The 121,896-nt window shown below is 39.4% G+C and overlaps 3 protein-coding genes across 3 annotated transcripts; all 3 read right to left on the bottom strand.

The window, feature by feature from the left end:
• Positions 1-3,616: 3,616 nt before the first annotated feature.
• On the bottom strand, positions 3,617-12,737 carry LOC113032634 (terminal nucleotidyltransferase 4B-like). Its single transcript, XM_026185647.2, has 12 exons — positions 11,810-12,737; positions 11,578-11,701; positions 9,234-9,280; positions 8,387-8,507; positions 8,204-8,311; positions 7,967-8,095; positions 7,588-7,801; positions 7,147-7,273; positions 6,921-7,033; positions 6,616-6,800; positions 6,284-6,412; positions 3,617-6,150 (listed from the first exon to the last, which is right to left on the bottom strand). The coding sequence occupies exons 1-12, from the start codon at positions 12,502-12,504 to the stop codon at positions 5,689-5,691; spliced, it is 2,454 nt and encodes an 817-aa protein (XP_026041432.2). The 5' UTR covers positions 12,505-12,737; the 3' UTR covers positions 3,617-5,688.
• Positions 12,738-13,492: 755 nt separating this feature from the next.
• ice1 (KIAA0947-like (H. sapiens)) lies at positions 13,493-25,965 on the bottom strand. Its single transcript, XM_026185302.2, has 21 exons — positions 25,823-25,965; positions 25,409-25,544; positions 25,165-25,223; positions 23,989-24,100; positions 22,100-22,176; positions 21,822-21,859; positions 21,653-21,735; positions 21,442-21,518; positions 21,249-21,286; positions 21,057-21,139; positions 19,928-19,964; positions 19,731-19,787; positions 19,529-19,612; positions 19,068-19,417; positions 16,034-18,676; positions 15,567-15,729; positions 15,137-15,297; positions 14,865-15,055; positions 14,605-14,705; positions 14,411-14,509; positions 13,493-14,184 (listed from the first exon to the last, which is right to left on the bottom strand). The coding sequence occupies exons 1-21, from the start codon at positions 25,948-25,950 to the stop codon at positions 14,003-14,005; spliced, it is 4,899 nt and encodes a 1,632-aa protein (XP_026041087.2). The 5' UTR covers positions 25,951-25,965; the 3' UTR covers positions 13,493-14,002.
• A 4,711-nt stretch (positions 25,966-30,676) lies between these two features.
• adamts16 (ADAM metallopeptidase with thrombospondin type 1 motif, 16) lies at positions 30,677-82,071 on the bottom strand. The gene is made up of 24 exons (XM_026185423.2): positions 81,760-82,071; positions 81,564-81,654; positions 78,164-78,522; positions 67,556-67,913; positions 64,774-64,976; positions 63,273-63,356; positions 62,457-62,616; positions 59,521-59,626; positions 59,188-59,325; positions 55,253-55,406; positions 52,884-52,979; positions 50,319-50,467; positions 48,695-48,867; positions 48,461-48,591; positions 47,999-48,122; positions 47,535-47,779; positions 47,295-47,436; positions 46,071-46,197; positions 35,536-35,740; positions 34,387-34,581; positions 34,230-34,286; positions 33,814-34,020; positions 33,553-33,700; positions 30,677-33,471 (listed from the first exon to the last, which is right to left on the bottom strand). The coding sequence occupies exons 1-24, from the start codon at positions 81,844-81,846 to the stop codon at positions 33,356-33,358; spliced, it is 3,855 nt and encodes a 1,284-aa protein (XP_026041208.2). The 5' UTR covers positions 81,847-82,071; the 3' UTR covers positions 30,677-33,355.
• Between the last annotated feature and the right edge of the window lie 39,825 nt (positions 82,072-121,896).

Genomic DNA, 121,896 nt, shown 5'->3' with positions numbered 1-121,896 from the left:
CGAAGATGAATAAAAGTAATTTTCTATTTTCTTTTTCTCCCTTCGAGTTCAAACACACAAGCGCAACAAAAACACAGTGCATAAATGGGGTCATGCTGCATTCTGCGGTGTGTTGTGTTGCATAAACCCAAATCATCAAGCAAGCTAGCTATCAACATCTGAAGAGATACATACAGTACGCAGTAATAGGCTGAGTCATCTAAATAACTCTTCAGCAGGGTGCAAGCTACAGAGAAAAGATAAAGTGATGGAAGGCACCCGGTTTGTAAATGTGTTTTTCTGTATAAATACAACCTCAAAACCGAGCATGCTGAATATAAAAATAATGCAGTCATCATTTAATCATGGAAACATGCATTCGCTCTCTAAGTTTATTCTTGGTGTTAACTTTCAAAGAACCTACATCGTATATTTTTATGATTTGTAGGTTTCATTTTATGTATGTTATGCACCGTAATTTTATTTGTTATTTGCTATTTGCTATTCATAATCTACACCCAAAGTAATTTGGATTAGTCAAATATTTAACACCAGATGGAATTGGCATGATAATGTGGAAGGCTTGAAATGATAAACTGACATCAACTTATCTATATTCTGCAGTTGCTGTTGGCTCTGTTGAAGATTATAATGGCATTCAGCTCATTGTTTTAGTTTTACAATTAGACATTTTGATTCAGTCTCACAGCTCTCCTGTACTCTGATTTAAAAAAAAAAAACTCACTGTGGAAACTTTGCCAAGAACAAGCAACAAACAGGCAAAGTAAGCAACTAGCTGGAGGAGAATATGGAGCATTTATCAAATGAGGTGCTAGCCATTTTTATCTGTGACAAATTTATTTGCATTATGCGAAGTTAGTCTCTTATTATTGAAATTCTGGGTGTGTAACCATAAATGTTTTGAAATGAAATCAAATCTGAACTGAATGTATGGTTTGATTTAGATAAATGAAACCTTTTGAGTTTCTACACCTTTAGAAAATTTCGGACCAACATCCGTCAGCAGCTGTGCTGGTTGATGAGATTTGTACCTCAGTTTTGTTATGCAATGTTTGTTGACAGCCGCCTGTTGAATATGAAAAATTAACACTGCCTTCTAAAGAAATCTCCAAAAAATGGAACTAATGATCTGAAAGATATAGATGTAACTAGGGTCTGTTCCATTCCTCTGTCAGGGTCTTTAGAGAAGTATGTTTCTTAAAACTGCCAAAAAAGCTCCATTATTCAGAGAAAAATTGGTTTTGTGGGAAGAAAATGAATACTGGTGTGTATGGGTCATTAGTGAGCTTTAGACTAGAGAGAGGCTGAATGGAGCCATTTTATCAGGCAGAATACAGAATCCATCAGGCCTCTTTGAGCCAAAGAAGAAAAGATATCTCAAGTGAGCACATTGGACTAACCACGAATGAGCATGAAATCAAGGTAAGTGGAGATATCTAGGCCAAGAGGCTATGCTTGTTAGCTAAGAGTATTATACTTTGACTTTGGAAACACAAAAGGGAGATAAGCTATTTAACAGGTCCTACGTAAACGAAAGATGAATGAACATGGTGGGTGCACATAGGCCACAATTAATGGGATCTGATTTTAGACACATTTTATATAGCTATAGTGTGGAAACTCAATCTGAATGTTTAGTTTTAGCTATCAGTGGCATATTCAGGGGGCTTTGATGGTCGACATTTAGACCATTATTATTGTTATAATACATTATTCTAAAACAAATTTACAATAAATATATAAATACATAAAAATAAGAGTGTGTAGAATTCGAAGACCACCATGTTTAAAGGTTTTTTCTCCTCTAAGAGGCTGAACTAAGAAAGGCATAATAGAAAGTGAAAAGTGAAGTGAGACCGATGTCAGTACATTTACGATTTTACAGTCGTACAGAACTTCAGATGGACATCATCTTTCACTTAGAGATCCATTTACAGGTGCAAAAGTAAAAAGTCCGTGAGACTTTTTATTTCTTGACTTCCCTTTCCATTGCACTAAAACAACACCATCACTGTCATTTTCGTCTCTGTTATGCACACTCTGTGCTCGCATCATCTGTGTCTACATGGCTCCATGCTGTAAATAGCATAATGGTAGAAAAGTCTCTTCCATATATCTTGAAAGCATGACAAAAAGAACCAGTCAGTAGTTAAGGCTGAGCCTTTGATCACATTTTCTCTGTATTTCAGAAAGACACAAAGGAAGAATAATTGGCAGAAAAACAGAAAAAAAGACTTGTCAATGTCACTTCTAACACTTCTTAAAAAAAACCCCACAAACAAAAAACTGGCCTGAGCACTATTGGGTGGCATTGAGGAGATAACAGCTATATCATTTGAAAATGTGTATGGCAAAAATCTGATGTATATATGATTTATGTCTCCATATTTTACCTACTTTACCTGGGTGTTATTTTATGAGTCAGACCAACAACCATTACAAGCGAAAATAATATTGTAATAATTGTTCTCTGGACCAAAATGTCCCTTATACCCTGATACTATGTATCGACACCAAATTTTAAACTACAGTCACGGTGCTTTCAGACAGCCTGGAGGCATAAGCTATATTTAATTCCAGTAGAGGTTGAAAGGAAGCTCTTTTAAAGAACCTTCTTTAGCCATTTCAGTTTGACTGGTTAGCACACAATGAGATTGTACTGATTTATACGTGAAAAAGGCTTGTTTATTCCCACCGGAAAGCTATTTTCTTGACATGTTGAGCACAGCAAAGTTGTCATTCTTAACGTAGTATAAATGTATTTATTTTTTTGAAATGCGCTCTTATCTAGAGAAAGATATTCACTCTTTGCGAGCATTACATAAAGACAAGTGCCCCCTTTACTGCATGCAGATCTCAACAGGTGAATGCTAACTGGAGGCGCCTTCTGTTTCCCCTAAGGGCTGACATGCTTTTAGGCAAACCATGTAGCAGCACAAACTGTGTGAACAACCACTGTGTGGAAAGGCAGCTGAATTTCTCATCAGTGCATAGGCCAGATCCCATGAGCCCTATGATCTAATCTAGTAAATAGATCTATCAGGAACAAAGAACCAACTTTTAACAATATTATGAACTGTAGCTGTGCCAAAGTAATCATTACAAGCCGTAGATTTAAAGTCTAATTTCCTAGTGTCTTAGTCAGCTTTTTTAAATGAAAGACTAAAAGGGGGCATCCTCGTTGCCCCCTTTTCCATTGCTTTAATTGAAATAAAATGACAGTTTCAGCCACTAACCCTCTAGTGATTAAACCTTTAGATGAACCACTTCATTGAAGCCCCTTCTTTCCATTTCCCTGCTGACAATCTGAAAGCTAATGACTCTGGAGCAGCTACACCAAGCAAATGATCCAGCAGTGCCCCCATGAGAGACTTTGTGGGATTACAATATACTTACATGATATTGAAACTATGAAAAAGGTTTTGATTGTTGTAGTATCTTTTGCACAGGTGACTGTGTTATGAAAAATGCCTCAACTACATGAAGAGTAGTGAGAATTACTTCTGCAGGAAAAATTGCATCAAAGCAATTGAGAGAAAAACTAAATTAGTGTGTTTCCTTGGACACAGTCACTTTTTGAGTATAGTCCACAAATTCTCTCTCTCACACACACAAATGACTTTTGGAATTTTAAAATGTTTATTAAAAAAATAGAAAAATTGTATTTAAAAAAAAAAAAAAGTCAGTTGTTTACACAATACAACCAGCCATTAAATGTACAGGAAGGAATGAGCTGGGGGGAGATTTGGTTCATGTAACAACCTAGATTATCGTTTAAACATATTGCTAAAAAGCTGCACTGGGGGGAGGAAAAAAAAAAAAAAAAAAAAAAAAAAAAAAAAAAAAGCTGACAGCATCATGTGTCCATCAGTTTGGTACACGGCATGTTACAATAATCTGACTTTCGAAACACGAGACTTTAAGTGATTTTTACTCTTGCCTCAGCCAAAAGTCTTGTAACAATAAATCTCTGGTTTGCCAAGAACAAGTCGCTATGTAAACTTTAGCTGTGAAACTGTCTTTGAAATACTGACTTTAAAGATGGCAGAGGAAAACCTCTGGAAAAAATACAAGGCCCTCTTGCACAAATCAACTATTCTTATCAATTTAGGGGAAAAAAACAAAAACAAAACCCACACACACCTCACGCACATGCTGCTCATGCTAACAATCACTGACTGCGATCGGAGTCTGCTCTCAGAGCTTACATCTACAAGCTGTATGGCAAAAATAAAAGTCCAACAGTTTTGTTGCCACTGACAAAACACAAAAGGCTCTGACTATGTAACGGAGGAGGGTCAGATTTGGTCATTTAGAAAGGCAGTTACATTGTTGCTTTAACAGAATCAAAAAAGATATAAGGCAAGAAAACAAGCACTTTGCTGGTAATAAATAGCACCAACTTTTCTTGAACTAACAAGATATAACACTGCTAAAAAGGTGCATTTCCCCAACACAGCCCATCAAGAGGAAATACTAATGAAGAAAGCAAAAACAAACCCCCAAATTAAGTGATATGTTTAAAATGAGAACCAGTGGTGGGAGGAGCTATATTGTTGGGAAAATTTCAAGTGATCATAAATCAATGGTAAATGACAATAGTTATGTGTTGGCATCATGGGATTTTTGGCACATTTCTCACATTACACCATAGCTCCCTCTTGTGTTGGAAAGCTGTAAACAGACAGTCCTAGGCCCTCAAATCCTATTGCACAGATCAATGTAGGCTAATATAAAAAGCAACCTTATAGTGGCGAGAACTCCCTTATTTAAAAAAAAAAAAAAAAAAAGTGGAATAAATTAAAAACTGGTCAATATTGCACAGAAATGCAACAGACATAATATAAGGTGGCAATGTTTACAGTACAGAACAAAACAGAGGTGCTAATGTGTGTGGGGGGAGGAGACATTAGTGAGGGGAAAAGTTTTTAAAACACAACAACCACCCAATTTAAAAAAAAAAAAGGGAAGCAGACAACGGATGATGCCCAACACACACACAAAACACTTCGTACATTCAAACAAGTCATCACAGTTTGAGCACTTGCGATAAGGTCCATTTTTGTGCCGTCACACCAAAAACACTGTCAGCGTTGAGCTGCATAGGTAGAAAGGTAGTGCTTCGATCCAGAGTACAAGTTGTAGTAATAGCCCTAGCTGTAGGGGCTCTTCATGAAGAGTTCAGCTAATAGGGTGTTGCATTCACAAGATCAAATGAGCCCCCAAACCTGATGAGATGGGCCCCGACAAGAGTCAAAAGTTCAAGAGATGCCAGGCTCGATGAACCAGTTCAGTAAAATGGCACACGATGTTCAAAAAGGTCCGAGTTCCATGGAAACTCTACTTGACTTGAGCTGCTCAATAAACTAGGAAGTAACACTGATGAGAAGGTGAAGTCTGGAAAATCCTCAATCAAGTCTGTGCTGGTGTGCGTCACATTGAGAGAGGGGCTTCTGACTTCAGACAGATGTAACAAAATGAGTTCAGTCATGGATTTAAATTCAGTTTTCAGACAGGAAGTGTGTGGCATAGTAAACTGACTTGGGAATGCTAGCACGATAAGGTGCATTTTTGACAGCCTCCCATATCAAGATTTCAAAAAAAGAAAAGTATCATCACATGATCACTTTGATGGTTGTAGAGAGGCCTTCAGAAACCAGTTGGGACAAATACTGTAGGTGTATTCTTTCATCTGATTTGGTTCAAGGCAGGAAAATTGTCCTTCTTTTTGCGTCGACAGGTGTTACGGCCGTACTGCTGCTGGTTCCTGAAACCCGATGTAGCGTTATGAACTTGGGGAACAAATCTGCGCTGAGGACTGAAGTTAACGTGACTTTGGCCTTGGAGGTTACTGCACTGATTGTGCTTGAAGACAAGTTTGGGATGCTCCAGTGAACCGTGGGAATTGGATCCCATGGCATAAGAGCGGCTTTGCAGTCCTCCTACCTGAGGGTGGTGAAGTTGTTGTTGGTGGTGGTGGTGACTTAGGAGAGGGCTGGTAGAGTTCATGTATTGTGAGATTTGAGGGGTTTGTGGTGCGACTTGTGGCGAATGACGGTGCACAACGCCGATGGAAGGAGGAGTCTCGTGGTAGAAGCGGCAATCGGAGAGATGGGGGATGGCTATGTTTTCTGGGAGGGACATCTGGATCTGAAAAATTGTGGGGAAAAAAAGAAAAAGATTGAATTTGGGATTCTTTTAAAGCATTAAAGGGCATTTGGAAAAAAAAAAATTGGACTTTGCCTTTTGAAATATAAATGTCAGTATGAAGAAACAGACCGACCTGATGCATTGTGTGAATAAAGCCTGCTGGATGCGCAGTCCTCAGGTTAGTAGTCATCTGAAACATTGACTGGAAGGTCAGGGGATGGAATTGGACAGTAGTATTGGTGCCGTGAGGGGATTCAGATTCCTAGGAATGTCCATATACAAGTTAAGAAAGCCAGACTGACAAGAGAAAAACCTTAAACATTTGGACTATGATCAAGTTGTGATGGAACATTATAGCTGCTTTGTCTATGTGCTTTATCTTTACATATTTTGAATTGCCACCTTGTGTGCCAAAGTGGTTGTCAAATAATTTGGTAAAATGAAGAAAAGAATATTTGCCCTTACTATGTCACTTCCCGAAGAGGAAGAAGAGGAGAGCGAGCAAGCAGAGGATGACGACAAACGGTGATGGGGGCTGTTAACGAAAACTGGAGATGGTGACGGGGAGTCGGCACTGAGCGGGGAGGATGAGTCTCTTTGATCTCCACCCAGCATCAGCCTGGCCAGATCCTGTTCACAAGCCTCAACATCTAGGACCAAACAGATTACGGTTAGACTGCATTGGGTATATTTGACACATTTTCCTCTTTTCAGCAACATCAGTTATTGAAACTGAACTCCAGTTCATGTTACGCGAAGCAGGCACTAACCAGAAGTTGAAGACAACATTCTGTGGTTTCCCAGCTTGGCACCCCACTTCTGGATTGTCCAGTCCCTGTATTTCAGGACCTCTTGGCTGACTTTGATGAGTCTTCCCAGAGTACTGCAACATAGAGAAAGTAAAATATGACTACTTAGAGAAACACTGTAAAGATTAAACTCATAAGGAAAGGTTACACTTTCCTTATGATTAGGAGGGGGTGGGTTGGCACAAACCTGTCACAGTCTTTGTTAGGGTATGCACGTGAAAGTGGAGAAACACTATGGTTTAGTACCATGTAGGCAAAGTCAAAAACCTGCTTGACTTGCAGAACCCCATATGAACTTCTGCCCACGTCGTTGCCTGTGAAGATCACAGACACACACGCACACACTCGATTAGTTGAGCATTACAAGACGGACTCTGACAGCATGACACATTTTGGCGTTCATATATCAAATGTTTTGGGATGTACAGCAATCATTTGCCTCCTCTGCACAACTTTTATTGTTACTGAACCCACAGGTGATTATACTGAAGCTCTTTAACATTTTTATTTCCCTTCACTTTGGATTGCCCTTCCAGCAGCCAATAAATACCTGTGTTTTTTTGCTTTTGCAGTAATGTCTTGTACAAATTCTATACACATTTGAACATTTTCTTTATTTTAGTCTGACCTGGTTGGACTGGATCTTCTATGCAGAGCAATGATGGTCTGTTTCCATTCTCCATTTCTTTGAGCATTTCCTCCTTGCACAGGTAGGCTCCTCCATTTTTCACTCTGATGGCGGTCTTAATGTAGTCGAAATCACGGCCGTACAGTGCAAAAAATTCAATCAGCAGGATGCCCAGGTTAATGTTGGGACGGCTCGTGTCTATCCGAGGGTGTAGCTGATTAGCAGGACATAAAGAACTTATTACCTTTGCTGTGTAACACGTTACATTTTAACAACTTTTTGGTCAACTTTTACAAAATGTTTTTATTTTAAATAAACCAGAGTGTAGTTATTATCAACTCTGGAACTAATCACTTTGCTGATGAGCATCACTGTGTACCTGCAGGAAGCTGATGGCCATTAGTATAAGACTGTATGAGCTAATGCCTCCAGTGAAGACTTCATTCAATTCTCTCTGCAACAGGAACTGCTTCAAAACGAAGATTAAGGGTGGCAGAACGGGGTACTTCTACAAGAAAAAAAATAAAAATAAAACAAATTAGCAGAAAAACAAAACGATCATTTACACAAACTCATTTTTTTAAAAAGGGAAAAAAGTCCGTCGTTAAAGGCTTACTTTAAGGTAGCTTTTGATGAACTGTGCTGCTTTGACTGCAGTCTCTACATTAAAGCTGATGTCCACTCTGACCCGTGTTTCACAGTCTGTAAGCTTGATGATTGGCACCTAAGGAAATGTCAAGAATTAGTTCACAATTTGGCAATGCCAAAATTAAAAAGCCAGGATTCTCTCTCGACTTACTGTAGCTTTGTCAAGGAGTTTGATGGGATGTGAGCCGGACACATTGTGTTTTTTCAAGGCTTGCTCCAGTTCTTGCAGTGGAGGACGGTCCCACTTTCCGAACACCACCAGGTCAATGTCACTAAGGACGCAGCAGAATGAAAGCAACACAATTTCAAACGGTTTCTCAGACACACACCAAATGGTAAAAAAAATAAAAAAATAATAGCTACAACAAGACAAAAGAGAAGTTACTGTAACCATGTTCTAGTCATAAAACTTCAATCTTATCTGCACAACAAAAAGGCTTTTGACTACATAACATATGTACAAATAATAAAGAAAGCAGCAGTGATCTCTGCCTGTTGGTTTGTGTACACATGTTAGAAAGACAGTTTTATTTCATAACCAATATTTAATTGTTCAGGCAGTTTAATTTTCATTGCTGAGCGAGTATTATGTGAATCCAATGAAAACAACCATTGCACAAAACAGATGCTGTATGTACTCACTCCAAAAATCACTTCATTTGCTAATGCGATACAATGTTTCCAAATAAGGCTGCTGAATATTTTAAACTCCTGCATATTTGCTGAAATGTCACTCCCCCTCAACACTCTTCATTTCTGTAACTCAACTCTCAGGACAAGACCTTGAGAAATACAATGCATACATAAAAAACTATAATAAACAGCATCTAGTTCAGTGTAAATTCTAGCAGAATGAACACTGAATGCAGTGTGGCATTTTAATACTGACAAAAAAAAAAAAAAAAAAATGGTGCTCCTACTTCCTAAAAAGCAGCGCATTTTACAAGTAGCCCGTGTAAGGTGAGAGTGTACGGCAACGGTAATGCAACAAATGTTACCTTGTTGGAAGATAAACTCCAGTGCTGAAGCTGCCAAATATCTCCACCTGCAGAGGACAACATAGGTTTGGTTTCAAGAGCCATAAGCATATCTGAGGTATTTGCTAGCTTGACCTTGATTTTGAGCTGACAATGTGGAACCTTAAAAAATAAAATAAAGACTTCAGTGTAGTTACAATTAAGGCCATACATGGCTGTTTTTCCCTTTATACACCACCACAGTGGGTTATTAAAAATAAAAAAGTAATTTTTGTTTAGTTTATTTATTTCAAGTGCTGAACTTAATTGGTAGCTGGTCATTGAATGTGAACATCATTAAACTGACAAACCAAAATCAACACATCAGAGAGATGGCAAAAAGTTTAGAAGAGGCCGAATCAACAGTCAAGCACGTCATTCAAAAAGAAAGACCAGCGCAGGCTGGGGATGACAGAGTTTGATGGTTAAGATAAAACAAAAAAAAAAAAAACAACTTCACAACATCTGAGTCCTCTCGAGGAGGCAAGTCTATCAACTGACAAGGTCAACAATCAAGAGAGACCTTCATGAATACAGAGGGTATGGAACAAGGCTCAAATCATACACTCGATAACATGGCAAAATTAGACTTGACCAGACAATATCTAAAGAAAAATTAATTCACGATTAACTTGTATAGAAAGATTGGAAGAGAAAAGTACCGTATGCAGAAGGGCAAACTGAAGCATAACACATCAGCTCACAAGCATGGTGGAAGCATCATCATGGCACCAGCATGTATGGCTGCCAATGGAACTGTCACTAGTGTTTACGGATGATTTAACTGCTGACAGAAGTAGCAGAAGTTCCCGTTTAGCAAGCTGTTATTTATAATTTTGGAGAAAAAAAAAAAAAAAAAAAAGATTTGCAAACTAAATTTGACCTTGCAATCTTTTTGTGTAGTTTTAAGCCATTTGGATAAATAAATATTCATTACTTAGCAGGTGTCTCTGAGTGTGCAACAATACAGTCTGGACACAGCTTGCCATCCAAGCCTGCTAGCATTAGGTGACAACTTTGTGCTCTACCATTCTGCAAATATGGCCAATTCTTGACTTAGTAAAAACAAAAAAACTCAGTAAAAAAGTAAAGGCCAAGCCAGCTGCACTGCTATGTGGGGCAGCACATCCAAGAAGGTTTAACTCCAGTCTTACTTGAGCAGAACTCTAATATTTCTGAGTCTTTTACATAGCACTGATTCGCAGATATCTGTATCTGTGCTGCATCCACAGTTTATGTATCCAGCTTGTTGACCAGGCTTTCTACTGTTCTACATACAGTGTATGGTCAAAATACACTAATTTTATGTATTAGTCAAGATGTGCAATAAAACTATTGCCTCTGTAAATGTCTGGTTTCTAGAAAAGAAAAAAATAAAATAAAATCACCACCAGGGATAGGAGGAGTAACACAGAATGATCTTCAGAGAAAAGAAAGGAAAAGAATCCAATTCACAGTGAGGCCCAGTGGGATTTCTGTGGGCCAGGATTAGTTCAAAATGTTTATAATGTGAACCCCACCCCCTCAAAAAAAAGAGCCATTTGTTACAGAGTGCACTCTGTTGGCAGTATACAACGGAAAATAATTTACTAATGTTACTTTGGGAATGCAGGCAATATGAATGAATGATTACATCTGGCCAAGTCTGTTTGGACATATAGCGTAAACGATGCTGCTGACTGCCTTCTGCATAAAGCAGGACACACAAATGTAGTAAAGTGCCAAACGTAATGACTGCTGAAACCATGAAAATCATAGGCCTGATTTATGCAGGGCATCACAAACAAAAACAAGCTGCATAATTATAACCATAAAAAAAATAAAATAAAATTACTGAATACACCAACAGCAAAGAAAAAAGAAATTGGATTCTCATAAAGTTAAGTGCAGGGCAAAAAGATGCCCTTTGTGACCAAGGCAGTAAAAAAACGCTTGATTGGGGTCATCGCTGTATTTCCTCAGGCTTACAAGTACCTACGTTTGAAATATCCCTTCTGTTCTAGCATGTGTCCGAACATTTGGATGCCAGACAAAGAGTGGGAGTAAAGGTTAGTTTTTTCCAAATATATCTGACTCGTGTGTTCAGTGTTACTCTGGAAGCAGGGAGGAGTACTCCTGAATTTAACAAGAATCTAACATCAGCTTGTCTCTTGATTAACTTTAAGAAGCTACTCTGATACTCATAAGTCAACATACTTGGCTTATGAGAGGGTTGGCAGCACATCACAAAAACAAAAGTATGTAAAACTGAGCATCCAAACCCCCACCCCATAGTTACCTGTCCAAAAGGTGTGCACAGGTAAACATCTATGCTGGTGACACTCACCTGTACTGTGGGCCACAAATCTTTGATAATCCCCTCTATTCTGTTCACTACATCCCTTCTCATTGACTCTTCTTCTGGTTTTGGTGACATGAAGCTGAAGAAGTCCATAATCTCTTCGTGAAGACTAAAAAGACGGAAATAAAGTGTAAACCAGAAGCACATCTATGGTGAAACACTGCATTTGGATAAAAGAAAAGTTTGTCCATACCCCCTCCTCCCTCCTTTTCCTTACCCATTGATGCCCTGGCTGTAGCGCCTGGTTTTCCACGGGCTACAATCAGAGTCTGGATGATGTCCATTGGAGTCGAAGCACAGGAGGGGGTTGATGCCGTGGAAAGTGTTGGCCCTGTTCAGGTGCTTCCTGCGGCTGGATGAATGTGTCTGATAGTGGTGCTTGTTCCCATGCTGATTTCTTATCCCAGGGGGGGTGTGGTCGGTAGATTGTGGCATGCTGCGCCAGTGTTGCTGAACAGTGTGAAAAGGGGTTAGAGGGTATTGCTGTCGGAGACTGTTCTCCTTCAACTCCTGCTTGCCGTAGTGCAAGAACTGGTTAGCCTCTTCTGTAACGCTCAAATTGTCGATGTGCAGGCAGGAACCAGAGGGCGAGGAACTCTCGGCCTCCGAGTCCAAAGAGGAGGAGGACGGCGACAACGAGCCCTTCCTCCGGACACTTCCCCTCTCCCCGCTGCCGTCTCGCTTCGACAGGTTCCCCAACACTACCATCGGTGGCGGTGCTACATTTCTGCAATACTCACCGCGTGAGTCCGTGGAGTTTGCGCTCTGCGCTGCAAAGTTACGTTGGTGTTGAAGGCGGCTGTCGATACCGGAGCCTGCTCCGAATTCCTGAGGGGTTCGCCAAATGTGCATCCACAGGGTACTGGCAGGTACCTTCTGCTCCGGCTGGATCCAAGCGGTCCTGGGATCCATTGGACTCAGAGTTTAACGGGAACCCCTCTTCTCTTCTTAAAATGGCAAGCAATGTAACAAATGAAACACACTGCAGTCAAGCAAACTAATAAATCCTACCGCGCTTATTCACTTATTATCCTCTCAGGGTTTCATGTCCGGAAACGGGTTTGGTTTTCCAAGCGGCTTCGCTAACTCCACTACCCTAGTAAAACAGCAATATGGCGCACCCAGTAGCATTCAGCATCTACGCATGTCTGAGGGATTTAAATCTTTGAACACACCCCTCAGCCCCGAGAGAGCGGTAAAGCTAACAATATACAAGCCTCACAGAACGGAAGCTGGTCCCTTGAAATTTTACTAAATTTAATTATTTTATTTTGACGCACTAAAAGTAAATGAAAAAGAAAGAAAATAATATGAGCTAATTATTATTTTCATTATTATTATTATTTCCAGTTAAGGCGTTCTTTCTGTTGTTGCTATTCTTAGATTTGGCACAAAGCATGCTTTTGTTTCTATTAAAATATTTCCCACTATCAACGACTAAAATAGTTTTGATTTATAAAACTTCTACGATTATCTGCTCCTATCATAACAAATTGTATGGAGGTTAAAAAAAGAAGTCCTAATTCGTATGAGCTTGAACGTTATGATGAATGTAGCTATCGAGCGATTGTAGATTTTATTTTGATAGGCAGCCCCGGAAATGGCAGCTCTTACAAAATTTCCACATTTGATAAATCTGAACACCGGGTAAGATAAAACATGATTGTTGTAGTGGTTTAGTAGTCCTCGGGTATTACTCTATTTTAATGAGTCCTGACGTTTGCAAAATAAACCTCACTGTTCATCAAACTGTGAACGTTTTACTTTTTTAGTTTCAAGATAATTTTTTATAAAAATAACAAGCTGATCCGATAGTATGCAGCATTCCCAATAGTTTTGAAGTATGTACACATCACTGAGAAGACCTAGGTTAACAGAGACTGCAGCAAATGAACACAACTTGGATCCAAATTCGGACATTTTAATTTGAAAACCGCCCCCCCCCCCCCAAAAAAAAACAATTAAATAATCTCTCAAGCATTTAACTGTACAACATATTTACTTTGGCAATCCTATTTTTCATGAATACAGACACTGATGCTACAACTGTAAACTTCAGCAGAAAAACATACACAGCAACACCACACATATACACACTGTACAGTACTTTACAGCATTAATCTGAGTATAACAGAAGTTATACCAGTACATTTGCTACAGGCAAAGTTTCAATTTAAAAAACAAAAACTGCTACAAAATTCAGAAATATAAACATTTTTATATAATTTTAGAGTAGAAGTGCACATAAAAAAATTAAAACAAAAAAGCAGTCTGCTGGACGTTTTAAAATTTTAGAACCACCAATTTATAACTGCTTGTGAGTCACCCAGTAAGTTTAAATCAGCGCCAATTTATGCGTCTGTTTCCAAAAAAAAGGGGACAGACTGTCATGTCTGTGGATTTGTGCACTTTAGCTGTTGGCTTGTCTGCAAATAGAGGCTAGCTGGTTAATGCAGCTAGTGACAGCAGGAGGGACACTTTGAGATGTTTCTCCTCTCCATTCTGCAAGAGCTTCCAGGGCTTGTTTGGGGTTGCATGGAGACAGGTCATAGATGCAGTAGATGGCTGCTAATTGCACCTCCCATGGCACACCTGCACACATGTGACATAATATAATTAGAACTGTTACATGAAACCCTTCCTTTTAGCGGCAAATCAGCATGTGCTTAATGGCACAGAAAATACAGATAGGCAAATGTGCTTTAACATGTCTGAGACAGAGAAATATAAATCTTGCTTAAATCAACACTACACAAATTAAAGAGATACCATGTTAACAAAAACATTGTATTCCCTTCAGTATGCAATTATGTCCTACCTTCAGTTGGTCCGTGCCTACCAAATGTATTGATGACATTGGCAATAGTGACCACAGTAGAATTACACTTCTCCTTCAGCCCCAGCTGACCAAGGCATCCTATTACAAAAACAATTTAATTCATTTAATGTAATTTCCAACAAATCCCTCCAGCTTAAAGCTTGATAACCAAATAAATTTAGGAAACATCTGACCTATGAGTCTGAGCACAGTAGCAACAGCCACATCAGAGATGGGCTGTTGTTGCTGTCTTGGCTGTGTTACCCAACTGTTCATCAGTGGCCACAACTCCTTGCTGTCAAAGAAAATGAACAAGTTAAGCAGAAGCTATGTGCCTTCAGGAGCCATGTTGGACATGGCTTTTTACATCTTATTTGCAAGTCACATAAAAAACAAAAAACAAAACCCTCACATTATTATTATTACTACAAGACAGAAAAACAAAATAACATACCCTAGTAAATTATCATAGGTCCACTTCCACTTCTTGTTTGTACAAAGCAGGTGCAGTGCATAGACGTGTTCCCAAGCCTCGGCTCCAAGGTCCTCCCCGTACCGACTGTGTTTTGTGAAGGACAAATTTGATCCCGATCTGATCTCAGAAAGTGTTCTGGAGATCAGCTCGTCAATGTCACAGGGAGGAGTCTGTAGTGATATGGGAAGAATAAGTTTAAGAGGGCACACACTACTTGATTTAAAGAATGCATACTCGTAATCAAAAAATACCTTGTTCCAGCCAAGAAATGCTAAAAGGCAGCTGAGAAGCTCTTCTGATGCTCTTAGTTTGGTGACGGCATGAATGGCCTGGGACAGAGAACTGGTGTGTGTGAGAAGGTTGGGCCATGTTGTCACCATAAATAAAATCAGCTTCGCAGAATCTGGAAAATCTGCAAAAAGGATGAAATAAAGAAAATAATAGCAATATTGACTACAAATAAGCTTAAGTGATACATCACAACGAGTAGAGGTAGTTCTTTAACTTTAGCTTTCCATGCCGTCACTATGTTTTCCAGTTAAACAACACCAAAAATCAAATTAGCTATCACGTATACAAGTTCTCTTAAACTGTCATTAGAATTATTTTTAAATAAAACCATGTTAGTGTAGAAAAGCTGTGTAAAGCTTTTATAAATATGGAACAACATAAAATGCTCACTTTCTATTAGGAGGCTGTAGGCCAGGACACGAGCCTTTTCCACATCTCTCCTCTGCCTACAGAGCCCAGTGTAGACTCTGCAGAGGGCCTGCACATAGTTTCGACTCAGGTCCATTTTCCCAGCTTTCAGTTTGTTCAGGATGGCCACAATCATGTCATCTGCCTAAAGTGTAAACCAAGAGAGACAGAAAAATGTCAAATTACACACAAAGAACCTTCTTACTAGTCAGACATTTTGATGAGAGGCAGATGTGAACTAATTGCTTAATTTTGCTGACATGAAACTACCTTCATACTCGTATGTGGCAAAATTTACAAACAGGAAGGAGGTAATACATTTACTGACAAAAGGGTTATTAAAAAGCATTGTAGCAGTAGAGTGCGATTGTTTTATTTTCAGCCCAGTAGATCCTCCAACCAGAAATTAAAAGATAAAAAAATGTAAGAACAATAAACAGTCTACTAACTGAGTTGCTCTGGCAAACTTCAGCGATGACCTCCTTCTCCTCATCTCTTAAGACAGGCTTTTTGGGAAGGTTACCAACATGCAGATGGCTCCGGATCACAGGCAGCAGATCAAAGCACTGGTCTTCAATTTTCCTTAAAGAGTTAACTATAAGATTTTTCTGTGGATGTTCTACAGATTTCAGGGGTGAAGAGGTTGTCTCAGTTTTCGGCTGTTCTAGTGTCGGATTCTGGGCTGATGAGGTGTCGTCTCCACTTTTTGAAGAGGAGGCAAGCACCTGATTGCGAGTCACACCAGCAGCCTGATCAAGCCTGAGACATTTACTGCTTTTAGGCTGCAGCATACCGATGGCAGGCCTTTTTTCTCCCCTCACTTCAGTCTTTGTGAAGGCCGTTGAAGTGGAGTTTATAGTTTTAAAGCTAGACTTCTGACTGTCGGTTGTCGCTAATGTTCTGCCCTCGGATGAGCAAATGTTGAGATTGACATTGCCTCTAAGAATGCTCAGAGTACGAGCCCGGGCAGAGAGCTCTGGATACATGGTGTCGAGAAATCTCATGGAATTCTCCTGAGATGGCGTCGTTGAGGATGATGAAGGAGAAGAACTCACTGCTGTCAAAGGCAGGCGACCAGGGACTGGCACAGCATGTTTAGGCGTGGCAGAGCCGAACTGAAGTGGTGATGAGGGGACTCCATTTAGAGGGAGTGGGCTGTTTGTGGATAAAGAACTCAGCTGATGACGGTTCGGTGTTCTGTTAGTCTGAGTAGGTGAAGTAGGAGATTCAATTCCATCCATGGGTGAAGGAAATAATAGTTTCCCAATAGCCTGCCTTGGGTTGATAGATCTGTTCGCCTTCGGAGGAGTCTTCAAAGGGGTAAGGAGACGAGGAAGTGGAGGACCCATTTCGCCGCGAACATTGCTTATGCACTCTGGAGCCTGAGCTTCAGCTGAACTTTCTCCTGAGGTAGTTTTTTCCTCTCTTATTAGATTTTCAGGCTCTACCGTTTGCAAGTCCAAAGATTTATCTTTTCCTTCTGTGGCAGGATTCTGAATTAATGGAGTAGTATCACCTCCATTCATTTCATCCTGAGCCTGGTCTTCATTAGTAGCACTTTTGGTGACACCTTGTTCCTCTAAACTGAAAGAAGGCGATTGTATGTTTGTTGAAATAATTTCTGTCTGAACATCAGCATCCAATATTCCTGGGTTTGGCTGAGTGTCCAAAGATGCCAGCTTTACAGTGGGCAAAAGACATGAGGGACTCAACTGCCTGCAAAGAGAATGTCCATCTTCTTTTGAAGCTTTACAGTTTACAGTATTTGTCTCTGGGGAATCAGGCATCGTCTCCAATGACGTACTACTACTGGTGTGTACTTTGTGCTGAGGAAGATCTTCAACAGTAGCTTTTTCAATGTCACATTCTTTCTCTAAATATGGAAAAGGAATTGGTTTGTTTGTTGAGACATGGTCTATGTTAACATCAACGTTCAATTTTCCAGGATGACTATCCAAAGCCTGCAGCTTTATAGAGGCTAAAAGGCAGGAAGGACTCACTCGCTTGCAAAGAGAATGTGCACTTTCTTTCAAAGATTCACAGTTTATAGTATTTGTTTCTTGGAAGCTGGTAACTATTTCTATGTCAGCATCCTTTTTTCTAAAAGGTTCAACATTTGCGTGGCCAGATTCCTGATCAGCACCGGACTGGTCGTTTTCCTTCTTTAACAACGCAGATGTAGGGGGTGGAGGTATATTATTACAGGTTGATGATGCAGGCAAAGCTGCCACATCATCTTCTGCAGTCCTCTGTGCATTCCCATCCTCCTTCCCAAGAAGTTTGATGCTTTCATCAACTTCCAATTTCTCTTCAAGATGTTCATTAGAGACAGCAGTGATGCTGTCACTGCTGCCTGATGAACTTTGAGTATGTTCAGGTATATCAGAGTCCTTGCAGCCAGACCGTGTACTGTCCTGAAGTTTAAAAGAATCCAGAGTATTTTTTTCAATGTCTGAACTATTTTGTGTAGCTGCAGCCACGATGCCTTCCATAGAGTCACTTATTAGGGCTGACTCTCCACCATCAGGAGCAACTGTTTTGTTATCAGTAATGTCACTAGGGCTCATGTCAACATCCATGCTTGTTACAGTCTCTGAGAGATCACTATTTGCATCTTCTAAGGCATTTTCATTTTTAGAGATTCTACTGATGCCAGGATTACAGGATAGAAGTGTACTTTCAGTAGGTAATGGCACAGCCTCAATCAATCCTGTAAAACTTGATGTGGAAAACGACGATGATGGTGGTGATAACTGTGCAGATGATGGCTCCTGTTCAATCAGCATGTCGTTTTGAGGACGTATTCCTCTCACATCTGTAGCGATTTTGTCAATAACTTTAGGAATGTCACCAAACTTGGTTGGTTCAAAGTCCTTTTCATTGGAAATTTCCCCCTCTCGCTCGTCTGCGACTACCGACAAGTCTGCATTCTCCTCCATTTGAAGTGCAGCTGATTTTGGATTCCTTTGACTTGATGGTGAGGTTGCAATGTGTAAGGTCTGCTCTTGTTTAAGAGCAGGCCGGTCCTCACAGGGTTTAGAATGACTTTCATTTTCTCGAACCTCCATTTTCATGGATTCCACCTCAGTGTTCTGAAGGAAACAAGAAAGCAAGAATGTAATTTAAAAGATATTATATTTATCATGACCTAAGAATAACAAGGTTTATCAAAGAGTAATCTTTCTAAGGTATTTGATTTTAAATAGTTAATCTTACAGGTTTTATCAGCTGATGACAATTCTAATTAAAAGGTATGTGCAGCCACTACAGCTTTGAAACCTTTTAAGATACCAAGAAGGACTTCAACTAGTGTCTGACCATACACACGTTTCTCAAAAACAAACTTTCACATTATATTAAAGACTTTCCTTTAAACTACTGCAGTAAACAGAACACTGTGTAAAGCCATAAACAGGAAAATCAGCACTTTGATCAACAAGCAACAACAAAAGCCGTTCATATTAGATCTAACCAAATTCTCACCAAATCTGGAAGTGGTGAAATACTGGGAGGCATGGGCTTAAACAATCTGATAATCTCTTCAACAGATAATGTGTCCATCTCCGTAGATGACTCAGCAGTTTTGCGTGCCTTAGGTGATCGCTTGCTCGTTTTTGGAGTGCCTGCCTGCTTTCTTTCACCAGAGCACTGAAGAGATGCTTTGTGCTTGATGGCATCCTGTGCGCGAGGAGACTGGTTTAATGGCGTACAAGTTGCTTTCGCTGGAATGTGGAAACTGTGGGGTTCACTGATCTTCGGAGAACCAAACGGGGACATTTTACTCAAATGAGAGTGCAGTGTGGCTTGTGGAGAGGAAGGAGGAACTCTGGACTCTGAAATTAAAAGAATAAAAGAAGATATTGTGTATGTAGAGGTGTAGAATTGTTAAATAAAAGAAAAACAAACTGAAAAGACCGTATATGCTGTTATGTTACAAACAATACCGTGAAAGTGCAACTGGTTTACAGACGACTCCTGCTCTGGGTCTACACATGCCCACAAGTTCTCTAGCAACATCCAGAACTTTTCTGCAACACACGATAAAACATAATTGCAATTACAATGTAAAAATCAGGCCGCTTTGGGGGTTGGTGTATGCACGCAGCTTTTCAAATGAAATCACAAAATCTGTAAACAGCTGCATACCTTTGTCAATTTTAGGCTCTGCAGGCGCACTTGCTTGAGTTGTTGTGCTCCTGTATTCTTGAGAGATAATTCAGATATTGTTTAAAAACAGATTTTAAGTCAGGAAATGGATGCTGTTAAAAATTAAACAGACAATATTATTGTTTCCTTTAATGCTGAAAATATTATCGTTAATAATTTTCATTGTTGATTTTTACCTTTGTTCCTTTCCCTTTCCAGTTTCATCAGTCTCACCTACAAAACAGAAACGAAATTATACACAGATAATGGTCGGATCCTATTCCAGAAAGCAGGCTTAGCTAGCAAACTTGAGCATTCTGATCCAGAAAGCCAGTGAACTTCAACTCTTACCAGGGTAACAGACTGAACTTAACCTGCTGCTGGCAGGTTTTCTATAGCAAACTCTGATTTCTCTTTGACTCTCCTTTTCCTGCTGCGTCTGAACCAGCTGACTAACACCCTGATTCATTTCAAAGCACAGAACACTGTACTTAATATGAGCGCTTTTACAATCATCCAGTCTTCCATATACAAGGATGGAGACAGCAATTATATCACTGATTTATAATCAGCTCAGAATAAAATGTAGTCTCCATCCACTGTGTGGCTCTAATGCAGCAGGATGACCTGGATGACAGAGAACCTTCAGAGACATATTGCCGTAATCTAATGCAGTAATGCAGCTGTCTCTGCTCCAGAGTTTTGGCTATGTGGATAACCATCATGGTCGGCATTGACATATGCTCCTGGTGCGACCTAGATCTCGGCTCAAGACCAGAGGTGACCGCAGAGACCAAGACCAAGACCAGAGCGCATTCGCCGCTGTCGCACCCTACCTCTGGAATAACCTCCCCTTAGCTATTCGGGCGTCTGATTCAATTCAATCTTTTAAATCTCAATTAAAAACTTATTTGTTTAGCCTTGCTTTCCCTGTCTCCTAGAGCCCACATTTTTACTGTACTGGAACTTATCTTTATCACTTTGTTAATGTTTATAATGTTTTAACCTTCAGCATTGTGTGTGGACTTTACTGGTGCCTACTATGCCTGGTGTATTATTGGTTAGTTATGTCACCCGCCTGTTAGTATATTTTATTTGTATTTTGTGCTTTATATTTGGATTTATTATTGCTCTTAACTCATTCTGTGAAGCACTTTGGCATACCTGTGGTTTTTTAAATGTGCTATATAAATAAAATTGTATTGTATCGTATTGTATTGTATATGTTCATGAAAATTGAAAACTCAGAGCTGTCGAACCTGTACTCTGGTCTATCATACTAGAAAATATTTTACTCCATAACATTTGTAAAGGGCTTTACTGCACCTGTAGATCGTTGATACTTTTCTCTAGTATGGTCTTCTCTTTGGTCAGTTGGGAAATTTTATGCTTCTGTTGGCAAACTGAATCTAAAAAAAAATATCAAAGAAATCACAGCTTAGATAGCAAACAAACACATAAAAGACTCAGAACTTATTAACAGCAACAAAATATTTAGTAAAATTTGATTTTAAATACCTTCAAGAATTCTGATTTTACTTTCAAGGCTGTCCTTTCTGTTGATGAGAAAACAACATGGAACCTTTTTTCAGTGCAATTCATTTTAAAAGCTTTGCTCAAAAAAAAAAAAGAAAAAAAAAAAAGAAGAAGAAGAAGATGAACCTCAAACTGTGACTAATCATATATTTCAACAGCTCGTGCAAATTCTTACGTGCTTGTCATCTTGGCGTTTTCATCCATGAGTTTTTCAGCTTGCTCTGCTTGTGCCTGAGACTTCTGCAAGGATGTCTAAACAAGTGACATTTTTTTATGAGTTTTAGCAGATTTATGTAAAGCTACTGTGAATGCTAGCTGCATTTTTGTAAATTATGATATTAAACTAAGGTCAAACAATTCATTTGGAGAGCATTCCTTTAGTTTACCTGAGATATCAGCAAATCGTTTTCCACCACAGCCTTTTCTCTTTTCAGCTGTGAATTTTCAAGTCTTTGTTTGTCTGCCAAATCTAAGAAAGACAATTTAGGACAAATTCAATCAATTACAATTACAAGTCTTCCCTGGTACAAATCACACCATGCAAATGCAAAGTACCTTTAACATTTTTTAGCTGGTCTTCAAGCTTTTTGTTCCTGATGAAAATGGAAAATGCCAGTTAGCATTTTAGAATGATAACAACATTAATAATAATGATAATACTGTTGTAGCGCTTATCAAATCCAGTGTCACAAAGTGCTTTACCAAAAAACAAAAGAAAAATAAACAAAGAAAAAAAATCCCTTCAAAATGAAAGAAGATTAATAAAAACTAACAATTCCAAAGCAAAAAACATTATTTGTACTGTTATGACCAAGACTGGATCCAGTACATACTCTGCTATTGTCTCGCTTTTTTCCACCTTCAGTTTTTCCACCTCTTCAGATAGTTGTTCATACACCTTAAGAGCACTCTGTAAAAAAATAAATAATTTGTGAATAATCAGCAAAGGCCAGAAACTAATGAAATATTATGAGTGTGAATTATTTGGTGTGTAGGGCTGTTCAATTAATCGAATTTTAATCACGATTACGATCTGGGCTTTCAACCATCATTAAAAATGACTGAGCCGATTATTAGCCCCTCCCTCATGCTTTACTCTCGCGCTGCTCCGTGTGGCAAATCCAGCGCACCTCTCTGATTTCGAACACGCGTCACAACAATTAAGAGCAGCGGTCCCCAACCCCCGGGCCTTGGACCGGTACCGGTCCGTGAGTCGTTTGGTACCGGGCCGCGAGAGTTGAGGCTCAGGTGTGAAATGTATGGTTTTCAGGGTTTTTATCGGTTTTCAGCGTTATTTTGTTATCGTTTTGATTGTTAACTCTGTTTTCCTGGGTCTTTTCACGTGTGTTATGAATAAATCTTTTTTTCGGTACCGGTACTAGTTTTATTTTGTTGCATTTATCCGCGACACCTTAAAGGCCGGTCCGTGAAAATATTGTCGGGCATAAACCGGTCTGTGGCGCAAAAAAGGTTGGAGACCGCTGATTAAGAGGACCCGAGGGAAGCTCAGAAAGCTAAGCAGAAGTTATTTGGAGAGGAGAGTGACTGCCGTTGGTTGAAAAGAGAGGTAAAAAAAAAAACTTCAGTGGTGTTGCACACTATTTTATATTATTTTTTAAAGTCATTATTCAATACATTGTTATTGTTAACCCTTTAAAGCCGGTCAGAGCCGCACGTTCCGTTTTGTGTAACTATTTTTAAATCCCTGTAGAACCTGAACCACGTAAGCTAGCGCAATATTTTTTTTTGCATATGAAACCAGAGGAGTTGTACTTACATCTTATGCCATCAGCTTGTCCTCGGTCACGGTTTCCTTCCACATAAAGCTTTGCAAAAACTGCATAAAAAGCGCTTGCAGCAACAAAAACATAATATTCCAGAAACACGCTTTGCTGATCCGATTACCTGTTCATACCACTTCCCACAGTGAAACAGACGTCAGCGTGAACTATCGCATGTCCGCCATTTCCTGCCCGAAACCGGAAGTGACGTCATTTTCGCGGAAAATGTAGTTTTTTACTTGTAGGCCTTAAAAGCCTATACAAGTGTTTTTATAAGTCATGTTTGACTTTTCTGAATAGTTTCTGGGATGCTTAGAACTCTAATTGCACTGCTGGAAATAGTTTATTATGATGCACATGCTGTTTTCTTTGCAAATTTGCATCATAGGATTGTTTTTTTGTTTTTCCTGCAGTATATAAAAATTGGTGTATCTCCAAAATAAAACTATGAAGACACTCAAAATAAATTTCCTGTTGTTGTAAACTATTTTTTGCAATTTTTTTGTATTTAAAGTTTTGAGGGATAAACCTCTTAAATTTCTCCAAGTAGAAATATATGTAAAAAAAACAAAAATGATTTTCAATTTTTTTGTAGTTTATTGCACTTTTTTTGCAATTAATGTAGTTACTATGGACTTAATACATACATATTATTAAAATATGGGCTATAACAGTTGTATAGCAACTTGAAATGCTCCCACAAATGGCACTACAACATGTAAAAAAATAATATAAGCTCTGGCGGACTTGGTTCTATAGTAGGTCTTAAAGGGTTAAATAAATATCGTCAAATAATCGAGATCTCAATTTCAGTGAAAATAATTGTGATTATCATTTTTGCCATAATCGAGCAGCCCTATTGGTGTGAAAACAGTATTAAGAGTCAGACATATGATTACAGGTTAGGACATTTCATAAGATTGTAAAGTGTAACCGCTTACTTTCTTTTCTTCCAGTTCTGCTTGCACCGATTCATAATCAGCTGTCTTTTTCTCCAGAGTAACCAGTCGGATCTGAAGCTCTTCCAGCTGCTGCTGAAGCCTGATTGTGTCACTGCACATAACAAGTTGAGAACATGGATCCATGTGTTAAACCAATTGAATGTAGCAAAAGAACAAAAAACAACCCCAAAAAGATTTTATGTTTTATTAAGTCTACAAATTTTCATAAAGTAACAATGTCCTGAAAGTGAATGGATATTGTTCATGAAAGCTTAGTTCAAAGATAAGAAGTTTTTATATACAGTCACACCATTTATCAAGGTGTCTAAGTGAGAGGATCACCGTCTTAATTATCTGAGTAACACGGGCATAGAAAGTTTTACTTAAACCGAGACTTCATCTTTTTTTGGCTTCTCTCTTTAGCAGTTGCCACAGATGATCACCTGCTTCCATAGCATCCTCCTCTGTCACACCAAACCACTTCATGTCCTCGATCACTACATCCAGCAAACTTTGTTGCGGTCTTGCTCTTTTCCACCTGCCTGGAAACTTCATCTTCAACATTCTTTGTCTAATATATCCACTCTCTCTCTTTTCCATGTCTTTGCATCATCAGCAGTGCCAGTCATACCTTATAGCAGATCTCACTACCATATTGCAAATACCTCCTTTCATTCTAGCTGCGATCATTCTGTCATCTCCACCCACTCAATCCTGCCTGCATTCTCTTCTTCATTGTCTGTTGCTTTGGATGATTGACATCAAACATTAAAACTCATCCTTTTTCCTAGTCTACTCCTTGCAGTTTCTCTCAATGTCTCTCATTCACACAAATGTATTCTACTTTATTTGTACAGACTTTCATTCCTCTTCTCTCCATCCTATATTCACAAACAAACAATGCTTTGCGAAATGGCTTTAAAACTTATTTTAAAAAAATCAAGTAAATGTATAGTCACTTACGAACATCAGTTCCATTAGAAAGCACATAGGGAGAAACTTTGGACAAATTATTGTAATTTCAGCTAGTTTGCTTGTAGCTGATGACAGCCGCCATGTTTCAGAGCAAATCAAAACACACGAGTTTTGCTTGTATGCTGAATACCGCAACTACGACCTGTTCACGTCTCAACGTAAGACATATTACCAAGGCAATAACCGTCCGTTGGTACTTACTCTGAAACCGCTATCTTCTGTTTTAGTGCCAGGAATGAAGACACATATTCAGCCAGACTCTGACGAAAGACAACAAAACAAACAGGGGACATCACAGTTAGTAAATACTTATCAACACATTAACTCCACAAGATAAAAACACATTAAATCGCTCCATAATGTTTAAGATCTGGATCGAAAAGATGATGTAAAGCACTGTAACTGATTTCTCGGTAACAAAAAAGCCCCCCAAAACATCACCGACCTGCTGCAAAACAGAGCAGTTTTGACAGTTTCCAGTCGTCGCGTCCGCGGCGATTGCCAACGCTTTGGACTGATTCTCCCCTGGCATCATAGTAAGAAAAATCCCACCGATACCCAGGCAGCCTTTACGTTTTATTCTGAAAACGGAAAACTTTCATATCTTAGTGTCACAAATTCCACGACGGCTCCTCTATATTCAAAACAACTTCACATTTTCGCGTCTCCCACGTTGACCAAGGACCCAAGCGAAGGACCCCTTTAGCGGTAGCTTTGCAAAATGCCTGTCGCCGTGAAATATAAGATTTCTAACTAATAAGTTCAGAGCATAATCATATTATATTCATAAGTTACGTATTGAATTGAATATCGGTAACGCGTACGTACGAAATTAAAATAATTTTTACCGCTTCCTTACCGTGATGCCTCCTGTTGTTCAAGTTTTTTCTTCAGGCATTTCAGTCTCGTTTTCGTCAAAATAAATTTGTTTGTGTAAGTATCAGGAACGAACGAGGCCAGAGTAACCGTTTCCTGTAGTTTTAACATGATATAGTTATATAACATGATATAGTCTGTTTTAAATGTTTTTTGTTGTTGTAGTGTTTGCCAAGATTTGCGAAGCCCGAAAAAACTATTTTCACTCTGTCAAACCCACTGTCAATAAAGTGGCGACATCTGCTGGACAAATTCTACATATTGGCTTCGTGTGTTTAAATTTGAAAAAGAAGTTAACACTCAATATTTACGTGTATGTGTATTATGTGTATATTTTTCCATGAATTATCCGTGTAACTACTGAGCTACTTAAAATATAGTTCACAGCCTGCGTATTGAATTCCGTTTTCATGATAATAATGTCACGGAATATTGGTCACGTGATTTTTTTTTTCCTGCGTAATGTCCACGTGTTGACTCTGAATGTTATTAAGGTGGAAGAACTGTAATTTGTTAGGTAGTCAGACCGTTTTGTCTTCAAAGTCCTACAAAACACAAATAACAGTAAACCTTTATAACAATTGAGGGGGGATGTAAAGCTATTTCATTATTCAGGTTCTCAACGTTGATATCACTCCCTGGTGGTCTAGTGGTTAGGATTCGGCGCTCTCACCGCCGCGGCCCGGGTTCGATTCCCGGTCAGGGAACTCAGCTTTTTCTTTCGTCCCTGTATAGCTTCCCAAAATCGTTGCAACACATTAAACTACACAGTAAAGAACAAGGAGTTGACTGGTTGTCAAGTTATAACACAGAGAAGCTGGGATTTACTCCATTTCCCATTTCCTACCAAGTCCAAGAGCACTGTTACTCTGCTATTCAGCTAAATAGTTGCCTATTCTTCAAAAATCTAATATAAAGAATATTTAACGTCATATTAAAATATTAATCAATACCCCAAACCCATTTACTGACACAGAACGTTGCACTCACTCCATTTTCATTTACAAATACAAAGTTGCAACATAAAAAATGCATGTTACCCACCAATCTCAAGCACCATATATCACATATTTTGACATTATATTATTATTAGTTAGCAGATATAGTCAGCAGAGGGTGCTATTGTACTAATAACAGTTGTCGCACTGCTCTCGCTCCTTCTCAAACCCACACACTAAACCAGTACTTTTGTTAGGTATCATAATTTCAAGTTTTTTTTAAAAAAATACCACTTTGGAGTTCAGTGTTAATGTCATATTTTTTAATAAATGAAGATTTCTAGTTGGTGTTCTCCTTCTTGAAAGTTCTATCAATTTCAACATAAGAAGAAACACCTGAAGACACCGTTGTAAATGCCATCATGATGGAAAGACCCTCTGACTGAACCTTCTGAGTTGCCTCAAGGCAAAGGAGCCACACTCTTCAAACAGATGCAGTCAAACAGAGACAGTGACTGTCTATGACATACAATCTCTGCTGTTAATAAATTTGTCTCAGTCAACTCTTGTTTAAATCCACAGGAAGCTGTCTGAACCCTATCTTGAATACACAAAACAAAACAAAACTGCTCCATCGTCTTAATCCCTTCCTACTTGTGAGGTTGAATTTTGTCCTTTTATTTTTTTTCCTCTGAAGTTGCTGCGGTTGATGTAAATGGAAATACATATTTTTGCACTGAGGTCACAAATATTTTTGGTAACCTAATTACTAAGTTAAGTTAAAGGTCCTTCAACAGTAAAGCAGTTATGTGAGTTAAAGATCCGATCTCACTTGTGTCTCTTTTCTTCACATTGGCATGCACCAATAAAACGGTTCTGCATCACATAAAACCTTGCAGACATTTGCCTGTGAAAAAAAGGCCCACTGAAACTATGGTCTATATTTATTTAGTATTTCAGTGTCTAGGCACACATTTTCTTTGCCTGGAGTGAGCCAATGACTTTAAAAAATGACTCTTTACTTTCTACATGATTTCTTCCTACTTTTAACACTCTTCATATTTCCTTCTTCACTGTCCAGCTGAAGGTCCTTGTAACGGTGCCCCAGGGATTATGACAATGGTTATTTTGTTTTGGGCATCTGTGTCTCCTTGACTTGTTGAGAAATGAGAAAAGAGCAAAGCCCAGATACAGTATGTCATAGGTGTTGAAATGGCTAATACCACATTGGCATTACTGTTAGCCTGTGTTCTGGCTTACATGCAGCACTCTGTTGAATCCTGAGAACTAGATCTCAGGATTAGCTCTCTGCTTGCTGTTCTATAAATCTAATCATACAATATTTCTTTTGAGCGTTGTTATAGTACATAATCTGTTGAAAAGGGTTCAAAAGAACTCCTAAATATCAAGCAGTCACAGAGTCAACAGATGGATGCCCAGTTATACCCTCATCGCCTGCTGTTAGGAAATGCAAGGTAGGGCGTTAGCAAGACCTTATCTTGGAGTATTATATGAATAAACTGTAAATTAGCAATACTGTACTGACAAGAGTAATACTTTCATTTATTTCTAGATGATTTTAATAAGCCCAGGAAGGATAGTTACAGATAGCATTAGCATTAAAAGAATATCCAGTAACTGAAAATTAAAATGTTTTCTGTAGCCAGTCCATTGAATTTGAACTTACTGGCATGTAAAAGTAAAAGTAAAGTAAATAGTTGTAAATAATTAAATATAGTTCATTAAAGTTCTATTAAAATCAGTTTGATGTGCTTTGTGCATATCAAGCTAATCTTTTTTTTTTTACTGCATTATTATTTTGTAGAGTCCCACCTTCACCATAGCTAGAGCCATCCAAAGATGAAGGCTGGATTATTACTTTTTAGTTTAAGTGTTCCAGTGTTTAAGTCTATTTTTTGGTGTCTGTAATCAGCAGAGAAATGAACAATCTTAAGGATAATACACATAATTTTCCTATAGTTTAATGTCCACACCTGGCTGTGTTTCAAATGGAGTCCTTTGACTTTAATAAATACCTGCAGTGTGACACAGCAAAAGAGGTGATCTGTGTTGTGATGTAATAGATAAACATGAATTGAATTCTTGTCTATAGCAGCAATCTTCCTATGAGCCAATTATCCTAGATATCTACAACCTCCAGGAGCTAGAAAAAAAATCTGATTTTTAGGTATTTTAAAATAAACGATGCAAAGATAGTCCGATATTGAATTGCAGTTTTTTATACTTAACATTTCTTGACTCTGCATGGAATTACAGCTTGATGGTAATACAGACTGAAGGTGTAAGCTATATTGTAGTACATGCAGTAATAAGTAAATCTTTTTAGGCTAAAGAGAGGAGGTATTAAAAAGGTACAGGATATTTTTCCATTCACTTTCTTTAATGTAGTAAGTGAAGATACAAGTACTAGCAGCTGAAGTGGCCTCAGCTATGACTACACAGACACAAGTACACATTCAAAGCACGTAAAACAACAACAACAACAACAACAACAACAAAACTGTACTTGAATAGAATCAACTTTTTGGGCTACCAATGAACAGCTCAATAAATCTATTTTGTATCAAAATAATGCTGTAATAAAGGCTCAAGGAAGACCTGCACATAACTGCAAGAGTGACCTCAGAAGAACAAGGAATCACTACATTTTGATTTAGAAATTATAGTTGGTCTTCACCAGCTGCACAGCCAGAGGTTCTGATGTGTTAGTCTGTCACATAAGTGGTTTAGACATTGGTTCAAAAGCATGAAGCATGCTGAGCAGGTCAGACCTCTCACTTCAGCATGTTTAGTAATAAAATCAAATCTGTTTTTTAAACTTCACACCATTGCCTAACTACAAATTATACTTGTTACCTAGAAATATAAATAAACAAACAAACAAACAAAAATGATATATGGGATCTAGGTTCATACAATAATGCCATCAGGCCTATTATAATGGGGCACTTATGTGCCTAAAATAACAGAACATAATATGAACTATTTTAGTTCGTATTAGTTCAGTGAGTTGTTCCTTGTGTTATGAACGTCACACCTGTTTTCTACAGTCATTGGTCAGCACAGGTAAATTACATGAAGAGTTGCATTATGACTAAGGAAAAAAGATACCTCTACACAATTACCTCTGAGACTGAAGACGTCACTTGGATCAGCAACCACCGAAAACCCAACGTCCAGATGAACACAATCAACTTCCTAGGGTTACCGCCACAGTTTCAACCATACAACTTTAATGATATAATATGATGTCAGCTGTACACACTGAAGGAACATAACAGCATATTAGACATACTAGTTACATATGGGATATGAAATACAAGGCTAGCTCTTATCTGCTTCAAATTGTGTTAGCAAAACTTCAGATTACAATATTGAGTCCACCAACTATATTTAAAGGGACAGACATAGATAGTAAAGCTACAAATGAAGACTCACTGCTATTATGGTAATAGCTACATTTTCAAACAGTGCATGTGAAACAGGATGAATACACATAACACTCTGGAGCGGAGCCATATTTGTGCTATTGACAATGTAACTTAAGCCGGATTAGGCCATCCTATATAGCTATATATCCAGCTATATCTCCTATATACCGGTAGCTTGGGGAAGGACCTCCCCTTTGTCCTGAACCTCCCCTTGGCTCTGTTTCAAGATCTACTTCATTATGGGAGAGTCTGACCAAACATAAGTCAGATCGGATCAATTGAGTAGAACAAAGTAATATTAAAAATTATTTAAAAAAATGTATTTAAAGAAAATATGAAACCAAACATTAAAAACGTTTTGGGTGCAAATTAATGTGTTACTGTAATGGCGTTACATTTTCAGTAAAAGTTACACACAGTCCTGCAATCAGCTGATTTCACTTTGTGTGCTTGTGAAAATGATTTTTATTAATATTGTGCAAAAGCATCTGCACAGACAGTATGCTAACACATAGCTAGGCAAGAAACCAGAAACATGTCAAGGCTAAGCCTTCCAGCCCAGCAGCCAGGGGCAGATTTTCAGCAGAAAAAAAGGCACTTAGACTTGTAGCACTGAAACCTCCATTTCTACACGTACATATCACCCTGGCGTTCGCTTTAAAGTCTCTTTAGAAGGAGGTCAAATGCACCGTAAATTTAGAAAACACCAGCAAATAGAAAAATATGCTGTCCAAAACCTTCACAAAAAAACTGCAGAAGTGTTTTTGGGGGGAGACAATAATGTGACGGACCAGATACGAAACCGAACAGCTTATAGCAAACATGTATCCACATTGTTATATGAAAAATGCAACTAAAACACACATTACCTGCATGTTTTTCCTCACTCACAACACAGATGAAACCATCTCTTCTTTTAAGCGTCTCAGTGCAAACCTTTGTGGTTTCTATCTCTTCCACAGCTGTTCCGTCAAGTTATTATCTCCAAAAAACACTTGAGTTGTGTTTTGTATTATTTGAGTTTTTTTGTTTTGTTTTTCTTACTTGTTTTATTCAACTTCCATTGGGTATTGCGAGCTCTTACAGCATTTTTATATTTGCTGATGTTTTCTTGAGTCACAGTGTGTTTGACTTCTCAGGGCCACCATACTTTGGGCCAGGTTTCATCTTTGCTTTGTGTTGCCGGCTTTGTGTTCATAAATAAAAACTAAAACAAAGATGACATCGGGATATGGATAAAAATTAGGATAGGAATTTGAGTCATTGTGCGGGTCTGTAGCCTAAAGTTTTTATTTCTGACTGATAATTAAGTGACAATGTGTTTCAGGTCATTTTGTGGAGTAAAGCAAAAGCAATACAATTGCTTTGTCCAAAAAGTAATTTAGTAGCTTAGTGCATTGAACTGAACTAACTGTACTGAAAAGACATTCCATCAAAGTTGAGTAGGTAGGTAAAGCAGTGAACTACCATGTAATCTTACTTATGTTGGAAGGAAAATAATAAATAGAAGCAAAGACTGGAGTTAAGATGTTTAAATGTACATATATACATTACAGCTGTTACAAGTAAAAGTTATAAATCTGTATTTTGAAGCCAGAGAAATGCAAAAGACGTACTAGCCCCCGCTATGGCAGAGTGGAACAATGGTGACAGTGATGTCAGTGATTTGGTGCAATCCTAATCCTCTGTAAAGGCATGATGACAGCGCCATGCCCAGTTGAAGATTGTAGCCAAAGTTGTATGAGTCAAGCGATCAAGTTTCCATCCTGAATATTTGTTTTTCTGCTTTTCTCCAGGAGTCCTTTTAGAGTTTCAAGTTTATCCCCCCCCTGAAAGATACTCTGTCCAACTTAAAGCTAAAAATGATGAAATCGGGGCTCATGTTCCTGTAGTTACACATTTTGTTTATCTTATTTCATTACCACCGTTAAAAAAATCATATTGTAATAGTATTACCTATCATCCATCAGTGCTTTTAAAATGTAATTGATATGTAACGCATTTTTGTGCCATATAAATGCATGCTAATGTCATGTATAATAATGTAGGACACATTAAACAACACACTGATATGGCTTGTTAGTGATTTCACTTGACAGCTGCTTTCTTTTAAAAAATAAAATAAAGGTTTTGCATAAAAAGGTGCAGTTTGACAGCATGTAATGAAAATTAATAACACATATTAAGGTAATGGGCTTAGGGTAGAGTAATACAAGGACACATTTATAATGCTTAATCATACAGTTTTCCAGAAACACTGCATTGCAAAGCCAATAAATAAAACAAATAATACTGTACACGGGTCACACAATTCATTTGTTATTTCCTGAAGCTTGAACATTTCACACTGATTTCATGAATTCAATGTGACAAAGTTGTAGCACCACTTGGAAGGAAAGCCACATCGCGCAGACTTATCCTGTCACAGAAAACATATGCATCTGATGATGCAGTTGATTTGTGCTCTGTTCTTTTTTTACTTTTACATGACAACTTCCATGGCAACTGCCCAGCTATTAAAGAAATACACATTGATTAGCATGTCATTTTTGTTCTTTTTTTTTAATTAAAAAAAAATTAAGCTCAAGGCAAAATTTATTTATACCTTTATCGTCTCTTTGAAACGTCCCTTTTCATTAAGAAACCACAGATTGTCAATTCATCAGGGTCTGCAGCGCAGACCAGGGCATATCACATGTTGCGTGGCAGCGCTTGAAGACGTCTTTCTTTGTTGGTTTGCCATCGTTGACCTTTGGTTGACTGAGAGATGCTGAGTGTCCTGAGTACAGATCTTTTCAGCTACAGTATATAAACAAAGCTGGGATTTTTCAGTTTCTTTTAGACATGTCCATCCTATTTGCTTTAATCACGATTACTATTTTGTTAGTTCCTCCACATAATTCTTGTCTTTATTTGTTTTTTCCCGATCACATTCCTGTGTAGTGCTGTCAACATCAAGTTCTTGTATCCAGATGTCCGGCATCGCAGAGAGAAAATGAAGAGCACTTCCAAAGAAAAGGCTTTGTATTTCAGTGCTCGCCACATGCTTAAAACCACAACCATGTTTTGCAGTCTTTTGACTAACTACCTATCTGCCTGTACAGCGGACTGAGTCACGTCCTAGGATTATAGGTTTGAATTTGAACATGACTGGCAGCACTGCTTGCCATAGAACTTGTGGTTGCAGACTCCATGTTGGGGCACCAGGTAACACCAGCTGAAGTAATCCTTACATGCAAGTTCTGTGTAAAAAGAAGAGAAAAAAAAAGTGAAATTCTTTTTCTTTTTTGGGAGATCTTTTGAGAGAATAAGAGCACTGGTACCTTTCTTCTCAGGTTGTGGACAGAAGTTGGTATTGCAGGCCTGGGACACTGCAGGTTTGAGATGGACGGCACAGCCGGTGGAAGGTTTCTCTTCCGCCAGACACTGGACCGCCCTGGCCTGCACTCCTCCTCCACATGTCACCGTGCACTGCGGAGAGCGAAGCAACAAGGAACGGATTATAGATACTGTGAATCTCCTTTGTGCGACACATTCGCTCCCTCCTCTTGTTTATATTACCAAAGTGGAAATTCTGCTGATACCTGAGACCAAGGAGACGAGCGCCATTCTGGCCGAGGTGGAGGGTGGGCTGGATAGCTCCGATGATGCGTCTTCCATTGGTAGTGCACTGATTGTGTTGTGCGGACAGGGCATTCAGCCAGGATGCAGGGCTTCTGAAGCTCTACTATGGGTTTGGGAACATGGTGGCACTTCTTGGGAGCAAGCTCTCTGTATTTTCCTGCAGTGTCCTTTATTATGAAATAGAGAAATTCACTAAAGCTATAGATGCCATTATATAATAAAGAACCTCCAAAAAATCAATTTAGAAACACAAAAGCAAATAATTAAAATAATATTAACAAATTGGAATTTAAAGAGAATTTAAATGCAGCGAATTATTATGACACTGAAAAATGACCTTTTGCTGTGTCTGATCAAACACACACACAATACACACCTTCTCTGCACACTTGATGAAGCGTGCCTGATAGCCACGACCACATGTTACTGAACACTGGATGTGGAACAGAGCAGAGACAGAGAGCTTATTCACATTAGCTAAAAATACATTTAAATACTGCATAAGTGCTGTTTTATTCATTTTAATTTCATACCTCTTGCCATGTGGAGACAAACCACTGGACCTTGCGTTGTTTCTGGCAGCGTCTGATGAAGCAGGAATCCTGACCAGCAGGTTTTGGCAGGCCTGCGCACTTGCTGTTGGGCAGCGTGTGTGCCTGGGCACCCGGGTTAGAGCTCACACACAGCACAGTCCTCTTCTTCAAACCATTGCCACACTTACGCGAACACTGCCAAATAAAAACAAACATGATATCTGATTGCATTTAGGTATTGGAGCAAAGCTTTCTCTTAATTAATGGCTGATCAGTTGGTTTAAATGCTACAGTATTAACAATCTTTGTTATCATAGTTAGGTCCAAACTGTCATGTTATATTCCAGCATTGTCAAAGCCTTGTTATGTGTTACACACATTTTTATCATCCATTAACAAAGACATAAAAATGTAGACTAAACTGTTTTTTTGAGAATTTCTTTCCATTTTTTTCCCACCTTCTTTCAAGCAGAAGGAACAAATTTATCAAAATTAATTGAGAGTTTGACATATTTAATTTAGCTATTACCTGGCTGGAAATGTCACATGCTAAACATCTTAACAGGCCAGCTATGCACAAATAGCATTTCAGAAAAGCTGCTATACAGCATAGTCACCACACAATGGATTACTGTGCTTTACTGCCTTAATAATTCCTTTGAGGTACTCCAGCAATTCCCTCAATATCCTTTTTTTATTCTAGAAACAGCTAATGGGACAATCTAAATCTTGAAGTGATTCACTACAGCCAATAAACACGGGGCTGTGACGCACTACACTGTGCCACAAGCTACCAGGGGGAGAGCGAACTGGACACCACTTGTGCCATGTCGTTGACGATATTTGGTGTAAAACGGCAGTTAAAATGTTACACTGAGACAAGTCACCACACAGAATGTATAGGATTTGGACAGAGAACAAAACACTGGAGGTCTCAGCGGGCACATTCATAGTTTAAAACCACTGAGATCACTGTCATAAAATGTGGTGAAGCCATTAAAGCCAGGGCGAACTTCACAACACAATGTGCAGAGCTCTTTAGGGCTTACTGGGCGAGCGTATGACTTCAAAGGGGTTTTTCAAGCTGTGTTCTTCAGCAGCAACGTGCCAGCAGCGTAAACAAACAGCATTAAAGTTTCACACTCTCACCTGCGACCACGACCCAGTTGTCCAAACCGGTGGACAGCTGTGTGTGTTGCAGGTCTGCTTCCTGACCGGGGACGGCTGGGCACAACGAGAGTCAGCCAGGGTGTCCACGTCAGTCTGGCTGGTTCTCTGGACACACTGGACCTGCCGAGTCTGCTCCCCTCCTCCACAGCTTCGGCTGCACACCCCCCACTCTCCTACAGACCAGCTGGGACAACACAACGCAAACCCATAGAGTCAATACGCACATTTTCTCGATCAGTTAGACAAGTGTACAGGAATTAATGATAATTATTGTTATTGTGGTATTGTTATTGTGATAATCACTGGTGTATTATGGAATCCATCTATGTTACCAGTATACAATCTGTGTGTTTGCCAGCAAAAAAGCAGTTGGGCAAAAAAACACAAGAACAGGCTCAGGAACAGGAACAGATTTACCCTTGAGTGGTGATTTCCACCACCCTAATTTCCACCATAGTCCACACTAGAGTGTAAACACGGCACAAAAATATTCACGCGTTTCAACACAAACACATACATATGGCAGGGAGGACATTTTAATTAGCTAACGATACTGAAACTGGCTAAATTGTGTATAATGCTGCTGTTTTCCTGCTCTGTCAGTGCTAAGTGTATTTTTATCTTTAATAACTTACCATTTTTTTTTATTATTTTATTTTTAAAATAATTTTTAGCTTAAGAGAAAGCCACACAGAATTTCACTGTGCTATGTATAATGACAATAAAGATCATCCATTCATATAATAGCGTCTGCAGAAGATTGTCGAATCTAAGACATTGCAGACATGCAATGTTTCAAAATAAATCTAAACTAAATTTAAACTAAATCTGATATAAATTTTATATTGTGCACGTCATTATGGTTAATATGGCTTATTTGTCAATATTCTAAATATCATGTACAACCAGAACGGCCGGGGGCTTTAAGCTGTAAGTTAAACCTCTGCAATATTTTAACCCCCCTCGCCTGGCTAAGCTGAATCATGACTAAAACTAAACATCACCACCTATTTCTTTTGTACATAACACAGTTCAGTTTATACTATTTTAGTGCATTTTTCTTCCAAGACTGCGCCTCAGTAAAATGTGTTAAGTTGCCTAATCCTCAAGCCTTCGCACTTTCTTAAAGTTTTGTTGCATCGCTTCCAAATGACCCCAAACTAAGGGCACAGGCAGCTCAATCGCTCAACACACACTCTGTTATCCTTTCTCTAACTTCACCCCAGTATACCCACCCAGCCTCCTACGATTTACCCCAAACAACCCAAAACATTGCTGTCAGCACACTGAGCTGTGTATATTAACAGTCTAAACTTTATTTGCAGTAATTTGGTGCATCACTTGCTTGGAATGCTGCAGAAGGTCAGTGAGAAAAGCTCCAAAGGGCATCATATGTGCACTATCAAATGTAAATAAAGGCAGAAGTAGAAAATCTATCTGGTGTTTTGACATGTCATGAGGAAGATACACACTGCGGTAATAGCAAATGGTGGTTCAGGGGGAGCGAAAGCGGCATGTAGAGATGAAAGTTTCAATTCGCTTGTTTATTTTAAAAAACCGACCAAGTAATCAACACATATATGTAATACATTTAACATGTTGACATAATATTTATTAACCTTTGGCAAAGAAATGTGAGCTGAACTTTGATGGCGTCATTAAACACATAAATAAATGCAAGCGGAACGCCAACCGAAGCCTAAGTGCAACACACCCTTCAAGAGCAGGGACTTTTTTGGGGTTTGTTTCATTTTTATTTTTAGTTTCACAAGGTACAAAATTCAGAATATTGTATTTTTTATAAATATATTTCCATAAATACTTCAGTTCCTAATATGCACAAGATTCCTATGTCACAGCATGCTAATTTGTAGTATAGTAGCTGATGTCACTCATTTAACATTTAAGAAAAGTTATGATGACATAAAATCACTTATTATGACATATTATCTTGGCTCTCTTACCCCTTCTTAGATATCCCTTCCTGCACAGGAAAGTAAAATATAGCCATCTGGCATACAGTTGGCAAAATATTTGAATGTATATATATGATAAAGTGCAAATTAAAACTTTATTTCATACTCCAGGGTATTTACTTTTACCATGTAAATATCAACACAATCACTTCACAGGAACGGCCATCGAAATAATATACTGTTTAATGCTGGATCAAGTTATAGAACACCTTGTGATCTTTGCCTCGGCTGGTATGAGTAACTGTGGTTGAAGGATGAGTAAGCATCATGCTTCCTGGACAGAAGCACAAGAGCTCAGGTGTCCTGTGGTGTGTCAGATAGCCTTTGAGGTCTAAATGACGCTGTCTAAATACACACTAGTGCATTAAATAACCTCTGACCAGTGTTTATAGCTTTGCCACTGTGCGTGTCTGCTTGGACTTTTACATGTATATATCACTGTGTGGGTTTTTTTTTTCAGTGTACACCAGCAGTGTGAGACAGAGTGATATCATGCTCTAAATGTGAGTGGGCATCGGAAACCTTTTTCCATGATGTAATGCTTGTTCGGTCCAAATCACTGGTTGCAGACACAGCAAAATTAAATAACTGCACGGCCTTAGAATAGGATGACATGTAGAGATAGACTGGTGACCACAGCCTGCTGGTCTACACTTGCATCCAAGTTGTGCGTGTTTCGGTCGGTCCAGCATGTGTTCTGCTTCAGATTCAGTTCATGCATGGCGAGGGCCCACAAACTGTAAAAGACCTATGCACTTTGATAACTTGAATAAAAGAAGCACACGCACATTTACAATTTTTAACAAAAATGCTTAATACTAGACTGGATATTTGACAAAAGTATAACTGAAACTAGTTTAGCTTGAATAAAGCATGAAACAGAACTTTGATATAGTACAACACATTAATCAGGCAACTATATCCTATACATGTTATGGATGTTTAACAGGAAATCTGAGCATTGTATGGACGGCAATGGCATAAGAAGGTCTATGGAGGATGTAAATGCACAGGAATGCAGAGCAGGTTACACCGTAACCAACAGGAAAAATACTGTAAAGCCTATCTAATCTTATTAAGTTGAAAATATTTTGCAGCCACAAGAGAGCTCTCATTTTTAGAGTCCTTATTGTTATCTGAAGTCGTTTATACATCAAGAAATGTTGGGTTTTGCTCAGAACAGTGAAAATCTGTCAGATGTTGCTGTATGTGTCTTACCAACACATGGTTCCCATGCACACACATATAAACACGCATACACATGCAGACCAGAAGCTCCAGCTTTAGATAATGAACGAGATAATCCTAAGAGACGGGTGTAAACTGTTGTGAGATTACTTTACAGCCTTTATTATCACTGCTTCCTCAGCTCAGTGTACACAGGCAGGTCCATTAGTGGCTAAACAGTACAAAGCAAGCAAAGGAGAAATAGATTATGTCAGAGCAGCATGCACATCTACCACGAGTGAGTAAAGAAGTGCGAGAGAGAGAGGGCAAATGTGAATCTGAACATATTTATAAACGACTTTTAAAAGATACAGACGGCAGAGAGACAGAGGAGCAGACAGACAGCATGGAGAGTGGTTGTCATGCAGTCACAGTCTCACAAATCCCCGTTGAGAGATTGGAAGTGCTGTGGCCTGAGCACAACTTTGACTGAATGACAGCTATCCTTGGCTGACTGCTTGGTTGTACCAGTGTGGGGTTATTTTTTTTTTTTTTTGGTGTGTATGTGTGGGCGATTGCTCGGATAGGATGGGAAAGGTGATGGAGAAAGGGAAAAAAGGTATCCATATTAACGTATCCAACCTATTAGATTTACGGTTATGGCCAAGCCTGAAGAAACATAAGTGATGGACACTGCAGACAGCGTCTTAAAGCAGTCTTTGTATGTGGATGCATTAGAAGTGGAAGAGAGGTCTCAAAAGGGATTTATTTCCCCCTCTTTCCAGAAACATCTAGTTTCGTGATGCCATTATGACCTATTTACCAAGAGAAATATAATTAGATTTTCCACTTTAAGTATGGTATAGAAACATAATACCCTACCTGGATTTCCATCATGTCTATACAGTTATCAGAAATACTTCCATTTCAGTTGTGTTATTTCTGTGCAAAGGGAATACAGGAAATCATTGGGGAACGTAATTTAGACCACTCAGTGATTATTGTATCAATATAAACTAGAAATAAATGAATTAGTCAAGCTTGGCATAACATTGTTATAGCAAATATTCCATATATTCATCAATTTCTACAGTCCCCAAAGTTTTACATAGATTGTTGCCATTTCACAGTGGATTCCACATATGTTGTGCTTTGGGTTGTAAATTGATTGTATATTTATCAAACCAACACGTCCACTTTGATTGAAAATTTTGTATTGAAAAAGAGGCATGTTTCTTTTTAGCAAGTTTGTTATTGGTTTCAGTTGTGTGTACTAAATATAAACCTAACAAATTAATGTTGAAGTACTTTTTGTTTCCTTTTTCCTTTAAAAAAAACTGCTTAAAGTACTGTTTGAAAGCTTGCTGTAGTGTTGTGTGTCTGCATTCTGATATACAATGAGCTCGCAGACACAGCGGGATGCATTTGGAAAGGTGACCCAGAACAACTTGCAAGGTCTTATGTTTAAGCTACTTCACAAAAAGGAGTCGTTTCCATGACTGATAGTGTTCCTTTGTGTGTTTCTGTGCAGGTATCATTTTTGACAATGTGTGATCATTGTTATGCTGAAAAATGAAGCTGTTGCCAACGAGACGCTTTCCAGATGGTATCGCATGCTGATACCTATCATTTTCACATCCAAATTTCAAAGTTTGGATTAATACTCTGCAAGACATGTTGCCACTGATTTTCAGTCCAGTTCTTGTGTAATTTGGCATATCTCAGCCTTTTCTCCCTGTTTCCCTTCCCTAAAAATGGCTTCTTGACAGCCATCCCTCCACTGAGACCATTTCTTATGAGGCTTCAGTAAACAGCAATGGATCATCTGAAGCGCAAGATGCATCGCTCTTTTCTTTGATGGATTTTTCCCCCCCGTTTCTTAAAGACATAACTTTGAGATGCTGTTCATCTGGTGTAGATGCTTTTTAGACCTGATACTTCCTTCTTTTGTCCTCTACTTGTCCAGTTTCCTCAGATTTTATGAGGACACACTGCTCACCATGCTGAGATATGCCAGTTGTTGGCTGATTGCTCTTTGGGAATCGCCTTGTTGGTGCAAGAACTACCTTATTCCTGTCAATCTGTGTTATCTTTGACATTTTCTAATAGAATCAACTAAATGATTATGTGTTTTTGTGACAGGCTGCTACTAACCAAGTATCTAAAGATACAATTTAAAATTGTTCTTTGCTATGTTGTCTGTTATGTGTAGATACAACACCACTTTATCCTTTGAGTTAGGGGCCTTTTTTATGCTTGAGTCGTTCACAGGTCAGTGTTAAGTGGCTTGAGGCCTGCAAGAAAAATAAGTGAAAAAGCAGCTAAAAAAATGTGAAAGACCAACAAAAAGCAGGGAGAACTATGGCTCAAGACTACTTTAAAAAATTACAACAATGTTTGGCTCCTTGGAAGAATAATCAAAAGAAATGATTGGTGGCACATGGCTTTCAGATACTAGTGTCGGTGCTAAACAATGACAAATCTAAGAGATGAAGGATGTTGAAGGCTCTGGCAGACAGCAATGAGGTGACAAGATCAAAGAGTCAAAGCCGTGTAGCATAGGAAAGTGGCTTTAGACATTACTATGGTCCCACGTGGATTCAAACCCTCCACGAACAGTAAAGCCATGAATGCACTTCACAGACCTTTCTTTCCGAGCAGACATGAGCTGGAGCTGAGGAACATTAATAATGGCTTCAGCCTACTATGTAATGCAATTCAATGCAGCATTAAAAATGTTATTGGTTCCACCTAACTGAGAGGTCATCGTGTCTGTTGTCAGCTAGGCCTGTTCAATGCATATGAAGTGAATCATTTATAAACAGCGCAAAAGCATAAAGACAGTTTTGGTACCACCATCTGTGTTGCATTTAAATTGTCAAGCATGTCACAGTTTTAAGATTTTGACTGCTTTCACACAACAACGAATAAACCATCCCCACGAAAATGTGGCTCTCCCTCTTTAATGGAGGCCGTAAGATGTGGTTAAATGCTTTAAAGACTAACCAAGCTTGACCTCGTTGAGACTGTTTTTCTTACCATGCTGAGCTTAAAATGCACATAATTAAATAACAAAAACACATTTGTCAGGCATTAAAAAAATACTCGGTAACAGTAATGACAGAAAACTCCAGGTGGAGTACAGAGGTGGCCCTCCTATCTTAAATTTTGGTAAACCTTTATTTAAAATGCCCCGCGTGTCTATGAGTAAAGACATTTTTTATCCTGGCTGGGAATCGTCTGCACAGCTGGCAGCGGTGTGCTGTCATCATAGCACCATTTTTTCCCTTGAATAGTGAAAACAAAGTAAAAATGACTAAATAAAATACAGCACATTACTACACATGATGATACAATAAACCACAAAGATACTAAAAAAGGCTGAAATAACAAAGCTCTGGGGGGACATGTGTTCCTTTTCTGAAGACTTATACATATTGTCAGCGCCATCACTGCTTTATGCGAGTGAATACGAGACAGTTTTGTGGTCATCTTGTAGCATTTTCCCAGGTTACCTGTTCCAAAATGGAGACAAATACAAGCTGAGCGAGAGGAAAATATTCAGGCAATGACAGAGCTATGCAGAGGAAAAATCCCCTTTTGAACAGCTGCTGGTTACTATAAAACACGAGATAAACGCTAACATAATTGGGATTCCATGATTTCAGAGTGGATTACATAATATCGATGCGCTGTTTAATACTGTATCCACATTTTCTTCTGCCTTGATAATTTTTTAAGCATACTTGGTAAACGCCCGTGAAAATGCAGAATGAGAGTGATGACTTCACAAGCAAGACGGGTTCCAGTGAAAAGCACTGAGAAGACGGGAGATGGGGCTAGTAGAAAGAATATGAGCTAACAGACTGCTGCAGTTTAAGACTGCTGGCGGCTCTGATTTTGAGGTGGGGTTGGAGTAGGGACACTGAAATTTGTCTTAATGAGAGGGTGAGAAAGTGTGGGTGGAAAAGAGCTTCAGAAGTAACTGAAGTCACCACCTTCTGCTGCCCTGCCATGTCTTCTGTGCAAGCAAGCCAGGCAGCAGCTGATGGCCACTCATTCTGCTTTTGGCAAAAACAACAACAGCATCATGCAGCATGATTGCATGCAAGATGTTGCTGTATATGTTGCATCACATTTTAGGCACACAAGCGCAGACACACCGCCCCTTGAGAAACACATTGCAGGCAATGCATTAGCGGCAGCACCACGACAATTTTGTTGACTTTGCTTTTAAAACTTTCTATGAAATGTATTAACTTTGAGGCTCCTGTCACATTATATTACATTTCATAGAAATACTAAATATTATTACAGAAAGCAAGCATGACTGCAACAAGGCCTTATTGTGCCCAACTGACCTTCTAGTTCTTCTAGTTCAAGAACTTTATGGAGAGTTCTCGTAAGGTTTTTTTTGATGGTTTGGTTTGGCTACTGCATGACATTTTTATAAATGTGGCGGACAAAGTCACAATTGCACATACAACAAGAGAATTTTGCTGCACGTGCACATGCAACCCTGACCAAGATGAGGTCAGTGTCCCAGCTAAATCCCTCTCTGCTCATGAATCAATGCACAGCTTGTCAGCAGCGTCCCCTTCGTTTGCAAGAACTTGGCTGATATTTCAAGAGCTAAGAGTGTTCATGGAAATGCTCACAATAGGGGCACAGAGAAATGGATGCCTCAGCAAAAGCCTAACAAAGCCTCTAGGTAAATTCTTTCGGTATTGATTTTAAGACAGACATGCTTTTATCTCTGCTAGCTAAAATGATCTTTTCATTCACAAAAGGTTTGAGTGCCAGTTTTCAGTTTGCATGATACAGTGTAACAAAGTTCAGCATTCTGCCTTAATAGAAACAACATTTAGGCACGGAAAGCCTGTCTGCTTTTAATCGAAAATAAAGTTTTTACTATCTTATTTATTTATTTTTTGCAGACCTCATTAAAGTCTGACAATGCTTTTCACAATGAGCACTGGAAATAATATAATCAGTTGGTCCCTGCAGTTTTAGTGACATTTGGTGATATTTAGTGATATTTAAATGCTTTGCCCCACCCTGTATGTAAATATCCAGTCTTAAAAAACATATCTATATATTCGAAACCATTTTAAACCATCAACGCAATCGCAAATTCTCCTGTTATTTGAAACCACTGCTGTCCTAAGAATGCCTTACACTCACACATCTTCTGGCCAGGACTTTACACAACATGACACTGACCAGAGCAGTGCAGACAAGGGAGGGACATTTCCCCTGTGTGTGTTCATATATATCTTGCCTGTCAACGGGTGAACCACTTCCGATGATGTCCACAGCATCAGGCCATGTTGACTGATCTTTGTTCCTCTTTGTTGGCTCTTAGCATCAGGGATACAGACAGTGACCAAACCACCTAAACGTAGCCAAGATCCTACAGAACTACACCCTAAAACCACAAAATCAGGAGTGGGTCTCACTCCCACTTTCCCTCAATATGTTTGTGCCACTCAAGGTGACCCCGCTGACATTTTACAACAACTGGGAAAGCCTGCTTAACCACAGCAATCTGGAAGTGCATCTCAGCTTATGATAACATTTCCTACTTCCCAATTAGTCTTGGGCCAGCATCCTGGTATAGCCTTGTGGGAAAAATATGCTCTGATCAGCAGAGTTTGGAAGTGAACCAGCATGTCCCACCAAAGAAACTGGCAGTGCATTTTGCATACCCCAATGCGCTGGACATCTAAAAGAAAAAAAGTTCTAGGTGGATCCTGATATGGCCAAAGAGCTTAGGTCCCAAAGTGATGATCCATGTGAATAGGTTTACAAGTTCTTGGCCTGCTGCATTAAACAAACACAGAAGCTAACCATTCCTGACAGTTGGTGGGGTTTTCATGCTGAACTGGATAAAGACATGAACAGAATATCCAGTGGAACTTCTCCTTCTTCCCTGTGTCTCACACGCATGTTCTGGCCAAAATGTAAGTTATTTTTCATTTTGAAGTGAGGATAATGTCATCATCACAAAGCAGGTGCTTTAACGGGTTGGAAAAGGGTAAAACATATAGTCAGTCCTGCCTGACACTCTTCATTGGCTTTACTATGAGGAGATAGTGTGGGAACTTTGGAAGAAATTACTCAAGTAATAAACAGCTCTTCTGACAGAAATTGCAGAACAGATGTGTAGGTGTTGCAGACCAGCAACACGTGGCAGTGAGAAAGAGTGAAGGAGAGAGAAGGTGAAAAGGAGAGAAGCTAGGAAGATAGCAGGATGGGAGAGAGTAAGAACACCAGAACAAAGTAGACAGAATACTATTCGCTGCCATGTTTTTACCTTCAATAACTAGATGTGAGTATACTTGGCTGGAGGCCCTAAAGCTGATCCTCTAGCTACCTAAGGTGCAAACATGAATTGCACGCATGTAGAAAATGTTCACCATTTACAACTGAACACATTTTGTCCCGTAGCCAGAAGTAGACGCTGGCCCTTCCAGGATATGTCAACTGAACAACTGAATAATTGACAAAGCCTGAAGTCTTGAAGGGCCAAACATTGTGCTGTTTTCCATCCAAAATATGTATCTGGAAAATATGAGGAAAGGTCTGCACAATTCAAATACCATTTTTAATAATGTCCAGACTGAGAGCCATCTAAAACCAGAGCGCCGATATATTGATGAGGTCATTCACAATTTTTTTTAAAAGTCACAAATTATTTCGTTTGACTTGCATGAGTTGTGATGTTGTAACTACATAAAGTCATCTTAACAACAGAAGTCTGCATATGACCATAGTTTTGTCTCAATCTAATGGTGGTGCCAGATGGAAAGTTAGGAAAATAAGAAAGCGACTGCATTTAAACATGAATGTCTGTAACCCATTTAATGACAATCAGAAGTCACTGGGATTTATTTCCTGGATGCAGTGACTGTCTGTACAGAGTTGCATGGCTACCTGTGATATATGGGTGAACATGAAATCAGAAAGGAGATGAACCAAGCTGATTTCTACGAGATATGAGCTAAAACAGAGAAAAAAAAAAACGGTCAATCACACTCACACTTATGTCCAATTTAGAATATTTTGCCAGTTAACTTAAAATTTATGCCCCAGTCACACCAGTACAACCACACCCTTCTTGCTGTGACATGACAGTGACGACCAATGGACCATTTAACCGCCCCATCCAGTCGTAACACAGATTTTTTATTTTAGATGAAAACGTTGGACCGGTAGACCAACAGATATGCAGTTAGCCAAACGAGAAAAAAAAAACTATACATGTTAGAAAACCTACTTAAATTAATTAACACAATTTATAATACATGATGACTAGTGGGGATGATCAGCAAACATAACAAATACACATGAAAATGCTGAGGGTCTGACCTGGGAGGACACGGTTGGGTGTTGCAGGGCATCAATCCAGTAGCTGGTCTTGATCTGGGATTGCAGTACGACACATTCACCTGCACTTTCAAGTCTTTGTAGCATGCTGACTTGGTGTTCATTTGGCCTGCATAGGGTATAGATCAGTAAACATAGAAATGTTTAAAGAATACAGTTGTCATTTTGCGTCAATCTGCTATTTAACTACTATAAAATCAACAAAACTGCATGATGGGAGATGGAACCACACGTTCACCACTTCTACATATGTTATTCAAATAAATGTTTTTGTCTCACATGTGTGCAAAAAACTTAATTTGATTCAATTAACTTTACTAGTTTATCACCAGATTGTCCTTTCATCTTTAATAAACTTAAACTAATATTCATGTTTGACTGAAGTGGCTTTAGCATCAGTGACTTCTTGCACAATTGCATATTGTGTTGATTAATCTAAGTAAACCTTAAATCAGGTTTTAAGACTACTTTGATTATTATTTTAACTTAGGCAGAGTCAGTCAGTACATCTGAGCTAATATAGGTCACTTAGTCAGTCACACTCTTTAATAAAGCAAAAGACTCTCAACTCATCACAACCTGCAATCAGTATTCATTGAGGTGGAGGTGGCTAGGGGGTACTGCAGCAGACCGGGGTGGACAACTTTAACCTCAAGGGTCAATCAATAGGAATTCTACACTAAGAGCTTTGTTCACAGTGATGACGCTAAGCAAGCGCACATGCACAAATATAGCCATGCCTACACAATGCACCCTTGTTCCTCAACCTCTGGCCACAAATTACCTGCCCAGGGGACAAAGGCCACTGGTCGCAGGCAGGCATGTGTGTGCTTGCAATGTGTGTGTGTGTTTGTAATAGCAAGTCTCCAGCTGAATAAGGAGAGGTCCCACCAGTTTGAACCAAGAGCCTCTAATGTCCCCTCAGTAATGATGGGAACACGCTCGTCTCCATTTAACCTGGAGCTAAAAGACTGATTAAAGGTCAGAGAGGCAAGAACTAAGCTTTAGGCTTAGTCTACTGATCTACAAATTGTCCTCCTCATTTACGGTTTTAGATCAAGATTAGAGGTGATGCGTGCTTTTTCATCAGTGCAACAGATTTTAAATTGCTTCTTAAAAAGTTGCATCTATGAAAAAACAAACATAAATCCAAAAAAATAAAAATTAAAAATAAAGACATTGCATTTTTTAAATGTTTGCTCGTACCTCCAGCACAAGTGGCTGAGCACTGGGAGCGTATGATAGCCCATGTATAATTGTGCTTGATGCGGTTCTTCATCAGTTTCTCATCAGCTTTCTTTAGAGTATATTCCCAATGCACACCAGGATTCCAGCCCTGCAACAGCACCTAAAGGAAAAAAGGTAATAAACAGGCAAGTAAGTCACAAAGAAAAAGGAGAAGGAAAGTAGGTCTTAATCATGTTACTGAGACCAATGACCTACTACCTCTATTACTAGAGTCTCATTGGTGGGACCAGCTGATATGAGACTCTCTGGTCTGTTATATGGTCTTTTGTACTCGAAAATTGCTCCAGCAACGGGGTGTCGGCCAGGCCAGTCCACGGTCCAGTGGCCATTAAGGTAGTAGCGTCTATGTGTGTCCCTGACAGCCAAGTAGGAGGTGGAGGAATTCAGTTCAATCACACGGATGCTCCGAGCTCCAGCTGGGATGGTTATCACTGCATAGTACTCTGAGAAATATTAGAAGACCTTAAATAAGCATTAAAAGTGGCATAAAACTCCAGCAAACAAAACAAAATGTTAATAATATGATATTAGGCTACACAGATTTTATGGTGAGGACTGCACCATACAAAGTTTGTGGGACATGAAAACAAATATGAGGTTTTAAAACATTTCCAATAAAATCGCTAAAAACCAATGAAGTGAATAATTCATTTGTGACGTACGGTTAGTAAAATGCTGTTTTGTGTACTGTCCTTTGTAAATCTTGCAGGTGGAGTTGTCTCCTTTACACACCCCACAAGCATCGGGCACAGCTGTGGAGCCTAAAACACGGTCACAGCCAACTCTCTGTGGAAGAAAATCATCAGCGCTTTTGATGACAGTGTAGCTCACACACATAAAAACACAAGACTGCGTCACAGTACGCATTCGATTACAACATTTACAAAATTCCAACATTTATTATGTACGTGGTGACAGGTCAATATTTTACTATTCATTACATCTAAAGTAGCAGACAGCAGGAGAAATAAAAGAGTCTGTTGATGTTCTTTACTGCTTACATCCATTGTCAAACTTCATGAAGCCACTTTGAAAGACCTCACACGCCATATACATAAATGTAGCACTTTGACATCAAGGTTTGGTCACATCATGTTACTTTCCAACTTAACATTTAACATTACCTCACACAGTCCATCAATGCAGACATTAGAGCTGTCTGGTGAGCAGAGTGTCCCATCCTTAACTTTGCTGGCCAAGGCAAAAAAGAAATCATAACCTTCAGCAAAGCAGTAGAGCTTGCATAGATCTTGATCTGGAAGAAAAAGAAAATGGCCATAAAAAAGGCCTCTTTTATCATTTCAAATAATCTTTAGTTACGAGTTTTTTTTTTAAATTTAAGAGGAAAGCTTTCTCACCATCCACTCTAGTGTATGGTCTCCAAGTGTAGTACCAGCCTCTGAACTGTTTGCCGTTGAACTCAGCACACTGTTGTGCTCTATAGTCAATGGTGTTCCTGGGACAGTCTTCAGTATTGCAAAGTTTGTATGACCTGGAGGAACCCTCGCAGAACTTCCCTCCGTATGCCGGTCTAAAGAGATGGATTTAAACGTGTAGAATTCAAGGTTTTTCTGCACGAAACACATAATAACATGCTTCCAGTATTTTATGGATCTTCTTTCTTCATCTTCTATCTGTGACTGTATGTTCGTGTTGAAACCCCAAACATGGGTGACAGTAGAGTGCAAAGCATTGAAATAATGTTAATGGTAATAAAACATTTAAGATAGTTTTTATCTGTAGAGTCTGTGAAATTCTGATTGTGTTGATCCATGAGCATGTTTCACTCCATATGTGTGTATAAGTGTGCCTTTGTGAAGGCTTGTGAAATCACAGGTGTATATCCTCGGGTTATGTTCCTAAAAATCTCTTGGATGGGACAAAAACAGCTGCAAACTCTCCAACCACTCTCTCTGTGTTGTGTTCTTTCGTTTGATATCTCTGCATTTCATCTTTCACCTTTTTAATCCCTTTTCTGTCATCCCCCCCTCCTCCTCCCACTTTATTCCACTTGCCTGTCTTTGTCCTTCTAACCCTTCACCACCAGCTTTCCTTTCCTTGTCTTTCTTTCTCCTCCTCACTCTCTGTCTAATTTAGCCCACCACTTGTCAGGATCTTGGCATGACATGATAAAAAGGAAGTCCCAGCATTTGGAATAGGGGCCCCTGACTGACTGACAGTGGCAATAATCATGAGTGACTGATGAGTTGGGGGCTAAATTAGCAGATAAGTGACAGACTTGTGTGACTTAATCACAATTCTTAATATACTGTTGGCCCTTAGTCAAACAATCAGAGGTACCACAGGCCATCCAAGTCTTCTGCATGTTATAGTAAGAAATTATACAACTAGAAAACTATACTTTGACAGATGATGACTTTTAGTAGACTTTTAACACCATTTAGTAGAACTGTTCGTAGTGTATTCAGTAGTAGTTCAAAGTAACACTTGCTGTGAGGACATGTGTTAGTGTGGTATTATCTGGCAGCAGTATGATAGTTAGCATATAGCTTAGCATAAAGACTGGATACGAGGATTAACAGCTAACAAGGTTTGTCCTGAGTCGGTCTAGAAACACATCTAAAGCTCAATAATCATTCAGTATATCATTATTCTTAATTCTTATCTTAATTGTTTAATTAGAACACAAACACTTATTTGTGATACTTAAAACAATATCAATGATAAGACTCCCATTCCAGGACGCTCCTAAGTTAATTTAAAATCCAAAAATTATTTTAGTCTGGCTTAAAAATCATTAAAAGTTTTTAAAAGGATACTAAGGACAAGTGGATGTGAGGACTTTTAAATATAGAGAAAACTAGGTGCCGCTTCAGTTTTTGTGTTAACTGTCAGCTAGCAATACAGACAGAAGAGGTTTTGAGTAAAGTTTGTAGTCACTTGTACATTTATGTTTTTCTAATGCTATGTAAGATTCTATGTAAATATAATGTCAGAGGCCATTGCTTTGTCTTTCCCTACCTGGGGTTGTTGCATTGCCTCTCACGATATGTAACGCCGCTCTCACAGCTTCTAGAGCATGTAGACCAGGTGGACCACTCTGACCAGTGGCCATGCTGAGGCCTTGGACCCTCATCACCCTGTTTCACACACTGGCCCCGACGACACCACTGAAGGGAACAAAAGAGCATTGATATATGGGAAAGAGAAAGATGCAGCAGAATGGGGGTTCAAATAGAAACTGTCAAAACTAGACCCGTTTTTATCTTAATCACGAGTGAACTCACACACAATCAGACTGCAGCATCGTCCATCTTTACCGTTTCTCATATGTAGCATGTGGCATGCATTTCTCATTATGGGGAACGCTCTGTTCTAGGTAGAGTGTGCTGTGGTCATTAATAGGATCACTGAACATGCTGGCTGCAAACTCACTGGCAAGTGCTATTCTAACATCCGTGCAAGTCTGTGGGACTGGACTTAACAGAGATTTTGTAGAGAAGAGCAGTGAGGTTAAAATCTGTTTAATACTTGATTTGATTGCACTGCAAATGTGCCTTATTATGTTCACCTCTGCCACGTCAAGACATGACTTACTGTGCTTACTGTACTGTTTTGTTTTGTGTTTTTTTTTAACTGTGGCCCAGTCCTGGTTACATGTTCACAGTCTACCAGTAAAACCTTTTCAAGGTCATCTCATGCTCTTTCAATTTTCAAAGACCAATTTCTCTTTCATTCTGATCTCTGGTGGACTGAAAAGCCATGTGCATATAGTGTTACTAGCTGCTTCTGACCAAGCAGCTTTCGAGCAGTGAACACTGCCAAATGTGTCCCTTAAGGCAGCAGGCAAAACCGAAGATTACACGATAGTGGATAAAAAAAAATAAAAATCTTTAAATATGTTTCTGCACTTCTTTGGACTGCATGCAATGATGGTTATCGTACAGGGAAAACTCAAAGCCACAATCGAGTACATACATCAAAGGCCGAATCATTAATCAGCTTCAGTGTACTTCTTCTCCCAGAATTCCACACACACTGGTATTGCATAAGCTGTGCTATGTCCATACATCGAACATATGCAACTGTTCTTGTTCTCACTATGTGAACAATAACTACACAAGAGACCACAGACCCACACGCCAGCATATGCAGACTCATGCACACCTTACCAACTAATCTCATGGTCCTTGACTAAGAACTAGAACAGCTGATTTCCCCTCAGTTTTCCCCCTGCGGCTGAGTGCCGCAGATTCCTGTGTGAGGCAGTCAGTGTTTGTGCTCGGTTAATTTTCCCGTGGAGGGGGAGCGCGAGATTAAACCATCAAGTTTAATATATTGAGATGCAAACGTTGATGAGAAGCTGTCAGGGGAGTGAGGGTAAGAGAAAGAGCAAGCCTCGGGGGGGAATCATCTTGAAAAGAAGAATGAAAAAGAAAACAAAGAATAAATAAAGAGCGCAGATTGCTTTTTGGATCCAAGCCAATTGCATATTTCTGCCACATCAGCAACAAACGAACTGCAGCTGCTCCCTGAGGTAAAAGAAGGAAGGACAGAGTGGTACCTAGAGCAAAAGAAAAAAAAGGAGTTTTCATTTACACTACCCTCAAATGTACTAAATCAAAGTAAAGTTGCTGATTTGGCTTGAAAATAACTTAAATAGTCTGTGCTGGGATATGAGGCCATTGCTATGTAAGCAAAAAGCAGTTAAAAGAAGTGTAGTATCACTCAGTTCAAGCCATTTGCTTTCAAATAGCTGGACTTAACACTACATAACAATAAAACACTCAATAAATGTTACTTTTATAAGGCTATGCACATCATTGTTGCCTTTTCAGTGTATTCATAGCTATGGCTTATTGTCCTTTGCAGCTTACTGACTTAAAGGTCTGTGGTATCCCTAAGTCAAAGAATGTGTTTCCCATTTTTACAAGCTTTCCCCCGCTTATACTTTTACACGCTTGGTAATGTAAAGAAGCACACTGCCAAAACACTGCTAGGGCAACTGATATGCAGGAAGGAGAATTTGCCCTGAGAGTGAAGTCATTTTTCAATAGACGTGTTTAAATCCACTTTTCTTAAGTTAGCACACATAACAGAGTAAAACTCTCTTACTGAGTTGTGTTACTCTGTTGGATGGTATTTTTCTCACCAAAACTGAGAGGAAATGTGTGTGGGGCTCTTGTTTAGGCTGTCCTAAAGAATAAAGGCAATGTTTGCTAAATGCCATATCAATTGGAGGAACATTTTGGCTCCTTTGGCTATCAAGAAACAAAGGTTATCTTATTGGTGATATGACTAAAAGCTAACTCTATGCCCTGAATAGATTGTGGACTTTTTTTCCAGTGTACAAATGACATTTTGAAGAAGGTATCTTCATTTTCCTGCTAGCGGTTGGAACTGTCTTCCGCTTCAAATGCCTCTAAGGAAATGGATAAAAGATTCCAGTAGAAGTCAGCGGCTCCCATGCCACTCATGTGATGCCACTCTTGAGGTAAAAAAGCCTGTGAGTGTCAACCCCTTTAACCAAACACATCGCCATACCCACACATGCGCACACACGCACTACATCATGTGTTAAGTCACCATATCGGGGCCGCAAGCAGAGCCCTCAGCAGCTGGCATGAATTTGGTCTCACACTTCCTCCCAACACGGTGGCACCACAGAGCCTTGCAGATATCCTGGAACAACATAAGAGAGAGAAACATGGAAACCTTAACTTACTTCTTGCTCCAGATTCCAGAAACTGGATCATCACGATCCTCCTCACAATAGCTGTAAACAAAGCTTGCAGTGGGGAAAAATGATCACTTGTAATAGCATTTTGATTTTGCCTCTTGAGAGCTAATAAAACATGTTGAAGGAATCTTGCTGAATCTGCAACTGTCTGAATAATTATTTTCTGGAGAGCTTCCCGTGTGCAGCAAATGTGAATCTCCAAAATATTTATGCTTCAGTAGCTACGGTAAAGACATCAGCATCGATACATAAAATCTGGTCTAAGTGGTTCCAACATCATCTCTGTTGCGGATCGACGTAGTGATCTTCAGCTTTGAGGAAGTGAAACACCAAAGTGAAGAAGTAACACAGAACATGAAGATTAGGACAAAGTATTAACAGGGCACAACTGTTTTACCAAACTTACATGATGTAATGGCTGTGTTACTCAGTCATTAAAGATTCAGCTGGGAGCACCGGCCTGTTTCCCTGCTCGCATTGCCTGAGAAACACAGCCTGCTGCTTTTTAACATGTCTACTCTGTTGCTATTTGAATGACTATATCAGATTTTGACAACTCAGTGCAGATGCTGACAGACACCTCAGCCTCAGCTTGCTGCTGCCAAAAGCCACCATGGAATTCATCCCAAGGACTATTTGTCCATCTGTTTCGCTTGCTCGGGCCGTTTGTAGCAGTAAAATAATGGCAGAGAGCGGTTAGCGATGGGAGGAGAGACAGAGAGAAATGATGGACAGTGTGTCAGAGGCTGAGAAAGAAAGAAAAACGCCCATTAACATTATTCAATTTTTCCTATAGAATAGCCCATCCCTATCTAACCGCAGAGAGTATCATTTGTTCCCTCCAGTGGTACCTTATCTTGACAACAGCTGCCAAAAAGTTTAGTGAAAAAAGAATTCATTACACCATGAACTGCGCCGCTGAGGCCGATTCTTGTGGGCTGTTTTATTTTTTATGAGTAACAAGTGCTCAGAAAGACAGTGAGTGTAATGGCTGCTTGGAGATTTATCAGTCCAGAGCACCTTGCTGCTACCAGGTGCACAAGCGTATGTTATAAATGTAATAATCCACGGATATTCAGACGTTTATATAAGCACACAAAGAAGGACAGCATGTGCAGAAGACCTAGGATTCAAAGCCAGCTACTACTGGCACTGGCATTTCTTAGAGCATAAATTAAAAAAGTCACTTGCTTCTAGTCCCATACTGCAGACATAACATATTTGATACATACTGCAGTAACTTTATTACAAAGCATTAAATATCCATCTTGCTTTATCGTTGATCATTTTTGGTAATGATATCTTCCAGATGAAGAAAATTTGCTACACAGAAAATGATAAAGGAACAAGACAGGTTAAAATAAAATGTTAAAATAAATGAATACAAAGCACAAAATTGCAGTACATATATTATCAGATTTTTATACTGGTCCACTTGACTGCAACAAATAGAAACCTTTATCCTGTGTGTGACTAAATGCTATGGTGCTGCAAATATGTGCGCCATTGTAGTATACAAAAAAGGTCACAATAATCTGTTAGAGGGTCTGTGACAAAAATGAACTATTGGCTGCTAAGGGTCTGTGGGGTAGATGGATGGTTTAACCTTGTTTGTTTCTTCAGAGAGCTTTGTATTTCATCTAAACACTGAGAACATCCTTGCCTGAATGGTTCAAACAATACAGGTGCAGCTTTGGCTCAACTGAGGTTCAGGTGGGATACTATATTTTAAGACTGATTACATTTAACAAGTATTTAAAGCCCTATTCGGATTATCTGGGAGAGTATTTCTAACAGTAAGATCAGCAGCAATGAGACAATGGGAGAGCAACGAGCAGAGATTCCCACTGGCAATGCTCCAGTGTATATATATTTAGTCATCTATCCCAGTGAGTACAGTATATCATGGGCAGTCTTCGAGTCTCAGTCTTTGTGTGTGGATGCATATGTGTGTACATGCACAAGGGCATGTAACCCGGATCAGTTTCTCTTTTCCTTCCTCTTTTTATTTGATTTTTCCTCTACCTCATTCATCCCATCCCACTCTTGCATTCTTTGACTTTTTTCCCCCTAACTAGCAACACATGATTGTTAAAAAAACGTATCAAATGCTCACGTTCCAGTAGATGTGGTGATAAAATCCCTGACTGGGATTATAAACCTGTTTTTAAATTAGCATTAGATGGCATAAGAGAGTCCAAATCAGTTTTATTACCTTCTTAAAATCAAGGGTGCAGAGTTTGGCCTTCTCCCCAAACTGCCATTTGCATTGTGTGTCTGCATCGTACAGCTCGCCAGGCAGCTTCTCAGGGTATTGATACTCTGTGATTGCTCTTGGTTCATCTGATAGGCACAAAGCCTGGGCAGAACTGGGGAATTTGATAGGGAGATAGCAAAGGAAAAGCACAAAAAAGAGTTAAGTAGCTGGCATATGAGACTGCCTGCTGTGCACATAGAAATTCCAAAAGCGAGCATCACTCCACGTGTTCCATTGTTCCCAGCACAGTGACAACTGTAAAATGTAGCTATGGTAACATAACAAGTTGGCAAACTCAAAACCTGTGGGTAATGTTTTAATGCATCAGACACTCAATTATGACAGACATAAAAAGTCCTTGCCCATATCGCTCATATCCTAACACCAGCAGGGGGTTTCCAATGTTAACTGATATCACTGGTTACTATACAGCGATGTTTTACAGCTTAAACGCTGCAGTCGGGGAATATATTACAAGAATATGGTGGAAAGAGCATGAAAAGGCAAAATATGCTGGAATGGTTCATTGTGTTAGTGAGTGGTCCTGATTGCTTTAGCAGAGTGTATGAGTGTCTGTGTGTGTATATGTGAGATCTTCCATTGCTTTATGGGCCCTGTGTGTCTAAAGAGAACAATGTCTGTTCTACAAGTGCAATATTCTGGTATTCTACATTATTCACATAATATGGTTTCTGAAAAATACATTACATTTACAGTACTGTGTAATCACACATATCAGCAAGGACTCAAGTAAAGATTGGGAGGACTTAATGTAATTCACAAGTAAAATTACAAAATGATTTGTAGGATCTCTTGAGGGCAAGAGGCTTAAGACAAAATTTACCCCCTCCCTAAAAAATGTACACAAGATTCTCATCAGCTAAAGATAAAAAAGCATCCTTTCTTTTCCATGATTCCCTCAGGATCTACAGGCTCACCCCATCCAGACCGAGGGCTATTTATATCTATCTATTTTTTTGTTGGCACATAAAACACAGACAGCAAACTGCTGAAAAAAAAATCATAAAAGGTTTAGATAAGACTGGTCACAAGCAGACTCATAGCTGAAGAACATTTATCTGCAAGACTTTTTGATTAACATTGCTGAGTGTCAACCAAACATATCAAACAAACCAGCGTCCAACAAACATACTGTAAACACATTTTATGTTTACAGTATGTTCGCTGCTTGCAAACTTCCTATTAGCTTAATTTTAAATTAAGTCCGTAAGTAACAAAGTCTCACTAACTGCATTTCTAAAACGGAAACATTTTGCATGCTGTTTGTCATTTGATTATTATGACTGACAAGATATAATGTAGTATATCTGTTTTACAGATGGAAATGATTGGTTTTATTACTTTAGCATAGCCGGCCTGTCCTAGTTTTTAGGCTGAGATATGCTATGCTAAATTAAGATAAGCTAACTAGAAATGGTCACAATCTGCAAACCATGTAGAGACTTTTTCTGCAACTCTGATGGAGCTTCTTCTTCATTCAGCTGCTCCCATTAGGGGTTGCTGCAGTGGCTTGCATCTCACCCTATCTTTAGTATCCTCCTCTGTCCTCTGTCTCCTCTGCATGTCCTCTCTTTGTCCAGAAATCTTTCCTGTGCTCTTCCTCTTTCCCTCCTGCATGGCAAGTCCATATTCAGCTCCCCCTGTTTAATGTACCAAGTTTCTCTTCTTTGCACATGCCCAAACCATTTCAGCCTTCCACTCTAAAAGTTTCTTTCCAAACTGCAAATCCTGAGCAGTCCATCTAATATACTCATTTCTAATCTGGTCCATCCTCGTCACTCCTAGTGAAAATATTAGCATGTTCAACTCTACCACTTCTGGTTGGCTTCTCGTCTTTTTTTGTGCTACTGTCTCCAAACCAGACATCATAGCAGGTCTCACTACCGTCTTATAAACTTGTCCTTACACTTTTGCTATTATCCTTCTGTCGAAAATCACCCCTGATACTCCAGCCACTACACCCTGCCTGCACTCTATTCTTCACCTCTCTTGTGCACTGTCCGATGCTTTAGATGGCTGACTCGTCCACCTTCAGTACATGTCCTGCATCACCCTCACATACTTCACTGCTACTCCCAACATCCTCGTATAATACCACAACTCCTCTCTTGGCATTGTATCATATGGTTTCTCTAGATCTACAAAGACAGTGCAACTCAACTTTTCCATCAACACTCTCAAAGCAAACATCACATCTGTAGTGCACTTCTCTGCCATGCTGCTGCTCACTAATCATCACCTCTCTTCTCAGCCTAGCTTCAACAACTCTTTCCTAGAGCTTCATGGTATGCCTTATCAGCTTTATCCCACTGGACCTACTACAGCTTTGCACATCACCCTTGTTCCTGCAAACTGGCACAGTACACTTCTTCTCGATTCCTTACACATCCTCTCACTCCCCAGGCTTGTGCTAAACAATGTGGTTAAAAACTCCAAAGCCCTTTCTCCTAAACATCTCTATACCTCAACAGGTATGCCATTTGGACTACCTCTCCTTGTGCTCTTCATCCTCTTCATAGCTTCCCTCACTTAGTCCCTACTGCACTTCACTACCTGTGCTCCATCCATCCATTCCTGCCCTCTCATTTTCTTCACTCCTCAGCTCCTCAAAGTACTCTTTAGACCTGCTACACATCCTTTCCAGCTTGATTTCTCTGCCTAATCAGTTGCTACAAATGCTTCACTCCTTCCTTAAACTCTCAGCAAGGAGCTAAATAAGCACATTTCTCAGAGGAGTCTGAGAGAGAAGGGGATCTTGAAGCTTTCTGGTTGGTTTCACCAGCTTCAACAACAAAAACAACTTCAACTGGCTTTTAAGGAATTTGCTTTCACTGACGTGAAGATTATCCATCCATGTTAGGCATGGAGGGATAAAGCATCTGACCATGCGTACAGTCCGGCCTGTCTGTCATGGCTGACTGAAGAGAAGTAGATCTAGAGTGAGTGTAATATAAACTCTGCTGGCTGACATAACGCTTCTCTCCATAGCAGATGAAGGAGACACTGTGGAGTCTCATGATTGCAGCTAGGAAAACATACAACATTTCAGCAATAATATCATTCAGTAATAATGCAAGATGACGACTCCTTGATGGTTTAATGTTTCAGCGCTCTCCTCCATGTGACCTCAAGAGGTGATGGGAGTTTAATATAAAACTGACAGCTCTAACGAGGTTGAGGTCATCCCAGCTCTAATAACTCAGCGAGGAAATACACTGTCTGTCTCCGCCACTCTGAGAGGGGAGACCTGACAGTTCAGCTAACACACGGGTAAATTTAGTGGTGGGCACTGACTCTGAGCTATCTAGTTTCAAGTATACACGCACACAGACACACACACCTACATCCACAGACAAATAGAAACATGTCCAGACACATGGGCGCGTTGTCTGTGATGGCTGTTTTCCCGCTTGGGAGAGCAGGCTATAAGCAGAACAGTGCACAAACCAACTGCCATGCAAACTTACGGCTTTTACAAGCATGCATCTTGATGCACAATAAAAGTGCATTTTGTAAAAGAGCACTAAGAGAAATGTAGGACCATATTTCACTTAAATTAGCTGCTATGGTAACTACATTCTTTACTTAATTGCATGTAGCCTCTTGTTCATTCAAAGCTTTAAAATTGCTTTTGAAATATAAAATCTTTTACAGGTTTTATATAGGTAAAAGTACAATTTTTCACTTGACACATTAAAAATAAAAAACACAATGAATGCATGAATTAATTAAGTGGCCAGTTTGAAAAATGTAGTTGTTGTGTTTGTTGTGTGAACTCTAACAAAAAGGCAGACATGAAAATTCTTAAAAACACTAGTTTAATTTCTTTTAGTCAACACAATGAAAGTAAAAAAAAAACCCCAATTGCTTACTTGAGGAAGCGGCTGAGGTACTGACGGCTGCAAGCAGACCAGGAGAAGACACCGTTGTGACCAGCTAATGTGGGAGACATGATGTTGCCTTCTGACTTTTTACAAACATTCCCTTCACCATCATGGACCATTCCAAAACTGGAGAGTTAAAAAAAGAGATTTTTATCTACAAATTCAGGTGACATAATCATCTACTTCACATGTAACAAATGCAGAAGTTGTCATTATAATAGATTATTTATTTTTACATGAATTAAAACAAATTTTGGTACATTTTTCATTTCATTGTCGAACAAGGTTGAACGAGGCTGAATGTACTTTGGAAACCCTTACTTGTGTCCTGATTCATGGGCGATGGTGAATGCCAAACCCAGGCCAGTGTCCTCATTAATGGTACAGCTGCGGTATTTGCTACACATCCCGCTAATTGGCGCAAACCCTGCAAAAGCAGTGATAGATTTTTGTTTTTGCAATCTTTAATACAAGTTTTATTCTTTATTAGTTTAAAAAAGCCATTCCAAAAATAACTGTAATTGGTTAGTTAAAATAACTGCTGTCAAGTTGCTTCTTCTCAGCTTTTTAACTCTACATTGCAAGAGAAATTTCTCAAACGATACGCACTGGTGTGAATTTGTGGAGGGCACATGTCGGAAATATCAAACAACATCAGTGAATTCAAATCCTTCCATATGATAACATATGGTGCTCTATATAGTCACATATGCTACCTTTTACTTCACTTTAAAACATTCTTTCCCTATCTTCACATATTTCTCATATCTCTCATTCTCAGTTAAACTCTTTTATAGTATTCAGCTCCCTTTATGCCTCTCTCTGTCCTCTCTCCTCCTGTCTCTCACATTTACAGCAACCTCTGGCTCTGAATCAAAAAGGCTAATCCACACGAGAGCCTCCCTTAACGTTTTTTCCTTAGAGTTTCATGGCGAATTTGGCCTTAAATGTTGTTTGATTTACATCTCTAAGTCTTTGCCACAGAGTGGCTCATGTATATAACTAATGTGAGCAATGATATTAAATATAACAAGGGAGATTAACTGTGAGAACTACCATTTATTTCTTTTTTGTGTTAGGAAAGAGGTAGGTCATTGATATTATATGACAGTTTTGAAATATGAATAAAAACATTGAAGAATAGGGCTCTAATAGTAATCCAAATAAACAGTGAATGGTTGTGCTAATGCCTATTTTACATCGTACTTCTGGGAATTAGAAAGCACTGATTCTTATTTTGACTGGACAGACACACACACACACACACACACACACACACACACACACACACACACACACACACACACACACACACACACACACACACACACACACACACCTTTTATCTAAGCTTGCACAGCTGTATGGATGAGGTTAGTGCCTGTTTCGACACTTTATTGTAAAATCTTAGGTCTGGGGAAGTTACACTCTTGTGTTTTTCTGGTGCAAAAAAGGGGAGTTTTTTTCTCACAGTGTGGAAGATAAGAATGTGTTTGCACGGTCATTACCCCAAATAAGCTTCTGTTATTGTGCTAGGTGATGCACACTCACAGAGACAGCGTGTGTCTGAATGCTCAAGCCAGCTGAGCTTAGTCTATGTAGAAAAACACTAAGCACTCTAAACTAAATGAAAACCTGATAATGTGTCCACTTTCTGAATTTCTATCTGGTTTTTCTCTTATCTCTGTTAAATACGGTTGGCAAAAAAAAAAAAGTAAAAAAAATAAATATTCGGATACTAATTATCACTAAATACTTAATTACTATTGCATCAGATGAACTGCGGCATGATATAGCACTGATATCAACAGTGTTATCTTTGTTTCACCTAGCTAACACACAACTTCACACAACATGCTGAAGGCATGTTGCTGCTTTACTCGCAGCTGAATATGGCGTTATTTTTGTGCCACTATTCTGAGCGCACGTAAAAAAAAATGCAGGTGCAAGTGTTGCATTTTGAGGAGAAATTTATTTTGAGCGAAGAAAAGCTAAATTTGAGTGAACAAAATTCGTTGCTGCGTGCAAAAAATGTATTTCAGTGTTTGTTATTATCCATACACACACACACACACACACACAATAGCAGCCCCTCTCGCTCAGTTTTTGCATTTGCGCTTGCACGCAATGTGTTGCTGCGCTCTCAACATTTCTACCTGTGCGCGCTCAACTCTTTCTCTACACCGTTATATTTGTGCCACAAAACCAGCCAATCACAGACTTGGATGCAAAAAAATCTGACTGGCTGTTTTGGTCTCCAATCAGCTCGAAATGACGAAATGCAATATCCCAGAATCCATTTCGTCCAGAACTCAAACGAGGCAGTGGCGGAGGAACACAGAGTGGCGGAGTTTGAAATATTACTCTGGGTCACAAAATAAACTTTTAAGATATTTTCATGCGAGAATGGTGCTGTGTGAACTTCAAATATCTGCTCGATTTATCAAGACATCACATATTTGCATGAATTTTGTTCACTCAAATTTAGCTTTTCTTCGCTCAAAATAAATTTCTCCTCAAAATGCAACACTTGCACCTGCACCTGTGCTCAGAATAGTGGCACAAAAATAGCGCCACAGCAGTGAACAACACTTTATGAACAATTTCAAGAGGTGAGTAAAGCCCCCTTTTTCAACAATAATTAAGCTCTAAACAGGTAGCACAAATGTCAGCCTGGCCAGCACACACATTTAACTTATAGCCGCATTAGCTGTCTCTTAATGATCATTAAGGTAGCAGCTAGCAGCTATGGCTATTATTGGAGCTAGGCGGCAAAATCACTTGTGCCTGTATAACAGTGTTTATTTATTAATTTAAGAGGATTTCGCAATTATTTGTTTCTTGTAAAGTCCCTAATTAAAGCTGTGAGAAGTCTAAAAGTAGACAGAAACAATGGCAGCGTACCTTACCAACAATATTTGATCAGTAATGAAAACATGGTACCAAATCACCAGAAATACAAAGTACCCCAAACAGCCTAAAATTGTTGTTATTGTTTTTTGATCGGATACTGATAACTGGTAATACATTTATAATAAATCTGGATTCAACATAAAGTTAAAAACTAAACATAAAAATAAAGAAGATGATAGATTTTTCTTTCCAGGTTAAGGTACGCTGAGCAAATATGATGGATCGGTGTATTGACAGGATTGTTTATTGCCTCAAATGAGGCCTTCTGGCATTTGGTTGTTGCAGAATCTGCTCTTTTGTGATTTACAAGCAATAGAGCAACAAAGAGGTTTTTAAAGTCATACCAAGAGTATCACAGGGTTCATTCTTCCAAGAGCAGATGTCGAGTCCCGTGAGGAGGATGGCGTGGTCATGGTGCCGGCCCTCTCTACCTCCCAGGGTGGACTGCCAGTGGCAAAAGCTGTTCAGTGTGTGGTCTGCATGGTGGTTGATTACTAAGCCATTCTGTGACATAAAACACATAAAAAGATATGATGACAGTATTAACTTCATTGAGGTAAAGCATTATTATCCATATATTTACTGCCAACTTACAGATTCTCTCTGGGTCTTTATAATCAATAACCAAGATCCCTTAGACATATAGCATGCATGTTGATAACAACATAAAGGCTTACAGATTTTCTTTTGTGTACAAAGGAAAACGTCTGTGAACATTTTTGTATTTTCACCATTCCTCCTGCTTATAAATACTTAATTTTAAAATCTATGAAGTGGCTGGCAAGTCTAAGCCATTGTTCTCAAGCTGCTTTACTTTTCCCAACTGTACCCCAACAGTTTGTCTCTCTCTGTCTGTGTCGCTCATTTACTCCTAGACTCCATGAGAATTTCCCCTGTGGCACAGATCCAGGGAAATACATGCTCTATTTAAACTGTAAAAGCCCCTAGTTGTTACAACAGCCCCAGGAAGATTTTGGAAGGACCAAAAAGATCTGGAACCTCAGGCAAAACAAACAAATAAACATACAAATGATCCTTTTTTGCATTTTTTTTTTTGCCCCTTGGTATGTACAGCTAAAGAACATGGTAACATATTGTTAGTGTATAGGGTTGAGTTGTCTGGGTGAATGATGATTCTGACTAAAAACTGACACGCTCACCTGTTCTTCATCCAGGAGGACGAGACCCACAATCACTATGTTGATATTTCCCCCTATTGTGCCATCTTTGAACAGACTTGAGACCTAAAAGGCAAACAGACAATCATTATGACGTATTACTAGAGCATCTGGCATTTGTCTAATCCATCTCAAGTAATGTTTCAAACTCATGTAATTTGAGACATAAACTACATGTGCATGAGTAATTTTACAAAGTTTAAAGTGGCTTGAACGTGAGCATCAAAGTGACATCTGAAGTACTCGCCTGTTTATACAAATGCAGGATCTGTCATTAAAAACTGTTACTGGTACTCGAAGAGGATCTGATTAGTACAATCTAGGCTGATGTGTTAAAATGTCCTTAACTTATATTTATGCACCACTCCCATAATATGACTATGAGGGTTCGCTGTATGCCTTTCTCTAAGACCTCGCGAATACATCTTTAGGAAAACTCATTCATTTCCCTCTTTTCGTCCTGCTTTGCGCTGACTCACAGGAAGACACATGGCCGTGGTTTGTTGCAGAAAGGTCAGGGAGGTCATCAAAGAGCTCACTTAAACTAAGCTATGCTGAAAGCTGAGTGTTTGGCAGGCTGTCAGATTTCTGAATTGATTAGAGCAATGAATCCCTATATGTTTTTACATATAGGAATAATGTATCACACCTGTTTCCACAGATCTGTAGTGTTTTGTGATGCATAGTGCACTGCATGTTTTTTTAAATAAGTAACTATGATTTTTTTTGTCTTTCCACTGTCACTGTGAAAGCACAATTCTATACAAAGCTAAAGAGCTTATTAGATTTCCTTTCCAACAAATATTAAATGACTTTTGTAAGCCCCATGAGGGCTGGCAGGTGGTGTGAAGCGTTGGGTATTTTCTGCGAAACCCCATATAGTATTTAGGTGACTCCTATGAGGCCGGTGACTGCTCTGACTTTGTTTTTACTACAGGGAACTATGTTTTCAAAATAGATGGATTATCTTTGGATTTGTCAGTCAGTCATTAAGTAGCAAAACAAGTGTGACGGTATTCGCTTACAGATAAGCTGAGAGGAATGGAGGGGGACACTGCAAGCGTTGTGGAGATGATCTCACCCAGATATCAGTTTCCTGTTTTAAGATCTCTGATAAGTTAGTCTAGCAGACAGGATTGTCAAGTAACTAAATCCTTACTTCAAATAAATTGCATGGCTTCCTCTTTCATCAGCTGATGTTATGGTGTATAATAGCAAAAAAAGCACAGCATCCTAAAACTTCATTTGATGATGTGACTGCAAAGTTACACCAGGCTTTGTGGTTCTGCTGTTAAAGCCACTTGTAAAAATACAAGACAACTTTCCCATAAAGTTACAAGACATCATATTTGGTATTCTTAAAAAAACGAGTCAGCCTTAAGGTTGATTTATGTAACTCCTGTCTTGAATGTGTGCTGCGCCCATGCTAGCCTATAGGCAGAGTGCACATCAAACACAGTGGTAAAGACTAAATTTGTCTCACCATGTTAAGCACAGTAAGAACATATGTAGTTATGTTCTCATGGCCATGGTTGTCCATCATCTTTCTGTCCACCACCACAAGTGTCTCCACATTGAGTCCCTGGTTGGCCTTGTTCTTCATCAGCACTGCCCTTTTATTCCTGGGGATAAACTTGTATTCATCTGGAAGGATAAAAATATCCTCTTCTGGAGGTTTCGGCATGTCTGTGAAAACAGATGGAAAAAGATATAGAGTAAGAATTCATTAAGTAATAAACTGGTCTGAAGCAAAATGATGTAGTAACAGCTGAACAACCTGAATGGAGCATTACTCAGTGATCTATGGCTGCACCGTTAACATGATGAACTACTGTATGGAAGCTTCCGAGTGACTGATGAAAGCCCAAACAATAGCGCATATAATAGCGCCTTAATTGCAGCCATAATGTCCATGACAAATGCAAGCCTTCCTTTCCATTGCTGATTACATTTGCAAGTGATTTGAAATACATTTGTAGCCACTGGCCAAATGTTTACCTTTGCTTATGTGTGCTAACCAGCGATTCTGGCAAATAGCTGGCAACAGCTAACCGTGCTCTTACTTTTGTGACCTGATGTCATGGATAAACTGCCAACTGTGCTTTTTTTTTTTTTTTTTTTACTGTTGTTGACTCTGGCAGTCTCAATGTTATGCTACCATTAAGTGTGAAATCCTAGTATGTGTTCTGCCTTGCAGTAGCTACAGTTACATAAAGTAACAATATTTAAAACAATCAACTATATGAAATATTTACATGTTGAAAGCACACACATTCATCTGAAATGTATGTGCTTCCAGAGCTGTTTCATATTCTATAGACATGTAACATAAATATAGTGTATTTTTGTCCCAAAATGATGTTTTTTTTGTTTATTTGTTTATTTAGTACTAATGAAAGGCTGTATTATGAAAAAGATTTTGTAACTTTTGATGAATTGAAGCTTGCTATGTGAATCTGGGAGTAAAAGCACCTTCGAACATTCAGATTTGAACTATGACATAAAGTAGAACACCTGTTAGTGCAAAAGCACAGCATGCAACCATAGTATCTTGTAACGTTATCTTCTTAAGTCTTATTTTCAGTGTTTTGATAGGTTATCAAAATTTTGACCTGCTCATCGCTGGCTTAGATAATCTATAAAGGCTAGAAAGTTTGCTTATACAGGCGGAAAGCAGGTGAATGACCAAAGTGCCCTTCGACGAACACACAACGCAGGTGTTCGGTGATATCATCTTATAAAAATGCAAACATCATTGTGTTTTCATAGGGACATACAGCTGCTCTCGTTTGAAAGACCCCCGTGATGCAAGCAATGTTAACGGATCTTGTGGTAATTTCTTGAGAGCAAACATTTGTCATAGTGCAAAGTAAACAGAAATTATAAGAATTAACCTTTACTTATAAAATCAACCACAAATGTCTAAATAAATACATGAAAATGATGATTGTTCGAGGAATCAGCTAATCATGAATGAGTGTTATTGTGTTTAAAGATTTTCAGTCTAAGACAATCTGCTTTACAACATTTACAATCCCCATGTTGTGTAAGTGACAACACACTGCTGATTGTCTCCTTTACATAAAAAGGAGCTAATGTCTTAACAATATGTGAAACCCAAGTCAACATAGAATGTGTTGTCTTTAATCTTGTGTTACAATTTAAAATGAGACACAGCTGCTGTCCAATTTTCACAAGTATTTGTGAATGTTTGCTGCACAAATATGATGATATTACCATCATTAAATAGCAATTTGATGCTTCCACCAGCCACCCTCGTGAAGCTGTTACAAACAGAGTAAACCACAAATGTAAACACATGTAATATTATCGAAGGATAAGAAGGTTATTTAGTAAGTGTTAAGTGTTTTCATATGAAAATCTGAAAAGGGCAAAAATGACTTCATGGCTTTTTTTAAATAATTAAATTAGTAAAAAGTGATCCAATATCAAATCCACCCTAAATCGGAGAATATGTGAGTAAGGCTGACCTCAAAATAAAATAACATTGTTTGGTTCTTAAACACTTAGGATGTCACCAATCCAGAAAAATTTTGTATATTATTTTTTCCCATTTTACTAATCTAAATGTTCTTTGCATTCTTCGTTATTTAATACTGCTTTTAAAGCAATTACCAAGATTGATAATTGCTTTAAAAGCAGAATCTTGAATTACCAATTCAAATTCTTGATATTTCCAGTCCAAATTCTTCTTCTTGCCAAAAAACTAAGACAAAGCAACAAAGGAGAGTTAAAAATAACCCGAACCAAACAAAAAACCCCTTCAGTAGTTTGTTTGGTACAGCTGTTACTCTATCTATTACAATCTAGCAGTGCCTAGCCATCCATGAAGAAGAGGATTTATGAGGCTGACTTTAGTTGGCAATAAGAGCCACCTCGTTGTTAAAAACTTTACCTAGCCGGCCAGATTAAGCACTTAAAATGAAAGTTTAGTGGTGCTGTTACTTTCTGTTTGATCGTGAAAACCCAAATACCAGTGAGATTTGGCTAGTTGACACATAATGATCTATGACCCCTATAGTCAAGAGACATTGTTAGGTTAGCAGTGCTTGCAAATTCTTTTGCAAGTTTCCGGGTTAAGGTGAAATTGATTTTAATAAACACTATGTAAACCAAATTATTAGAGGTTTAAAAGTATTATAACAAGCAAATAGGAAGGTGCAGGAATCAATAATGTATGTAAATCTTAAGAGGAATACTACAATGTTACATTAGCATTAGAAGGAGAAATTGCCCTTACATACATTTCTTCCTTCTCCCACAGAAGTGTTGCTTCTGCTTCTCCCCATGTCTGTAGTCGCTGTCATGGCGATGGTCATTGTGCTGTTGGCCACTTCCATGATGTTTTATCAGGTCAGCTTGAGTGTTGCTGTTATTGTTGTCATGCTGTTTTTGCAGTCCCTTGTATTGATGTTCAAACACTGTGTTGTCAGCGGATCTCTTTTGAAGCACATGTTGCCGCTGTGTTTGGGAGTCCCTTTCTCTCTTATAGAGGATGTGTGGCTGATGACCGAAGGGCGCTGTGAAGTTCTCCATCTGCGCCAAGCCGTGTGACACGGGTCTCAAGAAATATTCTGCATCCTGTGTTTGGATCAAACCTGACTAGAGGCAAAATAGAGAGTTTGATTAGCTTTACAGCACAACCTGTTACCTAGGCTGCACTAATCTACTGTTGCACCCATGTTGTCTACACTCAAGCCATGTGGAAAACCCTCAAAAAAATCTTTCTCAGGCCAAACAATCTTGAAAAAAGAGGGTCTCTTCCCAACTTTTTTGTGAAAAAATATTTAAACGTGACCCAATAATGAAATATTGTTTGCTAAAACCTCAAAAGTTCACAAATTCTTTTCCACTGAAAAAGGCCCAAAGGGCTGCAGTCATATATTTTAATGATAACGTTACGATAATTACTCTCGCCAGCTTTTCATTTAGCTACCCAGTCTGCCTCTTTTAGCAATTAGTCAAGGTTTGACCCTTAGTCGCTCTGAACCCGCCTCCCTTAAACCTCTTTAGGTCACTGGCCACGTTTCATCATGTTTAACATCTGTTTTACTGTTCAGGGTCAACCGTTATCTCACCTAAATTTAAACCAAACTTGGTCAGACAGAATGATTTTAAACCCAATGGGCTGGTGGCATAAACATGATATATGCTGTATAGCATGTATGTAAGAGAAGCTCTTAAGAGCCCATTTCCAGCTCTGTTTATCCTGTGATATCTTTAATACAACATAGAATACGAGAATGGGCGACATGAACATCTTCAGCAGCAACAATTTCCTTTTACTATATATGAAGATCAATGTGTGCTTTTTTGGTGCCACAGCATAACTTAGACATTCAGTTACAGGTTGCTTTTGTAAAAGGCCAATTAATATGGCCACTTGAAAAAGAAAGTTTTGAAAGAAAGTGTGGGTACAAAGTAAGTACAGTACCAGCTGTTAGGGGCTACTAATTAAATTAATTAATCTGAATTGCTGGCACTTTCCTGACCTGGAGGTCAGGTCAAAATGGGTGATGCAACAGGGTAAAGATCCCAAGCATAGCAGGAAATCTGCAACAGAGTGGTTAAAAAAGAAAACAATCAAGGTGTTGCAGTTGTACAGTTAAAGTCCAGACCCCAACAAGGTTTTAAATCCTTTGGCAGGACCTTAAGAAAGCTGCGGATAAATGAATGCCCATAAAGTTGTAAAGAAGAGGGCCAAATTTCCTCCACAAAAGTCTTAAAGAATTACTTCAGGTTAACGCTGCCAAAGGTCATTATGCACGCTACTTAATAATGGGGTGTACTTAGTTCTTCAAGAATTGCATAGAATCTTGTGAAATGCTTATTTTTCACATGACTGTCAATATATCTGCACATATTTAAGGACACAGCAATTTTCATTTATAAATGTTCTAACTGGGTCAGTCTGAATTGTAGCAGTGGCATGTTGTTATTAATCTCAGTGGATAAACTGAGTCAAAAGCCTTTTTGAATCTCTACATTTTACAGTGACAATTATTCACAATATTTTTTTAAGCTGACGTTATTCTCGCTTTATTTTTCCCTCTATCCCTGTCTGTGTCAAAGAGACATTTCAGCTTTCATATTCAGCTTTTCAATAAACTTCTATCAACACAACAGATTCAGACAGTTGGAGATGGTTTCCCTTGCTCTCTTCTTCTCTTTTTCACTCTCAGTCTCTCTAAACATGCACCACATTTGTGATGACAGTCAGTTGGCATGTAGTGTTTGTACTTTAACTGCACTTGGCAGTTACAACCATTTCCCTAAAATATGTTTAAATGACTACAGTCGCCACTGCTTTTTTTCTTTCATTTTGTTTCACTGTGAGTGGAGTATGAGGCCCTTCATCCCTGCAGTCAGATGCTGGCTAACAGAGACACAGTGACACAGTTGCAGTGGTGAGGTAGTGAGTGTGTATTAATGTGTCTTTGTGTGTGTATGTGCATAAGTCAGTCCTTACACAGTACAAAGTGGAAGTTTGTGTGTGAGACAAAACAGTGGGAGAGACAGCTGGAAAATCAGGGCTCATAAATGTGAAACTCAAAAGTCTGCATGTGTGGATGTCTGCAGATGTTTCCATATCTCTAAGTAGGGGAATCTCTGGTAGCAATAAGTTAGACTCGCAGGAGCAAATTTCAAACAGTGATGTCTTTCATGCTGACAAGGTCTTCAGAACCAATTTTTTCATCATCACTCATCAACCTGGGCCGTTTACCCTTCATACAGGTCAGAGAACTAGCGAAGCAGAGTCTATGGAAAGTACCGCGTTGAGCTTTGCATGTGAAAACTATGAGGTCGATACAGATGTGTCAGCTATGACCACAATGACCATGCAGTTTACAGCTTTAATCACATACTGTAGTAAAAAAAGTTATTGTCAGTACTGTGCATTTATGAAGTAATTAGCATGATTGGTTCTACAGCTGTCAGAATGGCGTATTCCTTGCAATATTATCAAATTATGAATATTAACACAGGTAAATGAAAGAATTATATATCCAACTGACCACATGATTCCTAGAGTGTGACATTAATGGTAAAATGGGGTGGAGGGGCAGGCTGCTGGGGTACTTTTCAAATCCTACTGTCAAGTTGTATGCTCAAGCCAGAGGAGAGCAGTTGTTATTTACAGATGTCCCATATTCAGATAATGATCATTTCCCACTATACAGTAACTGGTGTTTCACAGATGAAAGCTACCTACAAACAGCAGCACTATATGGACACAAATGTAGGCCTAGACTGCTTAGTCTTTGAATTCAGCTGTTTTCAGTCCCATTGCCACGAGTGTAAAAGTCAAGCACTTAACCATGCAATCTTCTTTTACAAAAAAAATTGTGGCTCGTTTTAAAGAGCTCACTGAATTCGAGCATGGTACTATAATAGGAAGCCACCATTGCAAGAAGTCAGTCTGTAAAACGTCTTCCTTTCTAGATATTCCACAATCAACTTTAAGTGGTATTTTTGCAAAGTGGAAGCGTTTAGGAACCACAGCAACAGCCGCAAAGAGCCAGACCACGTAAAGTTGTCGAATGCTGAAGCGGAAAATGCGCAACGGTCGCCAACGCTCTGGTGACTCAATAACTGCAAAGTTGCAAACCTTCTCTGGCATTAACATCAGCAAAACATTCCATGCCAGAAAGATGAGGGTGCGTGATCAGTTATTGAGGGAAAGAAAGAAGTGAGAAAGAGGCTTACTAAAACGTTACCACCTTCCACCATTGCTGGCCCGCCAACGGTCAAGAAATACCCCAGCCAGGATTGTTGCTTATATCACATGTGACAACCGGTGCGTGATTCCACATGGCACCCGCCCCGGCGCTGTGTAATCACAGACAATTGTCAACAATTGGTTCCAAGTCACGATGAGGCCTCTGACCTGAACTGTGCTGCCGCCAACCATCAGAACTTCACATGCTAAGTATTTATTTTTTCTGTGTGGGTGGTTCAGGGATTGAACACTGGGGCATTAGTGTGGTGATATGGTAAAGCAGCTCTACAGGGGAAAGACTGCCAAGAACATTAAAAAAAAATCCCTTTTCATCATTTTTTTTGTTGTTGTATGTGGTTATTTTTAGTCAATCCATTGCAATGAACAAGACAGTCAAGAAAGGAAACCTATTGAGTGAGAGAACATCAACCATAGGATTTAAACCTGCAGCATGTGTACTGACTGTTTAGCTTGCGGTTGTTATAGAAACAGACATCTTTTGATAGCTAATAGCAGTAGTTTAGACAGCGCAGGGAAATCTGGCTGACATTCAGTCTCAAAAAGAACTGTATCTACAGAGAAGATATTTTCAGAGCTGCACTATTTAAATTTGACTTATTTGCAGCTGTATGTTGCCAACTTTATAAGTCATGTGGTTAGAAAAAACCTTTAATTTCCACTTTTGTTTACATTTGCATATGATACTTCGCTGTAACAGCATTTACAGTACAATACATGAAGCAAACAGTTCAAGAGCAAGTGGTTCGCCATTTCAACCGAAGCCAAAGGCTTTCCACTGGAGACATGTCAGCAAGCATGAACAACAAGATAGCTATGGCCACATTTCAAAGTGACAGTGTTCACTCTTTTACTCTTTTACTAAAGTATCTTACAGTTTGTGTATACTGGCTGCTTTGTCTTTTCAGCATTGCTGTAACACAGCAGTTCCCAGATATCTGTCTACACATATACGAAGTGATTTTTGGAGCTGACCATGGTAGCTTACTGCCATGTCATGGCATTTCAATATTTTGTCTATGCAACTTCACTTTTTTCCCTGGGTCAAATCATCAGTGTCGCTTTAATATTTTAAATGAGCGCATGAAAAGCTCTTTCAAAAGCATCGCAAAGCCAAGTTAGGGATGAGCAGCTAATATGCTTGTGTCTGGAGCTCCATCATAAAAAGGACCATGAGTCACTCCTCCACATATTATCCTGTTTCCTCTCATCTGCATTTTGTCACATAGACTGAAAGGACTGTTTCTCTGGAAGGATAGATCAATGCATCTAATTGTTTTACAAATGCTGTCAATGTATTTTGTCCTGTGCTTCAGATATCCAATCCAGATGTTGATACCACAGTATTTAACTGTTGGCTGTGAGCTCTTCTAAAATATGCTGATTTCATTTTAAGTGTTCTATTACTGAATACATCAAGTTTCAGTGACAGAAAACTAGACACGCAGAGGTGTTGTACTGTGTGTGCAATGAATTTAAACAAAGCTAAAGGATGTCGTTACAGACAAAAACAGATTATCTTTTTTATGCAGTTTTTGAGTTGAGCACAAACAACATACATGCACTTTCTTTAATTTAATACGTACGTGAGCGTGTGTGTGCAGGCTGCTATGTTAAGAGATTAGGTCACACTGGTCCCTTTCCTAAATAGCCAAAGTCATCGGATTACACAGTACGCAGTATGAAGTGCAAATAGCAGTCATAAAATGCTGAAATACTACTTGGGAGGGCGCAGACAGCTGGACTCTGTGTCAGACTCATCCAGACAAGCAGCAACAAGAACGGGGGGGGGGGGGGGGGGGAGTAGGCGGGCAAGAAACAGAAGGAAAACGGAAATGAGGCAGGGAAGCGCTCAGTGCATTACAAGATGCACCTGACTGTAGGCTGTATATGTTTCTGTCGTTATTTATCTCTACCCCTCCTCGCTGTCCTCGACAAAAATACGTGGCAACTTTGGCATCTCAAACACAAGGCTTCACATTTCCAAACAATCCGTCTTTTGACAGAACAAAGTGCTTCAAGAGATGATGCTGCAATGCTTTATTTGTCATCCACACTGATTCCACGATGGCTACACTTCCAGCAGCCGAAGACAAGGATTCAGATTGTGAGCTTTGCGTTGACAGAGTTAACTGAACAACTGTGAATTGCTCTCTCGGGTCATATTTTAGTTTAATGCGCATTTCTTTACGAATTAGAGATTACCACTGTATCCAAAATATCCAGCACGGATTACACAAACTGGAGGTCCTCATTACTTAATCTCCGTGGTATGGTGGAGGAAACCATGAATGATGAAGCCTTGATAAAACTGTTCTCACATCATTGGGTGCACAGTATCTACTGAGAAATGGTGATAGCAACCTGCCAAGACCACACTATGTGCTTTTCAAAGCTTCACTAACATCAGTAGACCCATCCCTCATATTCGCTTGGAAATCCCAGAGGTGGAAGAAATGTGCAGCATTCTATTATTACCATGATTGCGTGCCCCGAGGCAAGAAACACACCCATCCTTTTACAAGTGGAAAACACATACCTTCCAAGTGATTTGTAGTGGCAGGACATTAAGAATTTCCCTTTGATACAAAAGGAAGGTGTGCTTTACAAGTCTGAGTAAAATTAGCCAAACTGATACAGATGTAGGTGAAGCACAGGGTTAAAGTACAGATGTGAAAAAAGGACATACTGTATAGAGAGTAAGCAGTTGCTTATTAGTAGTTACTAGTTGAAAAAAGGTTATTATGCATACCTTTGTGTAATGTTCATGGATGCAAATTAGCAGGAGATTAAATAGCATACAAAAAGGCACAATAAGACCAAATTGTTACTTTGGTAGTACAGTGCTGCTGCTATGCTGCATACAGAAAAATATTTGAGAAAATGAATCATAATAACTCAATAATTTAAGCTAGCAGGTTCCAGCATGGGGTTTGCAGACAGCCAAGTCTCAAAGTTAACATATTTACAGATAAAAATCATGCTTGCAGCTCTGTGAGGCTTACAACATTCTTTTACGTTTTGCCACCATGCTGGTGAGTTCACAATGTCAACTAGCTGCTGTTAGGTAGGCTGGATGACAATAACGATGTTCAACATATTAGTTCGGCATGCTAAACATCTTGTGTCTGAGTAGGTTTTTCAACAAAGCTTGAAAAAGAAGGCAACTGGAGTTCTTTAGGTGTATGAAGATGTTTCACCTCTTATCCAGGATGCTTTTACAGGTCTAAAATGGCTATTTACCCCTAGTAAGGGGTTGTCCCCTTTGGAAGTGGTCTTGAGGTCACTGACCTACTATTGATCATGTGAGTTATCTCAAGGTGTGAAATAAGGCATGGGTCATTACCATCACCTGTGGGTTAAGGATGAAATCCCTGTGAAACCTTGGATGAGAGGTAAAATGTCATCACAAACCTAAAGAACTCCAGTTGTCTTCTGTTTCAAGATCTCAGGAATAACATCTTTTTTCCCCTTTGTTTGGACCAAAAATTGCACAAGATGCCATATGTAGGCATAGGGATGAAAAGAAAGTTACCAGATTGGAACAATTTCTGCATATCACTCCTCAATAGCCTCATATCCATAAAAGCAGGACTAAAGCATATCATGCTGCAGCATAAAGTCGACACAGAGAAGGAACTGTTTTATGATGGGCTGTTCCATGTGTGTGTGCTGGTGTAAGAAACCCTTTGGCAGGTGATCAGTGGGATTGGCCTGAAACTTTTATTCCATCAATTCATTGCTTGTAAGTCAGAGATTTTTACGGCTGATCACCCTCCTGTCATCAACTGCATGGGCTGCCAGAAGATGAGAGTTGAAAAGGCAAATTATAAATAGGCTTTAACAATGTTACACTGCCTGCAAGAAGAATTTTAGCACTTCAAACTTCCAGGGAGGGAGCAACGACCCTTATATTCTTCGTCAATGTCACTCCTTTTCACTCTGATCTTTCATTATCCTTCTGTTGGCGTCGATTAGCCAGCGTGAGAAACCCTAACCCTGCAGCTTACTCTAAACACAGATGGATGGTGTTAATTTTTTTTTTTTTTTAAGAATGACAGCGCAAACAAATGTGATGAAAGAGTCTAATCTAAGTTGTATCACTGCGCATTTGGAGTCCAGGTGCAGTGCTGCTCCGGTCAATATTTACCTGTTCCTTGCTAAAGCAAACTGGCCAAAGTGCAAGGTCTCCCATATGCTTTCAAGTACAGTGAACTCTGTTATGACGTTTTGACCAGTTGTATGCAACATCTGTAGCACGCACACACACTTAGATTAACTGGCTGGACTTGAACACTTGTCCAAGAACTTTGAACCTTAACCAAAGCTTATATTAACGTTAAATCAATCTAAACATCTTCATTTTAAAATCCGTTGAGGTATCATGTACGTTGACACCACAACGTAACAATGTAAATGGCTTAAGTCCCTAAAAGACTGGCACTATGCACAGCCAGTTTAACCCTATAGGTATGTAGGTCTTTAGTGCAAAAACTCATCTTATGTATCAACACTGACTGTGTGACAGTGGTGAAGTTAAATATTAAAACGTATGCAGAAAAATTCTTATATGCAGTTTAGCGCTTAATAAAATGCATTCTTCCCTTTTTTTGAAAATCAGTAACCAGCTTGATCTTTTCCCTAGAATCTAAATACTTTTGCCTGCTGATATTGCTTTGCACTTCCCAACTTCACATCAGAAAAAGCCAAATTCCCAATGATGCCCTGACCCAGTCTGTCTTAGCCCGCCTCAGCCGTGAGAACAACATTTACAGTCTCTGCAACCCTGGACCTTTTGGCTGGATCTTTTATTGGGATCTGCTCTGAAATGTAGACACACACACACACACACACACACACACACACACACACACACACACACACACACACACACACACACACACACACACACACAGAAGAAGAGAAGCATCCCTGGAGATGTGCCATTCTCTGCCTGTAGTTTTAGAGGGCAATTCTCAGACACAGCAGTGGTCCCTTACAATGAAATATAAACAGCAAACCAACATGGAATTTATTTTAGCCTAATTAAAAACACTAAAAGCCATGCTTAAGTGAAATGTGGTCAAACTGGTTTTTAGGGGAATTTGCTTTTGGTAAAACTGTGAAAAGAAACAAGTTCAAACAATATTTCTTTTTCAGATGAAAGCTTATATCCCACTGGCCTGAATGCATTCACTAACGGATGTCAACTGACAAATGAAGCATTCCACTGATGTTGAAGAACAAAATGAGGAACACTTGAGAACTTCTCTTCTTTTTACCAAGCTTCAGCTGTACAACAGAAAAAGAGTAGAATGTATAATGAAATTAAGTGGCATAATAGCAAATAAAAAGAAACAATAAGACCAAACAAATCAATAAAATTCTCAACAGAAAGTCTGGTTGAACAAAAAAGGTTTGAGTCAACTAAACATAGCTGTAGTGGTAGACCGTTCCAATGCCTTGTGCCACAAGTGCCACAGGCTGAAAGGCTCTGTCTCCACTAGTCTACAGTCAAATGTGTGAAACAACTAACACATGCTGAGCCTGTGAACGAAGACTGCAAGCAGCAGTGTATTTTGTAAGAAATAATCTTGAGCCTGGTGATTTAGTGCTCTGTGTGTGTACATACGGTCATTTTAAACTCTACTGGCAGCCAGCGTAAAGAACATGCTGACTTCAAAACGAATAAGTGTGTAGGTAAGTTTTTGTATTAATTAAGTCCTTTGTTCTCTAGTCCAGACTGCTAAGAGGGTTAATATAACACTTGGGGTCTTAGCGTGGCACTACCTCACTTGAGCTTATTACAGTAATTTCTTCTTTATGTTCATGCAGCACAGGAGGACCACCAAGGCGAGAACTGGAATTTAGCCAGTAAATCTAAACAGAATGTAAACTAGTCCAGAGGATTTAATTCAGATTGATTCAGTCAGCATTTTTAGCCCAAACTGCATAATAATGACTTTTATGCCTAAAAAAGATGGACTTATTATACATTAACGAGTAGAAAGAAAAATAAAATTGCTTCCAAACACTGCTAGAGCAGATACCGAGCTTCACTCTGACCAAACACACAAATACAGCTGATCATTTAAACACCAATAAATCTGCTCAGGTTCGCATGTGGATATCCGCTTACTGTCTGTGTAGCTTTTAGAGTGCTCAGAGTTTAATTTCACCTGGATTGGATTTGCACCCATTTCAATCCTCTTTAAGCAGTGACAGCTGCAAATGTTGCGGCCTTCAAGATGATGCAAAGGTGCTTCTCGTTGTTGGAGGAATATTCAAAATATTTTTATATCCGTGTAGTAAACGCCATGTGCTAAACGTAAAGATAAAATACCATCAAAACATTGTCATGGCATATTTGGCCCATGTGTATTTTTAGAATTTTCCTGGCTTGTAGCAGACATGATGTGAACATGAAGCTTAGCTTTTCCATCCATTAGTTATTCATTAGCCGACTTACAACTAATAATGCATGACACGCTGGAGCGAGAACCTCCTGTGTATGTTTTGCCAACTTATTCGGTGGGTTTTTAAGTCAATTTAAGTCAATTTTCTCTGCACATCAGACAGACAATGGACTGACTCAAAAACTGTGTGAAAGACAGCCATAGAAGCATACTGTCGAGAGTCATAATGTTTCATCAAAAAGTATGGCGTCTCACAATGAAAGAATTGCAATTGAATTGAATTTACTGTCTGTCTTTTGTCTCGGGGTGTTAAGTTACTATATTCCAAACTTTGTGTTGAAATCCAAAAAAGGTCAATAACCTCTCTCTTTCTGCCTCCCCGGTTTTGCCATGACAAGAACTCTGACACTCAGTGTTTATAGTATCAGCGGTCCCAGGATGAGCCAAATTTCTTTGGCTCCCAAGCTCGTTTTTTTTTCTCGGTCATTGAGTGCAATTAGAGAACTCACTGCTAAACCTACATGCTGCCAAAACTTAAGCAATATAAAAATGTCCCTGAGATGCACTTTTATGATGAATTTACCGTGAAGTCTTTTTGACTGATACAGATGCACACACACCCTTTATCTGAACTATTTACTGACTTTCCTTTCTTATCTTCAGAACCCATCCTGCAGCCCATCTTTGTTTTGACTCACCATCCCCATGCATGTGGATAGTGCCACAGAGGAGTTGACCCTTGACCTCAGTGACCCTTGGTAAAAGCAGAGGTCATCCTGATGGTAGGCCCTCAGGCTCTTGGTGCCATTCTTTCCCAGGACCTGGATGGTGAAGCCAGGTGCAATCAGGCTTTCTGAGGCGTCCCTCAGCTCCATGTGGAAGTCCTGCCCCAAGCCTCTGAGTCGGAAGTGGACTGTTTCGCTGATGCTTTCAGCGACAGATGAGTCTGCGTCTGAAGCGAGGGATCTGCGCCGCCTTTTGCGCTGGTGGTGGGCAATTTCATGAGAGACGTAAGCGCCTTGGTGGTCGACCTCATATGGAGATACAATCTCATATTCTGGAGATAAAGGATGTTGAAGGAAGAAGAGGCAAGGAAAGGGACAGGAAATGTGAAAAGACAAATGAAACACTGAGTGAAAATTGCAATCACAACACCCACAAAAAAGGCAGCCACAAAAAGCAACTATATCTAGTCTTTTAATGTGGACATATTAAATATAAAGACATTTCTTAACTTGGAACTATGCAACTGAAAGCCTGCTGAGAGGTTTTAACTGTGATGAGAGAAGACTATATTTTTACAGATACAAAAAATAAATGTTTAGCCTCATGGTAAATCTATACTAATTTGTTGTGTCAACATAATTAATTGTGAATTGCTGCACATTGTGTCAGCTGCTGCCTTGGTTACAACACGGTCTAAAACTACAGCTTTTTGCTTTTCTTTGTTAGCTCTCCTCTGCCTGCCTCATTTACTTTTGCTGACGGGGTCAAAAGAGGATTACGAGAAAAGGAAGCTTTCTAGACAATTCCAGGCCTTTTAGTAGAGAGTGAATCATGTTTGACCAAGTACTTTATTTCTTTTATATAGCTCAAACTGGATAACAGCAAGTCATAAAGGGAGATGGTTGAATGTCATTGTCAGCCCTTGTGTTGTAGTCCAGTTAAAAGTCTAATCATGCTGTGATCATAAGAATTAACGGGCTTTCCTCAAAAGGTCAAATCAAAAGTAGCTGATTTTATACTGACTCCCTGCCTTGGTCCAAGTTTCATTTTGAGGAAAAATCATGTGACAGAGAATATTGCTTAAGGTCATCTGAGGAGTAAGAATGGCAGAACAGACTAAGGGACATCTTTTATAAGAAATGAACATATTCACTCTTGCATATACTTGAAATATATATAGAAAAGGTGCATGATGGCCAGCCATCTATCCATCCATCCATCCATCCATACAGGGTACATCCTGGACAGGTCACCACTCTGTCACAGGGCTGACACACAGAGACAGACAACCATTCACATGGATATTCACAGATATAACCAGTTAAGAAAGGACAATTAAGATTACTTTTGGATTGTGGCAGGAAGTTGAACTTACGGGAACCTACGCAGACACGAGGAGAACATGCAAACTCCACACACACTGGATTCAAACAGAGGACTTGCTTTCTGTGAAGTGACTGCACTAACCAATGCACTGCTCTGTGTTAAATGTGCATGATTGCTCTCATTTTAAATTATTTATTTATTTATTCATTTTTAACATAACTTTTGTTACTGTCCTGGGAACTTAGTTAAAAGGGACACTCGATGCTGTCGTGTTTTAAGTCACACAGCTTAAAACATTTTACAGTTGATGCTTTAAGAGTAATCTGGCAGCAAACAGACATAAGAGCATCATGGCTGATTTTGGCACAGTACTGGAATGGCCACTGTAAATGTGTTTAGCCATGCAAAAGTGATACGGTGTCACTTTTTTCAGGTTAAAGTGCACAGAAATAACAACAACATTGGACAGTCAATAAGGGCATGTCCCAGTTACCGTACAGGCTGACCTGCTTTAGCAAGACCTAACAATGAGTATATATAGCACTGAGACAGACAGGTTCTGGCAGTGGGAAAAACATGCAGGGTGGCAGACTGTGTGTCATCCCTGCCTGTGCCAATGCCTGCTTTTTGGTGCATCTTGGTCATTCAGTGTATCTACACACAGCACCCTGTCCTCAGCAGCGGGTGAATTATTTAAAGCACATTGATTTGCTACGACTGCATAAGTTTTAGCATGGGCAGCCAAGGCAGGAAGCAAAGCCTTGACATGTCACCAGTCTTATCTATCTCAGAGTTACAGGACTGCAAAGAGCAAACACATGCCCCAAGTCTCAAGCATTTTCTATGCGGAAAGCAAAGCTCTTAAGCAAACCCAGAAAATGGTCCTCTCTGTCTTTGCCTCTGTCCACATCCCCCGAATGCATAGACACACAGTTGCTTCCAGTTAACTGCTTGTCCCACCCTCACACAAAAAACAGCTGCGGCGACCCATGTCTGACAGTATACAAACAAAGAGTCCGCGAGAACAGAGTACACATACACACACACATGCACAGACACACACACATGCACACAGAAAGAGAGAGACAGACAAGGCTGAGACAAGATCCTGCAGTTGTTGGTTTGTTGGTTTAGTGGCTCCTGAGTGCCATTAGCACTGATGAAGTCTTCAGCCAGTGGGCACCTTGGCTTAAAGATGATAAAGGAATGAAAATATGAATTCTGCATATGAACTCGTTCTAACATATGAATGTTGACACATTAACAAGGAGAAGTAATTGTTGAAGCGCTGCCTATGACACTAACTCAAAACACAAGCGAGGGCTTTCCCATTCCTTTCTGTTTCAGATCATCCGCACATGTGCTCACAGAGAGTTCATTTATGCAGACATATTTATGCACTTTCATGGTAACAACAACAACAACAACAACAAAAGATCTGGTAGAGAACTGCAAAGAAGTTGCTGCGTCATCACACCACATGGGGTTAGATCCACAAAAACAAGAACAGATGAAAGCCTCGCTCTTAACTGCTGGCACTAATAATTGACAAAGCAGGCATCACTGCATCCTCAAGGAAGAGTTTGGTCACTGTCCCAGCTAGATTGCTCTGGGAGCCATTTTTATTGTGTGTGTGTGTGTTTTTTTGTCACCCCCCCCCCTTCTTGTTCTTGACACGTGTGTTGACTTGACACGTTAATAAATAATTCCTTTCATGTAACGTGAAATAAGTGAAACGACTTTTACAGAATGAAAGAATTCCTTATTTTGCTGTAGACCACAGTTTGAGATCCTCTGCAGCATGCACCAACTAGTGACTCCGAGTCAGGGTACAGGTTGCCCCCCAGCGGTGAATGGCGGTAACGCACAACGCAGGTGAGCGCCGTTTGATGCTGCTGACCGCTTTATGGGTGAGCGAGCGAGAAGTATTTATTGTCTTAATTCAGCTGAAAAGCATAAAACAGACCAGCAACCCACAAAAACATCATTACAGTGGCAAAAACACATCAACACTTCCCCCCTCTGTTTTTCTTGTTTAAAGCCTACCTGTGTTTTGAGGTAAATTGAGAGACCGTAGCAGAATAGATGCGCCTTGATCACATTCGGCACTGTCAGCACCAGCATTCATAAGAACGCTCTGCGCGAGAAGAAGTGCAAATGAACTTGTTTGAGTAATTATGCAGAAAGCACTTGCTTATTTGAGTTCCTGAAAACTTTATGAGCAGCATGCACGCAGACTTACGTTGCCCAGGGTGAGAAACCACAGCAGGTGGAAAAACGACGGTCTCCAGTTTCTGCACGCTGCGCAAGACAAACGCAAGAAATTCATGTCCGTGGATCACTTTTAACACACCTCCCAGCAGTATCGATATCTTAAATAAAACAATTCAACAGCAGCAGCAGAGGCAGCACTTCTGCTTTAGATGAATGAAGCATCAAAGAGATTCGCATGCAGGCTTCAGTTTAACCACTTTGGTCTCCATTTATTTCCATGCGGAGTTCCAATCGCGGTAAACTGCTTGAACTCCAGTCCTCTCTCCCGGCAAGTCATTTTCTTTCTTTCCACTCAGACAGCCCTACAACCTCCCCCCCCCTCTCTCTCCCTCCCTCCCTCATAGCTACGCTCACTCGGCCGCTCTCTCCCCCTCTCTCTCTACCCAGTGACCACCACGGATCCTTTTGACTCCCAACGAAATTATGTGATTGTCTTAAATAGGCCGCATCTCATCTTGGCAATGGCAGACTCCTGTAAAAATCGCACAGAGTCCGAATATGTTTCTCTTGGGAGCCCGACGAGGGAGCTCTGCGCACAATACTCTGTGTGAGTGTTTTCTGGTGTAGGGGGGCTTACCCTAAGCAGGCTACAGCCTGTAGCCAATCACATTTGGCACCTGCTTTGAGAGATGTTCTACTTCTCAGCTTACATGGTCGCTATGATATTTAACAAACACACAAAAAAATGGTTTTCTTTATGTCCCCCATAAGGTCAGGTTCGAATATATGAATCCAGTCATGTGGATCTAGTGGTCCAAACGCGATTCAGAGATTACACCCCGGAGCAGGTAATCAGTAATTTGTGATGGTTTACAGTCTGAAATTTAACCACTGACCCCGTTTAATCCGCTTGCCGTTCTCCCATCTCTCCAATATTCCACAGCTGCACTGATAGGCAGCGTGCCAACATTTCTGAACTCCCTGCAGTCATTCATAGAAGTGCTCAGGAGTGTGGGAGCCAACGCATCGGGAGCACTTGTTTCATATTCTGAAGTATTTTATCATCCTAAAAGAAAAAACAGATGAGATCTCTGCTGTACGGCAGGGGAAATAAATGTGTGGTGTTTACAGAGTGATCTTTGTGGCACCGAGTCAAAAAACATCTGAATCAGAGTGAAAGTCATTAAAGGTGATCTTCAAGCCAGAGGGTTTATAGAGTCCACAGAGGATGAAATGTATTTTTGCATATGGTTTCTAATTTCTACAAAGCAGAAAGATCAGACGGTGGCATATTTTGATGACTTTATATTTAGAAGCATTTAACTACATATAGCATGGGTTTTCGTAACAGAAACACTGGCATCTAAAAGCTCATATAGATTTGATGTTCAGGTGCAGCGCACACTAGATAGAAAGTTTACTTTGGTAAATTGGTAGGAAGAGAAGAACAGAAGCTAACCCAATAGTGAACTCAGCTCTCTATGACACCAGGTCTTGTGGATTTGTTTCCCTCTGGAATGCAAAGTGTTTGATGAATCTTCCAGATGGCCTGTGTCATGTTGCATTAGTGATAGCTGTCATGTATGACAGATTAATTTGTTCTGAACGTCAGAACGTTAATCAGTGAGTTAGAAATCAGTGACCAACAACTAACTTTCTCCTGAACCATAGTCCCCTACAGATAGGAAGCAGGATAAGCAAATGCAAGAACATTTTCATTCTGAGAGTAATATGTTATAAGCCTATAAAACCGATACATATACAGTACCCACTTCCAGATTTCTGCCTCTGTTTGCCAATCCTGGGTTTAATCAGTGATAAAATGCCGTCATGAATACAATTCTTACCATATGTTTGGAGGTTCAGGAAATCTGTGCTTTACAACAGCAGCTGACACTGCAAGCACCCCTCCTCGTCCTCCTCCTCCCCCTTCTACATTATTACACAGACCCCTTGCTCAGACACATGTGTGCACTCGCAGCAATCCAATACTCACTCTGCATCTGTGTGTCTGGCATCATGTGAATGTATGGAAAATGTGCTGCTCTTATACATCTGTGTGAGCAAATGATTGATATTTGTTCAGCAAGTGCAGATCTTCACAGCTGACTGGAAAGTTGCCACACCTTTGGCCCCCGAAGGCGTCTGACAGCCTTTTGTTGGGATGTACGGCAGGATGCTTCACTGTGGGATGCGCGGGTGGGCAGATCAAACTGGCAGACTGAGAAATAATTGTTTGTTGTTTGTATTGTTTGAAGGAACTGAAAAAAGAAAGCTCCTGTACATACACCAAGTGCTGTGAGTGTTTTGACCCCCGAACCTGTGAGCTCCTGTAGGCCTCTCAGTCTGCCTGCACGTCTGAGTGCTTGTTCTTCTGTCTTCCTGTCTCAATCAGCTTGGCTTAAAGCCCTACTGTCTGTCTTCAATAACATCTGTGGATGTACAAAGGCAGAGAACTGACACATAAAGGGAACTCACTCCAGCACATAGTCTAAAATATACAGTGCAGTGAAAAACAAGAACATCAATCATGGTTATTGTTGGAAATTAACATTTTGCACATTATTGAAGTAAAGAAAAACAGGTTAATCACAGGTTAAATATAAGAATACTTTCACATACATACAATGCCTTCAAATCCACGATTTAATCCAGATTAAATGCCAGTGATTAAAGCTTCAGTCTAGCAGTAGGTGGCTTAGAACCCACAAGAAGTCTCCAGACTCCCCCACCCCAAATTTCATTACAGGATTTTTAACAATCTTACAAGTGTTAGCATCAAAGTGCATGCATGTACAGTTAGAAAAAGATTTTAAAAATTTGACCCGTGTGGGATGTTTGCCAGGAAAAAGTCTTTGCTGTCCAAAAGAGAAAATTAGAGGAAATCTAAAGTTTGCCTGTAGCAAAAACCCGGCCATTTGAAATACCTTGGCCTTCGACAGATGATCTAAATTGTGATCAAAGTTGTTCAGTGAGACCAAAGGCAACCTTTTTTTTTTATGTCGTGCTTATGTTGTGACACGTAATTTTAGTATCTGAGGTCTAGTCACACTTGTTTACCTGTGTAAGTGCATCTAGATACAAAGAGGATATTTGAATTGCAAGATGGACAAACTTTCTCCAAAGTTTTCTGAACTTGGTGAGGCTGAATACAGAAGAAAGTCAAATTGCAGAAAGATGCTGATCAAACAACAGCCGCATTCCAGATGCACAGCTTGTTTTAGACTTCTTTGAAGGTTATATGTGAACAAGGGACACCGAAAGAGCCCGAAAAGAAGACATTAACTGCTTAAAATATGTACGAAAATTAATTTTTAACAATCCCAAAGAGCATCTTTACTGCTTCAGCAACACAGAATGAATAGAATTTCCAGAAGATGTCTGAGACCACTGAGCATCAGCCATCAGTTCCTCTCATTTGTTTGTCTACTTCCTACTTGGAAAAAATATCACTGGCAGACAATCATGCCAGGTAGGATTAGCACATCATCAAAAGTAAACCAAAAACACCCCAAAATAACTAAACACCTACTCTCCTCCTAAGGATCGATCATTTCAACAGCTAAAGCAGATAGCAGCTGCCTATAATTAGCTGTCATCAAGGTCTGCGTGCGTGTCTGGTGAGAGCAGACTACGCTTGTGGTAAGCATATGTGATTTTGTGTGCATGCTCTCGTGTGATTTATGTGCATATGTGTCTTTGTACGTTAGTGTGAGTCTGTTCACGCATGTATGGATGTACTTATGTGTTTGGGTCTTTGTGTGTTTGCGTGCACAATAAGCTGACAGCAGCTGTAGAATTCCTCTCAGCGCATCACAGAGGGGTAGACTGATGGCAACTGACACGGAGCAAGAGTAAAGGGAGGTGGGAAACGGAGATGAAGGTGGAGCGGAGCAATGGGAGACGGTGGTTGCCAGGCAGTGTAGATGATTGAAGGGTTAGTCAGAATTTGCAAAAACTCTGCACCGCTGTCGAAGAATACCAACGTCTTTACTGCTATTGTCCTGACATTGTCTAGTACAATCCAAACACCTTGGATGTATCACCTCAGTGTGAAACACTGTTTCCCCTAAATATTTGCAGATGGATACTACAGCCTGTTTTTGGTTTTGGATTCACTGCTGAACCTCACCGATCTTCTTTTTGTATATTTTAAAAGCAAAAATAGTTCTTTTTTTTAAACTACACCTTTTATAAGAAGTGAGAATAATATACACTGCTTAAAAACATAAAGCAACACTACAAAACCCATCAGATTTCACCTAGAAAAACAGTCATTCTCAATATCAATGCATGAAATTCAACAAGTTAATTTATTGTTGTTGAGATGACGTGATACAATCTAGCATGAGTGGTTAGTTGCTTCGACTCACAAAACAAGATCACACAAGACTTCAACTGACAGGAAAATCACTGGGGTCATAAAAGCATACACACACCACATGTATGCTATTGCTATTTGTTGTGGTTCAACCCATCAAGGGCAAAAATACAAAGAAAATTCTGTATCGAGCCTGGTAATCATAGGTTTGCTACTTTTTTTGTTCTGGACTAACAGCTCGGCAGCACAGTCCTGAGTTTGACTCCCCCGTCAGGCTGGGGGCTTTCTGTGTGTTCTTCCTGTGCTTGCGTGGGTTCTTTCTGGGTACCCTAGCTTCCTCCCAAAGACATGCAGTTAGAGGGCTAAGGTAAACTGGTGATTCTAAATTACACATGAGTGTAAATGTGAGTGCAAAAGGTTGTCTAAATGCTGACTAGCCCCTAGAGGTCTGGTGTCCCTCTATGGATATGCCTCTTCAGACCATCACTGATTCACCAATGTTGGTGGTAGATCAGTGAATGATGTTACAGGCAACATACACTATTATATATTGTACATATATTTATTAGTTTCAGGTTGGCCATTCTTGTATTTTGCTCGTTTGTGTTGTTGTGTTTGCACATCTCTGTTGCTTGTGGGGCTCGCACACAAGAATTTCACTCGCATGTGCTGTGCCAGTGTGCCTGCACATGTGATGTGACAATAAAAGTGATTTGATTTGATTTGATTTGATTTGATAACGTTCTCCACAGCTTCTCCAGACCCTTTCCTGTTTGTCACTCGGGGTGAACGTACCATCCTCTGTGAAAAACACAGGGCGCCCGTGGTGGGCCTGCCAATTCTGGAAAATGCCACCCGGGCTCCACGGTGCCGGGCAGTGAGCACTTGGCTCACTAGAGGATGCCGACTCCTCAGGCCACCCTTATGAAGTCTCTTTCTGATTGCTTGGTCAGAGACACTCACACCAGTGGCCTGCTGGAGGTTATTTTGTAGATCTGGCAGTGTTTTTCCTGTTCCTGCTTGCAAAAAGGAGCAGATGCTGGTACTGCTGATGGATTAAGGAACTTCTATGACCCTGTCTAGCTCTCCTAGAGTAACTGCCACCTCTCTGATTCTCCTCCATGCTTAAGAGAGACCAAACACAGCAAACCTTCCGGCAATGGCACGTATTGATGTACTGTCCTGGAAGAGTTGGAGTACCTTTGTAACCTCTCGAGAGTCCAGGTATGTGCTAGTAGTGTCACTCACCCTACCCAAATGCAAACCTAGTGAAAAAACAGTCAGAAAAGATGAGGTTGGGGAAAAAATGTCAGTGGCCTCCACCTGTAAAACCATTCCTGTTTCTCATTGTTGCCCCTCTAGTGCTCCTGTTGTTAATTTCAGGAACACCAAAACAGCTGAAGTAGATTGAACCCCCCTCTGCTACTTAACTGACCAGATAATATCTGAGAAGTTTAACTAACTAGATGCTGTACTCTGATTGAAAAATGTTCCCCTAATTTTTTTGAGGAGTTCAATTAAGACGAAATGCCAGTTTGGCTACGTTGTGCAGACATGTGAGGTACATTTTCATGCCACAGTTTTGTCTTACGGTTGTTTCAGTCATACTGAATCTTACAAGTTCTTTAAATAATGCTGTGCAATGTAATTTATCAACACATTAGATTCCAACATTCAGCTGCAATGATAGCCCCATATGCTTTCTCTTGAATTTAACTACTTATAAACCGTTTAAAACCGTTTAAAAATCATACCATGATAAAATATCTGTTTTCACATCAGCGGCAGTATACAGTGTGTGCCGTCCTCTGCACTATTTTAGGAAAGCAACATGTTTTGCCATACTTCTTTACAACAGTCTTACTCACTATAAAAAATAGACTAAAAACAGTCCATGCACATTTCTCCATATTTTATGTTTGCAACAGCAGCATTCGTTTAAAGTGCCGTGCAGCACTATTAGACTCAGCAGCACTCCGGTGGAAAGTTGCACTTGGGATATGTTAATGTACTTTTCCAACCTCTTACCCTCTTCAAAAGCTTCCACTGAACTAGATAATGTATGGGACATGGCTGAGTGACTCAGGAATTAGTCTTCATAATAACCACTGATTAGTGTAGTTATTGTGCTGTCATTGCTTTACATCAGTTGGCCCTAGAAGTTTTGCAGCATGGGAGGTCCTGCTCTGACCATGTTTGATCATGTGAGCAGCTACAGTTCACGCCGGATCATGATCCTGGACGGAGCTGACATGTTCTTGATTAATCAGATTTATAGTAGCAATCATCATGTTGATCTATTGCTATCAAGGAGTAGCGTAGGTTATTAATCCAATCAGCTGCACATTTTCATCTGCAACAAGTGTCCTATTAAAATAATGGTTATGCTCTGAGCACTTTAATTACACCACTAGCAGAGTTAATGGTTGGAGTCACAGTTTCCCACTCTAGTATGTAAGTAATGAAGACAACTGCTGGGCATAAACAAGATAAACATCTGAGGTGCACAGCAGCAACTTACAGCATGCACAGACCTTTTTTTAAAGACCTCAACTCTTTTTAAAAGGTGCTTCTTGAGCTATATTACCTCTTGCTGATATTTTTTTAGTTCATATTTTCAAAAAAAAAAGGGAAACTTCATGTCGGTCACCTACATCCTCCTGTTTCTCTCACTGGTATTAAGAGTCCAAGATAAAAATGAAGGGCCAATGAATTGCACTAATTATTGGTAGTATGCTGTATGTGATCAGTGGGGCAGAAAGAGCATCTCTGGAAGGGTGAAACATAAAAACAAAGTAGCCAGTCTTATGACACTCTGCAGGGGTGAGAGCCTGCTAAGGTTCATCACCTCTGTGTTGTGTAAGCACCCCTGCTCTATGAAACTGCTTTCATGCTGGGATGAAAAAAAGATTTCTACACTTACTATCAGCAATGGCAGATGAAAGCTAGCCTGTTTGCAGGGCTCTATCAGAGGTGATGCTATGCATGTGTACAAAAGGAGTAATATACTAGCCTTAGCCATTTCCATTGAAAGCCATTATTCTCTGAATTGCTCGATTCTTGCATAAAATGCAAAATAAATGCGATGCCTGTTTCAGGAGCACACAGTGAGTCTCACCTTCGGCACTGCACTACAGTAGCTCCATTTTACAGTGCCAGACCCAAAGGAAAGTGTCTCTCTCACTCAAACATTTGCATGTCTGCAAACTAGTGGCGGGGTTTCATCCTGTGGGAACTGATGTCTGGGCAAGAGTTTCTGTGCCACACAACCTCGCCAGTGTCCAGAGTGGTGTGGAACTTGACCTGCTGGCAAGAAGATGAGAAAAAGAACAAATGTCTTCATTTAGCTCAAACTTCATGTGTGTGAAATGCTTACAGAGTGGAGCAGAATTCACAAAACCTGCCAATATAGCTGTTTTTATGTTGTAGATCATGCAATGAAGAGGTCCAGCGTTTCTATTTTAATGGGTATAACATAGACTTTCAGATAAGTATTCTTACTGTCTTGACAGACACGACTACTTCACTCTTCATTTTTACAGAGCGTGCTAAATATCTTGCTCCTACCGAGATACAGCCTGTGTCAGCTTATTTAGTTGCTACCATAGCACCATTCATTAAACCTCAGGAGTTTCCAGGTACCAGTGTAAGTCAACCAAACTGAAGTTTTTAACTGAATTAGATGAAATAGCTTAGTCAGGATAATGTTTGGAATGATGCTCTTTTTTGAGACACAAAATTAGTTTGAAAGACTCCAAAAGAAAATACTTAGCCTTTTTTATTAGTTGGAGTAAGTGTAGCTGCTCGGATCTTGCAGATGTTAGTTTACTGATACTAGTTCTGAATTTGATGAGTCAGTTACATTTAAAATGTTAAATGGATCATTGCATGCAGACCTGTTAGTCACATGCTTTCAATTAAAGTGCTTTTGCACCATAAATTCAAACAAATCAGTTACACCAAAGTGCTAGTCAAACCCACATTGTGTGAATTAGATGGTATGGATTAGAAGTTCCCTTGTTGGCACAAAGTGCCAGCAAATTCCAATTCACTACCAGTCACCAAACCAAAGCCCGACACTCCCACCCCCGATGATAACCAAACTGTGGAAAGTTCAGACCACCCAGGAATACACAGACGCGTGCATGTGTGCTGTTCAGAAGTCACTGAAGTTTTTTTTCCCACAAAGTCCTGTGAAATTTGCAAAAGCTCAACGCTGAAATATCATCTCACTATTACTAAGATGCACTGTGTAGGTAAAAACGTTTTGCCAGGTGGCACAGTAGCGTAACTTAACAAAGAAATTACTCTCCACCTGGATAATAACACTTGTATCATTGAACTCTCCTGCCATGACTCCCATCCACAACAGATTTCACTCATGGTGAATAGAACATCGTGTGCGGTTGCAGAAACCCTTTACCTTCCACTATGAAGGCCTGCTTTGTTCCATTAGTATTAGCTTAATATGTTGAAAGTGCAGACAAGCTAAAAAGATGTATCATACTAATGGCCATTCGAGTTATGGTTTACTCAGAGAGAAGAACTAATACATCCATGAATACATGGCCATGAAAAAAGAAATTTTGAGGATCTTTTGTTTTGTTTTGGTGCTTGACAAGTCTATTATTATTGCTACAAGTGCTAGTAATGATGATACTACTACTAATAAATAACAGTAATAATAATCATCTTCCCTGAAATTACAAATATACACATCTAAATAAGATGCACTCCTCTCCAAGGAACAGACAGTCAGGTCATCACTTTCGTTAGCATGTGTCCCACATCATCAGTTAGGTGAACAGATGACCGTCCATAGCAGAAATAAAGCACTGTGTTGGTGTTTATGTTCAAAGGTCCTTAGATGTAAGCTCAAGCTGTCATGGCTGACTTAGTAGCTACTTCAGTGAACCTGAAAATGTCTGTTTTTAGAAACATCAAACACTGATAGAGACCCATGGCCGTAAAAATGTGTGAAACAATGGAAGCACCTGAATCATTTACACTTGATCTCAGTCTTTGACACCACATTCTACATTGATTCGACAGTTCATCATATGCATGTTTCTATCTCTTTAAGAAGAATAACAAAAAATCCCCCTCCAATTCCTTCTCCAAGTGTTTGATTTGCTGGGTTTTGTGACAATGGCTGATAAAACCATCGTCCATAAACTGTCTAATTCTGCTGTCACTGTTGTGACTTTCAAAAAAGGGCCTCCTTTGGAATGTGGTGTGCCCCCTGACCCCATAGTGGAGGGAGTTTACATATCCATGTCTTTGCTAGTGAAAACCACATTCCTACCTTTGATCTGGGTCAAAGATGAAAGACGTCAGAGGTTTGATGCTGGCAAGCGAGACTGACATTTAGAGAATTTTTTTGTTCTTGTGTTTTGGAAGGCTGAGACAAAAATACAAATAAGTAAAATAAAATTACAATAAAATGTAACCAGACATGATCGCATACAGATGTCAAGTAAGCTATCACACTGACTTATGATCTGTTCCTACTTAATCTGGCCCTTTGTAAATATTAGAACTTTTTGTCAATTTTAATCATCAAACATTCTTTTCATTTCCCAACAGTCTCTGCGTGGAACACCCAAACACATTGATAAAGATGGCTGTTGATTTCATTGAGTGATAACAGTTATCATTTGCATACATGGCTTTCTTAGTCTGTCAATGTAAATCTGATCGCACTAAGAACAATCTGCTGTGGCTGTTTGCAAAATTAAGAGCCTCGCCTTTTTAAAATATGTATTGTGTAAAAAAAACAAGACAAAACAAAACTCATTTCTGTTTTAGCTTTACATTTGGCTAGGCTCAGTGTCAGCAAGAGAGAGCATGAGGCAAAAACCTGGATCCTTCAGAGGTTGCACAGGCAAATCAATACATAACTTTGGCAGAAGGTTCACTGTGCTTCCTAGTACAGTCTCAAGAGCATGGAGGAGATTAAAGGAGACAAGCAGTGGCACTAGAAGAGTTGGAAACTGTTTTAACCTGTGTTGTTAACTACAGCTGTGCCGTCTTTTTTTAAAATAACACCATCAAATCCTCATGTGGAGTGAAGCCACTGAAACTGATGAAAATTAAGGTAAGAATCTGTCACCAACTATTTTAGGCACACTAAAATCCACAGATTAAAGATGACAACACTTACATATACAACATTTCCTTTTTGTTTAAAACAATACGATCATAATGCTAATATTCAATGGCAGGGAATCTTTTATAAATATATTCCATATATATATGTATATGGGGCAACAGAGTGGTGCAGTGGTTAGCACTGCTGCCTCACAGCAAGAAAGTTCTGAGTCCGACTTCACCATCTGGCTGGGCCCTTTTTTGTGTGGTTTGCGTGTTCTCCTTGTTTTTGTGTGGGTTCTCTCCGGGTACTCAGGCTTCCTCCCCCATGAACTTAGTAGGTTAGGTTAATTGGTGAATCTAAATTACCTATGGGTGTGAATGGGAGGGCTAGTGGTTGTTGGTCTCTTTGTGTTAGCACTGCGACAGATTGGCGATCTGTCTACTGGATGGGGTCCAGATTGAGTGGGAGAAAATGGATGTGACTTTTGGATCACTCCGTGGTTTTCACTCACACTGTGCATCCTACATTTTCACATTGGACCTTGTGCAGAAAACAGAAGTTTGATTAGATTAGGTTTCGACTTTGATTAGATTTTTCTCTTTAACATAAATCGGGTTAAGTTTAAATTAAGGCTCCTATCCAAGGTGAGATAATTTTTATCCTTTAAAAACTTGGAACGAGTAATCCATGCATTCGTCTTAACTCAACTGGATTACTGTAATTCACTATACGTTGGTGTCAGCCAGTCCAGCTTGGCACGGCTCCAACTTGTACAGAATGCTGCAGCCCGCCTTTTGACTCGTGTGACGAGACACCAACATATTACTCCGGTGCTTGCTTCCCTTCATTGGCTTCCAATGCGTTTTAGAATTAAATTTAAAATCTTACTTATATAATAATATAAGTATAATTTCCTTCGGGATTAGTATTGTGATATTCTGATTACTTTTGACTTATAAAGTGCTAAATGGCCAGGCACCAGACTATTTGTCTGACCTTTTGCAGCTTTATAAGCCCTCTAGAGCCCTTTGATCAAGTGATCATTTACTCCTTACCTTACACAAGTCTAGGACGGTTCATAGAGGGGATCGGGCGTTTGTGGTTGTGGCGCCGGAAATGTGGAACGATCTACCTCTCCACATTAGAAAGGCCCCAACTGTCACTCTTTTTAAATCCCATCTTAAAACATATTTTTTTTGGCTTTCAATACTGCATGAGAGTTTTATCCTAAATTTTTTTTTAAATTTTCTTACCTGTTGTTGATTTTAATGTCATTGTTCAATTATTACTTTGTACAGCACTTTGGTCAACTCTCTGTTGTTATTAAATGTGCTTTATAAATAAATAAATGAATAAAATACTGTGACATCCTAAACCATCTAAGAGAAAAGTCAGGGAAGCCATCTGAACTATGGTCCATGGAAGTGTTCTATTGGAGCTACCAGAACACAGTCTTTGCTCACTATTTGCTCCACTTATTAGATTTGCCTCCATACCAATTTGTCCATTCAAGCTGAAGGATTTCCTTTGACACATAGAAGCTGATTCAGTGCAAATGTATATATTAAATGAAACAGAAAGGGACGTTGACCGAGAGATCTAAAAATAGCAGTCATGCTAAAAAATAATGCAGAATTACTGTAGAGGTAGTGCCTGAAAAAATGAAACTGTATACATATAGATGACAAAATGCTTCCTGGTGGCCTTCTAGGTGAGTTGGTTTGTACATGTCCAACTGGAAAAAGACCTCAGGGTAGACCCAGGACACGATGTAAAGATTATGTTTCTTAAGTACTTTAGGAAAGCCTTGGCCACCTCTGTCACAAGAGTTGGTAGCAGGGAAGAAGGAGATCTTAGTGTCTCTGCTTAGAATGGTGCCTCCAAGACCTGGACCAAGAACTGAACTATGCTCGATACACATCACCTCTACAGGAGCTGCTCAGCCATGGAAACCAGCCATGAAGCTTCCTCTGCACAGTTTTTCTGCTGATGTTAATACCAGAGAAGATGTGGGCCATCAGTTGTTGGGTCAGGAGAGCAACTTTTATGCAGTACGTGACACACGACTTCATGACCCCACTTTGTAACTTTGTGTGGTCTTTCTGTTTTTGTAGTTCCTTATTGCTACCAGTTTGTAGTAATATTACTTACAGTTGATCATGGATTATGTAGAAGGAAAGAAATTCCCCAAACTGACTTATTATAATGGTGGTATGTCAGTGGAGTCCCACCAGAGTAAGCAAGGCAAGCACTGCTTGTTCAGTGAAATCTGAAAATAGACATCAAATAAAACCAAAGTGAAAACAATTTATACATCTCAAATGGCCTTCTGTCTCATAGACTTCTCTCATTGCCTGTTTGCACCATCATTCAAACGTTCTGCCATCTTGTGGCTGCTCTGGGAACAGGTTTAATTCTAATTGCCCCAGAATCCACTCAAATCTATGACATCTCCAGTTTTGATGGGCTTGTCTGTGTCCTGTTTACAAAGACTTCAGCTTGTCAAGCTGTGACGCCATCAGCTTCTGCTGGTTATTTGTTAATGTGCATTTTGGATAAGCTACTGGTCTTGGATGGGATGAAGATGGGAGATAAGCATGTCAGACAAGCTGCAACTGGCTGTGTTTCAGGGCTTTCAGAACATCTGCGCTTTTTGTGGAAACGGAGGTAAAATTAGCAAGTAAATGAACTTTTTTGAATTATTATCTTAGCATAAGTTTTCTATTACTAACCACTTGGCCAATGTATGTGATGTAAGACATCTTTTTTTAATCAACTAAGTTTAACAAGCTGTTTTCACTGATTTCTTTAATCTTTCTGTTCAAGCCCTTAATTCAGTTGTGGGGTCTTTTTTGTTATGCTTTAACAAAAACAAAAACATTCTTCTTCTTCTTAATAGTATTATTATCATTTTTACTCTTGTCAAGCCTTGTATGAACAACAGTCTTCATCATTTCATCAAGATTCAAAAATCAGGCCTGTGCTCAGTAGATTACTGCTGCTACAATCTATTTATAACACAGTAACACAGAGTAAATATCAATAACAGTAATTAAAGCGACAACACAGAGAGAACCAGTCATTTTAACCACTTTTAATCCCTTTGCTCTTCCACAAAACTGTCCTTGTGTGAAAAGCAATGTATTTTTTGTGTGGGCATTCCCACATTGTCACTTTCTCCATATTACAGAGAAAACTAAAAGCCCTTTATCTGTAATGGCAGACCATTAGTCTCCTGGCAAAAGCCTTTCACCACAGATCCTGTGAAAAGGAAGTATGCAGATTCAGAACGGGGGAAAATGAGACCTTTAACATCGTTCATAAAAAGAGCTCTTTGGGAGGGGAAATAAGACCCTGAGAATAAATGTGTCTTGTCTTTAAATCGGAAAAATGGCAAAATTCTCGAGTGCACTGTGGACTCTATAGGCGCATTGTTCATTTAAATGACTGGTTGCTGCAATTTTATCACATAATATCTCAGAATTTAGCCACAGTGAATGATTTTGAATGAATAACTGAACAAAAACTGTTAATTCACACTGGACACTACAACACTTTTCTGTAGTGAGGGAAAAAAATCCAAGTGTTATTGAATGCTGCCTCATGGAAAACTGTGCTCTTGTTTCATGGTACCAGCGTGCGTGATGTTATGAGTATCTGCATTTTTATGTGTGCGTATGTCATTTTGCTTTCATGTCTCTCATTCTTTTGAATTACAGCTGGCTTTTACTAACCTCTCTTAGAAACTAGCCTTCTCTGGTAACAGCTGCCGATGGAATGTCACCTCTCTGGTGGGGAATGAGCCTGAGCTGGTGTGTAAGGCCCAGAGATGTGGGTTAGATGTAGTTGAGCTTGCCTCAATGCACAGCTTGGCTTCTGGAACCAGTCTCCTGGAGGGAGGCTGGACTGTATTTCATTCTAGATATGCCCTCAGTGAGAGACGGGTGGCTGGGGTGGGAATATTTATATACAACAAGGTTGGTGCCTGAATGTTGGGGTATTTCCCAGTTGACAAGATGGCTGTTACTCCATACCTCCAGGTGAGGAGGCATGGAGTGGTAGTTCAGAGTATCCGTCGTTCCTTCTGGCTTGTTGTGGCATGCTTTATGGTATAACTGTAGCAATAGCTTGGTTCATGTTGCCAGCAACGGACAGAATGTCTAGGTGCAGCCATGTAGTGGACAGTGTTGGCGTGATTGGTCGTAGGATTTTATCTCAGATTTTTTGCAGATGATGGGGTTTTGTTGGTTTCATCAGCCTTCAGCTTACACTGGAACAGTTTGTAGGTTTCCAGCTGTGTGTGAAGCAGATGGGATCTGGACTGGGGCAGACGGGCAATAATTTTCCCTGACATTTTGGGTCCAGGTGGCTCACCAGGATCAGTCAAAACAGCACTGATGGTCTAGTTAAACATGTGCAGATACTGTATTTGTGCACTTCCCCAAAGCAATTGTAAAGCTGAGTAGTGCATGCAAAATAATTAGTCACATAGTTACTCTCTGTTAAAAACATGCATTATTAGGAATAGTTTCACTAATTGTAATAGTTGTTATTGGTACTATTGTCGATAGTGCAGCAGCAGCCCCGATAGCTAGCTTGTTGGTTCACTTAAACATTTTGCTGCATCTAATCCTAGTTTCTTCTTCCCTCTTAGCTTTTTAGCTCCACATTTATCAACCCCTTCTTCCAGGCTAATGTCTATTCAACAAGGTGTATGATCACACAGGGCAGGTAGGGTAAGGGCCAGTGGCGTTAAGCGATTTGATTGTGTCAGTAAATAAAATGAACAAATGGGCTGCTGTCAGTGCGTGTATTTCCAGTCTGCAGGTCCCTTTAAGCTGGCCCGTAGCCTGTATAATTATATCAACAAAGAAAAAAAAAAGGGCCAAAAGTGCATTGCCCAGTGGTCAGATGCCTAGTATGCCAGATTACCAGTTCAGTCCTAGATGGGATGAAAGCCAACACATCTAAGTCCTGGTAGTGTGCTCACTCTCAGATTTAGGTTCCTTTATTGAAACGTGTGTGTCACTTATCACAAAAACACATAGGTAACGTGTTACTGTAATCACATTACATTTTTTAAGTGACACAATAATGTAACATCTTACTGCTCTAAACTCAGTAATCACATTAAAGTTACACGCAGGCTCTTGAATTACCTGCAAGCCAAATGAATAGAAAGGAAAAATAAATATAAAACATTTCTACCTGTACATTCTCTGTAGTAGAATCACTGTGTTGATAGTTTTGGACTGTTTTTCATCTTTGCTTTGTGTTGCCGGTTTTGTGTTTATACTTAAACACTTATATTATAGTGTGTCCTCATTAGGATTGTAATGTCTGTCATGTGTGAGGCTGTAGCCTGAAGTTTATATTATTATCTAGCAATTATGTGACAGTGTATTTTAGTTCATGCTATAGAATAATGCAAATGTAATGTAACGAGAAGAGAGTAATGTAACGAGTAGTGTAACAAATTACTTTCTCCCTTTAGTCCTCCTGTGCTGGCTAATAATTTTTTATCTTTCTTGTCCTCTAGTTAATTCTCTCTCCCTCTCTTATCTGTTGATGTGTGTGCGGGTGTAAGTTAACCTCAGTTCTTATGTTTCAGGGGCGGGACCTTTCCAGGTCTGTGCACCTGGAGATTATGAGCTCACTCGTCTGCAGTCATTCGTCACCATTTGCTATTTTAGATTAAGGAATTCCTCTGGTTAATGCCTGATCGCTGAACTAACCACCTTAGTTTTCATGCACTTTGTGTGCTCTGTGTGTGCCTGCTTACTTTGTACTCACCTTTTTTTTGTTCTGTGCAAAAGTCGTGGGGTGGAAAACCTGTAGAGATAGCTGGGAAAGAATTCTGTGGACAGGAAATTCTATGGAATTACCTGTTCGCTTGGCTTTGGACCTCACAAAGCCAACCTTTTGCTCTGTACCTGCAAACACATCTGTTGTAAATGAACCTGGCAACCTTTATTTACAGTCCTGCATTTGGGTCCACCTTTGTTGCTAGGATATGCCATGTGGATATGAGACTGGAAGTAATGTGTATATATATATATATATATATATATATATATATATCTATATATATATATATATATATGAAAACTATATATATATATATATATATATATATATGTATATATGTATGGCTGACCCTCCTGGGTGATAAGTTAGCAGCGATGCAGGTGGATGCTTCTCTGGTGTCCTGGATTGTTGATTACCTGACAGGAAGACCACAATATGTACGTCTCCCACAGTGTGTGTCTGACAAGGTGATTAGCAACACAGGGGCACCACAGGGGACTGTCCTCTCCCCCTTCCTCTTCACCCTCTACACCACAGACTTCAGCCACTGCACAGAGACCTGCCATCTTCAGAAGTTTTCTGATGACTCTGCGGTGGTTGGATGCATCAGCAGGGATGATGAGACAGAGTACCGAGCTGTGGTCGACTCCTTTGTCACGTGGTGTGAGCAGAATCATCTGCAGCTCAACGTGGCAAAGACCAAGGAACTGATCGTGGACTTCAGGAAGACCAGGAAACACTTGACCCCTGTTTCAATCCAGGGGGTCAGTGTTGACATTGTGGAGGACTATAAATACCTTGGAGTACACATTGACAATAAACTGGACTGGGCTAAAAACACCACAGCACTTTACAGGAAGGGCCAGAGTCGTCTCTATTTTTTGAGGCGACTGAGGTCCTTCAACATCTGCCAGAAAATGCTGAGGATTTTCTATGAGTCTGTTGTGGCCAGTGCGATCCTCTATGCTGTTGCATGCTGGGGGAGCAGGCTGAGGGTCGCAGATGCCAACAGACTTAATAAACTGATCCGTAAGGCCAGCAATGTTGTGGGGATGGAGCTGGACTCCCTCAAGGTGGTGTCGGAGAGGCGGATGCTGTCCAAGATAAAGACAATGTTGGATAACACCTCCCACCCACTCCATGACATGTTGGTCAGTCACAGGAGCTCGTTCAGTGAGAGACTGAGATTACCGAAAAGCACCACTGAACGACACAGGAAATCATTCCTGCCTGTGGCCATCTCCCTGTACAACGCATCCACTTAACACACTGTTTGCTGCTACAACTACACATGTTTCTTTTCCAAATATTTATTTATAAGTGACTTATGTATGTATGTATGTATATATATGTATATATTGTACTATTCTTAGTTAGCGTATTGTCTGTCTTGTCTTAATGTTGGTTTAAAATGGAGCACTGTGACAAAAAATAATTTCCCCCAGGGATCAATAAAGTATTCTGATTCTGATTCTGATTCTGATGCGTGTGTGTGTGTGTGTAACTGTGTGTGTGATTTGGTGTTAATGTTTGGAGTTTTGGTGTTAATAGCTCCTTTATGAGTAGAAAGGGGTGTTGTGTGAAAATTATGCATGTTTTAACTAATGCCTTATGTTGTAAAACCAAGCACGGATTGAAAAGCTGTCAGCATTGTCAGTCAGTAGCTGAGAACCCCATGAAAAGTTATTTAATGACCTAGAGGGAGAGAATGGGAATAGGGAATACATTCTGAAAACCAACTTCACTCAAACATTATTCAAAGATCTTGCCAATCAGCCTTACATTCTTCAAGAGCTACCCCCTCAGACACATCAATCAGTGACATCAAGAGCTGCTATGTCTTTAGTTGTTAGATTGAAAACATTGTTAAACTAAGCCGATTACAAATGATTAAAACGAATGTCTGAATAAAATTGAGCAAAAGTCTACTTCAGACTCAGACACTCTCCATGGTGAAATCCTTTGTCTCAATATATCCTATATTCAAGGTGTTGTCAGTATAGTTATTGCACAGTTATTGCACAGAGGAATGTCACAATGGATTACTCACAGTGGTTCAGTCAAAATTTTCTTATTTAATGAGGAAAAAAAATATTGTTCTCCTAAAAATTGATTTGTCTACAATTACATTTTCCAGCAAATCGATGCATAATCACAAACTTAGACGTAATCCATTAAAAGTTAAAGTAGCAGAAGCCAGTTTGTGGGAACCACCATTTTGCTCCATTATCTAGAATTCAATGGGCAGGTTGGACATTGCTGTAATGCATAATCGTGTGGATAATATGGATAAAATCTCATCCTCTTCATCGTCACATCAAGCCTCTGATCTGAAGTCAGATCACATGGAAAAATATAAAAATGATTCCTGATATTATGTTTAGTAGGGCGGCCCTGAGAGGCCAAACGGACAGCAACGGACACCAGCAATATGAAAAACGCTGCAAAAGCACACAAAACACAACGGAAATAGGAAAAACAAACGGAAATAGGAAAAAAGAAAACAGAAATAGGAAAAACGAAAACTGAAATAGGAAAAAACAGATTTCCAAAAGCACAAGGGAAGTGTTTCTGGGGAGACAATAACCCAACGGACCAGTTGCAGGAACCAAAAGATGCTAGGTACAGTAAGTGTGTTTTAAGGGGTGTCTGAATTCATAGGTTGCATCCTCCTCACCAGATAAAAGATTTTCTTTGGAAGGGTGGTAAACCCCGTATTAACATAAATCGACTGTCCCAACCTAAGAAAGAAGGGGGGCTAGCCCTGCCCAATATACAGTATTATAGCATCTCTTTTGAAATGCCTAGATTAGGCAAACATTGGGCAGGGAAAAACAATATAGATTGGATTTTAATAGAACAAGAGCTTGCATATCCATTTACACCAATTGATATTTTATCACAAAAAGTGAATAATCACGGTAAGACGCAAAACCCTATTTTGAAATTTTCGAAAATGGTATGGTTGGAGGTGCATAAGAAATATAAACTTGTGCCATATGTACAGAAATATTCCCCCTTTGTGGTATAATTCTAAAATTAAAATAGGTAAGCAGACAGTTTACTGGACACAATGGCTGAGAAGAGGTATCAGAACTGTTAGTGACCTATTTGAAGGGGGTGTTTTCATGTTGTATGAGGATATTAAAAATAAGTTTCGTTTAGAGGGTAACAGTCATTTCTGGAAGTATTTGCAAATAAGAAACTGTTTAAAAGGAGGACTTACAATAACACGTGAAAGTAACCCAATAGAGAATTTTATGCTACCCCCATTTTTGTGCACAGCTGCGAAATGGTATAATATTTGCCCATGGATTAAAATAATATAAATAAGAGCCTGAAAAAAGTATGGGAAAGGGATCTAGGGCATACAATGGATGAAGGTACATGGGATTCTATATTGTCGAACAATGGATTATACATTTGGGAAGCCAGGGGGAAATTTATTCAATACAAAATTCTTAACAGATACTATTATACTCCTTCAAGGCTGTATAGAATGGGGATTGGTAGAGATGACTTGTGTTGGAAATGCCAACAAGCCAAAGGTACTCTGATACATGCCCTCTAGGAATGCCCGCTGGTTTTTCCTGTTTGGAACACTGTACTGAATTATTTGCAGGGGTGGACACTTTGTAACCTACCCAGATCACCTAAATTATGTCTACTAGAAGACAAAGGAGAGGTGCCGCAATTAAATAAACACCAGTTTAGAGTGTTAAGTACTGCATTGGTAACATGTGCCCGTGTCATTTTGGAACACTGGAAGGACTCCCATATTCCAACGCTTAAAATGTGGAAAGAAAGAATGATTGGGAATGTTGCGTGGAAAAAGATGCTGGGAAAAATACATCATGTGACGGAAGCTGCGGTGGAACAGTGGGACAATTTTTGTACCTACATATCTACCTGATTGGGACATTTGAGCTTAATACAACATATGTTAAAACCTCACTGTTTTTGTTTTTGTTTTTTCTTGTTTTGTTTTTGTTTTGTTTTTTGTTTGTTTGTTTTTGTTTGTTTGCTTCTTGCTTTTGGTTGCTGCATCTTTGTATTTGCTGTTATAAAATGCAAAATCTAATAAATACTTGAATTATAAAAAAAAAAAAAAGTAATGCCAACTGACAGCAGTTTGCAGTGGCTAAAAATGAGTTTAGTGGTTTCAATCTATAATCTGTTTTCTATGTAGTGGTGAGAGTTTGTTTACACTCTAACTCTAACATTCATTCTAACAAGTAGAAAATTCTGTTTTACACGAATGCATGCTTATTGCACTGATCGAATTGTTCAAACAAATCTTTTGGAACTATACAATAAATAAATTATATTATCAGGTATTTTGAGTAGATCATCATCTAGTAAAAATACACCTGTGCCTCTGTTTTTCATGAAAACGTAAGTACTTCGCCTGCTTCAAATGATAATTAGACATAACAGAACTGAATTCATTCTTTTTATTCTGTGACAAACAACCTCTGTCTAATGAGTGGAAACCTTTACGTGATAATCCAAGACTGCTTTTCAATCAACCTAATTAGGATGCAAACACATCTAGGGTCTGTGCCAAATGTTTGAAGACTGACAGGCTTTCTCTCTGTGCTTGGTTTTACAGCATAAGGCACTAATACATGCATACCAGCTTCCATGCACAAATATTCATGCGTGCACGTAGATACACACACACTTAGAGCTAAGGCCACATTCCTCACTGAGTGAATAACAGAGGCTGTAATTTTGTTTTCAAAGGAGAAAATATTATTCTGTGATTGTAGTATAATTAGAGCTGCTGTTCTCAAAAAAGGCTGACAAGATGAATGACAGGCACCTGCTTAGATGTTATGCATGCTTGCACAATGTGCGCGTAGTATTTGCGCGTGCAATTTAGCGATTAGTGATAATGCATGATACGTGTCCTCGGTGTAAACTTATCACTTAAAATATTTCCCCTTTGGCATTTAAATGTTGAACATGCAGAAATTGATGAGGTTTTGATATCTGAGCCAAACGGCAAGTCGAGACCTGCCACTGACTGCTGATCATCAGGCATACATTAGCAGTTTCCGTCTGCACGTAATATACCATGTGTTTATGTGTGTTTATCGGTGATGGCTTGAGAATCATTGCAGCCCTCAAACTGTACACCCTCTGACCACAAGAGGGAGTAAACACTACAGATAATGCTGAGAATGGTTTATTCAAGCGATAAGCTTTAACATTTGCTGTTACATTTTTTACAAAAAAACACCCCACACAAACAAATAAAAAAAACATTTAACTTGATATTACTTGAGGGTAGTTTGACATGTGATACACATGCACACGCACACAGGAAATTGTGAAAACAATATAAGCTTAATGGGCGGAAAATCCCTGTGCCAGTTTCCCTATATGTGACACTTGGTTGGCCCATGAGGTGAAAATTGCAGCAGAAGATGCCTTCCATTTCTGCTGCAGAACCTGTGAACAGCTGGTCAGAGCTGCTCTTACACTGAGAGCCCCCCAGAGCCAAATAAGTATCCATGCGGATGTGCATTAAGCTGCACCCACAGAAATACAAGCCTTAGTACGGATATCAGTGTAGGTCATTAAAGTTAAACTATGCAGACAATTGCGCTGCCATCTTTGTGCAATTATCACATGCTAGGATGACTCGTGTAAAGAAGAATGAGAGTCTGTGATGTGGCAAATGGGTTTGGAATTCAAAAACTTGTAAGTGCTGATGGAAATAATCATAATTTTACCAGAGGGCCCATACATTGTTAAATTGCAAGTTCTATTTTTCTGGTGCACTTTAAAAACCAAAGTTTACTGCAAAATATGTTTTATTTTCTCTGATTCAAGCATTTTAACCTTTAGACTAATACTCAGGAAGATGCAAACACACACACACACTTGTGCAAATCAAGCATGTGTTGGACTTACTGCTGTGCTTGCATTGCTCTTGATGGAGTGCCATGTTTCTCACTAGACTTGAGAAGATCTTAGGACTAAAGAAATTACAGAGAGGACTTTAAGGGTCACCTGGCACTGAACTTTCACTGAACTCTACTTGACCTTGAAGCCAATAACAGTACGGGTCAATCCTAGAAAGAGGTAAGTCTCGTTGTTTCCTCTCTTTTCTCTGTTTTCTCCCATTTTCTCACTCTCTCTGTTGGTGCATATTCTTTGTTTAGTAATCGCCCAGCTGGGGACCGTATCATAGAGCGCCTTCTTTCAATTAACACTGATAACAACAAAAAGGATTAACATTCTTAGGAGAGGCTTCCCCCCAGTTTTCCTTTCTTTTTTCCACTCCAAAAAGGTATTTATTTAGGTCTCTCACCCATCCTACTCCCACCTACAATTATATTCATGAATCATGAATGTGTATTTTCACAAGTGTGTGTTACTTGATGACACATCAAGCCTTCTTCTGGATCCAAGCTCCTACTACGGTCATTAAGGCTGTCGTCCTTTTTTTGTCTTTTTAATATGAACAAGCACCTAAAAGTATTGAGTGGTCATTGTCAGCCTCTCTGGCTTTTTATAAACACTATTCATGTGCGGCACATTTTAAAGCTCAGGTTTTAAAACCTTATGATGCAACTACTCTCCAAGGACTGTCAGACACCACATATATGAGGCTAACTAAGATTTCAGTGGATACATGAAACTTAGCATCAGGAATTTTTCATTGTGAGTCATCTGAACCATAGCTCTGTGGGTAGCACCAATTATATGTCAGCTAGCCTGAATTCAAAAACCTGACAAACATTGCTTTTCTGTCTTCACTTATGTGTTAGTGAACTGTACAGTTTAGTTTTTGGCAGTCTCTCAATTAAAACATGGTATATCATCTTTAGATGGAAACTAGCGAGCTAACTTCCTGCTAATTCCTAAACCTGTTAAACATTGTAAACCTTTTTTTTCATGGATGCCTCGATGTTAAGCTTTCATTGTGAAACCTGGGAGCCACACATTATTGAAGATGAATAATAATTCAAACTGTTTTAACTCTCAGTGGTGCCATAGTGTTTGTTTGAGTTTGGGAACTGAAAACGAGTTTTGCAAATGACGTCAGGCTTAAGAAGCAGATACTGTAACAGTGTGTGGTTGTCTTGCATGTGGTAACTGTGTTGTCTATAGCTTAGTTTGCATAATGTTTGTGTCTGTCTTTTTGTATACACTCTTGTTTTTACACCGACTTTTACTGTGTGGGGCTACACTGCAGTAAGTCTACTTGTTATCACTGGTAACTAGTCGTGTGCATGGTTGGAAACTGTGAAGCTCTTTAAAATCACATGTAGCAATGCATTCTCTAATAGTCCAACAATTTCAGAATGTTTCCCACGGTAGTGATCTAAAAAAATATCTAGTATATATTAAAATATATTATAAATAAAATATATTATATTATAAATTATATCATTAAAAGATTCAGAGAATACTGAGAATTTATTTACGCATGACTGAAAATCAAATCTGTCACATTGTTTTTGTGCTACTCAAATCAAATTCAAACAGACCACATATAAAAAACTAGTTCAACTACATGGGGTTTGCATACATTACTTTATGAGGACTCTTCATGGCACAAATTCACCAATGTGCTGGAAACATTCCTCTGAGATTTTGGTCTCTATTGACATGACAGCATCACACACCTGCTGCAGATTTATCAGATGCACATCCATGATGCAAATCTCCCATGAAATGATGAGTTAAGCTTTGTGGGGTTTCTTTAACTGCTGAAAGCAGCCATCAATGGATGGGCACACTGTGGTCATAGATATAGTCAGCAACAACGCTCAGATTGCCTGTGGGGTTTAAAATCTTGTATATTGGGTATTAAGGAGTTCAAAGTGTGCCCAAAAAATATCCCATACAATATTACATCACCACCACCAGCCTGAACCATTAATACAAGATAGGATGGAATCTGAATGTCATAGCAGAAATTGAGACCAGTCAACATTTTTCCATTTTTTTGCCATCCAGTTTTGGTGAGCCTCAGTTTCCTCCTTGTAGCGGACATCTAACCGATCCACTTCAAAGTTTGATATATTGTGCATTCAGAGATGCTTTTCTGCATGCCTTGATTGTAACAAGTTTTTATTTGACTTACTGTTGCCCTTCTTTCCGTTTCTAATGCTTAGTTTCAACTTCAACAAATCACCTTGATATTATGACTAAATGCGCAGATGACAAGTTGAAAATATGCACCTAATTAAATGACCAGTGAGTGAAATTGTGTCTTGAGGGTGAAAACCCTGTTACCAGTTAATGAAACTCATAAAAACTGCATTTCTTGCATCAAGTTAACTGACTGACGGAGTTTGCCATACTAGCCTACTTGTGCACTTGTGGCCGTATACTGTAACGAGCCAAATGTCTCCCTCTAGTGGATATTTGTTATTAATGGCTTTACAACAACAACTTCTACAAATCATCAAAGACTATCAAAGATCATCAGCAACAAATATCAGTGAACATCTTTCATGGATCTTACTGACAAGAGTTCCTGATTAAAAGAACTGATTTCAAACTGAATTTCAGATAATTTCACAACTTTTTTTTTTTTTTACCATGAACTTCACAAAATAACTTGCAAACATCACCAGTCAAACGCCCAAACACTTGAAAATCTATGACATCTCCTTTATCGCAGTTACTTATTTAAGTTTAAATAGCTAAATCGATGGCCTCACATTGCTCAGAAATGAGAGCAAGAGCATCCGTCTGTTTCAAATATAATGTTTGACAGTGGTGGTGAGACAGTAAGTGGCCCCTCATGGAGAGAGAGATCTATATGAGGAAAACAGCAATCAGAAGGTCTAGTGGGAATCTTTCCTCTTTGGCCATGCTAGAATTTCTCAATCAATTTGTCTCTGCTCCCTTTGACCCAGATCAATAGCCATCTTTGGAGAAAAAAGAGATAAAAGAGAAGAGTGAGATCATTTCAACTCACAGGGGAAAATGTGTGTTTTGACAGTTGCCTTTTTTTTTTGCATATGGCAGTTGATTTTATTTTAAATATAAAACAAACCCAAAACTCATTTTCATTCTATTTCAAGGGATGTTCTTTATCTGAAAATGTACAAACACATACAGTAAGCACATGCATGGCCGCAGACAAGGACATTTTCCTCCTCCTTTCTTTGCTTTGTCTCTTCCTTTTCCAAACAAGAGAACAAATCTATCGCCTCTGTGCTCTAATATATGTGCCTCTTTCAATAAAAGCAGATCATCATTACTTTACCTCATGATGAATATTTAATGATACGCCCTCAAAAATATGAAAAATGAAACCTGCAATAGAGGCAGAGACAGAGTGGGGTAAAAGGGAGGATACAAAGCGCTTAAGCCTTCTCGTCATTATGGTGGCCCCTGGTACTCAGGGCCACCAAGGAATCCCTTAATTCCTCCAGCATTATGCGCTTCAGACTCTTTCATGTCCTCCGTATGGGAGATGGCTGATGTGGATGGGGGGTAGTGGGGTCGCTGGAAAAATTCTAATATGTCTCTTGCTATGAAAAAATATGCACATACATTTAGCATTTAGATTCTCCAAGGGCAGAACAGAGGAGATGGGCACATGTCATGTATTGTGTGTCTGTGTGTGTTTGTCCTTATGTATATGCACATGTTTGTGCGAGGAGGTCATCCTTAAATGGTCCAGTCTTTATGTGTCCCAACTTTGTGCCTCTTGCCTGTGGTTACCATAGTAATTTTAATGATTTGGCTCCTCAAACAGGAAGCAAGAAAGGTCATGTGTGCTCTCTAGCCCTGCTTAATATATACAGTGCTAAACTGAAAGGCAGGGTATTGGTTATACTGATGGAGTAGTTGACTCATTGTCAGAGGTTAACTGGTTCCCTGTCTGGCAGACTGAGTGACTGACTAGGTTTTTTAACCTTGTGCTGGCTGCCGGTTTGGTGGCTGTGTGGGAGCAAATTAAATGACTGGTAGACGTGCCGGCATGTTTGAGTGGCTAACCTGATGAGTGGCAGACTGACTGGATAGCTGACTGAGTAAAGGATTAGCTGACCGTCTGACTGACTTGTTCGTGGACTGACTGTCACTCTGGGCTGACTGACTGCTGAGATGCTTGTTTGCTTTTAGACCAACTGTCTGGCTAGACTGGTGGTTGATTGCCTCTCAAACTCTAAAACTGACTTGGTAGGTGGCTTGCATGCTTGCTAATAACCAAACAAAACAGGAAAGGCAACAGCAAATGATCTGAGTAGTTACTAGTTATTACTTAAGTGCATTTAAAAAGGCAGGCTGAACACTGGTAATGATTTATAAACCGCAGCTGCATTATTTCTTTTTAATGATGGGTAAAATAATTAGGTTAACTTGAAAAAACAAGGATATATCCTTTCCTAAATGAGTTCCTGTTTATTCAGCAATGCCCAGTGGGATTTTTTGCCTTGTATCTGCAGAATACAGTATATACAATATAGCTGAATTATGCACTGTAAATAAATATTATTTTTTTTGCAGTACAAAATGTCTATTGAGCATCTTATATACTTTATTTTACTTTTACCTGTTATTTAAACAGCTGGTAAGCAATCATTCATCATAAAATAAGAGTTACAATATACATTAGTCATTTTTCATCCTGCCAAATGTTACATTATAATCCAAATGCTTGATGAAATAACGCTTCATTTCCTACAGACCTGTTGGAGATTCTCCTTCTTGTTTTTAATCCACCTTTACGCTGACATAAAAAGAGCTTCTCTTTTCAAATTGTAATTAAATCCACACTCCATGGTGCACTACTGTGGCAGGATAATAGAATTCAGAGTGACTGCAATTAGTCGTAGGCAGAGAACTGGGACAGGCAATATTTCACTATAGTGGCCACAGGAGGGCACAGCAGGCTCATCTCTACTCTTCTGCTTTATTAAGATGGAAACGGCTCAAAAGGAGGAATGATCTGTATATCTTTCTCTTTTCTCCTTCTCTCCCTCTCATTCAGCATGTATCTCAAGCCTTTGTTGAAATCTCTCCTCAATTAGATGTGTTTATAATTAATTACACAATTTGGGATTGTTATTCAGAGATGCACACATGTCTGCACGCATATGTGCACACACACACACACACACACACACACACACACACACACACACACACACACACACACACACACACACACACACACACACACACACACACACACATTCACGGCTGAAGACTTCATTATCTGTGTAGCCTGCCTCTCAGACTCTCCACAGGCTTACTGGGCTCGTCTCATCAGGAGTCTTTAACCACTCACCACTTATTCAATAATGCTGTTTTCTTTCTTAGTGATCACGGATCATTAGAGCATCCAGTTTAATTGACTGCCCGGTGCTGCCATCAGTGCATGTGCATTGATGCTGTCACATGAAGACACTTCATTAGAAAATTAATGTTTTCTATATATATGTGGCCTTAAAACTGCATGCGTGCATAATCCAGAAAAGGTAGGGAACCGTATCATTCTGTTTATTTCGAAGCAAATAAAAAGACTGCAGCAGTGTTTCTGTACTCATTTGTAATCTCGATTGTAAGATATTATCATTTTATTGCTGCACATTTTTCCCTGGTTAAAAAATCCCAAAACAAACAAACAAAAAAGACCATTGTTGTTGAAGACGGCAATTTAACCGCGTCCTTAAATATACTCAAATCTGCAAAAGCTTATAGAATAACTTTAGTTATGTTTACCCCACTTCCACAACTCGTTCCTTCTGTCACTGCATAATTATGATGGGATTCTCATCAAACTGTGACATTTTTTCATGACAGAATTTTAAGTAAGGCAATATGCAAAACATTATTATAACACTCCCTATTAAGTTGTTTGTGTCTGTTTATTTATTCAATTAAATATTAACAGCCTGCAACTAAAACTGATTAGCAGTTAATTGTCTCTCACAAGTGGTCTCAGAGATCTGCAGAATATAACACAGCCAAAAATACAAATAAAAAATAATAATATTAATAAAAAAAAAAGAGAGAAAAATAAGTGGTTGTTGAAACAAGGTTATAATTTTCTGCACGGATCACTTCCTCATGTACATAGTTCAATGTTATTTCTACAAGAGATGGTCTTTATTGTTCATTTAATCAAGGGAATTTAGATATGAATAGTTTTAGTTTATATCACCCTTATATGACCTGTCCATAGCACTTTTCACATATTATTATATTAACTTATTGTGCGCATTTGAACCTAGAGCAGTAAATATTAATTTCATGATCTTTGCTACTGGCTGTTGCATTAAACACTACTAATATTCACTGTACAAAAAATGGATAGAGAATATTGTCATTACAGTGCTTGCAAACTTCTACATGCGTGATGCTATACCTTTGATTTAACAGTCTGACAAGTCACCTTTCCCCTATATTCAGTATATATAGGGCATTTTACAAGGTAGCTGAGCTAATGATGGCCACGGGTTTAGTGGTGACAGCTATCTGTCTCAGAATGTGGGATGGACCTATTGTGCAGGTACAGCTGCACATCAAAAAACCATGCATACATTCATCATTATCAGACTGTCCTCATGAACTGTCATGCTAGGGGTTTTAAGGCCTAATAGGTAAGCAGGTTTTATTTATGGATATGAATAATGGAGCATCTATTAGAATATCCCTCATTCATGTATTGATGGAGATACACATTAATATTTTAAAATATTAGTGAGACCTGGCTTTACAAGTCTCCTGTCTATACCATTTAAAGTCCATTTTTACTGATCTGAAATCTGCCTTTAGATGACATCTGCTTTATGCCCAAAAGGCCCTCCTAATATTACTTTAGAGATTTAAATAGTAGCCCAGACACTTATTTTGCTTCTATTTAGAGAAATTCAACACATCAAAAGGGAAATATCTACTTAGACTAATGGTTTTAGTGGGTGTAGTATTTGTTTTCCAATCCAATTGTTAGCTGTGCAAATGTGGAGAGCAAATATTGTAATTTTGGGTTTGCATTACGGCAAACCTTTATAAAATTTTAACTTTTACTGTTAATATAACAACTATACAAGAATGACAGTACGTGTCATCGGGTCTACAAGCAGCAATCTTTCAGGCTATTATAGTTAGACTATTAAATTAAATGGGAAGAAAGGGATCACTTGTTACCCCGTAATCCAGTTCTTCCTTTTTTTTCTTCATTAATGTGGATGATTGCTGACAACAGGTGGTTCTTGTAAAGTAAATCTAAGTAGACCTCATTAAAAAATATTAATGAAATATTTTATGTGGATCAATCCTCTTTGTTTTGAATTCGCCAAAAAAAATTAAGCACCTGCATTAAGCAGTGACCCCAAAATGTACCGTGATTGAATCCGTGGAGGTTATTGAACAGCCAAATAGACGATGTCGAAAGTCATGTCATTTTCTTGAGCTGGGGACACGCTGACAATTTAAAAAAAAGTCAAATAAATTCCACTTTTAAAATTCTGAAAACAGGTCTTTTAAATATGGCATGACATGCAGAGTGCATTCCTGTGCTGTCGCTGATGTACATGCTGTTCCTATACCTAAAATATATGTTTGTTTGCCTCCCCCACGCCCCCTTTTTTTGTTGGGCCTGCATGCCCATGATTACAAGTAGGGAATGTGTGGTTGCAAGCCTATATTTGTGTGTGTGCTTGTGTTTTTATGCCTTTGTGCATGTGTATATGCCTCTTTTATGTGTGTGAGAGATGGCAGCTGCTGTCACCTAGTGGGGCTGACAGTAGTTAAAGACAGTAAAGCTGTATGTGTAACAGGCCTGCTGTCACTTCCTTCCCTGTGTTGTTTTACTTCTTTCTAATGGGCTTTATTTCATTGTCAGCTGGCAGTCTACCTCCACCTCCTTTTCCTCTTTCTTTTCCTTCCTCTTTCCCCTCCTCCCTCATTTTCTCTCTCTTGACACATTACAGGCTGCCTTTGGAGAACAGCAGAGGGCCAGAGACCCCCTGCCAGCCATAATAATGTGGTAGAACAAGCCGACAGGTAGATAGCGTGTGGGTGTGCGCATTGATGTGTGTGCACATACACATTTGTTTAAGTTTGCGAGTTCACAGGCATGCACGTGTGCGTCGATGTGTGTGTCCATTCTTGCCGTCGCGCACATGCCATGCATACGTCTTCCTTGGTGTGGCTTTTTCCTGTGTCCTGGAAAACCTATCAAAGTCCTCCCATTAAAAAGCCTTCTGTGGCACATTATTAGCCTCTTTTACAAGGGCAATCTCTCTAAGCCTAAGCTAAAGGGGAAGGAGAGAGGAGGAGGGCTGGGCATCGGAGTGGTGGGGGAGATTCCTGTCAGCTCAGAGAACATTAGCTGTCCCAGAGTGCTTGTAGCCGCAGCAGGTGTGCTGACCCACCATCAACCCCCTGCATCCCTCACACTCTTTCTCTCTCTCGCACCCACACACACCCACACGCACAGACTCACATTTCAGCTTGGGCAGCACAAAGAAACACAAAATGTCGCACTGTATACCGTATAACGGACCTATATGGAAATGGTTGTACACACACAAACACATACACACAAACTAATACCGCCTTTGAGAAAAAATAACTCTTGAAATCAACTGAAAGGAACTGAAGTTGTTGTTTTCATCAGGGAGCCTAATATCATTAAAACCAAGGAGCAGCTTACTCATGAATGTCTGGACGGAGCTCATGTTTGTGAACAAACAAATAATAATCTTAATAATAACCTTAACTGGTTTTAAGTCACTTTTAGAAAAGAAAAATGGGAAGAAAAAATAATTAAGAAAAGAATTCTCTATAAGTTTTCTCTGCTTCTGCCTGTCAATATGTACGTACACATATGATTATTTTTACTTACATGTAATCTTTTGAATCTAATTGCCCAATGGCAAGTTCCTTCAAGCGAGGTGTCTTCATCATTAAGCCCTTTCTGAAATCTTTAAGCGTAATCTTTGAAATTGTCTGAGATCTAGATTGTAAAATCGTTTTTTACAACATGGGCTTTGTAATAACTTTAAGACCCCCCCTCACAAAATAAAGAAGTACACAAAGAATTTCCCATATCAATGAAATATTTGTTGGCTCCTGTATTCATATTCGCTGCACTTAGCACAGCTCATATTTACCACATTTCTTTACCAGTTTCCTCATTTGACCACTTCATTTGCTTTGTAAAACATCTATAGTCGAAATATCCAGAATAGAAGAGAGTCTAGCATTTTTATTCAAAATTCCATTTGTGTAGCTTTTTAAGTCGTTTTATTCATGGCACTTTATTTGCTTTTGCTGTCTGCAACCACTAGCCAATTCTGAAGGAAAGCGATGGGTGGGGTTGGTTGGATGTAGACAGATGAGGAGGTGGGGGGGTGAGAGATGGATGTAAATGTGGAATAATGTAGCAGGAGTGAATTTGCATGGTCAAGTGTCAAAAAAATGAAGTCTTCCCCTGAGCCTTGTCAGGAAAAATAACATAAGTGGCGCGCTCCACCACTGGCACGCCATTAGTGGTTAGTTCTGCCTGTCATCAGTCACTGAAGAAGAAGAAATGTTCGTCATTATCTCCAAAAGATGGACTGGGAAAAGATGGATACACCCCCCTCTCTTTCACAGAGCGTGTGTGTGTGTGCGTACACGGTGTATGAATGTGCACTCTCACACACGAGCCCATATAAAACACATAAAACCAGCAAAAGCAGGTTCACCTGAATGCTTGAGAGTCGGTTTCGAAGTAGGGTTTTCAACACAATAACCTCAGATAAAACAAAAATATGGATACAGTACACTGACACACCCACAGAGAAGTATACGCACGTAAGGTGTAGTTTTACACACAGACATTGAAAATATAGATTAAAGTAGAAAATAATCAGATAATGAGTGAAATCAAATAGTTGTGTATTACATCACTTTAAAAAAATTATAGATGATCATAACAAAAGACAACACACACAATAAAAATAAGTGTAAAACTTAACAAAAAGAATAAAATAACAAACAAATGATACACATAATTATTTGCACAAGTAAACAAAAGTACACACAATAGACACAAAGCTTTCTATAATAAGGAACTTTCTCCAATCCTCGAGCACACAAGTAAAAGTGTTTTTGTCCTAAAAGAGTCCTGCAAGAGGACCTGAGTGAGCACGCTACGACTTTCACAAGCCGAAAAGAAAGACGAAGTAGAAAAGTGTTCTTGTAGGTGTCGCTTGCACATATTGTACTTGGTGGGTTACTTTGCCAGGAGTGATGAAGCTGAGGAAACACCATGTTTACTGTGCCCAGGATGCAGTGAAATGTGCCCTATGTGTACAAAAGACCAGTTCATTTTTAGGCATCAAATGCTCCCTTATTGCCATGTACAGCCACATTCACAATCTACAAACAAAGACAGACAGGTAGTCCAAGATACATGAAGCCAACTGCAACTCAAAGAGCCAGAGCCTGATTATTTGTCACTGGTAGTAATGCTGTTTGCAACTCAAGATATTAATGTTTATTTTGAAATAATGGGCTTGCTTCCAGCTTTAAAATGTGTATTAATTTGCTACAACACCACATCCTTACAGGTGACAAACAACAGACTCAGAATATAATTAAATATACTGCTAACAGAGACAGAGGAAAGGATGGTAGATAAGGATTAAGTACAAATGTGAATTAGAAGACTCATACATACCTTTGATATGCAAACACACATGCACACTCATTATCGTTCCGTTCACTGCAGGAAAGAGGCTCTGGCAAGCAATTATATAATAAGCTTAAGGACCATAAAATCTCCAGCAGCAAGGACAATTAGCCATTACATCCCTCGGTACTGATAGCCACACACTGGCTTTTGATGATAAAAAAAATCTCTTACTGTTACATTGTCTAGACACCATGTTGAATTGTTTTAACAAGCATAGACAATTCAGTTATTCTTATTTGATTATTTATTTGTTTTTTTCTTTTCTTTTTTTTTGAAACAGGAGGCGCTATCTCTGCATTTGCATATTGTTACAATCGCTGGCATCGTTTCTGATAAATCTAAGACAAGTTTACTTTGTTATGCAGCAGTTTGGTGCCATCGCTTTAATTTGTCCTTGAAAATATTGCTCTTGACATTCAAGAATGCAATTTCCATGTGGCAATGAGACAGGGTGGGTAACAATAGAAGAAAACTGAATACAGGTATGTATTGAGGAGAAGTCCATGAATTTTAAGACAGGGAATATATTGAGGAGCCTGGCACCAGACAATGAGAGAGAGATAGAAAGTGAGAGAGAGGCAGAGAGAGAACAACCGAGCAAGAGATCAGCATGGCAGCTAATGTAATGAATAATATCTCAAGTGTAAATCCAGCCAATTGAACCCTGGGCTGCCTTCTCCCTCTAGCTAGGCTAAATGAGTTTCCATGGGAATGTGGATGAAAGGAGCGCAGACGTCTAGGTCAGGCATATTGGAGAGGAAGAGGCAGAAAAGGGCTAGGAGTATGAAATAGAGTCCTCGGGGTCTGGTTTGGAGAGATTTGCACTTGTGCTAAGCCACTTCAGATGTGAGTGGAGGGTCTAACAGCCTTAGACTTGAGCATCAAGGTATGTGTGTAGGTCTGTTGTTGAGCTATGTAAGCACTGAGGGCAGAATGTGCCCCAGAAGGGGGGAGAAATTTTCATACAAGTTATGCCTTCTCTGTGTTCAATTCAACATACTGTCAGTGAATGGCAGCCGCAGTGCTGAGCACAGAATACGGTTGCTGTCAAATCGAGAAAGCGATACAAACCTCTTTGCATATACAATGCAGACAGAAAAGCACCATCACAGATGTTATACCACACCATAAAAAAGGTTTGAGATCTTCCCCTCACATTGCTTCTCTCTAAATGTTGTCCCCCATACTTGATTTAATTGAAAACACACGCCATTCCCCCTACTAGGAACCTGTCTGGCGTACTTAAGAAGCTGCAGTGACCAAGTTCAAAGTGACACATCTAGGACATGTGAGCTGCACATTACCTTGACACAGTTGGGCTGTAGAAATTAGCTGCTGTCTGAATTATTAAAATAACAAGGGACATTTCATGTGATTGGGCAGGGAGACATACCCCTACCCCCCCGCCCTCCCCTCCCCGTAATTGTCCACTTTAACGAATTTCTTTGAGATTTCAGCATCAGTCAATGTAAAGTACTGGTTTGCAGATTTCTCCACTCCCATTAGGGAAAAGGAACGAGCCAAGGCTGTCCACTGAGCCCACCTCATTTATTATAATGACCTGCCATGCCCAGACATGAACATGTTAAAGTTATAAGAGAGAGGGACATGACAGGTGCACACAACCTTGTCAGATCTGTGTTTGTCTAGTTAGAGCATAAAGATCCTCTACTCTAAAAAGACAGACAGGTGGATGGATTGCTGGTATGTGTTTCACTGTACAGAGAAGGAAAAGGCTGACTAATTGTGTTTTCTAGTAATGCAAAATGTGGGCATGCATGGATACATGTAGGTAAGATCTTTCTTTAAGGATCTGAAACATTTATTTACAATGCAAGTACATATACGATGTTGACAGTATTTATCAATAAGAAAATAAATGTGAATGAGGTTCATCATTTAGATTCATCTATATCTGACGAATAGAAAACAGAGGTCATCTGAATCTGTTTTATTATTTTACCATTTTTGTGAAAAAGGCATCGCCACCACTGTTGGCTTACTTTTCAATTTTTAAACATTTTTAAGCACACATTTAACAAAATCAAGCATCATCCACAAATCATAACAAAGTCCATTGCAAACCAGTATGATAACCCAGTTATCAGATGTGTAGGGCAAACTGTTATCATGTAAAGATAGCAGTGCTATAAAGATGAGAATACTTGAGCTGTTAACAAGCCTCATACAAGGACAGAATGCCCAGGCGTTTAATGAGTCAAAACAAACAGTTCTCTAATCCCTTTAAGATCCAAGTAAAGAAACTGTAGGTCTTCTAAGTCTGCACAATGAAGTGATGCCTTTACATTCATCTTTGGTCTTGCGCTACTGTTCTCTGTTAGGTCCTTAATGCCATGCAAAAGACACACACGAGTACAGGAACACTCTGAGTTTCCTTTTTACACTCACAGAACTAACATCCAAACTGGACTCTATAATCCTTTGCCATTCTTTTAATCATCTGACACCCAGAGAGGGCAGTATCTATTTTCATCTTGTCCTGATAGGATCTCTTTAGGATTTAAAGAGAGGCCTAACTTGCAGCGCCCAGCAGCTCAGCTGTGATCTGGGGCTTTGGGGAGTTCTCATTAGGCGTTAGCGGCCCCCAGATCGAAGAAACCCAGTTCTGGCTAGTGGATTTTTTAATCCTCCTATGGCCTGTGTTGGGAGATGGAGTTATTTAGAGCCCTTTGATTAGCCTCACAACTGCACTTTGATTAAGAGGACTTTTAAAGATCAAGCTGCTGTGGTGTGATTTGGAATTGGTGGATGTGTGTAGAGGTGGCAGTTTATTTATGCTGTCTGCGAGTAGGAAAATGTACATGAGTTATTACGTGTATTACAATCATAAACCAAAAACTTTTTGGCATATGTATTGTATAAGTGAAGGCTTGAGTGTCTTTATTTCTGTATTCTATGTAACTATATAGTGAGAATGTGTTTATGGTTGAGAGGAAGTAGGAACTCACTCCTTTGGATCTGAAGTGATGTGCGATACAGCCCAAAACATTTGTACTCAAGTTTTTGTTGAATGAAATTCTGGTATTTTACTTGAATGTTACTCAACACTAATGATCTTAGTCACAGATAAAAGGTATATTGTAAAAGTATGGTCACTTCTACCCTCCAATTCCAAGTTTGAGGCTTCAAAATTCAGCGCTTATCCTAGCTGTAATAGCTTGAGAGGCATGCTATGTTCTGGGCAGATTACCAAAAATGTTCAGATAAAATGTAAAGCTATGTGATCTGCAGAAAATTTGAACCTCTCTAGACTTCATAACAGAAGATGTTTGCGTTAAATGGCCAAACTATTTTGCTTTAATTTATTTTTTCTGGGTGTTTTGAGGCACTTCAGCAAACACTGCATAATTAAAAAGCAGTTATGGAATGTATTTATGTTTTTACAAGCGAGATTTAAGTGCAAAATGTCCATCTGTACAACAGTGTCAGCGTGGTCACAGTCACTAAGCATTAATAAAAAACAAATCATAAACAAGGAACAGATTTTTGTGGGGAACTGAAGGGAATACAGTCTGTCTCAAAAACACCTCTGAATCATAAATCATATTCACTGCCTTGGCAGGGCGGAAAGTCAAAAGACACTTTGGTTTGTAGTGCAGAGATGTCACTATTGCAGAGATATGAGGCTAAGTAGTGAGCAGCCCCTGCCACCATAGCTTTGATTCCAGGGCTAAGTATGTACAGACATCTAAGGTGTTGACACTTTGCCCTCTAAGCCCTATTTCTTTTCCCTGGGATCAGTGAGGCTCACTGATAGCAGATTATCTCTGCGGCATTTTGCGGCCCAGTTGGCACCCTCATTTGTTATCTACTCACAGATACACTGAGGTATAGTCTGTGTAGGTAGAGGAAAATGTCAGAATAAAACATCTTGGACATATTCACTTCTTCTCTTTATTATTATATGTGATGCCTGGGTGTCTGTGAAGTAATAAAGGCCAACAAAACCACCATCTGTACTTAGATGGAACAGCCACAGAAATAGTAGCAGTAGCCTGTCAGGTGCTAGTACCGGCTTCATATTTTAATGCATGCCAGCAAGGTAAATGTGCAGCGATGAAAACAATGCTATTACAAATACAGTGATATTTTATTCACTTAAGTTGATATTGATATAAGTAACTTATGACATAATGTAACTACCTGTTATTTGTAGATGATGCAGATTAGGTTATATATGTAATGATCTGAGTATCTCAGTATGATCTTGTCATGGTCCTGGGTCGAGCGACCCAGTGTTTGAGTTTATGTATCTTTTGTATTTATTTGTGCCTTAGCTTAGTTCACCTAGTTAATTTCTAGATTACTGTGTAGTCCTGTTTCTTAGTTGTTTATGTCATCTCCCCCTGTACTAAGTCTCCCTGGGTCATGCGTCATGTCTGTAGTTATGTTTGGTTCATGTCTAGTCTCCATGTTTCCTGTTTTACTTTGAAAGTCTGTATTCAATGTCAGTGTATTTAGTTTCACCTGTCCTGTCGTTAGGTTCATGTGTGTCAGCTGTGTTCCCATGTGTGGCCACTTCCCCTGATCATCCCTCATGTGTATTTAGTCTCTGTGTTTCATGTAGTCTGTGTCGCGTCGTCTGTGTTCCCACCCTCCGTGGTTCCATGCCCAGTCTTTTGTATTCCCAGCCATAGCCTTACCATAGTTTGTTCCCAGTTTAGGTTTCTGTTTAGTTACTGCTCTTGTGCTGCTCTCATTCTTGTTTGTTTATTTTATGATCATCAGCCACAATAAAAGGCTCGCTTTTGTTTAAGTTCACTCCCGTATCCTCACTTGTGTCTGCACCTGAGTCCTCCACACACTCTCCACACGGTCTGCCATAGCGGACCGTGACAGATCTAGCAGACCACACTGAACACAAGTGTCACAACAATTGCACATTTCTCTCTGAGGTGTAGTAAAATGAGCAAAAAGGAGGTACCATTTCATGTCAAATGAAAATTGCCATTAGCTAAACAGACAATGAGGCAACAAACTGTTAAAAGAAGATTCATTAATGCTGAGACCCGCTTTGATCCAGGCCCTTTTGTGTGCTCAAATTGCAAGGATTTTGATAAACTTCTTCTATTTAGTATTTAAAGTTCTCTGATCAATTTGATAAGTCTAAATTATTTGCGTGGAACATGTGATCACCACTGTTATTTCTCCAAATCAGAATTGCAAGCTCTGAAGCTATAAACCTGCTAAGAAACAAGACTTTTTATATGCTACATTTGATGAGTCACCTCTCCCTCCTGGTTTAAAAGTGTTAAAAGATTTGCAAAATCAACTTTTTTGAAAACATTCAGGTAAAACTGTGCTGAACTTGGTGCAGTCTTGCTATTGTGAAAATGAAAGTGATCCACAAAGTTGGTTATAAAAATAATCAAGCTGATCAAAAACATGATTTTGACTTACATATTTGTTACACTTATTTACTTAAACTTACTGTTTTTGTACTGTTGATTGTAGTTTCTCTCTCTTTCTCTTTTAAGTTTTAAGAGCCTGAGTGTTTTTTTTTGTTTGTTTTTTTAGTTTGAAGGCCTGTAAGGCCTTGTTTTTTTTTCAAGAGGAGCATTTTGATTTTATTTGCCATTTTTTCCCCCGATACAGTCATTTTAGCTCTGTTTCTGTTACTGCTTTGATGTAGCCACCAAAATTTAAATCATCATCAGTGAGTATGCCAAGGTTCTAGACATAAGGAGGAAGCACTAAAGGAAAACACTGTTTGTTTTCCTTCAGTGACAGAAGTAATTATTTGTTATCTATTTTTTGATTAAGGATGTTTTGTGGCATTCTGTTGCTTACATTCTGAAAGCATAGAAATGATATGAAATCATAGTAATTTAGGCAGGCTAATTAGGTATCAGCTGTATAACCAAAAAGCTTCCTACACTTGGAGAATACAATTAAACACGCATGGGTTAAAGGTTACAGTACCAAGAATCGATCCTTGTGGGACTCCTAGTTAATGTTAGTAATGATAAAATGTACCCACTCCATAGACACTGTAATGTTACAGTGTCTAATGATTACTACATTTGCTATTCAAAAGACTGCATATCCAATCTACTATGCCTACTGTTACCTGTCAAGGATGGGATCCACTATGTGAGACATTTCGAAAGGACTTAGTACCATGACTCTGATGAAATGCACCTGTCCTCAGGAGTTAGTTTTTACTACAACAACCATATATCAAGTGCACTCAAACACATGATACCACTTTACTATGTCTGAACATTTTGTAACCTTTGATTTTGTCAGTCTCTGGAGTTTGTACTCTATATTTTTCACAACTTCCTCTGTGAAGGATGAACACCATGTTTGTACACTGGTAAAGTTAGTCTAAGATGAGAAACATGTCAGACCCAATTAAAAGGCACCGAACATGTCGCCTGACACAAAGTGACAGAATTGAGATTCAGTAAACAAAAATAAGAGCATCCAAACATCCCAAAGTAGTTCAGGCTAAATGTGAGTGTGTGTGTGGGCATGCGTGTGTGTGTGTGTGTGTTTGCTCTCTTCGATGTGTCCTCTTGCTCCTGTTACTTTCATATTGGTTGACTCTCTGGAGGTCTGACGAGCCTTTGATACTAGAAGGGCACAAAATAATATCTTCCCTTTGAAAAACAATTTCAGGGAGAGGGGATCAGTATAAATAGGCCTTTTCATGTGCACCAGGGGCCGATGTGAAACTGATGGGGAGTTTGTGATAGGCTTTTTTAAATGGCAATGCAAAATTGATGAGTGGTGGGGCCTGGGCTGTTGTCGCATGGATGGAGATGTGACTGCATAAGGACATCAAGGCCTGAAAAACACACAGACATGCTCATGCGCGCGCACACACACACACACACACACACACACACACACACACACACACACACACACACACACACACACACACACACACACACACACACACACATTTTCATATCTTAGTGAGGACCTCTAATTGACATTATGCTCTCCCTAGCCGTTTACCCTAACCCTAACCATCAAAAATGAATTGTAATCCTGACACTGAAACCACATTTTGAGCCTCAAAAATGCCTTCAAACTCGCGGGGACGGGAATTTTGTCCCCATAAGTGACTGTCTGTCCTCACAAAGATGTCTAAACATGTACACACACACACACACACACACACACACACACACACACACACACACACACACACACACACACACACACACACACACACACACACACTATATCTATACAGATGGGTGAAAATGTGGCCAGGACACAAGAACACAAAAAATGT

This window comes from Astatotilapia calliptera, chromosome 11 (genome assembly GCF_964374335.1).
Source record: "Astatotilapia calliptera chromosome 11, fAstCal68.1, whole genome shotgun sequence".
Taxonomy (NCBI): domain Eukaryota; kingdom Metazoa; phylum Chordata; class Actinopteri; order Cichliformes; family Cichlidae; genus Astatotilapia; species Astatotilapia calliptera.
The sequence above is the reverse complement of the archived record's forward strand: the minus strand, read 5'-3'. Positions and strand labels throughout refer to the sequence as shown.

What these genes read in the sequence shown, in the direction of transcription:
- ice1 (XM_026185302.2), bottom strand. Translation starts at nt 25,950, where the DNA reads ATGTTAAAACTACAGGAAACGGTTACTCTGGCCTCGTTCGTTCCTGAT. An exon ending in GAACAACAGGAGGCATCACG is followed by an intron (nt 25,545 to 25,822) that starts GTAAGGAAGCGG and finishes TTCCGTTTTCAG; the next exon opens with AATAAAACGTAAAGGCTGCC. An exon ending in ACGATTTGCTGATATCTCAG is followed by an intron (nt 21,519 to 21,652) that starts GTAAACTAAAGG and finishes TCACTTGTTTAG; the next exon opens with ACATCCTTGCAGAAGTCTCA.
- LOC113032634 (XM_026185647.2), bottom strand. Translation starts at nt 12,504, where the DNA reads ATGGATCCCAGGACCGCTTGGATCCAGCCGGAGCAGAAGGTACCTGCC. An exon ending in TACAGCCAGGGCATCAATGG is followed by an intron (nt 11,702 to 11,809) that starts GTAAGGAAAAGG and finishes CCGTCTTTTTAG; the next exon opens with TCTTCACGAAGAGATTATGG. An exon ending in CCTAACAAAGACTGTGACAG is followed by an intron (nt 7,034 to 7,146) that starts GTTTGTGCCAAC and finishes TCTATGTTGCAG; the next exon opens with TACTCTGGGAAGACTCATCA.
- adamts16 (XM_026185423.2), bottom strand. Translation starts at nt 81,846, where the DNA reads ATGAATTTCTTGCGTTTGTCTTGCGCAGCGTGCAGAAACTGGAGACCG. An exon ending in ACCATACACTAGAGTGGATG is followed by an intron (nt 48,592 to 48,694) that starts GTGAGAAAGCTT and finishes TTTTTCTTCCAG; the next exon opens with ATCAAGATCTATGCAAGCTC. An exon ending in TCATCAAGTGTGCAGAGAAG is followed by an intron (nt 34,021 to 34,229) that starts GTGTGTATTGTG and finishes TTCATAATAAAG; the next exon opens with GACACTGCAGGAAAATACAG.